Source organism: Momordica charantia, assembly GCF_013281855.1.
Source record: "Momordica charantia cultivar OHB3-1 chromosome 8 unlocalized genomic scaffold, Mcharantia_2.0 BLBB01000008.1, whole genome shotgun sequence".
In the NCBI taxonomy this organism is placed as follows: Eukaryota; Viridiplantae; Streptophyta; class Magnoliopsida; order Cucurbitales; family Cucurbitaceae; genus Momordica; species Momordica charantia.
Window position 1 is genome coordinate 29,129,465 of NW_028275166.1, and position 116,683 is coordinate 29,246,147.

The 116,683-nt window shown below is 36.4% G+C and overlaps 13 protein-coding genes and 2 long non-coding RNA genes across 17 annotated transcripts; 7 read left to right on the forward strand and 8 right to left on the reverse strand.

Annotated features, from left to right (window-relative positions):
* Positions 1–487: 487 nt before the first annotated feature.
* Positions 488–2,246, reverse strand: LOC148209899 (uncharacterized). The gene is made up of 2 exons (XM_088127172.1): positions 1,644–2,246; positions 488–1,478 (listed from the first exon to the last, which is right to left on the reverse strand). The coding sequence occupies exons 1-2, from the start codon at positions 1,986–1,988 to the stop codon at positions 714–716; spliced, it is 1,110 nt and encodes a 369-aa protein (XP_087983298.1). The 5' UTR covers positions 1,989–2,246; the 3' UTR covers positions 488–713.
* A 3,162-nt stretch (positions 2,247–5,408) lies between these two features.
* LOC111018176 (plasmodesmata-located protein 4-like) lies at positions 5,409–7,482 on the forward strand. The gene is made up of 2 exons (XM_022294148.2): positions 5,409–5,929; positions 7,196–7,482. Exons 1-2 carry the CDS (start codon positions 5,458–5,460, stop codon positions 7,327–7,329), a joined length of 606 nt encoding a protein of 201 aa, XP_022149840.2. The 5' UTR covers positions 5,409–5,457; the 3' UTR covers positions 7,330–7,482.
* Positions 7,483–23,993: 16,511 nt separating this feature from the next.
* On the forward strand, positions 23,994–26,141 carry LOC111018153 (uncharacterized). Its single transcript, XM_088127020.1, has 7 exons — positions 23,994–24,000; positions 24,698–24,804; positions 24,992–25,037; positions 25,123–25,190; positions 25,331–25,518; positions 25,616–25,750; positions 25,841–26,141. The coding sequence occupies exons 1-7, from the start codon at positions 23,994–23,996 to the stop codon at positions 25,923–25,925; spliced, it is 636 nt and encodes a 211-aa protein (XP_087983146.1). The 3' UTR covers positions 25,926–26,141.
* Positions 26,142–27,652: 1,511 nt separating this feature from the next.
* Positions 27,653–43,159, reverse strand: SUVR4 (SET-domain containing protein lysine methyltransferase family protein). Of its 2 annotated transcripts, XM_022294123.2 has the most exons (9): positions 42,931–43,159; positions 42,580–42,821; positions 41,672–41,927; positions 33,757–34,451; positions 32,667–32,932; positions 31,827–31,893; positions 31,616–31,666; positions 29,173–29,283; positions 27,653–28,117 (listed from the first exon to the last, which is right to left on the reverse strand). In XM_022294123.2, the coding sequence occupies exons 2-9, from the start codon at positions 42,760–42,762 to the stop codon at positions 28,097–28,099; spliced, it is 1,650 nt and encodes a 549-aa protein (XP_022149815.1). In that variant the 5' UTR covers positions 42,763–42,821; positions 42,931–43,159; the 3' UTR covers positions 27,653–28,096. The 2 variants fall into 2 exon arrangements, with proteins under 2 accessions (XP_022149815.1, XP_087983184.1); XM_088127058.1 differs by having other exon boundaries at positions 42,580–43,159.
* Positions 43,160–50,990: 7,831 nt separating this feature from the next.
* Positions 50,991–51,683, forward strand: LOC148209900 (uncharacterized). Its single transcript, XM_088127021.1, has one exon. The coding sequence runs from the start codon at positions 50,991–50,993 to the stop codon at positions 51,681–51,683; it is 693 nt and encodes a 230-aa protein (XP_087983147.1).
* A 36-nt stretch (positions 51,684–51,719) lies between these two features.
* LOC148209901 (uncharacterized) lies at positions 51,720–52,358 on the forward strand. Its single transcript, XM_088127024.1, has one exon. The coding sequence runs from the start codon at positions 51,720–51,722 to the stop codon at positions 52,356–52,358; it is 639 nt and encodes a 212-aa protein (XP_087983150.1).
* Positions 52,359–52,658: 300 nt separating this feature from the next.
* On the reverse strand, positions 52,659–53,171 carry LOC148209902 (uncharacterized). Its single transcript, XM_088127025.1, has one exon. It carries the CDS (start codon positions 53,169–53,171, stop codon positions 52,659–52,661), a length of 513 nt encoding a protein of 170 aa, XP_087983151.1.
* A 5,079-nt stretch (positions 53,172–58,250) lies between these two features.
* LOC148209903 (uncharacterized) lies at positions 58,251–59,690 on the reverse strand. Its single transcript, XR_015793038.1, has 2 exons — positions 59,050–59,690; positions 58,251–58,688 (listed from the first exon to the last, which is right to left on the reverse strand). It is a non-coding gene; the product is annotated as an uncharacterized LOC148209903 (long non-coding RNA).
* Positions 59,691–60,227: 537 nt separating this feature from the next.
* Positions 60,228–65,139, reverse strand: LOC111018205 (peroxygenase). Its single transcript, XM_022294212.2, has 6 exons — positions 64,866–65,139; positions 64,132–64,281; positions 62,165–62,250; positions 61,654–61,748; positions 60,957–61,082; positions 60,228–60,459 (listed from the first exon to the last, which is right to left on the reverse strand). Exons 1-6 carry the CDS (start codon positions 64,972–64,974, stop codon positions 60,306–60,308), a joined length of 720 nt encoding a protein of 239 aa, XP_022149904.2. The 5' UTR covers positions 64,975–65,139; the 3' UTR covers positions 60,228–60,305.
* Positions 65,140–68,566: 3,427 nt separating this feature from the next.
* GTB1 (global transcription factor group B1) lies at positions 68,567–79,933 on the forward strand. Its single transcript, XM_022294218.2, has 17 exons — positions 68,567–68,742; positions 68,846–68,932; positions 70,925–71,054; positions 71,473–71,545; positions 71,721–71,871; positions 71,990–72,119; positions 72,250–72,496; positions 72,578–72,766; positions 72,850–72,969; positions 73,056–73,442; positions 73,514–73,624; positions 73,712–74,491; positions 74,812–74,953; positions 75,056–76,227; positions 76,855–77,064; positions 77,384–77,879; positions 79,130–79,933. The coding sequence occupies exons 1-17, from the start codon at positions 68,712–68,714 to the stop codon at positions 79,540–79,542; spliced, it is 4,869 nt and encodes a 1,622-aa protein (XP_022149910.1). The 5' UTR covers positions 68,567–68,711; the 3' UTR covers positions 79,543–79,933.
* A 3,068-nt stretch (positions 79,934–83,001) lies between these two features.
* LOC111018187 (proline-rich spliceosome-associated (PSP) family protein) lies at positions 83,002–89,518 on the reverse strand. Its single transcript, XM_022294169.2, has 19 exons — positions 89,270–89,518; positions 88,884–89,166; positions 88,077–88,196; positions 87,859–87,981; positions 87,695–87,757; positions 87,447–87,554; positions 86,884–86,961; positions 86,554–86,646; positions 86,338–86,424; positions 86,013–86,114; positions 85,792–85,911; positions 85,644–85,706; positions 85,096–85,229; positions 84,313–84,394; positions 84,180–84,238; positions 84,022–84,067; positions 83,836–83,927; positions 83,417–83,486; positions 83,002–83,260 (listed from the first exon to the last, which is right to left on the reverse strand). The coding sequence occupies exons 2-19, from the start codon at positions 89,112–89,114 to the stop codon at positions 83,189–83,191; spliced, it is 1,743 nt and encodes a 580-aa protein (XP_022149861.1). The 5' UTR covers positions 89,115–89,166; positions 89,270–89,518; the 3' UTR covers positions 83,002–83,188.
* A 904-nt stretch (positions 89,519–90,422) lies between these two features.
* On the forward strand, positions 90,423–102,114 carry PEX12 (peroxin-12). 2 transcript variants are annotated; one of them, XM_088127861.1, is made up of 11 exons: positions 90,434–90,682; positions 91,009–91,333; positions 91,466–91,571; positions 91,673–91,818; positions 92,991–93,240; positions 95,046–95,155; positions 95,605–95,679; positions 96,456–96,542; positions 97,289–97,375; positions 99,926–100,063; positions 101,691–102,114. In XM_088127861.1, exons 3-11 carry the CDS (start codon positions 91,535–91,537, stop codon positions 101,760–101,762), a joined length of 1,002 nt encoding a protein of 333 aa, XP_087983987.1. In that variant the 5' UTR covers positions 90,434–90,682; positions 91,009–91,333; positions 91,466–91,534; the 3' UTR covers positions 101,763–102,114. The 2 variants fall into 2 exon arrangements, with proteins under 2 accessions (XP_022149920.2, XP_087983987.1); XM_022294228.2 differs by lacking the exon at positions 91,009–91,333 and having other exon boundaries at positions 90,423–90,682.
* On the reverse strand, positions 97,292–99,276 carry LOC148209904 (uncharacterized). Its single transcript, XR_015792936.1, has 2 exons — positions 98,992–99,276; positions 97,292–97,717 (listed from the first exon to the last, which is right to left on the reverse strand). It is a non-coding gene; the product is annotated as an uncharacterized LOC148209904 (long non-coding RNA).
* Positions 102,115–104,050: 1,936 nt separating the features above from the next.
* On the forward strand, positions 104,051–112,932 carry LOC111018222 (putative disease resistance protein At4g27220). Its single transcript, XM_022294233.2, has 5 exons — positions 104,051–104,146; positions 106,390–109,246; positions 110,070–110,354; positions 111,087–111,785; positions 112,528–112,932. The coding sequence occupies exons 2-5, from the start codon at positions 106,430–106,432 to the stop codon at positions 112,765–112,767; spliced, it is 4,041 nt and encodes a 1,346-aa protein (XP_022149925.2). The 5' UTR covers positions 104,051–104,146; positions 106,390–106,429; the 3' UTR covers positions 112,768–112,932.
* Positions 112,933–113,819: 887 nt separating this feature from the next.
* On the reverse strand, positions 113,820–115,708 carry LOC111018155 (uncharacterized). Its single transcript, XM_022294118.2, has 4 exons — positions 115,515–115,708; positions 115,316–115,404; positions 114,193–115,231; positions 113,820–114,118 (listed from the first exon to the last, which is right to left on the reverse strand). Exons 1-4 carry the CDS (start codon positions 115,590–115,592, stop codon positions 114,038–114,040), a joined length of 1,287 nt encoding a protein of 428 aa, XP_022149810.1. The 5' UTR covers positions 115,593–115,708; the 3' UTR covers positions 113,820–114,037.
* Between the last annotated feature and the right edge of the window lie 975 nt (positions 115,709–116,683).

Consider the following 116,683-nt stretch of genomic DNA (forward strand, 5'->3'; position numbering starts at 1 on the left):
CTAAGTTAAATTTTGAAAACTAAAAATAATAATTTTTAAAAACTTATTTGATTAAGAAATTAAATGTGTTTGTAAGAAATGTTAACAGCATACCAAAGGAGAATGTTGATAAAATACCAAAGGAGTGATGATGAAATAGGCATGATTTTTAAGTAAAATTAATTTTCTCAATTTTCACTCTAAATTTTCAATTTCTTCAAATCAACCCTATTCTTAAATTAGTATAGCAATTTTTACCTACAATTTTAAAAGTTCCAATTTGGTCAGAATCAATTTTTACGTTGCTACGACTCAATGTCATCACTCGAATAGGGGAGAGATGTGGAATAATCATATGTATGGATTTTTGAAGTTTGACCAAATGGTAGAGATCAATTGAGATTTCAAATCTAAAACGATCCAACTAAACACGCCATGCATGCTCTACACACCCGCGTGCTAATTAGGCATATGAGTGTTGTAAATGATTTTGTGAAAAGAAAAAGAATGAAAGAAACTGTATTAGCTCTTCTAATTTGCTCTCAATGATACAATTCATTTAAATTCCATTCATCATCTCTCTCTTCCATCATACATCGAATATCACAGCAGCCACAAACACAACGCCATACCCAAGAAAAACAGAAAAAACAGCAGCACGACCCCCCAACCAAAATTAAAAATTAAAAAAATAAAAAAAGAAAAAAGAAAATCTCTCTTTCTCTCTCTTAATCTCAGATGTAGGATCCGTCGAATGTGATCTCGGATGACGTCACGCTCCCTTTCCCATTCCCAATCTTCTTCTTGCCGTTAGGGCCGCCGCAGGTTATGGAGAACTCACAGCCGTAGGCCGTCCCGAAGCAGGAGAATAGGCCGCCCTTCCTCCGCCGCTGCTTCTTCTTCTTCTCCTTCGCTAATCTGTAATTGTTTTTGGACTGAAATTTCTTCAATTCGTTGTCGTACACCGGATGCAGCTCCGTCCTCCACCGCTCGATCTTCGTCTTCAGCCCCTCCACGCTGTCCTTCTCCGTCCACTCCTCCAGAATCGAGCTCCCCATGTCGTCCGGCGCCGGATACAGCCCCTTCGCTATCGCCGCCGCCACCACCGACGGCGATGGCCCCACGTCCGAGCACAGCGACCCGTTCGCGTTCACTATCTTCTTCTTCGCCGCCGCTCCTGTTCCTACTCCCACCTCCGATCTGCTCCGCACCGATTCGTGTCCGGCTCCGGGTCCGGCCACCGAGCTCGCGTTGCAGACCGACCCGGTCGGTTTTCCGTATATGGCGTCCGGGTCGAACCGCTCGCTCTTCGACCGCTTCACCCCGGTTTTCTGCAGAAGATTCGCTTTCTGCAGCGCTTTGATCTCCGCCAGGTCCCAGTCGTAGTCCACGGCGGAGGATCCCAGATCGCTCTCTAACGGCATGCTCCGTTTCGCGCTGTCTAGAAGCGTCACGCCAACGTTCACGATGCCCTTCGGCCGCCCCGATGGACGCCGTACCTGTTCGTTCATATTTCTATGTATTTATGGATTCGACTAGAGATCGAGAAAATTATGATAATGGAAACGATCAACCTAAAAGGTTAATAAGGATCTAAGCAAAAATTTAAACGACAGGCCAAAGCAATTTCCAAAAAAGAAGAAAAAGACAACGAAATGAATTACCTGAAGCGTGAAGAAGTGCATGGCATTAGGCTTAGTGGAGGGCGGGAGGAGGTTGCCGACGAGCTCGGTGACGGTCCCGACGAGGATATCCCGGAGGAGGGCGGAGGCGTAGATCTCGATGGTAACCGTCGAGTTGGGGTCTTCGAGGAACAAATCATCGACCCGAAAAACGAACTTCTCATTCCACGTGGGATTGGTGAGGCCCTCCTGGTCGACCCGCGTGGTGAGCTTCCGGTCCGGATTGACCCACGCCACCGCGAAGGTCCGCATGGTCTTGGACACCGAGGCCAGGTCCTTGGCGTACAGCAGGCTCAGCTCCAGAACGCGGGACCCTCGCCGCACCATGATGCGTTACCGTACTATAATTAATTAATTTATTATTTATTTGGTTTTGGTTTTGCTTTTGCTTTTGGTTTCGGTGGTCGTCGGCGGCGACGGCGGCGACGGCGGTGAGTAGGGAGGATGGATTGTGTAAAAGAGGAGATGCGCTGTGGGCCCCAACCTACTAACAGGGAATTGTGGAGGACCACACCCTTTTAATTAAACACCGTACCCATCCAGTTTTTTTCTTAACCAACCAACAATGCCTACGTGTATGGTTGTAATTTCTAACTGAATTTTTGCCTTCCTTCTTCGCTCTTCACGCGTGAAGCTAGCTTTAATTTGGATTTTCATATGCAATAGGGGTAAAATGGGAACATATTTAGTCTTGGTTTTATTTTGGTGACTTCTTCATTGGTTGTTTGTTTTCAGAACCAGAACCATCGTCTCTATGCTAATTATAGTTAACTTTGGTGGCTTATGTTCTTTTCATATATCTTCGTTACCTTTTTTATATATTCCTCCATAAGTTTAAAGAAAATGCATGCCAACCCTAACGCGAGATGAGTCGCATTTCCTATACAATTTCCTACGAGCATTCGGCAATAGTACACACTCGAGCAAACTCTAACACTCTTTACATCATGCTTACTGTTTTTTCTGTCTTCATTCTAATTTAAATATCAAAGTGCATTCGGTAGAGCACAGATCAAGTAGTAGAGCATGCATCATAGACAAAGATTATCTTTTAATGGAAAAAAAAAACAATATGCAAAGGATAAAGTTGAAAATTTAAAAAATTCACGATGAAATTTAAAAATGTACAAAATGATAATGTGTCCTTGAAATAAAATATAGTTTTCAATTAATTGAGTAGTAAAACTGTGATTTAAGTAAAAAAATATTACAGACTAGTAATTTTGTGATGGAACTGATTTTTATATAATTATTTTGACGTTTGGTTACGCATGTTTTTTAAAGTGATTTTTTATATAATTAAAAATTATTTTTTATGATTAATTTTGTGTTTATTAATAACATAGATTTGACAATTTGTTTAACACCATTAAGTAGGATGAAAAAACATGGTAATTTTAGACAATGAGAAACAAAAAGTTTAAACAGAGAAATAAATTTAGAAAGTGGTGGGACTAAAAATATATGAAGAGATTAAAAAACTTTAAAAAGAAAAAAAAATTAGAACATACAAAATTAAACATATATGTTAAGAGAGACAAAATTTTTAGAATCTGTAAAAAAAGAAAAACAAATAAATAAATGAATAATAAATTTTCCCAAAATTAATGGTGAAAATGAGGTAAAATAGAACGAAAAATTTTGTAATTTAAAATAAAAATTAGTTTTGAAACTAATTTTTTATTTAACAATCTGCTTATCTTTGATATTTTTCTTCTTAAAATAATATGATTTGATAATATAATAAATGAATTTTACCACATATAACATTAATTATATAATTGTGTTTTTTTTAAATATTAAAGTTGAAAATAAATTTATATTCAATATTAATTACTTTTTAAAAAATCTTATATTAATATGAATTCTACCGAATAACATAAAAAATTAATACGTAATTAATATAAAAAACCTAAAATAATTAAATTAATTTTAAGAAAGTCTAGTATATAAATGTAAATTTTATTAGATTAAGGTATACATTGTATGAATATTTGTAAGGGCGTTTTTGGAATATTATATAGATTTAGAACATTCCCATGAATAAATCCTGCAAAACAAATGTGGGTATCCAAATATTTTTGGACATCCTTATATATTTTCCTACCAAGAAACGTAGCAATCTGAAGATGTCGATTATCTAAAATTCTGGACATCTAAAATTTCAAACTTGGACATCTACATTCCCAAAAAACAAACGATTCCTTAAAATGATTTTTTGTTTTTCCAAAATCATTGCGGAATCATTATCAAAACATGCCTATTTTAAAATCAAAAGTAAGCCTAAATAAAGTTATTCTAGTCATTCCGAAATCATTTTATAAGATTTTAACCAATTATTTGTTTAATAAAAAAGTTGACCGTGTCAAAAAGTAAGTTATTTGAAACTTTAGTTTAAGCGGTTTTACAACCATTAGCAGCATATTAGATGACCAACTTTGGTTCTCTAAATCTTAACAAATCTCATTCATTCTTGTCTTGAATAATAAAATAAAAAAGTGTAGAGTTACTCCGTCTTAGTTGAAGGTAGGAAGGAAACTAAATTCAATTCCAAAAGGTCAAAAGTGTTTTACTCATACATATTAAAATTATGCGCCCTTAATTACCTGCAACTAATATTAACAAAATTAGGTGGGTGGACGTCTCGTGAGATTAATCAAAATTGTGTAAATCAGTGGTGATACACATATATATGTGAAACAATCCTTCCATAAAATCCTAACAACAACATCATCGTATTAAAAGTCACATCTTATACATCATGTTAAGCAAATATTCTTTCGTGAAAATATGCATAATAAATCAATGTAGATTCACATGTCTCCATGTCATGAAAACATAAAAGGAAAATATTTCAGCATGTTTGGAATAGATACGATAGGCAATATAATTAATAGATATAGGTTTAAATATTATTTTAGTCCATGTATTTTTAAGTTTGATACATTTATTTTGACTCAGGTACTTTCAAAATATTCATTTTGGTTTCTATAAACTTTTGTTCATTTTAATCCCTATAGAGATTTGTAATGTCCATTTTGTTTCTTGTACTTAAAAATAAATGACTGTTTTGGTCCATTCATTTATTATTATTTTTTTCAATCACACAATTTCAACCCAACACTACACTCAAGAAATTTATGAGATATAGTTAGAAATTTGTATTAAAGGATAATTAAAAGATGTGTGTGTGTGTGTGAAATCCATGTAGGTGCTACACAGGTACTACATACGTACGTTTTCGTCTCCAATGTCTTGATACACCTGCACATAGAAATCTAGTATTGGTTTGATGCTCTAGATAGGGAGCAGATAGGTATAAAGTAAGAAGAGAGTAATCTTGAGGGTAAGAGTCTTCTTGAGATAAGTCGTTTTCTCTTAGTGAGTCGTTTGTAGAATTTAGGGTTGCATATAAGAGGGCGTTGTTTGCTGCGTCTAGGGATCGTAGGGGCCTTGAGATGTTTCAGTACACTCGGTCCAATAGTCAATATGCTCGAGAGTTGGACTAATGAATTCGATCATTTCAAGATCTTTACCAGACTCAGACCCATGTGGTTGGACGAAGTTCCAACGCATCACATCCCAACTTTACCCATATATATATATACACAATTTTTTTTTAGAACAATAATGAAAATAGTATTTAAAGCATAAATATATTATTTGGTTCGTGGGACCCACCCACCATTCAAATCATATATAAATATATATTAGTAGTCCGGTAAATGAAAAGTTAATCTCTTCTTCTTCCCTAACTAATTAAGTTGTGTGTGTCTGTGAACTTGTGAAAAAACCAATGGAAGAAGAAATTGCCATCTCGAAATCTCCACTTTCTTGTTCTTCTTCTTATTCTTGTTGCCCATCAAAAAATAAAAATTACAGAACAAAATTGTTAGCCCTCTGCTGCGCCGTTGTAATCATGTGGGTCCCACAGTGCCACGGCGATGGGGCCGAGGAGATCATCAGAATGAAGTACGAGTTGGTTGGGAAGGCGTGTGGGAAGGCCGGGGATTATTATGCGGCGGCGTTGGAGGCGGCGCTTGCGGCGGTGGAAGAGGCCGTTGCGACTGGGAGTAGCCGGAATGGGTTTTACGAGGCCGGAAATGCGGCGGTCCGGGCGGCGGCGCGGTGCCACGGAGATCTGTGGGGGTGCGACTGCGAGGAGTGCGTCGCCGGCGCCGTCGAGCTCGTCAGGGAGGAGTGCCGCCGCAAGCCCGCCGGAGAAGTTTATTTGGATGCCTGCTCTGTCACCTATTCTACCTACTCCGGTAACCTAAACAAAATTAGACAGAACTCTTTCTTTTTTTAAAGAAAAAAATAAATAAAGAATATTTTTTTAGTAAAACATACGGGCAGGGTTTAGTAGCTTCATTTTTCTTTTTTTTTTATACAAAATATGTAGGTGTGGGATTTGAACTCATGATCTGTTGGTCGGAAATAGGTGATTTAACTACTTGAATTATGCTCGGTTTGGTTTTGGTAGCTTCATTTTGATTGTCGTAGTTTTAAAATGTTGATTTATATGTACAATCAATTTTAATTTATATTAGTGTCTTGGACTTTTAAAAAATTTATTTTGGTACTATATTTGTTGACTATTTTAGTCTGTATTTGTAAATCTTTAACAAAAGTTCTACAATTAATCTAAACACTTTAATATAAGATTATTATTATATTTTAGAAAATAAAAAATATTGAGTATAATGTTGCGTTGAAATTATAATAAAAAAATGGTTAAAAATAAAATTAAGCGGTCACAAAATATCACTTTTTAAAGTATAGAAATTAGAACAAACATTTTGAAAGTAAAAAGACTAAAATTGAGTAAAGTTGAAACGAAAATTAACCAAAGTTATCAAAATAGTATTTTATTTTTATTTTTACCTTCCTTTCTCTGTGTTAAAATGTTAATGTGGTCGCAGCGATCAATATCTAATTTGGTGAGAATGATGCTAGCGGTTTTATGAAATAAAATAATAAATTATTTAATGATGGTTAAATGTTGGCTGCGTCCAGACACGTGGACCAATAGACTTGCCCCACCTGTCCAACATTTTTTTTAATGAAGAATATATTATATAATCTCTCGGATCTTTTCAAAATCTCTTCAAATACCACCATAAACAATAATATACTTCTTTTTCTTTTCTTTATAAAAACGTTGAACAGAATCTATTTTTCTTTCTCTTTTTAATGTTTTATCTCTCTCCAAATTCCTTTCTCCATCTAAATAAATAATACTGTTTATTTTCAAATAATTAAAATAAATTAAAAAAGTGTGGGTACAATCGTCAATTATGTACATTTATTCTTCTTAGAAACTACTCTTACATGTAAACTTCTCAGGGTTCTTGTTTTTGTAGTTAGGAAAAACATTGGTGTTTCAAAAAAAAAAAGTTAGGAAAAACATAGCATTTATAAAATATTAATAATAATAATATATTACAGACTTATTAAGCCATGAAAAAAAATACTAATTATAAATTAAATTTTAAAATTGATCTGATCTCTCTTTTCTCTCTATATCTATATAGAAGGTGACAAGAATGGTTCGAGGCATGGGAAGTTGATAGCAATTGTGTTGGGTGGTGCAGCATCTCTTGGATTAGGGTTTATTATCTTCATTGGTTTCTTCAAGTCTTGTGGAAAAAAAGATGATGATTATTAATTTTGATTCAAAGTAATAAAATAATTTCCTTACTTTTTTTTTTTTTTGTTAACTTTCATTAATATAGTGATAAATATCTATTGTTTTAGTTTAATACAAAACTCTGAGTTGTACACGTGTTTGCATGTTTGATATTATTGGCATTTCAATCTTCAGTCCCTACATTTGTTAGTTATACTAAAAAAAGGTTTGATATCGACATGAGTGGAACGGAATTTTCATAGTATCATAAATATAAAAATCAACAAAATATCACGAATATGAAACATAATACTAATATTAAGAAGTTTGAAGTTATTCAAAAGAGTGCAATAACTATTGTTGGTATAACAATGCGAGGTGTCTCATTCTGCCTTGTGCTTCCCCACATTTCTTTTTGATGTGTATACAAAACTAGAGAGAGGAGGTCCAAGTATTATTTTGAATTACTTGAGAGTTATTGTGTTATTCTATGTTTTTATATTTCAATATATTTCTAGTTGTTTTAGTTCTATGAGATTTGTAACGGGAGGAATAGACTAGGCTCTGATGAATGATATATTGTTGCTCCCTTCTTTTCGAGATAAGGAAGACTTTTGTGGCAGACTTATTTATTTTGCCATTTCGTAGCGATTTGGATTGAGAGAAATAATAGAATATCTAGAGATGGTGAGATCTAGGGAGTATGTTTGAGATCTTATTAGATTTATTACTTCCTTGTAGGGTCGTTTTTAAAGTTTTTTTATAATTACCAATTAGGATTTATCCTTTTGGATTGGAGCTCCTTTCTTAGGTGGGCCTCTCGGTGTAGCGCCAGGTGTTTTTTATGTCCTTTGCACTTTTGTTCTTTTTTCATTTTTCTCAATGAAAAGTTAGATATCTCTCCTCCGAACAAAATAAATAAATAAAATAATAGACTAAAGAACGATAAAGTAAACAACTACCAATAACAAGTACCTTACCTAAATTGGCCCGTCAAGAAAAAACTCATCCTTTTAGTTTAGGAGGATTGCAGCTTTTCATCATAAATTGGTTCTATGATGGGTTAGCTATGGATGCTTGTTCATTTGACTGAGTCTTTTCTTTAATTCTATTCCAAAGTCAGAAATTTGTACACTTGACATTGAAGATCTAGTAAAGTAAAAAAAAATTAACATCATCCTCCAAACTTGTTTTTTTTTTCCTCTAAAGATAATTTTGGATAAAAAATGTTGATTTTAACAAAAGGGCACGTGCATCCATAGTACTAACATAAAATTTGGGTGTTTGAGGATCAAAATATTTATACACATGCTAGAATAATAGCTAAAAAAAACACATTTAATAACCCAAGTACAAGAGTCAAATCTACAACAATGCTTCTAAAAATAACCAATATGAGCAGCAAGAAAATTAATTACTACTTAAAAATGTCGATGAAATCAAAAGCAAACTACGGGATTGAAATATAAAAAGGATTAGTTGATTTCAAATGAGAAAAGGACCGTAATGAATCCAGATGAAAATAAAGGGCAATGGCACTTAATTTGAAGGCTTAATCCTGCAAAGTTCTATGCAATAGCCATCAAGACCATCTATCACTTTAGCCTGAAATGTAGTGGTTGGGTGTTCAGCAGGCGTATCAGAAGGTTTCACTTTAAAGGTGATGTACAACCTAATGCCGGAACTTCCTCCAAGATTAGCCTTCTCAATCTCCACAACCTCAAAATTAGTATTCTGTGTAAGGTTTAAATTAAAATTAGAAATAGAAACAAACAATAATCCATTGTAAAAGTCTAAAATAATCTAAATAAAAGAAAGATCAAAAGTACGTACGTTCTTTTGGTTGTAGTCTTTGATGGCTTCATTAGCACCATATTGAATTTGTTTGGTAAAGCATGTATTAATATCCTTGATAGGCGTAATTGCACCGCATAAAAGAGAGCAGGGAATAGTCAATCCAACTAATTAAGCTACGCTATGCTAATATCCAATAAAGAAGTGTTTAATAAATTTGACCATGATTAAAGAAGAATCTGTTTAAAAATATATTTTAAAGTATCTTGGTTAGTCTTCAAGCTTAGTAAATTATGGTATATTTGTTCTTCGGCTCTAAATATGTATACATAATTTTTTAGAATTCAATTTTTTGTCAACTTTGCACAAAATGAGGTGAAAAAAAAGAAAATGTGTAAAATATAAAATATTATATTTTAAATTACATATAATATTACATACAAATTAAATATAGAAGTTATAAAATAAAATAGAAGAAAAAGTTGAAAATCGTACCTTATCGTCCATAAAAGAAATTTATGACCCTACATTAGTATACATAAAGGCAATTTTGTCACACACACATGTATAGTTTCATATATTTTCTTGAAAAACTATCTCCATCTTCACAGTTGATACTAAATTTTGGATTAATATTCATTGAGTAATTTACTCCAAGATTGCAAGAAAAAAATTAGAAATTTAAGAAAAAATGTAGGAAAAAAAACAAAGAATTCGTAACCGAATAAGATTGAGAAAAAGTAATTGCATAATAATTGGATTCATATTACATAGTAAATAATTAATAAAAGTTAGGGAGTTTTAACAAGCGAGTTATTTTAGATTAAATAATTATTAATTTCCTAGTCAAAATTTTTGTAAGATTAAGATTGAAACTGTATGTAGACAACTCAAAAATAAATTATGAGGATATTATGCAATAAAACTTTTTCTTCATCCATAAAAAATACATTTCTCAAAGTTTTTCAAATCATCAAATCATCAAATAGTTGTTAAATGTAAGAATAACCAAATTAGGTACTTTGTTTTTTTTTATTCTAGTGATTTTTTTTTTCAATCCTTATTTAAAAAGATGTAAAATCTTTAGTTTTTGAAAGGAAAAAAAACTGCTCATTATTTTTTTTACAGATTTATTTTTTCATACGTTTATAAAAAAATATATATATCGGGTTTATTTTAAAATTTTAAAATATATTTAACTTATAATATTTAAGGAAAACCGTGGTTGAATCAGACTCTTTGGAAGCTATCAGTTTGTGAGTTTTATGGAGATCTTTCTAGGTGATTTTAAGATTAGGTTTAATAGGTAATTTATAATTTTCGATTTTGTACTTTCTTAGTCAGATTCGGGCTATTTAGCCTTGTTTTTTTTTTTTTTTTTGACTTCCAGGAGGGCTCAAACCTGGATTTTGGGTGTCAACACCCAAAGGTGCAGTTATTTAGCCTTGTTGAGTTTTAAAGGTAGGTAGTTGCATTTTACCTCTACTATTTGAGCCTATTGAATGAATTTATTATGTATAGAGTTTACAACATTAATAATAATACAATTTTCAAGATCAATGTAATCTACATTAGTTTTGGTACAAGAGCAACCTTTTATGTGAAGTTGGATAGAGAAGAGATGCTACAAGTAATGACGAAATTCTTGCTTGAGAAATTGATGACAGTAACGACACAGCTTTTGTTGGAGGAGAGGCTACATGACCTAATCAACCACCACTATTATTGTTTGTGCAATAAAAATTGGTCAAAATCGAACCTGATCTAAGGGTGGTTGACAGGGATAGTTTGAGTTTCAAGGAAAGACATGTACAAGAGAGACAAATATTCTAACGCTCAAGTCAATTTAACTTCAATCTAGATATTAAGATCGAGCTAGAATGCAATGTGGAAGTGAGACCCTCTATTTATAGGTTGAGGATCCGACACGGTTTTCGACCCACAATTACTCATGTCGTCTCTAAAGTCGAGTTATCGGGTGCATATAATTGGAATTGGGTGAGACTTTCAGCCGTATGGAGATATTCTAGTAGATTCATAAACCATACATATTGTTTGGGGAAGAGAATACCCTAGACACGTGGAGGACCGCTATTGGTGCTCCAAGATGACTCATGAGTCATGCCCAGCTCGAACCGCCGAGATCACCACCACTAGCGTTGACAGGTGCTAAGTATGAGGGCCAAGGTGCGACCTGGCCAAGGTCCGATCTATCGGGAAGCTCGGTGGGGGCCGATGTGAGCTACTGTCAGCGGCGTGATTATCGGGTGTAACCGTCGGTCCCGAGATTACCGGGTGTAACCGTCGCGAGATTAACGGGTCTACCACCCATAAGTAGAGGACCTCACTCCACGATCAGGTACGATGATTTTTGACCTCGAACTAAAACTGGGAATCCGACCTATACTGACTTGATCGTCGGAGTGCTCACCTTTTTGTGCAGGTCTGCCCAAGTGTTCAGATCGGTCCGGAGACCGAGTTCGAGCTGCGATCAGAGATACACTGTTGTGCATATCCTTGCATAAACATTTGGCGCCGTCTGTGGGGAGTCGACAATCTAAGTCATCCTAATTCTTTTAAACCAACACGCGAGCGAAAATGGTTCAACCAGCAAACTCGACCAATACGGCAGATCGAAGGACTCTAGCTGCCAGCGATGCCCACCAGAGGGAGGTCGGAGCAGCATTGGTAGAGGGGCAAGGTCACGACAGCCTAGTAACAGAACCCCTCCGCAGGTCGGCACGAATCACCGCGCCTGTCCTACCACTTGCGCACCCAAGGACATCCAAGGCCACCCGTGGCCGAGGTGGGACCTCTAAGAAGGGCGCCTGGGATCCAGCCCCGGCTCCAACAAGTGAGAACTTTGACGCACTCCAGAGAGAAATGGAGGCAATGCGCACACAAATGCGGTCCATGGAGGAAATGTATAACGAAATGATACTAGCTGCAGGCGCAGGGTCCCGATCTGAAAATCGAGTGACGCGCATTGACATACGCGAGCAAAGGGGTTCCCACCTCGGCCCAGTCGAGGAGGAACATCCCGAAGACAACGAGAGCGAGGGACACACTCGCCAGAGGGGAGACCTCCGTGAGCATCTCAACAGAAAGAGAGGCTCATCCTTCCGAAAAGGACAGTCACCATCCCGCTCACATCGGAGCTCCAACCAGCAGGCTGAATCTTCTCACAACCCAGCAACTCCCGCAGGGATAATCACAAGGGAGGATTTCGACCAGCTAAGGGGCAAGCTCAATGCTCAGGTTGAGGCCTTAAAGGCCAAATGTGAGCAGAAAGAAGGTCTACTGAACGATGGCGACCTGGGAGAATCGCCATTCACCTCGGACGTTTTGGAAGCACCGATCCCTCTGAAGTTCAAAGCTCCTACCGTGAAACCTTATGATGGGTCAAAGGACCCTAAGGATTATGTTGAGGTCTTTGAGGGCCTCATGGATTTCCAAGCGGCATCAGACGCAATCAAATGACGCGCCTTCAGATCGCGCTTACTGGCAGCGCGCGATTGTGGTATCGGAGACTGCCAGCCAGGTCGATCTCGACCTACTCTCAGCTAAGAAGGGAGTTCCTCGCCCAGTTCTCTTCTCGGCATTATGACAAAAAGACAGCGACTCATCTCGCCACCATCAGACAGAAGGAGGGTGAGACGCTGCGAGAATATGTCAACAGGTTCAAGGAGGAGCAATTGAAGGTCGCACACTGCTCCGATGACTCGGCCATGTGCTATTTTCTCACCGGTCTAGCCGACGAAGCCCTCACGGTGAAGCTTGGAGAGGAGGCCCCGGCCACCTTCGCTGAAGTGCTTCAGAAGGCGAAGAAAGTCATCAATGGACAGGAGCTCCTCCGAACCAAAACCGGCCGACCAGAACGAAAGATCGGCCGGGGCAGTAGTAGAAAAGATATAGAAAAGGCAGATCTCAAGTCCAAGGACAAGGGATCCTTCTTTAGTCGCCGAGCTGAGTATCGAAGGGCGGAGAACGGACCTACCAGGAGCCGACCTTACGAACGCTTCACCCCGACCACGATTCCAATTTCCGAGATCCTAACGAACATCGAGGAGTCTGGAATGGAAAAACTCCTCAAACGCCCTGAGAAGCTTCGGGGAGCCCCGGAGAGGCGCAGCAAGGACAAGTATTGCCGCTTCCATCGGGAGCACGGCCATAACACGTCGGATTGCTGGGAATTGAAGCGCCAAATTGAGGATCTAATTCAAGATGGATACTTCAAGAAATTTGTGGGGAAGCCCGGCACCAGCTCGGCAGAAAAAAAAGAAGATAGGAAGCGTTCGCGGACGCCGCCCCGGTGCACTGACCGACCTGCGGTCATCAACACCATTTTCGGAGGGCCAAGCGGGGGCCAGTCCGGACATAAAAGAAAGGAGTTAGCTCGTGCAGCCAGGCGCGAGGTGTGCATCATCAGGGAGCAGAGGCCGACCTGCCCAATCACCTTCGACAGCGCAGACTTGGAGAAGGTCCACCTGCCCCACAATGATGCACTTGTGATCGCTCCCTTGATTGATCATGTGGTGGTCAGAAGGGTGCTAGTAGACGGGGGCGCATCTGCTAATATCATGTCCCTACCGACCTACCACGCCCTGGGATGGACAAGGTTGCAGTTGAAGAAAAGCCCAACACCGCTAGTTGGGTTCTCTGGAGAATCGGTCATCCCAGAAGGTTGCATCGACTTGCCGGTCACATTTGGGCAAGACAAAACTCAGGTCACCCAAATGGCCGAGTTCGTGGTGATTAACGGTAGATCAGCCTATAACACCATCTTTGGGAGACCCATCATCCACTCATTTCGGGCCATTCCCTCAACACTTCATCAAATTTTGAAGTATTCCACCCCCAAATGGCGTGGGCACAGTCCGAGGAGAACAGACCGCTTCGAGGGAGTGCTATGCCTCCGCACTCAAAGGATCATCGGTATGCGCCCTCGAAACTCACGCCAGTGGGAAGGGGACACCCGAGTTCAAGGCCGACCTGCCAAGAAGGGAGTTTTCCGCGCCCACTGAGGAGCTCGAGCTTGTTCCTCTGCTTAGTCCCGAGAAGCAGGTAAGCATATGAACTAAGTTGGGGGCCACCGACAGAGAGGAGCTAATCCACTTCCTCAGATCCAACTCGGACGTCTTCGCATGGTCTCACGAGGACATGTCTGGTATCGACCCGGAGATTATGACGCATCGCCTCAGCATAGATCCGTCATTCCGACCTGTGAAACAAAAACGAAGACCTATAAACAAGGAGAGAAGTGATGTAATTGTTGAGGAAGTTAACAAACTTTTGAAAGCTGAATACATAAGAGAAATTTTGTATCCCGAGTGGCTCTCCAATGTTGTATTAGTTAAAAAATCTAACGGAAAGTGGAGAATGTGCGTAGACTTTACGAACCTAAATAAGGCATGCCCGAATGATTGCTTCCCATTGCCGAGGATCGATCAGCTCGTGGACGCCACAGCCGGGCACGAACTGCTCACCTTCATGGATGCCTACTCTGGGTACAACCAAATCAAGATGCATGTCCCAGATCAAGATCATACCGCATTCATAACAGACCAAGGTCTGTATTGTTACAAGGTCATGCCCTTCGGTTTAAAGAACGCATGAGCAACCTACAAGAGAATGGTGAACAAAATGTTTGCCAAGCAGGTCGGCCGGAATATGGAAGTATACGTGGACGACATGCTTGTCAAGAGCAAGCAGTCTAAGTCGCATCTTTCCGATCTGACCGAAGCCTTCGAGGTTCTAAGGACATATCAAATGAAGCTCAACCCAGCTAAATGTGCCTTTGGAGTCTCTTCGGGAAAATTCCTTGGCTTCATGGTGAACCATCGGGGGATCGAGGCCAACCCCGAAAAGATTAAAGCCGTGCTCGAGATGGAGGCACCCAAGACGCTGAAACAGCTTCAGTGCCTCAATGGCAGGATTGCAGCCCTGAACCGGTTTGTTTCAAGATCGACGGATAAGTGCCTTCCTTTCTTCAAAATCCTACGAAAGAAAGGGTCGTTTGAATGGACAGCGGAGTGCGAACAAGCATTTCAGCAGTTGAAGAGCTACCTCTGCTCGGCACCTTTGCTCGCAAAGCCCCTGCCAGGGGACAAGCTCCAGTTGTACTTAGGAGTGTCTGACAATGCCGTCAGCTCGGCTCTAATCAGGCAAGAGGAAGCGCGGCAAAACCCGGTCTACTACACAAGCAAGGCTATGACCGAAGCCGAGACCAGATACCCTCAAATGGAAAAGTTGGCTCTCGCTTTAATCACCTCGGCCCGACGGCTTAGACCATACTTCCAAGCCCATATTGTGGTGGTGCTCACTAACTTGCCCCTAAAAAACATCTTCCATAAGCCAGAAACTTCTGGACGCCTGATGAAATGGGCAATGGAGCTAAGTGAGTATGACGTCCAGTCCGAACCCAGAACTGCGTTGAAAGGACAAGCGGTGGCAGATTTCATAGCCGAGCTCACACCACCTTCCGAACTGAGCGAGTCCGACCTACCATGGACAATCTATGTCGACAAATCCTCCAATGAGAAGGGGTGCGGGGCCGGGGTCCTCTTGCTCGGACCAGGAGGCGAGCGATTTGAGTATGCCTTGCGATTCGGCTTCCGGACTTCTAACAACGAGGCTGAGTATGAAGTATTTATTGCCGGTCTGTGAATCGCTAGAGCATTGGGGGCCTCTTGTGTTAAGGTCTTCAGCGACTCCCAGCTGGTTGTGAGCCAGATCAAGGAAGAGTACCAAGCCAAAGACTCCCGAATGGAGAAGTATTTGGGCAAGGTCAGATCGTACCTCGCCCAGTTTCGAACTTACGAAGTAAGCCGGGTTCTCCGAGTAGAAAATTCTAACGCTGACGCCTTGGCCAAGTTAGCATTGGCGTACGAGACCGACCTGGCCAGGTCAGTCCCCGTTGAAATCTTGGATAATCCCTCGATCTTGGAGCCAGATCTGATGGAGATTGGCGCTCCAGAGCCCTTATGGATGGACCCGATTATGGACTTCATTAGGGGCAATTCACCACAAGACCCCAAGGAGTGCAGAAAATTGGCAAGGCAGGCAGCTCGGTTCGTGGTCCGAGGTGGAGCGTTGTACCGGCGCGGCTTTTCCCTGCCTCTACTGAATGTCTAACCCCTGAAGAGGGCCTATATGTCATCAGCGAAATCCACGAATGAGTATGTGGCAATCACTCAAGCGCCCGGTCGCTGTCAGCCAAGGTGATCCGACAAGGATACTATTGGCCAACCCTCAGCCAGGACGCCAAGAAGTTCGTTAGAACTTGCGACAATTGCCAACGCTACGGAAACGTAATCCACCAACCTCCCGAGCTGCTTACCCCCATCACGGCCCCATGGCCATTCGCGCAGTGGGGGGTAGATATTATTGGTCCTTTCCCTCTGGGCAAAGGTCAGACAAAGTTCGATGTAGTTGCTATGGATTACTTCACAAAGTGGGCCGAGGCCGAGGCGCTCTCCCACATAACGGAATCCAGAGTCACGTCCTTCGTATGGACAAATATCATATGTCGCTTTGGTATACCGCAGGCCATTGTGACAGACAATGGGAAGCAGTTTGACAACGCCAAGTTCAAATACTTTTGCAGCAAGCTTGGCATAAGTCACCTTAGCTCGTCCCCCGCACATCCGCAATCAAATGGGCAGGTGGAGGCGGTCAACAAAATCATCAAGCGAGGCATCAAACTTAGACTGGACTCCAAGAAAGGCATGTGGGCCGAAGAGCTACCAGAGGGTCTATGGTCATACCGGACCACCCAAAGAGAATCGACGGGAGAGACCCCGTTCTCCCTGGCCTTCGGCTCCGAAGCTATAGTCCCGGTTGAGATCGACATGCCATCTGACAGAGTAGAGCATTACGAACCCACAGCAAATGGGGAAGAGCTGCTCCTCAACCTCGACTTATTGGAGGAAAGAAGAGCAATGGCCCAGCTACGCCTGGCGGAATATCAAGGCAGAATGGCCAGACACTACAACGCCCGCGTTCGACCTCGAACCTTCCAAGTCGGACATCGGTCTTAAGGAAGGTCCAAACCCATGTGGGTGCCCTTGACCCGACCTGGGAGGGGCCGTTTGAAGTCAAGGGAATAGTCCGACCTGGGACGTACATGTTGGCCGATCTGAAAGGAGACGTCATCGCGCACCCATGGAACGCGGAGCACCTGAAGCGTTATTATCCTTGAAATGCCGAAATGGTTTTCAATGGATCTGTAAAAACTGTTTCAATCGGAAATGTGATGATTTAATTTCATGATTCCGAGTTCGACCAGAAATTGAATGGGGGCCACGGACTCCCACACGGTCACATTCCAGTAGTCGGTTAAAATCCAATCCTCCAAAACCTAAGGGTACGAGGTGCGATGCCAAAACCACTGACGAACTTAAAATTCAAACCTTCAAGGTAAAGGGGCGATGTGAAAAGTTCAAAATGATCAAGCCTCTGAAATTGAGGGTACGAGGTGCGATATGAAGAACAGCTACGGACTTAGGATTTTAGCCTTTTAACGTTTTTTAAGTTAAGGGTGCGATGTTAAAAAATCCAGAGTTGGTGCAATGTATTGAATACTAGACAAAGATTCGAATTCAAAATTTCAAGTATTTTTTAAGGCGCGACCTCAAAAGTACGAGGTGCGAGGTGACATTGGCTTTAGCTTAAAGAAAAAGCAAAGAAAGGAAGGCAACAAAGTAAAAACAAATCGGAGCTTCTTTATTGAATGGAGAGCAGAGCCAAGGCTTATAGACCTTGCAGCTCTGCCCTGACACTTACAAACAAAGGAGAAGAGAAGAAAGACAGAGAAAGGCCTCATGAAGGATGATCGCCTAAGAGCCTGCCTGAGGAGCGCCCTCCTGAGTGGTGCCGACCTGGTCCTCTTCGAGATCGGAGTAGTCAGAGTCCAGATCTCTGACATACTTATCCACCAACGCTTGGGGGCCAGAGGTGCCGCCAGGCCCAGACGCTCACTGCTCGGCATACCTCTTCTCCAGACCACTGAGATAGATCTGAAGGTCAGGCATGTCGGAAGCAATGCCCTTCATGAGAAACTTGAAGCCCGCGTCAGAGAAGTCTTTGGCAAATCCATCGAAGTCAGGATGTTGCCTAAACGATTCCTCCAATAGGGCTCCATTGCTGAGACGCTCCTTCGCCGTCTCCAGCTCGGCAGTCGCATGCTTCAGCTCCTCATCCTTCGCTTCAAGCGCCTGGAGCATGTCGTCATTCTCCTTGATAAGTTGGAACTTCTCCTTCTCCAAGCCCCTAGTGATAGCATGGGCAGCTCGGAGCTGGGCCTTGCGTCTGTCCTCTTCCTTCTTCAGCAGCTCGGCCTTGGTCTCCACCTCGGCCTTCAAAATTTCCACCTCAGAGTGAGCCTTCAGCAGCTCATCCTTCATGGTGGAGGAAGCAGCCTCCAAGGCAGCAGAGAACTCCTCTTTCTCCCTCGCTGCCAGAACTTCCCTCCCATCCAGCTCGGCCTTTACAGCTAGAGCCAATTGAATGGAAGCAACAAACGCCTGAGAAAAAACACCAAGAAGAAAATTAGACCGAGCTACATGTTAGGTAAATTGAGTAAAAATGGAGACACCAATCTTACCTCAGCGGCATAGTCGATGGTCCTCTGCAGAACGGACCCTGGGTCACTTACAAATTTGGACGCCCTCCTTAGGCAGCAGTCCAAACTTGCAGCCGAGATGCGGGACACCTGGTCCCTCACCCCAGAACTTGACGGCTCAACTCTGAACCGTGCCGTCACGTCGGACGTCCCGCCCATCCTGGCTTCAGGATCGTCCACTCGATCTGCGAAGCTCGCAGGGAGGGCCCCACGAGCTCCGACCTCCAAGGGGGAGGTGGTCTTCTTCTTCTTCCTCCTCCGCTTCAGAGGGGCCTTCTCCCTCACCTCCTCGCCCAACGACGAGACGTCCACCGCCTCGGTCTGACCCCTTGGGCGCTTCTCCCACGAAGGACCCCCAGAAGACTCCAGCTCGATCACTGGGGCTAGATCTTCTGAGGCTGGTCCTGCCACAGCAGGAGTTGCGGGTTCCGAACTCTGGGCGGCCTCGAGAGCATGGGCTCGGCCCTTGGACTTGCGTTCCACGTTACTCGCAAATCCGCAAACCATGGCTGCAAAACAAAGGAAAGAAATCAGCACAAGTTAGAGGAAAAGGAGGGGGTAGCAAGCTCGGCATACCTAATTTGGAGTTGGCCTTGAGGATTCAATGGGACGAACTGCAGAGTTGTAATCTAGCAGCCCGAACTCAAGCAGCAGCTTGTCGGTCACCAAGGTTCTGACCTTCCTGCCCCTCGGAAAGTGCTCCTTGTAATACTTCAGGGTGTCGAAGGAGGCTTGAGTAAGCTCGGGGACCGGTCAGATTGATACTGCACAAAGACAAAGTCCGAGTTAGACCTGAATGACAGGAAAGAAAATCACAAAAAGTAAGAACTACTCCGTACCTAGGTTCCCAAACCTAGTAGAAACGTCAAAGAAGGAACGACCTGACTCGTCCTTTGCAAGCCATTCCCCAGAAGCGTAGAACCATTTCTTCACCCATCCCTTGATGGAGGTCGGCCCCTTAACTGTACATCCTACGCCTTTCCTTGCGCACATATAGTACCGACCGGGCTTCTTATCTACCTTTTCGCTTCGAAGCACACGAGGAGCTGGTCTACGTCCAGCAGCTTGGCCTCTTCGTTGTCCCGAGCTCGTAACCAAAAAAGGATGGCCAAAGCAAAAATGACACCCCACCCATTGGGGGCCACTTGAGCCGGAGCCAGCCCAGTTCGGAAGAGAAATTCTTGTACGAAAGGGTGAAGGGGAAGTCTGAGGCCGTACTCAAACATTTTGAAGTAGAGAGTGACCCATCCCTCTGGAGGATTGTCAGCTCTCTCCCCCTCCTCCGGAATCCTAAGGAGAATGTTCTCAGGGATAGCGAACCCCCTACGAAGGGATCCGAGGTAGTACTCGGGTATCCTAGAAGGGTATTCTAGACCCTGACCCGAGGTGGAAGCGTCACTATCCTCCCCGTCATCGGAGAACCTAAAGTTTTCTATCTCCTCGAGCTCGGACTCTAACCTACGAGCTAATTCCTCCTCGGATCCTAAGTCGCTGCTAAAAGAGGACGACATGAAAACTATGTTCGAAAAAGAAAGTGAGGAAAGAGACCGACCTACCAAGGGTTCGAGCTGCTTTCAGATCTAACTCCAAGAATTCAGGAAGCGTAAGGTATGACCTGAAGGACTGGGGGTATTTATAGCTCGTCGGAAAAATGTCCCCACTGTACACGTGTAATCAACGAGCGGCTAGGATCCTCCCGAAAATCCGAAGCGTCGGAATATTTGAATATTCCGACAATAAATCCACCGCAACAGTTATGTTTTCCCACGAATAGGAAGTCGCCACGTGTCCAAAGCAAGTCGAATGAACTTCTCTGTCAGGTCGAGATCGGACCAGACAGAGAGGGGGCCAATGTTTGGGGAAGAGAATACCCTGGACACGTGGAGGACCGCTATTGGTGCTCCAAGATGACTCATGAGTCATGCCCAGCTCGAACCGCCGAGATCACCACCAGTAGCGTTGACAGGTGCTAAGTATGAGGGCCGAGGTGCGACCTGGCCAAGGTCCGATCTACCGGGAAGCTCGGTGGGGGCCGATGTGAGCTACTGTCAGCGGCGTGATTATCGGGTGTAACCGTCGGTCCCGAGATTACCGGGTGTAACCTACGGTCCCGAGATTACCGGGTGTAACCGTCGCGAGATTAACGGGACTACCACCCATAAGTAGAGGACCTCACTCCACGATCAGGTACGATGATTTTTTACCTCGAACTAAAACTGGGAATCCGACCTATACTGACTTGATCGTCGGAGTGCTCACCTTTTTGTGCAGGTCCGCCCAAGTGTTCAGATCGGTCCGGAGACCGAGTTCGAGCTGCGATCAGAGATACACTGTTGTGCATATCCTTGCATAAACACATATAAATACATATAAATATATATTTAGTAGATTCAATTTTTTTCAATAGTTTTAAAATTATACCATCAATTGTAAATATATTGTAAAGAAAATCTTGTATATACCCGTAATGGTTGAAAATATACCTCCTTATCAGACTTGGGATAAACACAAGGAGTGACCACATAGTCAATGATGCCAATGGCAATAGATGTGTGAGGTTTGATTGTGGATTGTTTCGGTAAAGTCAGATGACTAGACTCTCGACAGAAAAACAGCAACGTCAATGGCAAAAAAAATGGACTACGGAAAATAGCAATGGTAGAAAGTAGGATGTGCGACGTTGGTAGTTTATTAACAAGCGGTCTTCTGCCGGAAAAAGCCACAAAATCTACTGGAAAAAGTATTATAGGTCGCCTTCACCTGTGGTAGTCTTCTATGTGAGTGCGGTGGTGTGCGAGGGATTTTAGGTTTTCAAATTAGAGATTTTAGGGATTTAGGGATTTCAACGATTTCAAAAAAAAAAAATAGAAATTTCATGAAACAAAGGCTGCACGAGTTTAATTAGACTAGTTGTGTACTATGAAATTCTTTATTTAGGTTATTATATTTTTTAAAATAAAAATTGCATTTTCTATTTATTAAATTAAAATAATTTGTCAAAAGAGAAGACAAAAGATGCAGCGGATACTATGGATGAAGAGTGAGCCTCTCTCCTATGTCTAGGAATAGAGAAGACAGCACTTTCAACCAACAAAGCATTTATTTCCTGCTTGGCCAAGATGTGTTAAACGAACCTGCTTCAAAAATGTCTCTAAAGGTGGATAATGGACATTTATTCTTTATTTAGGCTATTATATTTTTTTTACAAAAAAAAAATATTTTCTATTTATTAAATTAAAAAAATTTTGAAAATGTATTATTTATTTAAAACTATAATTTATAATTTTATATCAAATAAATTTATATTTTAAATTTTATTTTTTAGTGAATTATATTCTTCGAGTATAATTAGTTTAAATATTTCCATCAATGGTATATATATCTAACCCCTAAAAAATAGTTGCACCTATGGTGTAAGAAATTTCATAAACAGGTCTTTTTTTTATTTTGATAGCGTGTCCTTTTTTTAGTAGAATTCATCCTTTGTTTTTTCCTTTCCATTCACTCGAATCTCTTGGGTTTCGTCGATTTTGTCCGGATCCTCCTTTTCTTACAAAAAAACGGAAGGAGAAGTATCTTTTTCGGTGGATCCCTCTTGTTCCTGTTTAGTCCCTTCGTTTCGGGGGTGGTTTCTATTTCTACATCTGTTTGTATTCTTGTTTCCTATTTGTTATCATTTAATAAACCACCTAAAAGAGAAAGTAAACAACAAAATCAATAACTAACGTACCAATAAATATGAATAAATCTAGAAACATAAGGTAAAATATAAGATTCCATTTTTTAAGTAATTTTCTTTGATAAGTTGTAAATAACATTCTAAAATTATTTTCAACATAGTAACCGTGAAACCATAACTTTTAGGCCTACAATAATTCTAATAATTCTAATAGGGTGTATTTGAAAATAAAATTTTATAAAAGCTAAATAATATAAAATATTGATATTTTGATGGAGTGAGTCATAGATGTTTCTGTAGCATTGAGACATCTCTAACAATATTCGCAAAAAATATGGAAAAATGGTTAGGAAATTAAAAAAAAAAACGTTTTATCATTCTCAGTGTCTGAGTAATCATCATCATCACGATCATCCTCGAGAGCATCCCAACCATCATGTACTCATGGTCCTCATCATCCTTATCTTCAACCTCATCCCACTGAACGAAATATTCTTGTTCATCGTCGCCTAAATTGCATTGGACAACATTTTCCGTCGGTGGAGTCATTAATTGTACAAAAGATAAGGGATAGACAATACATAGGAGGGAGTGCATAGGATTCAATGGAATGGAAGATGGAGCATTTTGTTTTACTTAGCATGGAAATAAAGAGAATGTTTCAGTTTGGGGATATAAGGGTACATTATGTGAATTGCTACTACTGCTTTATATTTCTTTTTGTATGATAGATACATTGTATATAATAGTTCGACACTTGGTACTGGAACTCGAATTTGTAGATACATTGTATAATAATATTGAAAAAGTCAAGATTTGTTCTAGTAAGCCTGAAGATTGCGCTACGAGGTCTCTATAATATGTTATGCCTTTATCGACATCTAAACCTCCCATAACTCCACCTTTGTATACAGTGTTTATCTGATTCCACTATCCTCATAGCTAATAAAAAGGCGAAGCATTGTGTTCTGCAAATGATAAATAACAAGTGCAAGACAATTAGAGATGGGGAAACAAACCAAAGGGAAAAGAACAAAAAGAAAACACCAAGAAAACCTCAGGCAGGGGACACGTGTTTCGTAAAAAAAAAAAAATTGTAAAACTCTCCTGGGAGCCTTATTTTCCCGCCCGGGGTGAGTTAAATCTACAACCACGACAGGGGAATAGGTCTTGTCAACTTCTTGTATTCCTTACATAGTTACATTTGACCTCAGGCAAAAACTATAAAATCACACTTGAGGTCAATCAAAACATATAAACCTCGACCGATAAACAACAAATCTCGCGTGAGAAACGGGGTTTACCTTTCACAAAATCATGCACAAATAGAAAACTAGGTTTAAAAATTACAAAACCCAGCACAATAACCTTACTTGAACTGTAATAAAACAAATAAAATAGGAGCCAAACAAAAAACAACTTTTGAAATGTGACCCATTAAGCAAGGTTCTTAAAGAAAGAGGAGAAATGATCAATATTAAAGAACTATCTCTTTCAAAATCTTCAAACTTCCAAAGAGAATATTCACAATCGAAATACTTTTCAAATGTTTAGGATTGTGTAGAGAGAATATTCACGATAAGAACTTTTTGTTCTCTGAAATTAGTAATGACATGTACAGATTTAGGGGTGTACACATAAACCCGTCAAATTGAGCCAATCGATCGAACCAAAGTCGGTCGGTCGATTCTTCATATGTCGGTCGAATGCAAAACCAACTAGCAGTCGGTCGGAAATAAGATTTTATTGATCGATGTGTGCATAAAAATTAAAAAAGAAAAAAAAAATCAAACATGATTTTTGTACTTACAGTACGCACCTTAAGAACAACTATATATGAACAACCATTCTACAGCCACTCTGGAAAACCAAGGCACACAATTAATAATTTTTCAAAAACGGACCGATCGAGCCGACGTTGTTTTGGTCGGCCGAAGCTTCACCTACTCAGTCGGTCAATTTTCATTTTGAGAATCCGACTATATATTGATCGGTAGAAATTTTGACCTCAAAATCGATCCGACCGACTGATGTTGACCACTGTACAAATTAGTTTGTAAAACTTAATACGAGTGGTACATTGGCATGTGAAAAGCTAATTTTCGAATTAAATGAACCGAACCTCGGGTGGGAATTAACTCTACCTTGGTCCGGAATTTCTACAGCGGTCATCGGTTGAAGTTTAGGATATTATAATTATTTCATTTCTTCTAACACGTCATTAATCCTTAAAAGTGGATCACAAAAAGATATTTTGAGAGGAAGGGTTTTGGGCCAATTTCCCTTATTTTTGGTACCCGCGTAGGGCTAAGTCTTAACAGAATTTCCCTCTTCAGTTCTCAATCTCTCGCGTCGCTCCTCGTCGTCTTCCATCGCTGCACTCTGCAATTTGGATCCCGTCTTCGTCTTTGTGTTCCCCGTAAGTTCTTTTCTTGTGAAATCGATCGGATCTGCGATCAATATAATGGAATCGAATCCACGCGTTTTCGTTTTAATCTCATTATAATTTTTGTTTTGTTATAGATATGATCGATATGATTTGATTTGATTTTTACTTTGTTCTGATCTGTGCTCTAAAATCACTTGTTTGGATTATTCATTATTAGAACCAAACGTCAAGGAACGTGGAGTTCTGTTTCATCGATCTTCAAGGTCATTATTAAATCTTAGCTAATAGAATCAGTTTACAATATAGCAATTGGATTAAATTTTTACTTTGCTCTAATCTATGCTCTAGAATCACTTTATTGCATTATTCATTATTGGAACCAACGTCAAAGGAGTTCTGTTTCATCGATTTTCAAGGTCATTCTTAGCTAATTGAATCAGTTTGCAATATAGAATCACTTTATTGGATTATTCATTCTGTTGCAAAGAATTTCAAGTTTGCAACATTCACATTCATTTAATAATGGAAAATACAAATCAATTTATTTTTGTTGTAGGTGGATATAATAGGATGGGAGCCATCATCTTCTTCCTCTGACCGCAGTATTAAATCAAAACCAAAATCAAAATCAAAATGTACTCCACAACCTCCATATTATGGATTTATAGACATTAATGACCCTGATGATCCTATTATGACACAGGAAGAGTTGGAGGCATACTTTCGTGAGTTGATGCTAGCGAGGTTATTATTATTATTCATTAGGCTGATTAAATATACTTTCGTCATGATTGTTAGCATAGTTTAGCTTAATTAGTTGGATGCAATTGCACTTGCACAGGGGTTCGATGTTGAAACTATTCCTTGCTCTCTTTTATGCGGTGCAATTACGCCTATCAAGGATATTAATAGATGCTTTACCGAAGAAATTCAACATGGTGCTAAGGAAGCCATCAAAGACTACAACCAAAAGAATGTACGTAGTCTCCAACTTTTGATCTTTACTTTGATCTTTCTTTACATGGGATTAGTGTTTGTTTCTAATTTTAATTTTAATCTTACACAGAATACTAATTTTGAGGTGGTGGAAATTGAGAAGGCTAACGTGGGAGGAAGTTGCGGTATCGGGTTGTACATCACCTTTAAAGTGAAGCCTTCTGGTACGCCGGCTGAATACCCAACCACTACATTTCAGGCTCAAGTACTAGATTGTACTGCTGGATATTTCATAGAAGTTTGCAGGATTAAGCCTTCAAATTAAATGTCATTGCCCTTTCTTTTCATCTCCATTCTTATGGAGATATCATAGATTCATAACACAATTACTGCCATTTTCTCATATGGAAATCGACTGGTTCTTTTCTTCATTCTTTTATATTTCAATCTCATAGTTTGCTTTTGATTTCATTGATCGTTCTGCTCATATTGATTATGTTTAGAAGCATTGTTGTAGATTTGAGTCTCGTACCTAGGGCCACCATTGAATTAGATCATAATGCTCTTTCTTTCGTAGCTGTAAATGTGTCTCTGCGTTAAATAAAAGGTAGAATTATAAATATATAGGAGAATTCTAAAGACAATTTACTGTTATTTTTACCCAATATACTGTTATTGTTCTAGCTTTGAATGGGATGGAAAGGAAGCTCGATAATTTAAGTATAATATTTAAAAGAGTTGCATCAGGAGCAAATAACTAAAGTCCAGTTCGATAACTATATGGTTTGGCTTTATTTTTCTATTTATTAAAATTAAGCTTGTTTGTTCTCATACAATTTCAGTAGTTAAGTCTTTCACTTCTTTTAAAAACATATACAAATTTTTACTCTAATTTCAAAAACAAAAACAAAGTAATGCCTCTGCATTACTTTTGTTTTTTTTTTTAAGAAAATCATTTATTGTTATCACTACTGACTGGTAGTAATGTATTACATAGTATACAGTATACACACAAATACACATAACTAACAGTCAGTCACATTCCCTAAAAATTCTAATGATTTGATTTATTGTTCCAACAGTCGGTCACATTCCCTCAAAATCGTGTTCTCTGCCAATTATGAAGAATGTGAGATTGTTTCATTAACAAAGTCGTTCCATCATCATATTCATCAGTTTCGTAGACAATAGACCGAGAAATTGTGAATCGTAGACAATAGACCGAGAAATTGTGAAGATAAACGAAAATAAAAATCTAGTTACAAATACGTTAAAATACTCTTTTGGTCCCCGTACTTTTATCTAGTGTTAATTTTAGTCCCTGTACTTTGAAAAATACATTTTGGCCCTTGTCATTAGTCTACCATTAATAAGGAAACAGATTGGTGACGTGGCATTTGCCAAATAAGCTCGGTTGGGTCGGGTCTAACTCGACACGGGTCTAACTCGACATTTTCATATCGCTCTCTCTAAGTTGTAAAGTAATTATAATAAATATGTGGAACCCACAGAATAAGAAATGAAATGAGATTGATAGAGTTGTAAGAGCAATCGGATTATACCCTTAGGAGATGAAATTACAAAGTTTGAGGTAAATATCATCAAAGGAAGTGAAAGTTTTCATTACGATCCAAGTAAATAAACGAAGCCTAAATATTTAGTGGGTAACTACCAATACTTTACAAATATATTATTAAACACACCTATTACAATCTGCTACCAAGCACGTATTCGAAAACATGAAATACAGTTCTTATTTTCATTGAATCTCTTATTATCTGATACCAACCAAATGCACCCTTAACGACCCATTAAAAATTCCATTTTTAAAAATAGCTTTCAAAAAAACATAGCATCGCTACAAGGTAGAAGTCTTAAAATATCAAAACTTGGGAAATCTCTGCAATTTTTGGATGAACTAACATGAAAATCTGGTTGGTTTCATAAGCTTGTTCACCTCAAATACTCAACAGATTTTCTACAGAGAATTAGGAAGAAAAATGAGAAGTTGTTGAGGGAAATTGGATTCAGATTCAGATTCAGATACAAAAGATAAAATTGGGACCTCAACAGAAATTTCCCCCAAAATAAACACTAAGAATCCTCTTTACAAAACATGGAAGAGGAATAAATAATGAAAATGTAAAACAACTAATATTTTTCAAAAGGGAACAGTAAGAACACTGAAAATAGAGGAAATTGTGAAAATCTGAGAAAAAAAGAAGAAACATATTCCACTATATTATATATCATAGAAAAGCAAAAGTAGAGAGTTCTAAGAAGTAAAGAAAAATGTACCAAGTTTCAAAGTTGTGTAATAAAATATTGATATACCGATGCTCGCAACAGATGTGCAGACAGATCCTTGCAAAATATGTGGTGGGTCTCATTTGTTGCACGCCATCACCTAAATAAACACAAATATAAGTTTGGTTCTAAGCTTCCAAATTTGTCGATCGAGTCTCTATTTTAAAAAGAGATTCTATTTATACTTGAGAACATTAGATGTATCCATCTAATCCATGCACTTAAAAAAATTCTAATAGAGCCTCTAACTTTCACATTTGAATCTAATAAGTTCATGTTGTTAATCTCGTTGGTTTAACGTTTACGTAACGTCTTAATGATAGGCAAAAACCTCTCTACTTCTACTTACTATTAATAATAATAGGTATAAAATAACTGAGAAATTTAAAGAGAACAACAAAATAAGAGAACACAAAATTAACATGGAAAACTCCAAACCGGAGAAAAAACCATGATCCACTAACGAAAATTCACTATGTAAAAAATTATTACAACCATACATATTTCTCTCCCCGATCTCAATTACACAAAACACTCTCTCAAAACAAATACCGTTTAGTTAACTAGCTAGTATATAAAGCTTAAAAAGTATTTCAATTAGAATGAATAAAATCAAAAGTCATGAGCTCATTTTATATTACTTGAAGCACCCCTCCTCGTATCTTTCTTTCCGACGTGGGACAAACTTCAATTATAATATTTTACCGAAAACCAACACTTAATTATATCATTTAAGAAATATATGAGAGCAACATGACAAATCGAATGTAATAGGTGAGATATGTTTGGAGATGAAACAGAATGGGGCATACGGGGAGAATTTAGTGTATATTTGCAGGCAGCAAACATTTATGAAGGGACAGGAAAACTATCGCAATCGTCCCATTAATTCATTTACCCGCTCATTTAATCCTCAATAGTCTCACTCAATACCAAAACATCTTCTAAAAACGTCAACCTAAACATAGCTCAACTGGTTAAGACATGTATTTCTCATTTTTCATGCATTTTCTAATTTCTTTTCATCCCAATGCCTTCAAAAATAATGAATTATCAAATATCATTGAAGATATCTCTCCTAATTACATGGAACAACAAACAAGATTCTACAGCACCAAAAACTTAAGAGTTATTGATAAAAAGAATGCGACAAACCTTTAACTGTGCTTCCTTTCGTTTCTTCGCACCTCGACAAGATGCACTTCCACAACAGCATTGAAATGCTTTCACAGGATGATCTTCATCATCAAAGTCAATTGCATAATCCTGTAGATTCTCATACATGTACAACTTTAAGTGCACTTATAAATGTTATATTTATGAATTATGTCCACTATCAATTCCTTTTTTATGAATATAAATCGGCACCTACAGTATAACAAAGTAAAACGTAACTCTGCCAGGATTACATCGTTCGAGATAATTGTTCGAATATTCAAATCTAATTGCACTTTTCTAACTAAGACTACAGCATAGTTTGTATTTTCTGAGTGGTACATTTATTAAATACATCTTTTCGTAGCAGCATAAAGTATATATATTTTGGATATGGAGAGTAAGTTTTTTTAAATCAGAACATTTGAAGAATGGACACTTCAGACTTCAGTTTGTGTACTTTATCGGGCACTCCAACATTTTTTGGTCACCTATCGGACATTTATTAGCACAATAGACACAAGACACTAATTAAACAAATTGAATACAAATTTAACATTGGTTAGCTAGGCACATATCGAATAATGTTAAGGACAATTAACTTGTGTCAACACCTAAGAAGCACGGATATGGACACAGGTACGGACACGATGATATGTGATTTTCTACAAATCTAGCAATGAGACATTTATTAAAATATACGATTATTATTTTAAGGAAATTCAAGTCAATAAACTTATGATTTTTTTGTTTAAAAAAATGAGTTTGACGTATTTTACTCTCACAATTTATTATTTTGTCCTATATTACTATTTATATCTATTTTTTATGCTTAACAAGTGTCGATATGTGCCTAACAAGTGTCGAATCAATATTCACTATGTACCATTAGTGTGTGACATACATCTATTAAGTTAACAAGTGTTCGATAAGTGTCGGAGTGTCCGACACGGACACGTTACCCAAAATGAAGTGTTTGTGCTTCTTAGATCAATACTATGAACATGTGACAAAAAAATTATAGACACATAAGTAAAGAGTGTTTAAAGTTAAACTTTTGTTTTCTATTTCGAATGTATATATTTTAGGGAAAAGTTCAACTTTTACTCGTGAACTTAGATGAGTGATTCAATTTTTACCTTAAACATTTTTATTTCATCAATTTAAACCTTTAACTTAAATAACTTTTGCAATTAATATATCCTCCGAGCTAAAATTTGAAATTTTCTCATAAACCAACAACTAAACCATAAAAAATTAAACTAACAAAACATTCAAAATCATGTCAAAGAAATGTCCAAATCCAACAACTGAACCAACAACCGAAAATTTCTAAAAAACCAACAACTAAACCATACAAAATTAAACTAAAAAGCACTCAAAATCATGTCAAAGAAATGTCAAAATCCAATAAGAAAATAGTTGAGTCAAGCCACAAAATCAAGAAGATAAAAATTGCTTAAACTTAGTAACAAAATGCCCAAACCCAACCAATTAAAAGCATCCAACACAAGTAGAAAAACCAATACAAAATAGTTTCATCTATCTAGATATAGTTTTTTGAAAAGGTATTAAGTTTTAATTGAGATAAAAGAGAAAGAATACAATGGGCATACAAAAAGGCATCCCTCACAAAAAGGGAGCCCAGCTAAACCAAAAAGTAGCTTCAATCTAACAAAATAAGACCTAAAATGAGGCCCAAAGAGAAACATGAAACCTAAAATAGATCAAACTCCTCCAAATCTCCAGCCTCTAAAAATTTTATAGTTTCATCTAATTATAAGAACGCCTATAGCTAATTACAAATCTGTAGAAAAAAAAAATAAAAGTTTAACTAATTTAGGGTATTAATTGCATCACTGATTTAAGCTTAGGGTTTAAATTGCAACATTTAAGTTGAGGATTGTTTCTTTTTTAAAAGGGGTGCAACACGAGGACTTCCCTAGTGGTCACCCAACTTAGTACCGCTCTCGTCCCATTTAAGTTTAGGGTTTAAATTGATAAAATTACAAATTTAACGTTAAAATTGATTCAATCACTCAAGTATATGGGTAACTTTAAATTTTCCCTTAATAGGTATGCCCTTGCCATGTTCATGTCCCAGATTTCTTTTTAAAATATGTCACTATATCTACATCATGTCCATGTTTTCTATAAGGAATTAGACTTGACCTTTGAGACCTTTACCTGGGAAAACTGAGCCCTCCAAATTTGTCACAAACCATATGGTTCAAGCATATTAATTATAATGAGATAAGAGAAATTGTTATCAAGTAGGACATCAAGTGGCTTTAACTTCAACATTGATAATTGCACATTTTAAAATCAGCACAAGATAGAGCACACTCGATAGAATTCAATATTTCGCATCAAATTTCATTTCCAGATAATAATAGAAAAAGAAATCATGATAGAATTTAGTTTGTTAGTCAAGCATACCTACCCATGTAAGCTCTTCCAAAGCTTTCACTTCCCTGCTAGTGAAAAAAGCAAGCTGCATATAAAGGACATGAAATGAAAGTAGATTAACTTCTTTAAATAATACAAGATGCTTCCCTTTTCCAGTACAAGAAGCAGAGAAAGTTTCTACTTTTTCCCATGGACAGCAACATTTTACTAGACAAGAACATGTATAAGTTCGTTAATATTCATACATGATAGTAGTGTCGATCAGGAGTCTCCACTTCAACGGGAATGTCGATCAAATTTGCATCGAAACATCTAAAGAAGAAAAACAAACATTTAAGTTAGGAAAGTGAGTTAAAGCCAAAGGGATTAATAAGTTGTAATATAATGTCCTCAAAACAAGTTCGATTGAAAAAACTATGTCAGTAAAAATAACATTCTTCAATCAATGGAATTGCCTAATACCGCTAACTTCTATGTTAATTTGTTTCTTTCTACATTTTACATGAAGTTCATTGGATACTTAGCACAATCACAACTCCATTAACAGATTATCTAGCCTAAGGAACGGAATATACCAGGGGAATAAAGAAAAGCAAAGAGGTTTTGATGTGCTTAAGGAAGAGCTAACTTCTACTCCAATTTGGGCTCTCCTGGATAATTATGAAGTGCAATATAGTCTCAAGATGGACACCCCTGGGCTTGTTTAGGGAAAAACTCAACGAAGCTAGCACAAAGTGAAGCAATTACAAATAGGAGCTGTATGCATTAGTCAAAGCACTCAGATAGTGGGAACACTGCACAATTGGCAAGAAATTTGTCGTATCCTCTGATCGCCAAACCTTAAAATGTGCCAATTCTGGGAAACTTTTGAATCCAAGCCATTGAAATGTTGCTTATCATCTCATAGGTGTGTTAATTATGATCTCACCAGGGCTGATCTCATCGGTGTGTTATGATCTCACCAGTGAAATGTTTTTTATTATAGTTGTGTTAGTTATGATCTCACCAGGGCTGAACTCACGAATAACCTTCCATTCTCTCAATTTATACAAAATAAAATAATGTGTATGCAATTCTTACGTTACCTGTGGTTGATAAATCTTGCAACATTTCCATAATACGTCGCATCCAAGCAAAGTAACTCATCATCCTCTAAAACCCCCTCCGAGCCCCAGTCTGCATCTAGAGTTACTGGATATGTATGCCTCTCGTTGCCGGTGCTTTGCATATTTCGATCATACAACTCTGTATTTGTCAATATTTCACCAACGTACTCACATACAAAAGACCCTTTTGGCAAGTTCTTTAGTGTTCTGAGACCCCATCCTTTTCCTTCACAAGTGAAGAATACCTGAAACATGAAAGTCAAGTACGTATCTTACCTATAATAAAGTCATAACAGGGAATCTGGTTTAAAGTAAGCAAGTCAAACAAGTATACATCTCCTTTATATTGTTAGACGACATCATTAAAATTCATGAGCCAGTTTAAAAGAGTTGCCAAAGGAATGGAAAACTATTGCCAACACACTGGTTGGTTGGAGCTCCTTCTAACCAGTGTATAGGCAAATATTTTTCAAAAGAAATATGTACAGAAATGCAAAGGCCAAAGTTGGGAAAAACTAATTAAACAGTTAAAAGAAAAGGATTAGTTAAAAAGTTTCCACTCTCATTTCTTTGTCTTAATACTCAAATAAACAGACCAAACACTATCTATTGAAGGTTGAAGCAACTAACCTATTCAAATTATTCTTATAGCAAGATGATCTTAATAAAAAACTTACTCTTGCAGGAGTACTTTCTTATTAGAAAGGACCACCTTACAAGACCAAAAATAATCAATAGTGAATTAGCATCACGGGAGAAGAGTGAAAAGCAGTCCATGTAAACTCATGCAATTAGAAAGAGTTATTTCGTGCCCTAGGTTCTCTACCTACTCACCTATGTTGGTTTCGAGTACTGGTACTCTTTTGTTAAAGATTGTCAGAGCTTTTTTTATGAGTACTTTCTTAGATGTGGTCAATAATGATGAACAGATCACTTTGAACTTATCATCAATTTGAATGGGTTTCTCATAAACCAAGTAAATAATATCCAATACATAGTAAACCATACAAGTTGGCGAAATGTAATTTCAGAACAGCACCATCATAGGAAGATATAAAGAAAATCTGACCTGCAATTTGCAAGAAATACCTCGTTGTACAACTCGATTTCCACACTGCATGTCACATCCACATTTTCTCCAGCATTCTTTGATGAACTTCCTGAGTAAATGACCCTTGCATCGCTCAGGCTTGTAGACATTCTTTAACCTCTCAATTGGGCAATCTTGACAATAAAAAAGATGCTGCTTCTTGGGCTCGCATCTCATAGACATGCAGTGATTTATAAATTCTTCTTTCAGCAGGCCTTGTCGTGTGTAAGCAAATTCCCCACCAGTTTCACGAGCACAAGCACATGGATAAGATGATAAAAGGCAATCACCTGAACAACTTGAACAGCATTCATCCTCTGAAATCCGAGCCAGTGAAATGTTGACATTGGCATTTTGAAAAATTATATTGTTTGGTATGTAATTGAACTTGGGGAGAGATTCCTTTCCAATTTCATTAACCCAAGATATTTTGACTTTCTCTTCACCCTTTGTCAAGTCATACATATGATGCAAGGAATGATTTTTATTATTTCTGGTATGTTGATCACGAACAATTGGCCTTATATGCTCAGAAGAAGTTGAACACTTGCGATTGGAACTGGTGCATTGATCTTGAAGAAATGCAGTATTCAATTGCCTCGCGTACTCAGAAGAACTTGAGCACTTCTGATATGAATTGTATTCCATGTTACCATTTGTTAATGCCTTCTTATCTAATTCAGCAAAAATGAAGGTTATCATAGAAGTTAATAGTATCTTTAAAAGAAACTGTAGGTCATCTGTCTAAATAATTGATTACAAGAAATAACCAATTACAGGTAACTCAATACTTCGTCAACGTTTCAGATTATGGTCTGCCAGCAGTTGTAGATGATGGAAAGAATAAGTGAGTTTATCAAGTTTGTAGAGACTAAGGTTGGAGAGAATCCAATGTGATGTATTCTCATTATTAAAGTTTATATATATAGACAAATATACAAGGTTGACCTAATCCTATAAGAAGAAGGTAAAGGACAAATTAATATTAATACAAAAATATAAAATATACTAATATCTATACTTTAACAAAGTTTAACTTCTCCCAAAGGCAAGGAAGAGGTATCAAACGACCTGCTTGGTGTCATGGTCATGCTTGTCCAGGGCCTGTTGCTCGTGGCCGCATGCCCATAACAACCTCTTTCCACATGCTTTCATGCCATGTATTTAGTTTTGCTTGTTATTTAGTTTTCCTTGTACTTTTGGTGGCGAGTGACTCCTCGCCACTTTGCATGTTCACGCCTGCCAAAGGCAAAATGTTTTATAATCTACCTTAGGGGGGTACACCTAGTCTCCTCCCTACATTGCGTTGTATTCTTGTCTTGCCGCTAATCTATTCTCTTGCATTCATGCTTACAACAACTTCCAAAATGCTTACAAACGTTTTCCAAAACCTTTTTCTCTAACCCCGTTTTCCAAAACCGTTTTCCCAAGAACGGGGGTGGAGGTTGCGACATATAGCCTTTGTGCCACCGGCTATTCGTTTCCGCATTGGCTGACTTGCTAGAGGGTGAAAGCAAGTGCCGCACGATCGCTTCTCGAGTCCCGTTAAAGTGCGATTGTGACAGTTGGTATCAGAGCCTAGTTGGCTCTTCGGGTTGGAAAACAGTAATCATGTCCGCGACAAAGCAGTTGGGCAAGTCCCACGTCGACAGACTCGTCGAGATCGAAGAACAGCTGTTGTTCTTGAGGGAAATCCCTGACAACCTTAGATATGTGGAATCTCGGCTGGATGAGATCTCCACCAAAGCTGACGGAATTGACGTCGTGAATGCCCGCATAGACGGGCTTGCTATACGTGAGTTAATGCTTCGGGTTGAGACCCTTGAAGACAAGGTTAAGCGTACTGATAACCTTGAGCGTGGCGAAAGCTCATCCAGCTCAATCGCCCACATGGAGGAGCGTGTCGAAGAAATAGACATCTCCCAAAAGACTATTGTGCAGATGGTCAGTGAGCTGACCGACGACTCCAAAGCCACCATCGACGAAATGAGGGCGGAGATTGCCGAATTAGGCACCAAAGTAAATCTCACCATGAGAGCAGTGGGAAACCAGGCCCCAGCTGGGGGACCGATTCAGTTCAACAAGGTGAAAGTTCCCAAACCCAAGCCCTTCTGTGGGGCGCGAGATGCTAAAGCTCTTGAGAACTTCATCTTCGACCTTGAGCAGTACTTCAAGGCGACAAGCACGGTGACAGAGGAATCGAAAGTCACACTAGCCACAATGCATCTTGCTGACGATGCGAAGTTGTGGTGGAAAGCGAGATACGTAGATGTACAAGAGGGCAAATGTACCATCGACACGTGGGAAAAACTAAAGCAGGAACTCAGATCCCAATTTTTCCCGGAGAATGTAGAGATTCTTGCTCGTCGTAAACTGCGTGAAGCAGTTTTCAGGGTTGATGTTGGATATCCGCGATATGTCCGAGAAAGACAAGGTATTCGCCTTCGTGGAGGGCTTGAAACCATGGGCCCGAGCTAAACTATATGAACAGAAGGTACAAGATATCCCTACTGCTTACGCAACAGCCGAACGGCTGTTCGATCTTAGCAACGACATGTCACAAGAGCAGAGGAAGACCCAAGGTTCTTCCAGTAGTGGAAACAAACCTGCTAGATCGGGGTCCCCTAAAAATGGGGGAGCTGACAGAAATGGAGGAGGAGACCGCAGACCCTTCCAGCCGAGAGGGGGAAATACATGGAGAGGGTCGAACCCACCAAACAATAACAATCGAACAAGACCATCCTACTTCATTTGTAAGGGACCGCACAGAGTATACGAGTGTCCGAATCGAGCTGCTCTCCGGGCCTTCCAAGCCACACTGACGAACAACCGAGCGATCGAACTGGAAGGCCCCGAAACAGATACTCCTCCCGAAGACGCCGATGACAACCCTCGTATGGGAGCACTCAAATTCTTATCGGCGCTTCAGAAGAAAGCCGAAGAAGTGAAGGAACCCCTGGAACGTGGTCTGATGTATGTGGAAGCATGGGTCAATCAGAAAGTCGCAAAAAGCACTATGGTAGATTCTGGTGCCACCCACAATTTCATGACAGAAACCGAAGCACGTCGGCAGAACTTGCGATGGGATAAAGACCCAGGAAAGATGAAAGCGGTCAACTCGGCCGCCCTCCCCATCATGGGAGTTGCAAAGAGAGTCTCAGTAAAGCTAGGGACATGGAGTGGACTGGTCGACTTTGTGATAGTGCGGATGGACGACTTCGACATAGTATTGGGGATGGAATTTCTGCTGGAACACAAAGTCATCCCCATGCCCCTTGCTAAGTGCCTGGTTGTAACGGGGTCCGATCCCACAGTTGTTCAGACAAGCATCAAACAACCAAGTGGAGTGAAGATGATATCAGCACTCCAGCTAAAGAAAGGTCTTGCCCGTGACGAGCCGACCTTCATGGCCATTCCTGTTGCGGAAGGCAGAAATTCTGAAGAGCCAGTTCCCAGAGAAATCCAGCGAGTCTTGGAGGCGTATGCCGATGTAATGCCAGACAACCTGCCCAAAAATCTACCTCCAAGACGGGGGATAGACCATGAGATTGAATTGTTACCGGGGGCAAAACCGCCCGCCAAGAACGCCTATCGGATGGCTCCTCCCCAGCTAGCCGAACTGAGGAAACAACTTGATGAACTACTAAATGCTGGATTCATCCACCCAGCTAAGGCTCCCTACGGGGCCCCAGTCCTTTTTCAGAAGAAGAAAGACGGAAGTCTCCGTCTATGCATCGACTATCGAGCATTAAACAAACTCACAGTCCGCAACAAGTACCCTTTGCCCATCATCACAGACCTGTTCGATCAGCTTCATGGGGCAAAGTACTTCTCTAAGCTGGACCTGCGATCTGGATACTATCAGGTACGCATCGCAGAAGGAGATGAACCGAAGACGACCTGCGTCACTCGGTATGGGGCCTTTGAATTTCTTGTCATGCCCTTCGGCCTTACGAATGCTCCCGCCACCTTCTGTACCTTAATGAACCAGGTGTTTCACGAATACCTCGACAAATTTGTGGTGGTTTATCTAGATGATATAGTCGTCTACAGTCCAACCATGGAAGAACACCAGGTACATTTACAGCTTGTTTTCGAGAAGCTCAAACGGAACCAGTTGTATGTTAAACAGGAAAAGTGCTCGTTTGCCCAAGAACGCATCAGTTTCTTGGGTCATGTGATAGAATGTGGTCGAATAGGCATGGAGGATGGAAAGGTCAAAGCCATTCAAGAGTGGAAAATCCCGACGTCCATCACAGAACTACGTTCATTCCTCGGATTAGCCAATTACTATAGGCGATTCGTGGAAGGATTCTCGAAACGGACCGGGCCCTTAACGGATTTACTGAAAAAGAACCAGAAGTGGAACTGGACCCCAGAATGTCACGCCGCATTTGAGAGTTTGAAAAAGGCAATGATGGAGGGGCCGGTGTTGGGAATTGCAAACGTCACACGACCGTTTGAAGTCGAAACCGATGCGTCAGACTTCGCCCTAGGAGGAATGCTTCTCCAAGACGGTCACCCCATTGCATACGAGAGTCGGAAGTTGAATGATGCTGAAAGGAGGTATGCCGCCTCTGAGAAAGAGATGTTAGCAGTAGTCCATTGCTTGAGGGCCTGGAGGCAATATCTCCTAGGGGCCAAGTTCGTTGTCAAGACCGACAACAGCTCAGTCTGTCACTTCTTCAACCAACCGAAGTTGTCGTCCAAGCAAGCTAGGTGGCAAGAGTACCTTGCCGAGTTCGATTTTCAGTTCGAACATAAGCCCGGTCGAGCAAATCAGGCGGCAGATGCCCTTAACAGAAAGAGCGAACATGCGGCCCTGTGCATGTTAGCTCACCTAAAAGCGAGCAAGCTCACTGGATCCATTCGTGAAGCCATCAGAGAGAACTTACAGAACGACCCAACTGCCCAAGCGATAATTCAGTTAGCCAACGAAGGGAAGACTAGACAGTTTTGGGTGGAGAATGACCTCCTCTTCACCAAAGGTAACCGTTTGTATGTTCCCCGTTCTGGGAACCTAAGAAAGCTCCTACTTGGAGAATGTCACGATACGATGTGGGCAGGCCATGCTGGATGGCAGAGAACTTACGCCCTGTTAAAGAAAGGCTACTACTGGCCGAGTTTGAGAGACGACGTGATGCAGTATACCAAAACGTGTCTCATCTGCCAACAAGACAAGGTCGAGCGAAACAAAATTGCAGGTTTACTGGAACCCTTGCCAATCCCATCACGACCGTGGGAGAGTGGGTCTCTCGACTTCATCACCCACCTACCTAAAGTCGGAGAGACAGAAGCGATCCTCGTGATAGTTGATCGGTTCTCTAAGTATGCTACCTTTATTCCAACTCCGAAGATGTGTTCGGCCGAAATGACTGCACAGTTATTTTCAGGAATGTGGTGAAATTATGGGGTGTTCCTGAGAGCATCGTGAGCGACAGAGACGGACGCTTCACAGAGACATTCTGGACAGAACTTTTCCGCCTATTGGGATCCAATTTGAACATCTCTTCGAGTTATCACCCACAGACCGACGGACAGACGGAACGCTTCAACAGCATGCTAGAAGAGTACCTCCGTCACTTTATTGATGCTCGGCAAAAGAACTGGATCCAGATGCTCGATGTAGCCCAATTCTGTTTCAATTGCCAAAAGAGAACCACCACGGGCAGAACCCCGTTCGAAATCGTATGCGGGCGACAACCGGTGTTACCTCATGTTGTCGATCATCCTTATGTGGGCAAGAGCCCTCAAGCCTACAACTTCACGAAGGAATGGCGTCAATCCACCGAAGTCGCCCGAGCATACCTAGAGAAGGCGTCTAAACACATGAAAAAGTGGGCAGACAAAAAGCGAAGACCATTAGAATTCCAGGCAGGAGATCAAGTCCTTGTGAAGCTGAGACCTGAACAGCTTCGGTTCCAAGGTAACAAAGACCAACGCCTTGTGCGAAAATACGAAGGACCCGTCAACGTCCTTCAGAAGGTGGGCAAGACATCCTATAAGGTTCAACTACCCCTGTGGATGAAAGTCCATCCAGTAATCCACGTGAGCAACTTGAAGCCTTACCATCCCGACACTGTCGACCCTACACGAAACGAGGTAACCCGTCCAGCAGTCACGTTGACAAACAAGGTTGACAAAGAAGTTGAGTCAATCCTCGCCGAAAGAACACGCCGAGTAGGAAGACCACGAAGGGACGTCCAGGAATTCCTAGTCAAGTGGAAAGGGCTCCCAGATGAAGAGATAAGTTGGGAGCGTACTGAAGACCTGAAGACAGCTGCAGCAGCAATTGAAGAGTTCGAGCAGCGACAGTTGACGGGGACGTCAACCATTTAAGTGGGGGAGAATGTCATGGTCATGCTTGTCCAGGGCCTGTTGCCCGTGGCCGCATGCCCATAACAACCTCTTTCCACATGCTTTCATGCCATGTATTTAGTTTTGCTTGTTATTTAGTTTTCCTTGTACTTTTGGTGGCGAGTGACTCATCGCCACTTTGCATGTTCACGCCTGCCAAAGGCAAAATGCTTTATAATCTACCTTAGGGGGGTACACCTAGTCTCCTCCCTACATTGCGTTGTATTCTTGTCTTGCCGCTAATCTATTCTCTTGCATTCAAGCTTACAACAACTTCCAAAATGCTTACAAACGTTTTCCAAAACCTTTTTCTCTAACCCCGTTTTCCAAAACCGTTTTCCCGAGAACGGGGGTGGAGGTTGCGACATATAGCCTTTGTGCCACCGGCTATTCGTTTCCGCATTGGCTGACTTGCTAGAGGGTGAAAGCAAGTGCCGCACGATCGCTTCTCGAGTCCCGTTAAAGTGCGATTGTGACACTTGGCTTAAATTTAAATGTCATGGTGTTCTTGTTCTAGATTCTATCTACCAAAGACAAAGACTCAGCAGCTCCATTTCCAGTTGAGCTGTTTATTTTCTTATTCTTTAGAAGGAAACAAAAAATTATTGGTAAAATGAAAATTTTTGACAGAAGTTACAAATAGCTTACAATGGTAAAATACAAAAACCTCCCAACCAAAAACCAAAATACATCAAACACACTCAGCCGAAACACAAAAACAAATAATAACCAATACAAATACCAAAAAATAAAAATAAAACCATCACGAATACAACCTAAACCTAATAACATCCCAGATGCTAAAGAAACATGCCAAGGAAAGCTACAAGCTGAGGCACCCTACGAAGAAGCTAAACAACCAAATAAGCAAACAAAATGAACTCCCCTCTCCGAAAGGGAAACCAAGAACCTTGAGTTCAATGAAAATGGGACATTTTCAAAACCTCCAAAGAGCTCCAATTCAAGACCAAAAGGAGCAATACCCTAAGAATCGCCAAACCAAAAAGCTAACTGCAAAGAAGAAAAACCAAACCAAAAGAAGACCACTGACAGAACTGCAATGAAGCCTAAAGACCTTTTCTAATCACCAGAAGCTAAAAGAAATGAACACAAATTGAACATTTATACTGCAAAACTCAGAAGCAAATGGAGATTGTCAAAAGGTATTAATGGAAAAAAATGGTTAATCACACAGGTTTTAGGCAAAGTTCCATGGAGAAGCTAAGTAACATGTTTCATCCTCAATATTCATGTCAATATCTCCAACCAATTTTCCAAGCAAGTAGCCATGATGACTTCCAGCGTACCTCACTAATTATATCAATTAATTAAACACCAAGTCAAAGTTCAAAACGTGAAACCAATCAATAAGCTGTGCTATCGTGATGTGTGATTCATCTAAGAGCACAATCATAGGTTTATCATAAAAAGCAAACTTGGTAAGGATATTAACTATATTTATGACAGTAGTCAGCTACTTACACAATTTCCTTAAACATTATATTGGCACATTCAATAGTAAAAATTAAAAAAATACCTGGATAAACTACTGAAACGGGTTTCATAGATGACAAGTTTTCACTGGATCTAATATTTAAACATTGTTGAGACAAGTTGGTATTCCCCTGTCCAGCATCTACTGCAGAAATTTTACCCTTCCTTACAGCCAATTTATGGCCTGAGCTACCAACAGTGGATGATGCCCGATTCTGTTGTTCTCCTTCATGAGGTCTCTTAAGTTGTACTGAGGACTTTTTCTTATCCATAAGACAGCTCCTCTTTCCTCCTAACCCCTGTTCAGAACACATTAAAAAAAGTCTCTCACATTATTGAAGGGTTAAAATATACAAGAAAGAGAGACAGAAAACTGTTGTTCATATTAACATGTTCTCTATGAAATCTAATCTGCAGTAGAGCTGGCCAACAAATTCGACAGGCCATGCACTCATCGCAAATAGTATAACCAGCATTTGCCACAATAACAGTGTGAAGTAAAGCACTATAATATTTTGAGACGGTATGGCATAGAAAAAACTGGAGAAGTACTTGTTTCAGCATTGATGAGTGGCCCAGAGCAACTTACTCAAGCTTTGTAAAGTCGTTGATTAAACAAGTTCATATTTACGAATCAAACCTCGACTCTATGCTTCACTTAAATTTGGTGTCTATGTTTATATCAAATGAATACTAGTAGTGCATCTCAAAAACTTTAGAAATTGGTGTAAGAGATAAAGGGGCCCGGACACTCACGGATATCAAAAAAAAAAAAAACAGAGATTAAGGGGACTTTTGAATACCCAACGGGAGAAGATATCAGATTTAACAAGCTTAAACTAGCCATCTGCCATCTGATCTTTTGGTATCAATCAAGCATGAAATTAGTACATCTACAAAGCTTAATGCAGTAAAAGCAGAATGTAGCTATAAGTTAGATAAAAAAGAAACCTCGTTTTCCTTCTGCTCGAAATAAGAATCCACGAGAGTGCGATAGTTGTCTTCTTCAATGAGTTTCCAGTTTCCATCATACAACTTGAGAAGATCCTTCAAAATTGGTTTTACTTGGTCATCAGAAAGTCCTAATGATCTGGTTGCAGTCAAAGCCTTGGAAGCTCTCTCTACGTGAGACATTGCCGCCACCGCCACCGCTACCAGAAAGAGTGACAAAGTTGGCCGAGAAAACCTGTCCCCTGATGATCCCAAGCAAGTGACTACTCGCAAAACATTCTCAGCAAACTCGCTCACAAAACTGAAAAAGGGGAAAACAAAGAAGGAAAAAGGCGCATGCAAGAATAAAACCTGCGCGTCGTCGCTGCTTAGAAATGTTGGTGAACTCTGCGACGGCAATGGCGTAAGAAAGAAGATGATGTGCGGAAGGTTTCAGAGGGGAATGAAGTGGAGAATCTGGTGGTGAAGAAACGAGGGGTCCATCTCCATTGCCGCCATGAACAGAGTACGGAGAGGAGAGGAAGGAATTTTGGGAGTGTGGTTTCAGAGTACGGCCTTACTCTACAGGTATCTCTGCAGACGAAACTCTGGACGATTGATTTTCCTTGGAAGAAGAACGGAGAATCAGGTGGGGCCGAGTTCGTTAACGCAATTTTTTTATTTGGGATTAATTTTTTTAAAAATATATATTTTTGGAAGTAATTAAGTAAAAATTATTTATATATATATATATATTTTTTTTTTATTTATTTATATAATCTCTATCTCTCTCCGGGATGGGAGTCCATTTGTGGGACCCAAGAATCACTACACTTAATTGTGTTTTACAATTTTACAATTTATTTATTTATGTAATTTATTTATAAAATATTGCCATTTTACTTTTTATTATTAATTAATATACATTGTTAAAATATAATTTATTATTATTAAATATTTATAGACTTTAATAGTATTTTATATTAATGGTGTTTTTCTAATAAAATTAATATTTTGTAATTTATTATTATTTGTTAATATTAAATAAATTGTTAATATGATTATAAATAAAATAGTGATAAATAAAATGTTATTATTGTTTTAATTAACTAATAATATTAAGTTACCCCACTATTTTGTTAATGTATAATCTCAATTATAAATTTTAGTTTTAGTAAACAAGGTTGGTTGGTTTATGGTTATGATTCAAAAAATTAAGGGCATGTGGTGTTCCGTTCAAATTCATGGAGTCAAATGAATATCTAAATGAATATCTATTTAGCATATCTATTTTTTAAAATTGTTTCTGATTCAAATAGAGGGAATTTTGAAAACAAAGTTTTTAATGTTTTCAAATTTTGATTTTGAAACTTTAGAAGAAAGAACTATATTGGTGAAAACTTTTGTAAATATACTATTTCTGTTATAAGCTCATTTATTTCAAAAAAAAAAACTTAAAACATGTAACATGTATTGTATTGTAAATTATATCCTATTGTAAAATAACAATTATGCAAAATTACAAATATGTTAATAAATTAACTAATATTATTTGAGATTGAATCAAATATTTAGTTGGTAACTTCCAACTAGTTTATAAATATATTACTAAACACAGTTGAACAAGATTTAAAATCTGGATTTGAAAAATATAGTAGTTTTGATAATGTGTGTCAATCAAACAAAAGTTCCAAGTTCAACAGAAATTGAAATAAAATCTACAAAGTCAAATTTTTTGGGTTGATACATATTAAATTTTCATTCCTTTTTGAAAGTGTTAAAAAAACCAATTATTATGCTACTTTTGAGTTTTTGTTAACTTCAAATGAAGATTTAGAATTTAAAATACGCGGAAAACAAATTTCAAAAAAAATAAATTGAAGATTTTTTAAAATAAAATTATATTTTAAATTGATATTTGATTTTCCACAAAGATCTAAATTTGAATCAACACCACAATTTAAGGGTTAAGTATTATTCTAATTAAAAAAGTGGATTAATTATTTAAATTTTACACTTTTGTCCAATAAAATAAAATCAGTTTAGGATGAAGTCCATAATAAAATTATGAAATTGTAAATTGAAGTGTATATTTAATAAATAATTAAAGAAATTCAAATCACGGATCCTAGCCATCCAAAATCGAAAAAAAAAAATAAAAAATCAACGTTTGGCAATTCCTATTTGAAATCCCATGATTTTAGGAACTAAAAGCCACATCGCTCTTCTTTTCCATATTTCGAATAGGAGGTCTTATTTTCCGTTTTATAGGGTAATTCAACCATTAGTACATAGCCGGAGGTTTTATCTATCACTGACGAATCATTGCTTCTAGTTAGGAAGATTCAAGAATCTCGTTAATTCAATGATAATTGACATAATCTTCAACCAAAGTTCAACTTTCGTAGGAGAGACCAATAATGTATGAGCTAATATCTTCGAAGGGCTGTTTTATAAACTTATTTTCATAAATGTCTAAAGTTTTCCAATTTTACATGGGCGAACAGTCGACGTGTCAAACCTTCCCGTCGATGTGAGCTCTTGGGGAATATATTATCCCTAGAGTAACTTTTATCCGTTGAGCTACGGCCGACTTTCGTTCCTACTCGATGGGTGAGAGGCGAATGGGAGCATTCTTCGCCCTCCACCTAAGCTGCGCAGGGAAGGCCCAATAACTTATTTTCATAAATGTCTAAATTTTTCCAATTTTATACGGTTTTTTTATAATATCGATTTACCCTCATTTATTGTTTTTTTTAATCTAAAAGATTTAAATCCTTAAGTTTGCACACATAATTTTAAATTATTGTGAGACTCGTGCCAATTTTTTCATTAATTGATATTAGTAAATGGATAGCCTGTATTAATTAAAAAATATTATCATGATCTCCATTTATAAATTAATTAATAGGTAGATTTTTACCATGATTTCAAATTTAAAATAGTTGAAAAATATACCACCAATTTAATGATAGTAGGAAGTATAACATCAAAAGTTTTTAGCAGCGACAAAAAGCAACCCAACTGGATTATTCTATATTGCAATTTGGTATTTAATAATAGATATAAAATATATCTGGATATAATCTTTAACTATTGAAGTATCAATCTCATATTATATAGTGTAGTGCTCTTAGTACTTGTAGAAGAATTCACACCTAACTTTCGCACCACTCAAATCTGGCGAACTGTGGCAGTGTGGTTTCCTTTGCAAAATCCGTTGACAACCCACGACAAATGAATAGATCGAAAATTTGCAATAATGGAAGATTTTGGGATTTGATAACTTTTGTTTTTTGAAAGTCTAATCAGGCATAAAATAAAATAAGGGATTTAAAATATAACATTCCAAATAACCAATTTTTTACCTTGAATTATAGTCTCTAAATAGTCCATTAGTGTACTAATCTCATCATGTATATACCATATATTATATAACACATTGGAGTATATATTATCTTTTTATATATTATATAATAGTATTTTGCAATGAAAAATGAAGGGGCATATATTTATTTGAAAAATATATTATATAATGGTCAAGGACAAGGGAATAATATAATTAAAACGTGGAGTACTTAAAAAAAACTAAAATATGGAAATATTATTTTGGAGGATTATTTTATGATACTATAAAAAAAAAGACCCGAGAAAAAAAAATCAGTCAATAAAAGTAAAATGTCATGGAGAATTTCATCGTAAATAATGATTATTGATTGGAAGCTATTTTGGAAAAAATTGAAAATACTTTGATATTTAAAACAGATGTACACGATTGAATCACATTAAGTATAATTATTCAAATACAAAATAAATTACATTAATTAATTGATATTAACTAAAGGTAATTTGAAAACAAGGTATTATAATTTAAATTGATTTGGAAATATTTAACATAACAGTCAATATATAAAACTCCATTTAAATTATCTTCCTCTACTTTACTCACTACCCAACATCCCCTCTCTTGCTTCTACCCAAATTCACTTTTCTCTTACCAAAAATCTATCTCTTCCCACCGATTTCAGTGTCTCGCTATGATGACGATGAGCGAAGGATTTTTCCTTTCATACTACACACGTTTAACAATTTTTTAAATTGAAATTCAATTACTCTAAATCAGATATCAAATAAATATCTGAAAATACAGAAAGAATACAATTATGTTTTTCATTAAATCATTTATTTTCAAATTTTTATTTTCTGATCCCCCACCAAACGCACCCTAAAATAAAAGTATCATGGTCAATTGTAGCTGCTATTTAGGATGAAATACCAGTGTTTGGGATGAAGTATCTCATCTTAGGAGACAATTGTCTATTAGACTATAACACCTATATACTATATAGCAGGCAAAATATTAATGTAGACATAGTATTTGATATTTTTGTAATTAATAAATGTAAAAAACCAAGAGATAAAATAACAAATAAAATTAATTCACTACAAAATAGGATTAATTATGAGAAAGTCAAAATTTTCGATTCATAGCATATTGAATTCGATTATTTGTTCAAGAAAAAAAATCAAATCAGCACTCAAGTCTTATGGTTCTAGAAGATTTTGAGTATGTTTGAGAGTAATTTTAACATGATTAAAATTATTTTTATTATTGTCAAAATTATTTTTTTATGGATAACATTTGATAAATTAAAATTTTGATTTTATGGAAGTTTAAAATCAAATTAAATTAAATCTCTTCTTTTTTAAAAATCACTTATTCTATCTTGCCCTCAAATACATTAACAAAATTGGGATTAGGAAAATAAAGGAAAAAATTAATGAGAGAGAAATTGAGAGAGAAAAAGAAAAAGATTTTAATCCAACAAATAAAAGGAGAAAAAATATTAATTGGAGAGAAAAAATATTAATGGTAGAGAGAACCATTATTTATATGAGAAAGAAAATGGAGGGAGGGAAGAATAAAAAGTCCGAGGAAAAGAAAAGAAAAAATCGTTATTTGGAAATAGAAAAGGCGAGGAAAAAAATAAGAATACGGAAAAATAAAAAATAATTATTGGAGAGAGAAAATGGAGAAGAAGAAAAAAGTAATAATTAGTTGGAAAGAGAGAGCAGAGAATACCAACCGTCGGGATTTGGACTTCGGAGTTTGGACCGACATTAAAAAAAAGGACCGGGTTTTGGACCAAAATTTGTGTTTTTTAAATTCATGACCTGTTTTTAAATTTTTTTTTCACAAACGTCAAATGTTTATATGTTTTATCGATTTTACTGTGTTAGATTTTTTTATTTAAAATATTTTCTAAATAATAAATTTTCTCAGACACTTGTATTTATTATAATTAATCTTTTATTTGAATGTAAAAGATTAATGTTTTAAATTTGATTTTGTAAATATTAAATCAATTATTCTCATAATCCCTTGATTTATTATTTAATATATTCTACTACACAATTAAACTTATTATAAAATATTTAATTATTCTCCTAATCACCAAATTTACTCATAAGTTAATTCTACTAAAAAATAAAATTTATTACAAAATATTTTTTCATTTCATTCCAATTTTTTACTCAATTTCAATACTATAGACGTTACAATATACACTTATATCGGAGATATATATATTTATATGGAGATATAAACAATATCCGACTACCTTTTCATTTATATGAAAATATAAAATATAGTCATTATGACATATAATTTTATGGAGATATAATCTATATCTAGCAATAAAGTATATACGGCTATATCCATCTACAATTAACAAACAAAGCAAATAACGTATATAATCAAATATATATGACATTACCATCGAATACTTTTTAAATACCCAAAAGTTGAACACCCAAAATCAAAAATAAAAAACAAACCTAGAATATTTAAAAAGTAAACGGCAGAAAATTGGCTACTAGAAAGAATGGTGAAAAGCGAGTGAATTGGAATCGGGCTGCCGACGACGGTAACGACAAAAAACAGAGAACACTAAGAAGACGATGAGACGACCTCCCGGAAACAATGATGAAAAGCGAGAGAAAAAAAGACGAATGAAAAAGATGAATAAATAACTAAAAAGTAGGGAAGTTTTTTTTAGAGGGTGGAAAGGCACATAAATTAAATTTATGGATTTAAAATGAAATCCCAAATCAACCATTTTTCCATTTTTAATTTATATATCTTAATAATAATTACTGGTATATTGGTTAAATGTATATGGGTTCCAGTATTTTAAAGCAAAAAAGTAAATTTTATAGAATGAATACATTTGGATAATTACCATCTTTTACATCTTTTTTATTTATATAAATTTATCAACTTAAACTAACGCAAAATTTAACCTATCGATAAATATATATGTTAGGGGTCAAATTCGGCAGACTAAAACCCAGAAAAATAAGGGAAGTTGGCCTTACCCATTGCTCAAGGTCAATGCTCAAAGCCATGTGCGCTGGAAAATTATTGTGCGCCGTTGTGCCGCACGGGAAATTGGGATTTTTGACCCTTTTCAATAACCACTCTGGATTTTTGACCCCATTTTGATTTTTATTTATTCATGACCCCTTCACCTCAGATTTCTGACCCCTCTCCTTATTTTATCATGTAAATTGACTAAATTGCCCTCATTTCATAATAAATGCATTTATGATATAATAAATTTCCAACCAACCCACCAACCACCAACTTAACAATTCTCACTTTGTTTTTTCAACTCCAAATCACCACACACACGCAAGTCACGTTTTTTTTCCAATACTCAAGATTTTCTCCACGTGATTGTTGGCCCACATTATCCAATCGATCGGTCCCCACATAATCCGTTATCTCGAATCCATTGTTTTCACAATATAGGTATGTCCATTTCATCATTTTAGAATATTGTACTTCTTCAAACTTGTAATGATACGAAATTTTAGCATTTTTCTAAAAAAAACGTTATTTTACGGAAAACAGAAATGAAGTCTAGAATTTATCTTGGACCCGGATTGGTACCGGGATGAAATTTAGAACCGGGTTTGAGACCGAGATAGAAGGTAAACTCAAGCCCGGTCCTTCATGTTCAGATACGACCGAGACCGGGACCGAGATGGGGATAAACTGGGGTAGATCGAGATAGGGATTGGGACCGGGATAAGGATTGGGACCGGGATAGGGACTGGGACCGGGACCGGGATAGGGACCGAGACCATGCAATATAAATCTTGAATTTTTCTTGTTTGTTTGTAAATTTATTGATTTGTATTTAATTATAGTGTTTTGGTCTATTTACAGGATGCCTCGTGTTTTTATATCATTCGGTGGAGAATGGAAAGATATTGAAAAGGATTACGTGGGTGGTCGTACAAGAGGATTGACTGTGGATAGTAAAATCACCTATGCTGAATTTCTAGGACATGTATGTAGGCTAAGTAGTATAAATCCATTACAGGAAGATATCATAATTAGACGTGTATATAATTTTAAGGCGAAGGTTTGTGTAATGGAAATAACTGACGACGATGACCTGACTTTCTTCTTGACTGGTGAAGATGTCTCTGAATTGCCGCTATACATATCTACCGTGCCAAAGAAGGTACATCAGAATGAACCGTACATGCCTTCTTTCCCATATTATTTAGGCCAACACGTGTCCAATGTTCATATTCCCTCAACTTGTGCCCCCCATTTGCAAAACCCTTATTTCCGAGACCCTTATTTTCAAGTCCGTCAGTTCCGTCCTCGTCGTCGAACCCCTCTTCTTCCCGCCACCACCCCCTACTTTGGTCATATTGGTCATGATATAGCATCTCTCACACCGTTAGGGTCAGATGTTGTTCCTTGTAATTTGGGAGATGATAGGACATATGATTGGGATGTGCCTGGCTTGTGGAATGGAAGTGAAAATGTGGATGAAGATAGTGATGAATCATATCGTCCAATGACCAACATGAGAGAAGGAGACGACGAAGGGGAATATGGAAATGAGTACGTCAGTGATCGACTTGATGTGCAACATAAGCATGAAAAGGTAACAATTCATAATACAATGGTTGAATATCCTGTAGACGCCGTCCATGAAATGGCAAGCAATAGAGTCACTGGTCAGTCAGAAGGTGATAGATTGCAAGCCATGGTCCAATCCGCTGGGACCGATGATGTTAAGGAGGGTGACGTATTCGACTCGAAGAAGGAACTAGTTATGAAAATGCATTTACTTGCATTGCGGAAGAACTTTCAGTTTCGAGTGAAGAAGTCTACGCCGGAACTATACTTGCTGCGATGCATCGATCCAACTTGCACGTGGCGACTTAGAGCCACTAAGATTAGAGATTGCAACCTGTTTAAGATAAAGAAATATATCGCAGTCCACTCTAAGTGCAATGGTGCCGTTATGAAATAGGATCATCGTCAGGCGAAGAGTTGGGTGGTCGGTCATCTAGTACGATCAAAGTTTACTGATGTTTCTCGCACGTACAGGCCGAAGGACATCATGCAAGCTATTCGTGAGGAGTACGGTGTAAATATGAGTTACGACAAGGCCTGGCGTTCGAGCGAAGAAGCACTCCGATTTATCAGAGGTGATCCAGCTTCATCGTACGGGCTACTACCCGCTTATGGGGAAGCCGTGAAAATCATGAATCCAGGTACTATATTTGAATTGGAGTTGGATGATAGCAAGTACTTCAAATATGTCTTCACGGCCATGGGTCAATCAATAAGAGGTTTTATGTGTTGCATTCGACCAGTTTTGGTTATTGACGGGGCACACCTTAAAGGGAAGTACGAAGGTGTATTACTAACTGCTTCTACTGTTGATGCGAATAACCAAATATACCCAGTTGCTTTTGCAATAGTCGGGAGTGAGAGCGTCGCACCATGGGTATGGTTTATGACTCAATTGAAGAGTGTTGTCGACACCGTTCAGAATTTGGTCTTCATTTCTTACCGACATGCCGCCATTTGTAATGCGATTGATGAGGTATTTCCTACTGCATTTCATTGCTTTTGTATACATCATCAAAAGATGAACTTGCTGGCCAAATTTAAAACGCCCGCGTTGGAGGAATTATTTTTTAAGGCTGCGAAGGTATTTCGCGAGTCATATTTCAATGAGAACTGGATCCAACTGTGCGCACACCCAGGAGTGAGGGAATATCTGGAAGCTATAGGAAAGGAACGATGAGCTCGCTGCTTTCAGACGAAACTAAGATACTCACAAATGACCACCAATATTTCAGAGTCCGTTAATGCCCTTTTCAGGCATGCACGTAAGTTGTCAGTCACTGCATTACTTGATCATATCAGAGGTGTGTTGCAGAGGTGGTTCTACGAACGTCGGACGCTTGCTTCTTCACGTCAGAGTACGTCGTCTAACAACGCAGAGGAAATGATTGCCAAAGCTTCTGATAATGCACAGAGACACATTGTTATGAACATCGACCAGTTTAATTTTGAGGTACGCGACGGGAACCTCAATGGGGGCGTTGACTTGCAATCGCAGACGTGTACTTGTCGGGAGTTCGATTATTTTAAAGTCTCGTGCTCCCATGTTATTGCTGCAGCCAGTTCTCGTAGCATAAATCCGTACACACTATGCGATGAGGCGTACATGGTCAACAGCTGGATGTTGGCATATGCAGAACCAATATTTCTAGTGGGTTCATCCTCAACATGGAAGAGTTCTCCGGGGTTTGTGAATATCGATGTTCAACCACCGAAGAAGGTCGTTAGGGTTGGACGGCGACAGACGGTGATGATTCATTCCACAGGCGAGGTCCGTCCACCGCGCAAGTGCAGTCGATGTGGTACATCGGGACACAATCGTAAAACTTGTCGCGAACCACTAAATACTGTGTAGCAATATTATGGCTATTTACGTTATAATATGTAGACATTTATGTACCTCAAACAAAAATTTATTAGAAGGACTAATACATTCTATTTTGGCAGATATGAATAGGTAGCTTGTACCGCAAGTAAGAATCCATGCACATGCATGAACAATAGGTTGCTATTCTTTCATATATGATTACAAACGTGTTTTATGTTATGTTACTGTTCATCAGTGACTACAGCTAAAAATAAGTATGCTAAAACAAATTATAATAGGTCATATTTAGGTCGGTGGAAAAAAAATCGATACAAAGAATAATTACAACTAAAAAAAGGGTCTGCGAGCCCACATTTGTACAGCATATTGACGATGAAATAAAGAAATGTTACTTTGAGTCAAAGTGTCCATCTTTGACCCAGTTACATTGTACTCGAAAAATCTAACACAAAATATGCCGCAATCTTTGAACCCGGCTTGCTGAGGTACAGTACGTCTTCGGACCCTCCACGGCACCGTGGGCAGGTTAGGCCGAACTGCGAGCATCCCGCTCCAATGAAGAATCGCCAGGATTATCGTGCACATTGATTTGAGCGCCTTCTCGAGATCATCCAACGGGGTGATCGACTGCAGTGAGTCCCATATGGTTAAATCACCCTCCACAAGATCAATCCCAATCATGACCCAGTGGTTGCCACCAATATTCATCGGCGTGTACACGATATCGGCCTCGCTCCATGGGGTGTCGTAGTCCGATTGTCGACCAAGCACGTACCGAAAGATGGTACGCTCTTGCCTCCAATCATACGTACATTTCGACGGCAGGACACCCGGCTTCATAGCTGCATATGGTCCGTCTGTTTGTCATAGCAAGTTCTGCAAAAAAAAACCCCACAAACGTCATTCACGTATCGAAGTAATACCGTTCGTCACATGGGTGAAAGGTAAGCCGAACTTACGGATAGAAGTACGTCGCCTATTGCGAACCGCACGCGCAATAGATGTTTACACTTCTCAACCTTCCTCGCCGTTAACATCATGAGCGAGTCGATATACTGCATGTGACATTATAAAAAGTATAAGTCTATAATTAAAAACAACTTTGCTGCTTCTAAACTTCACTAACCTCGTCGTCGAGTTGAAACTCAGGATCCAGGAGCAGGCCAAACCAACTCTTGTATTTGATCCCGACGGACGTTGAACGGGAAATGTCGTTGGTTGATGGGTCGTCCATCCATTTCTGGAACCCCTCGTCCAGGAGCGGTGGGATGGGGCATGTAGGGTCGTACGCTTGAACTTTGATACCACGTTGGCCGGTGGACGTGTATATGGCCCGCAACTTCTACGGATATTTTCTCTTCCGAAGACCCTGGCCAAGTGGGCCTTCAATAAACTCAGGTTCAACCTGTAACAAGTATAAAAGAAGTTCAATACAAGACTTAATGACGTTGGAGTTGGAATTGGACGTTGGAGTTACGTTAACAACGGTCAGGTGTGGAGTTCCTCCATGTGATAAGGGTAGGGGTCGACTTTCTGTCCTATCAGTTTGCTTTCTCGGTGGCGCTACGGGTTGCGGTGTCGGTACGTTAACCATCTGCCCCTTACTTGCCTCCCCGTCACTGGCGCACTTACCTAAAGTAAGATCCTAAAAATGGACGAACATTTGCTTTAAGTAAATAAAGTTAGGTTAACGTAAAAAAGTTAGTATCGTTACAGAAATACCTCAATTACGTCGACCGGACTAGGGTGGCCACTTGGGACCTCCTGGGTAGCTCCAACAATGGTAGGAGCGTGATCCATCTCCACGTCACTCTCGGTGACGTCGGCGGGTTCTTCACAATTCTTCGGATCCTCGTCCATCTTCGGCTCGTCCCCTGTCTTCGGCTCTTTCCCTGTCTTCGGATCCTCATCCATGTCCATATCCTCCTCGTTACGCCCACTAGGATCACGTCCGCCCGAAGAACCATCCTGATCTGATCCACCGCCCCTTCTATCATATTTATTTTGGCCCTTCGACATAACCTACGTAATAAAAATTATAAATATACAGATGTGAACAAAAAATTCAGATAATACAATAACCCTTACCTTTGTTAGCATCTTCATAAACTTCTTTATGTCCTTTATGTTAGTCGTCATGCCCGTCAGAGTTGTCTCAATGGTCGTCCCTCTGTCGCCGAGCCTCCGCAGCTCCCGACTCCACTTATGCTTCGACCTCTTCTTCTTCTTCTCCGTCTCTTTCTGTGGCAACAATTGATCTTGTCCTCCATCGGTCCCAATAATATCTTCTGTTACATGATCAACCACTGGGGAAGCATCCTTTGCTACATCATCGAGCTCAACTGGATCCCCAACCTTACCAGTAACGGGAGACTTCTGAGCGGTGGAAGTAGTAGCCAGTGGTTCTGTAGCAAGTTCTGTGGGTGCAGGAGGTCCGACAGGGGCCACTGGTGGATGCATAATGCGAGCCATGTGCTGTCGTTCGACATCAGTCGCCTCCAAACGAACTACAACCTTCGACTGTATAACACAAATAGTTAGGTCAATTTTAATATTAAATACTAAAAACAATAAGAACATGTTGTACTCACCTTGACTTTCTCGAAGACCTCTGGCTCCAAAACATTAAAAGCACGCGAATAGGTGCAGGACCATCTAAGTAGACGAGGAATAGCATCGTCATTCAGCCTCAATGCTACTCGAGTCGACAAGGTTGATATTGTCTCGTATGCCCAAACCTGCAGTCACGTCAAGTTAGACTCTACGGTATTTCACATGTACATAAATATATAATAAATTACATTTAAATTTCACTAACCTGAAAAGCGTATGGAAACTCATACAAGCTATACGTCTCAACATGGCTCGAGTCCATAGCGACCTTCTGTTTGTACGCCTCGACCTTGTCCTTCAGAGCGTTCTTCAAGCTCCAGAGAGTCTTTTCAAAAATCATTGAACTCCAGTCATAATTACAGAAAACTTCCCACCGATCCACAATCCCAAGGAGGCTCGTGTCCATTTTCTGCTTCCTTTCCTTGCCCATCATGGCAAGCTCTATGAAGTACACTATAGCAATCTTCACAGCGTCCTCATCATTTTCGAATGTGTGTTCTAAAAAAATTTTCTCCAACTCCGAACACTTCACACTCGCCTTGTCTTGAAAATACAGAATTCTAAGTCTCCGGTTACGAACATCCTCATCTACCCTATTCATGGTGTGTCTAAGACCGGTTATTAGGTCAAACTCCCGCTTCCCAAAAGAGACCCTATTCCCGAATAGGTTAAAGCTAATGAGGTCGTCTCTAGGTTCCTCCACCTCTCTAAGCAACAGGTGATGGAGCAACGAACCGTTAAATACAAAGTTCATCCCTAAAATCAGACCAAAACATGTTTGACTAAACATGTCTAACTGAGAGGGAGTTAACCTAGCCTTAAGACGAGAAGAGGTTTTCCCTACGTGAGCGAGATTTGACAGCGCGGCCGGGAACCAGTCGTCTTGGTTGATCTTAAGTGTCATATCCATGTCTCCTGTAACAAAACAAAACAATATTGCTTAGAAACGGACCGGGTTGAAGTCTGGGATGGAATCCAGAAAGACTTTCTGGATTCTATCTCGGGCCTCGTCCCGGTCCATTTCGAACCAGGATGAGTCCCAAGATGGATTCCAGAAGGATGATCTTTCTGGATACCATCTCGGTCTTCATCTCGGTCTATTTCGAACCGGGATGAGGCCCGAGATGGAATCCAGAAAGTCCATCCTTCTGGAATGGACTTTCAGGGTTTCATCCCGGTCCTAAATCCACCGGGCTTAAAGCCGAGATGGAACCCTGAAAGTCAAAAATTAAAACAAAACAATGGAAGCAACAATAAATCAAACTTCATAATAACCTTGGCTACTTCAGATAGAGCCGAAGATTGAAATCATTCACACCCACGCAAAGAACGAAGAAAAAAAAGGTAGAAAATCATTCACAATAAGATCACGAGCTCAAAAGAAAAATTACCTCAATTAGGGAAGGGGGAAAGCTCTGATAGAGACGAAGTGAGGGAGACGAAGAAGAAACGACGGAGATGAACTTTCTGGTTATGAGGGAGAGACCGGGATGAAGACTGGGATGGACAACGAGATAGTGAATGAGGGAGGGGAAGGACCGAGATAGGGAGGGAAAGGAGGGGAGGGCTGGGTTTGATTTCTTTTTTTAAATTGAGGGTAACTTGGTAATTTTACCAAGCAAAATAAGGGGAGGGGTCAGAAATCTGAGGTGGAGGGGTCATAAATAGGTAAAAATCAAAAGGGGGTCAAAAGTTCAAAGTAGTTATTGGAATGGGTCAAAAATCTCAATTTCCCTGTTGTTTGACATTAAGCCATCAACCGTACAATAAAAGGTTGGGAGAGGTCTTGTGCGGTCCATTGGATCGTCAATCCATCTTTGGGCACCATATTGAGCTACCCCCAATGGTATTACTTTAGGTCTCATCATAGTGCGGATTTCAATCATGGGAATCCACTTATCTTTTTGTACATCCATTGGTCCCATTACAGAGCGGAATATAGTGTGGGAGTTGACTTTGACCGCTCCCTTAACTTTTCAATGATCTATTCACACTGTCACCAAAAGCTATAAATAGAAAGGGCCTCAGACCTTCAAGATATGTCATCTTCCTCTCAAGCCACCTTAAGTCTCCCCTTAAGTTCATATACTAATTTAAGTATTAAAGTGTGATAGGTCGACATCACGCCGGCATCACTCACCTTCTCTTTTTGCAGGTCGATTTCGCCTCAACATCCAAAGTCAATATCTCGTGAATACTATCAACTCTCACAGTAGTCCAAACAACAAGATCTTTGTTCACAACCTACTGGGTCTCAACTTCTCCTAGCTAGACCTAACCTCTCATTGATCGCTCAATGGTCAATCCGATTCACCGACTCCCGGTTCGACCAACTTACGAAGAATTGGATCAACAATATATTTTTTAATTTAAAGTTGTTTGGAATAAAATTAAGATAGATAAATCTTGATTCGTAACTAACTTCAGTTGAAAGTAAAAGGCGAGCATAACTCAACGATAATTGACATGTATCTCTAATCAATAGATTATGAGTTTGATCCCCACCCCACATGTTGTACCAAAAAAAAATTAATAATAAAATAACTTAGGTTGAAATATTTGGATTATATTTATAATTTTGTAAGTTTTGCCATGGATAAATAAAGGCTCAAGAAAAAAAAATAGTTGAAAATGAGAATTAATTTTATCAAATTATAGGAATGGAATCAAGGTGTGGGACACATTCCTCCTTTATACGTTATGGATTTCATTCTGGTTCTGAGGTTCCACATATTTATTATAATTAATTTATAATTTTTAAATATAATTAATTTACAATTTTTAAATATAATTAATTTACAATTTTTATTCTCTCATCACTGAGTTATTAATTATTTTATACTTTTATTATTTATTTTTCATCTATACTATTAATAATTTAGTTGATGTGACTTTATTATAAAATATTATAATTTATTTTTAGTTTTTTAATTTTACTTTGTTGTTATTATAGATTCTTAAAAAAACTAATTATTATTGAAAATTAAAATAATATTTTATAGTTGTTATAATAAAAAAATTTTCAGTTGATGCATTGTTTACTAATTTTATTTTTAATTATCCATTATTTACTAGTATTAAATAAATTGTTATAATAAAAAAAATACTATCAATAAGAAATTAAATTAAAAGCTATTACAATTAAAAAATTAATATTTGTAGCGGGAAATGGTATCCTAACGATTGTTATATATCATTCCAATTACATATCGTTTTAATAAAAAATATTAAAGTAATTCTGACTTTGATTCTATAAAATTTATAGTAAACAAAATAACGTTCACCTTCTAATTGATTTTAGGACAAAATACATTTTTGATCCATGAGCTTTGAAGCAAGTGTCTATTTAGTTCTGAATTTCAAAATAAACACTTTTTAGTCTTTGAAGTTTACAAAATGGTCCTCCGACCACAATACAAGTCATGAGCGATAGCGTTAGTGGACTAACTCTTTTTAGCCGAGTAGGAATTTATATTAATTTAATAATCTTTTTTTTTAACGGTGGGTATACTTTTCATCTCCTTGTTCTTCTCTTTCTCGGTGAATTTCGTCGCCCGCCACCTCTTCCCCGCCGTTTGAAATGCCTTTACAAGGAGATGGGCTTGGCTTCAGCAAGCCTTGATTTCTCCAACTCGGCAGAAGCCTTTCCCTTGTTCAGAAAAATCTTTGAGATTCAACATAGTCATCTTCCTCTTCCATGTTCTTTTCGTCCTTCATTTGTTCATCCATCTCAAAATCCATTCTCTGCACCAAATGAGTGTAAGAAATCCAATCACAAAGCACGTAGCAGCTAATTCTAGCCCTAGAAATCGTGAAATTTCCTATCCCAGGGAAGTATTCCACACATGTAATAGTCACAAATTTCCAAACGACAAAACCCAAATGCAGATAACAATACAAACAAGAACAAGCCTCTCGAATTGGATTCCTCAAGATTACGAATAAGGTCTTCGAAATGCAATTCCCTTTTCAGTTCGAGCAACCCAAAAACAGATTTGGAGTCGAATAATGTAAACGAAGAGCTTCATTGACAAATGACCCGATCATAAGAAACCACAAACAGTACCAGAAGGGAAAAAAAAAAGAAGCTATAATTTACTGTAACCTTTTACAGGGGAGCAGATCACTCCTCTTCTTCTTCGTTCTCAGGAGCCGCACAAGAATCAAACGGATAAAGTGATATAAATAACCGAGACACGAGCTTGGTGGGTGAAACTTTCAGATCTGAAAGGGTTTCCTGTTCCAGATCTGGGATGGGGGGCGAGCGAGAAGGCAGATGATACCGAACGCTGGTGCGGCAGCGAGGAGGCGAGCAATGGGCGATGGCGGCGAGGAGGTGGCCAACGGCGAAGTTCATCGGAAAGGAGAGGAGGAGAAAAAAATGGGACGGAGATGAAAAGTCTCATAAAAATATTATTAAATTCCTTTGCAAAAAAAAATATATTATTAAATTAATAAAAATTTCCTAATTAACTATATAGTCAACCATTTAACAGTCACATCATTTAACAGCCAATGTGAGCATAATTATACTCATTCTTCGAGATCACAAGTTCAATTCCCCAGATCCAAAAATTATTGTACTAAAAAAATCGTTAACATTTTTTTATAACTTTTTAGTTAATAGAAATAAAAAGTTAAATCAAAATAATAAAAATGATTACTAAAAACTAAATTCATTAATCATTATTAACCATCATAGACTCCGCTAGACACTGATCACGAAGAGATCATAGTTGTCTATACTATTTTGGTCTATGTACTTTTAAAATGCTTATTTTGATCATTCTACTTTGAACTTTTTCCCATCTTAGCCCATTTACTTTTGAAATGTTTTCATACTAGTCTTTAAATTTGACCTTTTAATCTATTCACTTTCTTTTTTATCTCATGTTTTTAATTAGAATTTCAACGTGATACCATAACTAAATACATTTTTTGAAATGTGCAATCATGACTTTGTTCCTGTCGTGTATAATAAATTTGCAAACAATGATCAAGAAAGACGTAAATTAAAATGAATAAAAGTTGAAAGTAGAAGAACCATAGTAGTTACACACCTATCTTATAAATACTTTTTTAATAATTAAACTTAATATATACGAGTCTACGACATAATAAAATAGGCATATATCACTCCCAAATCCAAGCACATTTAAAAGACTAGTATTTAATAAACGTTCCTAAAAATATCTCAGATCTCAACCCTTCCACCTGGCTATTAACCAATGACAACAAATCTGCTAAAAAAAAAAAAACAGGAAGAAGAAGAAGAAAAAAGAATAGGCAAATTTTGGATATTTCTTATTATGACAAATGAAAGAAAGAAGTATGATTATGTTGATTGAGCATGTTTTAGTTTTACCCTGTTTTATCAACAGCACCTTTATGGATTTTGGCACAGTATTCAAATAGGCTGCCATCGAAGCAACGCCTCACAGCTTCCTTTGATAAGAACCCATTTTCGTCCTTCGCAAGAACATATAGAGCTCCCCACTCCAGTTTACTTGCAAACCTACAACAACAATAATACCTCATAATATTATATAACAAACTTTATATCCTACTCAGAAGAAAAAAAAATTAAATATATTATTTAGTTACTCATGCTTGAGTGTTTTTCTTTAATAATTTAATTCTACTTCGTCATTGTTAAAATTGGTTGATGATAAACTTACCTGACATAATACATATGGATTAGATCGTTAAAAATTTAGAAGAGGATCGAAATAAAACCACGTGAGAGAGGAAGGTTTCTTACCTCAGCAATTTTTTAAGAAATTTTGAATTCTCCCTTTTCAAATGACCTAATTTATATTTTAAATTTTATGTCAAATCCTATCATGTCAGGTAAGTTTATCATCAACCAATTCTATATATTCACCGCTATAATTGAGAATGTTAAAAAGATAAAGAATTAAATTAAAAATTTGTAGCAATAGAAATTAAGTTGAAAAATACTCAAATATTAGAGATTATTAAAAGATATAGTGAGGTTGTTAGGAGAGATACCAGCCAAAGAAATCCAAAGCATCACGGTTAGCCTGGGTCATGTGCCAGATCTCTCTCAATGTAAGCTTATCAGCCGAAGTACGGGCATATTTGCTGAATATATTCTCAAGTTGTGCTGGAACAAATCTGCACAAACAGAACAATTAACTATAACTAATTTCATCATACTGAACCTATCTAACTGAAGTTGTTTGGTTTGGAATTTAACCTGCCAAGATGAGTAATTCGAGCAAAGGCTAAAAGAAAAAATTAATCACTTTTGAGGTTTTCATAGGAGTTTTAGTACAAAATGTGGGGTGGGGTTGAACTCAAAGCATCTTGATTTGAGATATATGCGAACTATTTTTGAATTATGTTCGCTTTGACAATTGTTTAAGAATTAGGAGTCGAGATGAATATAAACTTTGAGGTGTTTTTTTTTGTTTGACTTATCTTTTAGAATGATGGGATTATGAATTATAATCAATCATTTGACTGGTTTCAAATGTACAATAATTTTTAACTATTACAAAATCACTCAAAAAATTGTTCTTAAAATAGTTTTGGATTAAAAGAAGGAAAGATTTGTGTTTTAAGATAATGGTAAAAAATTAATCTCTATTTGACATTTCAAGTTTGATAAATTTTAATCTTTTAGAAAACAAATAATATATACTTTTTTTTTCCAAATAAAATATATATAACACTATTTTCTCACCTTCCTTCAGTGTCATAGGTTCCTGAATCACTTCCATGCTTTGCCCTGTGGATGTTTCGTACATGTATTGGGAAGAAAGGTGAAGGTATCCATGTCTGCCGAGAAAACACCATGGATGGAGAGATATGAACAACTTTAGCTAAAAAATAACCTTGTAAGTGGTTATTTGGTCGTCCATATCTATACATAGAGTGATTCAAAGGACGGTTGAATTACAAGTATGGTCTCTAAATTTTCAAATTCATCTAACAAGTCCTTGAATTTTAATAGGTGCGTATAATAGATCTTTAAGCTTCCAAATTTACGTGTAATAAATTATTGATATGTGTCTAATATGTCCGAATAAAAAGATACTACAATAAACTAGGAATATTTATAATTAGATATAGATTAAAAGTTCAACAACCTATTAGATAATTTTAAAAATTTAAAAATATATTAGATACAATTTTAAAAGTCCAAAGGTAGACTAGTTATAGAGATGGTAATATGCAAAAAGTTGATTGCTTACGGGGAGGGTAGCATAACTCAGTGCTGCATGAATAAAAACCATAAAGAAGAAAGATACGATGGCATTGAATCCCAGTGCTCGAAATCCTGAGAACATAGAGGGAATTATCCTTTGTAAATGTTATGGTTTCATTTTCTTACAAACCAAAGCTTCCAAATTATAAACGTAAAGATATAAATGTGGTAAATTATAGGAGGTACATAGAAAGCTATACACAATAATATCACTATATATAATATTAACTAGGTAGAGATGGGTCGAATTATATATTGACCTTTAGAATAACTTTAGAATAATAATAGGGTATCTTACTACACAAAAACTTGCTTATTTATCTTATTATGCGGTCTTTCTTTTATTTTTGGTTAAAAAATACTTTTCATCTATATACTTTCGCTATAGTAACAGTTTAGTCTCTGAATTTTAGTTCGTAACGATTTAGTTCATATACTTTTTAATTGGTAACAATTTAGTCCTTAAACTTTAATATGTAACAATTTAATCATTGTAATTTAAAGTTGGTAACGATTTAGTCCTTATCGTGAAATTTTTTTTGTTAAATTTCTTATATATATAGATTGATAAATTATAGAAGGACCAAATTGTTATATAATAAAATTTGAAACTTAATTTAAATAAAATCTAAATTGTTACTTTAATAAAAGTACATGAACTAAATTGTTACAAACTAAAGTTCATGGACTAAATTAGTCCCATGACCAAATTTGTTTTTTAATTATCAGTGACAAATAAGCTAATCTTATTAACATCTTTTATTTAATGAAAATAATTACATATAAGAAAACGGTGCTCTTCCTTCTTAGTGTGGATTTGTTTGTTTGTTTCTTATTTATTTATTTATTTTGGGATAATTTGGGCGAAGGTAAGTTCTTTTGATGGCTCATATTATTTAATGCTATTATTTATTTATTTGTGCATTATGCTCAAAAGGATCTCAATCTATAGTTTTCAAGGGGAAAAAGGCTTTAAAAGATTGGGATGCAAGAAAGCTTCAATATCTCTAAAGAATTAAAATAATTTGTACAATAGAAAAGACAAAATACTGAGAGATTTGTAAATAAAAGAAAATGGATTTACGTGTTTGTCAAGCAGATCATCCCACAAGTTTCTAAATTAATATCATCAATGAAACATTAAAAGTATATATATATACACATACATACATGTAAGATTTTGGCTTAAATAAGTGTTTTTACAATTTAGGCCTTACTGTTTACAAAGCTTCAAATTAATTCCTTTCATTTTAACCTTTTTTTTATTATTATATTTAGTGAGTTGGCATAATTTAAAGAAGAAACTCGAACAACATCATAGATAAAAGTTTTGTAATTTCTTCTTCAAATTTAGAAAAAGTTGGTACAAATTTCTCATTTTCTTTTATTAGATGACTTTACGCATCTTTTAATATTCGGTAACTTTACCATATTATATAAAAAATAGACTTGCCAAAATGAAGCCACTATTTCTTCAAATGTAATTTATTGCTGTGTTTGTAATTTATAACAGTGTTAATTCTTTAGTAAAGTAATATTTAGCTTAAAAACAACCATCAATCAATATTAATATTTATTAACAAAAATAATATAATTGAAAAATGTTAAGTGACAAGGGATTGAATTAAAAAATTTTAAACAATCTGATCATATTTAAACAGCACAGTAGTAATAATCAAGAGATGGTGAGTTCGGATCTCCTACTCAACATGTTTTTATATTTTTTATATTGTTATTGTTTTCTTGAAAAATATAAAAAAAAAATGAAAAATGTATAATTTTTATAATAGAAAATTAAAAACAGAATCACTATCAAACCTGCTGTTAATTTTCATAATTTTTCGAAGAACATTCATAAAATAGAGATGTGAATATTTTTACTACATTCTAACCTTTGATCGCAACCATTCATCGGCCTCTTCCAGTAAGGGGTGAAAGGGCGAAGAGGCGTACCTCGGTAAGTATCCCAAGGGCGGATGATGCCGTCGTTGTCTTGATCAAAGAAGGCTGCGTGCTGTTGAAGCACTGACATTCCATTGTGTTTGTGGCCCCAAGTTCCATTGATGTTCTCCGAATCAGGTGCCGTCAAAGCTCTCGCTAAATCTGCAAAACACACAGAAAACACCATCTCAAAAATTAGAGGTACGAAGAACATTCAAATTTCAAGAATCAGTATCAGTATTCTAATTATTCCACCAAATCTGAAACTATAAATGTGAAATGAAAATCAAACAATTGCCGAAGATCGTTCGATAACTTCCATTACGTTGACGAAAAAAGAATAGGTATCGATTAAGATCCTTTCGTTACTTCCTATTACGTTGATAAACACTGAATAGGTATGAATCTGAATCTGGTGCCGATACTTGATTAAGATCGTTTCGTTACTTCCGATTACGTTGATAAACAGAGAGAACAGAGATGAATCTGAATTTGTGCCGATACTTTATTAAGATCGTTTCGTTACTTCCGATTACGTTGATAAACAGAGAGAACGGAGATGAATTTGAATTTGTGCCGGTACTTCATTAAGATCGTTTCGTTACTTCCGATTACGGTGATAAACAGAGAGACTAGAGATGAATCTGAATCTGTGCCGATACTTGATTAATATCGTTTCATTTCGTTTCGATTACGTTGGTAAACTGAGAAAATAGAGATGAATCTCAATTTCAATTTTCACTCACATGGCTTTGGGAGCTTCGTCTCGAGATCGTTTCGAACCTTCCGCTCTGCAGTGACTTGTGCCTTATCGGCCACCGTAGCCATGGCCTCCGCCGACGCCTCTGTTGCCATTCTTCCCTCTCCCTGCAATTTTTTCTTCGTGAAATCTGCAGTTAATGCGCTCGCTAATTACAATGGAGGAAAGCGATCGAAGAGGTTTAGAGAAAGAGTGAAGTAACGAATTGCAGGTCACTCGGATGCGGAGCCAACGGTTGAAGTTACACGTGTGTTGCGTCTCATCTCATCAAATAATACCATTTTCACCTTATTATCTTACAAACTAATGTTATTTACATATTTTAATGGTAACATTTAATTAAACTCATTAGTAAATGTTTTTTTTTAATATAGCAAGATATAATTTTATTTTTTTCTTTTTTTTCTCGCAGATGTTATGTATGAACTCACATTGTAAGATTAATGTGCATGAGATCGAAAAGAAAAGTAACTCGAGTTATGAAAATAACTCTCAATCAGACTTCATCAAAATTCGGCATATAGATTGAGCATTATATTGTCAAGTGATAGCACAAGCACGAGCATTATTTTTTAACAAGATGTAACTGAAGTCGAACGATAGGCATCATCATGGATTGTGAAATTGTTAAACATATTATCCCATACAAATTTGTTAAGAGGGGGTTCTATGTCTCAAACTAGAAGAAATGAAACAAGAATTGGAGTATAAAACACCAAAAATGTATACAATCACGAGTCGACATATGATCATGAGTAGCTAACCAACTCAAGAGAGAGCAAAGGTTTAGGGATACACCCAGCATACCAAATCACATGATGTCAAGACACTTTGGGATCCCCAGGGACAAGGGACATCTCAAGTACTCGAAATAAAGAACAACCTCAACGTCAATGGAGTCCAAATGAACTTGTCCTCAATCTCTAATGTGGTTTAAATTGAAGGAAATTTTGCTCTTTATAATTTCTTTTAATGATTAAAAATAGCATTTTAATTGTCGATCTAGATTAGCTTAACTAATTAAGACGTGTATTACTGAAATAGTACCTTAATTTAACACGTATCTAAATTCAAGTATTAAGTTCCTTTCTCAACCAAAACTCATTTTTCTTTATTTTTCCAAAGAGGGATGTATATTCAAGTGTTACGTTCATTTCTCAGCTAAAATCGTTCCTTAAGTTTTAAAGAGTTTATAATTTATCTATTTCTTTTGAACCATAATTTATTTTGATTACGTGAGACAAGTCACATTTATTTTCGAAATCATTACTTTTTTTTGGTAAACTTTAAGATGTTAAGATTATTTTTATTTTAAATTCCCAACTACTAAAGATTGGTTGAATATTTCTCAAAAATAAATAATAATAATAATAATGTTGATTGAATATCAGTGACCTTTTTTTTTCTCTTTTAATTTCAACCACATATAATTTGTAACGTTAGATTCTTATTCATTCTCGTAAATGGTAAAAATGTTTTGTAACTTTTAATGGAATGAATTAAACAATAGTGAATTTTTTAAAAAAATTAAATTGTAACTAAAGTTGAAAGTAAGGAGTAAAAATGAAAATCTTAATCCCACAATTCTTTAGTTCCTGATTAAATCATTTTTTTTGGTTGATTCCATTTGTCTTTTTTCATTTTTTAGGATTATTTGTTTGGTCCCCGCAAAATATCTATTCTAAGACTTTGATCTCCAAAATTTTTAAGAATTTTAGTCCATAAACGTTCAAAAAATAATATTTTTAGTTCTTCATATAATTTTGCCACCTACTATCTACTCACACTGTACTTACATCGACCAACTTACGTGGCTTCCATATAACACTAAAGTTAGTGCAGCATACATACTTGAAGTCACGTTATCTATTTATTTATAGCAAAATAAATGTTAGGACCAATATTATTATATTATTATAAAAAATAAAAGTAACAGAACATTTTAAAAAAGTAAATTTAATAGAAAATATAAATCTAATAAACGTTAGTAAAATTTTGGCTTGAAAAAATGGTTTTTTTTTCTCAACCTCCATACGAATTTTGGTCCAATGCACCAAGTCCGTTGGCTAGACCATAGGCTTAACTATTGGAGGTTGGATCGAGCTGGATTTGTTTGGGCCGAAACAATATCTTATGTCTGTTAGGTATGGGCCAAGGCCGAGCTTGGGCTCGTAGTGGCCCAACTCGACCTAATGATGAGGTTGAGGCTCATTAGCATCGTGTACGAAGTCACGTCATTTATTAAAAGTAAAATAAATGTACATACCACGTTCATTTTAAAAGTTCAACGGCAAAAATGGAATGATTTTAGAAGTTTAGAAACTAAAATTAAAATTTAAAAATTTGAAGGTTAAAATATAATATTATTGAGATTTAAAGGTAAAAATGATATTAATTTTTTTTATGTTAAATTACAAGTTTATTTTTTAAATTATGGGAGTTGAGTTTAATAAGTCTTTTAACTTTTAAAGGTATCTAATAAGTTCTTAAAATTAAAATAATAAGTTAATATATTTTTAGTTGATTTATAAACTTTAAATCATATTTCATAAATCAAATTTCTATTGTACAAAATTTAAAGTTAAAAATTTATTAAATAAAAAATTAAAATTTTAAAAGCATTTTAGACACCTTTCAGTTCATTAAACATACAATGTAGGGATGTGTTTAGATAATTTCTAAAATTCAGTTACTAACTAGATACATCTATAATATTAAATTTTTATCCATCAACGTTTTCATATATCTATATGGGTTCGACATAATAGATAACAAAATATAAAAAACTAATAAAATATCAGTAATATGAACACAATTTAATATAAATATATTTTTTTTAGTATAACTAATATGGATAGATTCAAAGTTAGGAGTTAAGTGATTGGATTTTTTTTAATAATGCTTTATTTCAAACTTATTCCAAATATATATCAACCATAAACTATTTACAAGAATAATGTTTGAAAATTTATAAGTCATCTATTGCCACTTCACTAGCGCCATGTTTTTTTTTTCTTTTTTTTTTTTTTAAATCATGGCATGTCGTCTCTTAAGAAAGGATATGTGCCTAAATTGTACGACCCCACCACTTTGGTAGTAGTTGTATACATGTTTTATAATTTAGAGGTTATGAGTTCAAGTTTCTATTGTATCATTTTTTATTTTTTATTCCATTGGCATATTAAAATTATTTTATCTTTTAAACAAATTTAAATAAATGTTACCTTTTAGATTTATCTTATTTTCTAAAATAAAATAACTATTAATTCTAAAAAATTTAAAATAATTACTATTAAAAGAATATATTATTAAGAAAAATATAATGATGTGTTTTTATTAAATACTATAATTACCCTATTAATATAATTCATTTCATTTACTTATAGTAGAGTGCTAGAATTATACAATTGAAGTACCTTGAGACGACATGCCATAATAAAAAAAAATACATTGACACCATGCAATTCGAAAATTATGGTGTAGCATAGGTCGTCTTTTAGGAAGAAGACCTATAATTTTCCCAGAATTATTTTTGGAAATAATTTGAGAAATAATCTTTTTAAGAAATATCTATATTTTCTTTGATGTAATTTGTAGGCCATGGGAGTTCTGTTTTCAAAGGGCCGGTTCGGTTTGAAATTATGAAACCGGGCGAATCGAGGAGCAATTCGCTTTCGCTGTGCTGCTGTTTCATTTGAACAACGTTTTAACTTCGTTACCATCTCTCTTCTACTTAGGGCTCCATTGCAGGTGCTCTCTGCTTCCAATTTTCTCAATCCTCACCTCAAATCCCCACTTCCACTTCCCCATACTTTGTTTTTCATCTCCATCAATGGGCAAAGCGGTGATATCCGACGAAGAAGGTCGGGCCTCGACTTTATTCCTTCAATTTTGGCTGTTCAAACGTCTCGGAATTTGTGTATTTATTGCATTATTCCCTCTTTTCTCACTGTGATGTTTCTGTAGATGAGGTTGAATTGGACGACCGGGAACCGCTTGACGGCGAGGACGTTGACAGGCATAACATGGAGGACGATGAAGACGAAGACGATGGTTTGTGTCAGAAATCGTTCGTTGTTTTTGTTCAGATTTGCATTTAGCTTCGTCGGATGTTTATGGGTTTTCTGTGGCCCGATTGGTAGTCAATGTGTCAGTTTTGTTGTTTTTTTCTTTCTTTTTCTTTTCCCATTTATCTTCGGAAGAGTGTAATATTGCCCACTTCTTCCTTCTCCCGTTCGTTTATAGAGGACGAGAAACTGTCACAATTCTTGAAGTTATGGGCAGACTTATTGTGACGATTAAGGATTAAACCGAAGGGTGTGGCATATTCGTAACTCATTAGGGCATGTGACATATCCTATGAGTTTCACGAGTCTGTGATTATCAACTGTTTAGGTCTTGCAATAGCTACCAGTAGGCTGAAAGGATTTCTCAGGTTGAAGGAATTTGGATAAGAAACTATTTTCAAACATGCAGAGTATTCCTCCCTAGTCATGGATGACTTGGGGAGTGAATTGAAAGTTAATGGCGACCTTTCGTTTTTAAATGTGTTTTGGGAACGGTAGAGTTTAGAAAAGTAGCAGAAACTGTTTAACGACCATGATGAATCATAAAGTTTATAGTTACCTTTGGATGGATCTTCTGTTTACTCTGTGATGGCTGTTTTGTTTTGTGTCTATGTTGAACTCTCCTTTATTCTCTAAGATCAAGAGGTTAAAGGTGCGAAAGAAAATATCATTCTTTTACTGGCTTGTTGTCATGTCCTGAGGATTAATACCTTTGATTTTATCTTCAGAGCCTCTTATCTTTGGCTCCCATTGTTGTGTTCAATACAAGTGCACCCAAACCACCTTTTGTGGCTTTTCCCTTCTACTAAGCGTGACATTTCTGGCAGATGTTTGGTATTTACGGTTCAAGTTTCAGCTTTTGTTTGATGATGGAGGAAGTTGTATTGATCCTCGATTTTGGGATAGATAGTTGATTCTTATGGCAAGTTGGTTTCTTCACTACGTGGAGCATTTGATTGGAAAGAATCCAAATAGAGGGGTTAGATTGCATCACACCCCATAGCTCCTCCCACAGACTTTCACGGCCCCAAAAATTGCTTTTATGTGGTTATCCTTTTATAGATTTATGGATCTTAATTTCAAGTCTCTAGTCAATCTTGTGTGTCATAGAATGGTTATGCTTCACAAGGGGTTCGCTACTTTGTTTGGAGTTGAGGATGTCCAAAGGGGGAAGTCTTTACTTTGTCCCTTATACTTGGTAAAATGAAACTTATGATGGGGTTCAAAGAAGAATTCTCTTCTAGTCATTGCTCTTTGCTGATGTGAGGTATACAACAGGAACGATGAAAATCAGGACCATTTCTGCATCAACTGCTCTTTCTTCATCTACTTTTGATGGAATATTCTTAAGCTGGTTGGTGCAATCCATATGAGACTTTTTCATGCGACAACTTATATCTATGAAACAGTCCCTTAACAGAAAAGCTATGATTTGCTGGTTAAATGCAATTATGGTAACCTGCTAGATTCTTTAGCTTGTGAGGAATATTTGGATTTTTTACCCTACATGTTAACATAACTGTCACCTCGAGTTTCTTTATTTTATTATGCTTTGAGATGGAGCTTCTTGTCAGAGGGGTTTTGTCGTTATTTCTCGTTTAATTCAAGCTAATTAGGGAGGGCTCCTGTAATTGTTTTTTTTTCTGACTTTTTGAGTGGGCAAGGGTATTCCATCTCCCTATCCATGTTTGTAGTATTTTTCTTTAATATAATGGTCTTTATCGAAAAGGAAAAGTTGAACCTCTGCGTGTTAGAAATTGGAATTATTTTGTCATTGTTCGAACAACAATTGCCATCTCATCTTTTTCATTCTGTGTTTGTTTGTAGCAACAATTAATGGTATATGTACATTGTTTTATTTTTCTTTTGGTGTGTCTTGACTCTTGAGGGCTGAACAATAGCCCTACAATTATGTTGAATTAAGTTTTTGCTGCTGTCAATGCCTCCGTGGTAATAAACCTCCCCCCTTTTTTTGTAGAAGAAGGACAGGATGAGTATGAAAAGGATGGTTTCATAGTTGATGATATTGATGAAGAAGATGAAGAAGATGTAGAGGAGAGGGAAGACAGTGATGAGGAAAGGCAGAAGAAGAAGAAAAGGAAGAAAAAGTGAATTTTACTCTCTGACATTTTATTATTATTATATTTGAAATGGGTTTTGTCTTTCTACATTTCTAAATGAGTTTAGTCTGGCTTGAATTCTCTTATATCCAACTAGAGAAGGTTTTTGTAACTTCATTGATAAAGTTTATCTTTTTGTAAATTTCATACCATCAATGAAATTGTTTCTTATAAAAAAAGAGTTTAGCCTGAAACAATATAGAGACTATGTTGGAGGTTGGAGGCTATAGTTTTCTTTGAATTTATAATATGCAAAATGGAGCCATAAAAAGCACCGGGTTGGTATTTGCGTCCGCTGCCTCTATACATTACTGCGTATAGAGTATAGTAGGTTAAATAGCTGTTTTACGTATAGAAGTTCTCAATAGAATCTTCTGTTGATATAAGATGATTTTCACTTTCCTAGGGAGGAATATGTGCTTGATGAAGATGACTATGAACTCCTTGAGGACAACAATATTACTATTCAACGGCCCAAGGTAGTGAATTTTGATAAGTCGCTTCTTATTATTTATTTCTAAGCACTTTTCTTCGCTCCCTTCTGGAGTTTGTATCTTTGAGCATTTGTTTCTTTTCATTTTATCAATCAGTGAAAGATTTTGTTTCTAGGTCAAATAAATTGTTTATTTCTAAGCATTTGGATTTTTTTTTCAGGGAAGCAAAAAGTTCAAGAGGCTTAAAAAAGCTCAAAGAGACAACGTGGAGCCTTCTGGGTTTTCTGATGATGAGGATTTTGTTGAAAGCAGTAGAGGCGGACGAACTGCCGAGGAAAAACTTAAACGTAGTTTGTTTGGTGATGATGAAGGTATGTGTACAGATTCATCTTTTTCTTACTTCCAACTTCTAACAGAACTACCACAGCTAGTTTCTAATTGACCTATCACTCATAATTATTTCTTAAATCCTTACGTAACTATTTGAAGCTCCACTTGAGGACATTGCGGAAGAGGAGGAACAACCTGAAGAGGAAGAAGACGTTGACATTGGAGATGAGGATGAAATGGCAGATTTCATTGTAGATGAAGAAGTTGATGAAGATGGGGCTCCCGTAAGGTAGATTTTCTTTCATACATTTAGGAACCTCAGACCTTTTCATTTCTAGTGTGTTCCATTTAATTCTTTTATTACCAATAATGATCTTATTGTACATGTTTAATCTCAATTTATTAACTGTTTGATCTAGGAGGAAGAAGTTAAAGAAAAAAAAGTCCAGACAAGCACCTGGTGTCTCATCAACTGCTTTGCAGGAGGCACATGAAATTTTTGGGGATGTTGATGAGCTTCTTCAGCTTCGCAAGAGAGAATTGGATAGTCATGAGTGGCATGAAAAGAGATTAGAAGATGAATTTGAACCCATTGTAATTTCTGAGAAGTATATGACAGAAAAAGATGACCAGATAAGGGAGATTGACATACCTGAAAGAATGCAGGTTTCTTTTCATATCTGATATACCTTTGTATTGTATATGCCATCTTCATGGGTTTTTTCATTTTTATTGTCTTTATTTTAGATTTCAGAGGAAAGCACGGGTCCTCCTCCTATGGATGAGATTAGTCTGGAGGATGAGACCTCATGGATACATGGTCATCTTGCAAATGGAACAAACTCTCTGTTCGGCACAGCCAGTGGACAAGACCTATCTGTAGTAAAGGACGATATTCTGAGGTTTCTGGATCTTGTACATATCCAAAAATTAGATGTCAGTATTATCTGATCTATTATGCTTATTATTATTCTCATTTTTACTTGTTCTAATATTTTGTATATTCTTCTTTCTTTTAGATACCATTCATCACCATGTATAGGAAGGAGGAGATTCTAAGCTTGTTAAAAGATACACAACATGAAGCCGTTGATGATCAGGGTAAAAATGAAAAAGCACCCACATTAAAGTGGCATAAGGTGAGTAAAACTGTGGTTGGAAGTAATTATTTCTTTACTTCCATGGATTAGAATGGTATGAAACATTTGTTTACTTTTCATTGTAGATACTTTGGGCAATCCAAGAATTGGACAAAAAGTGGCTGCTTCTTCAAAAGCGAAAAAATGCACTTCAATCATATTACAGTAAGCGATTTGAGGAGGAGTCACGTAGGATTTATGATGAAACTAGACTCTCTTTGAATAATCAACTTTTTGAGTCGGTCATGAAATCTCTCAAGGCAGCTGAATCAGAGAGGGAGGTAGATGATGTTGACTCAAAGTTTAATTTGCATTTTCCCCCTGGTGAAGTTGGTGTTGATGAAGGACAGTTCAAAAGGCCTAAGAGGAAATCACTGTACAGTATTTGTAGTAAGGCCGGCTTATGGGAGGTTGCAGGCAAGTTTGGCTATAGCTCTGAGCAATTTGGGTTGCAGCTCTCCTTAGAAAAGATGGTCAGTGTTCTTTGATATGATTTTGTCTGTAATAGTGAATATACGAATAACACCTGTTCAATTTATTGTAGAGAAATGATGAGTTGGAGGATCCAAAGGAAACACCTGAAGAGATGGCATCAAACTTTACTTGTGCGATGTTTGAGACTCCTCAAGCTGTACTCAAAGGAGCCAGGCATATGGTAGTATAGTTTTGTTTTCGTAAATCTAGTCAAAGAATGCTGTATAGCATTATTCAGGGTCTTTACTGTCTCTTCATGTTATTTCAGGCAGCTATTGAGATTAGTTGTGAACCTTGTGTAAGGAAGCATGTTAGGAGCTACTTTATGGACTATGCCGTGATATCAACAAGTCCTACGCCAGATGGAAATGTAGCAATAGATTCCTTTCATCAGTTTTCAGTTGTTAAGTGGCTCCGTGAAAAGCCATTGAGTAGATTTGAGGATGCACAATGGCTCCTTATTCAGAAGGCTGAAGAAGAAAAACTTTTGAATGTCACTCTCAAGCTACCCGAAAAGCATCTAAATAAGTTGATAACTGATTTTAATGAATATTATCTCAGTGATGGTGTTAGCAAATCTGCTCAGCTATGGAATGAGCAGAGAAAGTTAATATTGCAGGATGCACTTTCTGGTTTTCTTCTGCCTTCCATGGAGAAAGAAGCAAGATCGCTGATGAATAGTAGAGCAAAAAACTGGTTACTTATGGAATATGGAAAGAGTTTGTGGAATAAAATATCTGTTGGTCCATATCAACACAAAGAAAATGATATTAGTTCTGATGAAGAAGCTGCCCCAAGGGTTATGGCATGCTGTTGGGGTCCTGGAAAGCCAGCTACCACCTTTGTGATGTTAGATTCATCAGGCGAGGTGCTGGATGTGCTTTACACTGGATCTCTCACCCTACGTTCTCAAAATGTGAATGACCAACAACGCAAGAAAAATGATCAAGAGCGAGTTTTGAAATTCATGACAGACCATCAACCACATGTTGTTGTTCTAGGAGCTGTTAATTTATCTTGTACCCGATTGAAAGATGACATTTACGAGGTTAGTGTTCCTACAGATAGTGGTGCTGGTCATTAAATTCTATAATGAGATTATAGTTTTCCCCTCTTTTAGGAACGGTCTGTGCTTGTCTAGCAGGGGAGTGAAGCACTAGGTTCATTTGAACTTTCTTTGATGTTATTCCACTACTATTGATGGCTTCAATTTTTTGGGGGGTTATAAATATGTCATATGTATGTCAATCTTTTCATTACAAAGGAGAATCACTTAATTATGCATATAAGCACATCATATCATGTTATTTATTCCAGATCAGATGGCAAGTACTATGTTATGCAATTGCTATTTTATTCTTTGATCAGATTATCTTTAAGATGGTGGAGGAGAATCCTAGAGACGTTGGACATGAGATGGATGGATTAAGCATTGTATATGGTGATGAGTCCCTCCCACGTCTGTATGAAAATTCTCGGATTTCCTCTGACCAATTGCAAGGGCAATCAGGTAGTACTTGTACGCTGAACTTTTTCTTATGTATTGATTTCTTTTCATTTTTAAACCCCTATTTTATTGGAAGTGGTCTTCTATTTTTTTTTTTCTCATCAGGCATTGTGAAGCGTGCTGTTGCTCTTGGACGTTATCTGCAAAATCCTCTGGCTATGGTTGCGACACTTTGTGGTCCAGGAAAGGAGATCTTATCTTGGAAACTAAATCCTTTGGAGAATTTTATGACCCCAGATGAAAAATATGGGATGGTCGAACAGGTTATGGTGGACGTGACCAACCAGGTTGGCCTGGACACTAATTTGGCTATAAGCCACGAATGGTTGTTCAGCCCATTGCAATTTATAGCTGGACTTGGACCTAGGAAGGCTGCTTCTTTGCAGAGATCCTTGGTGAGGGCTGGATCAATTTTCACACGTAAAGACTTTGTTACGGCACATGGTCTTGGTAAAAAGGTATTTGTTAACGCAGTTGGTTTCTTGCGTGTTAGGCGGAGTGGGTTGGCTGCAAGCAGCAGCCAATTTATTGATTTATTGGATGATACAAGAATTCATCCTGAATCTTATGCTCTGGCGCAAGAATTAGCGAAAGATGTTTTTGATGAAGATGTTAAAGGTGATGCTAATGATGATGAGGATGCAGAGATGGCCATAGAGCATGTTAGAGACCGGCCTCATTTACTGAGGACTCTTGATGTTGATGAATATGCCGCGAGCAAGAAACGGGAAGATAAAAGAGAGACTTTTCTTGACATAAAAAGAGAACTGATGCATGGTTTTCAGGATTGGCGTAAGCAATATGAAGAGCCCAGTCAGGATGAAGAGTTTTATATGATATCTGGTGAAACAGAGGATACCCTTGCGGAAGGGAGAATTGTCCAAGCTACAGTCCGCAAGGTACAAGGTCAAAGAGCAATTTGTGGTCTTGAATCTGGATTGACTGGGATGCTTATGAAAGAAGATTTTGCTGATGATTCTAGAGAGATTTCTGACTTATCTGATAGGTTGCATGAGGGGGATATTGTTACTTGCAAGATCAAATCGATTCAGAAAAATAGGTATCAGGTCTTCCTTGTTTGTAAGGAGAGTGAGATGAGAAGTAACCGAAACCAGATTACTCGAGATCTTGATCCCTATTATCATGAAGATCGAAGCAGCCTACAGAGTGAGCAAGAAAAGTCTCGGAAAGAAAAGGAACTCGCGAAAAAGCATTTCAAGCCAAGAATGATAGTTCATCCTCGCTTCAAGAATATAACAGCAGATGAAGCAATGGAGGTTTGTTTTTTTCGAAAAAATATATTTTCTTGTTTTAAAATTTTGGTTGTACTTAAGTTGAGAGCCGGCCGTCACAACTAATGAAGATAAAAATGTGTAAGTGGTATATGCTTTATTGTTCAGTCACCTTAGAAGTCTTGAAAAAAAAAGAACGAACTTTCATCAAGTACAATGAAGACGAACTACCCCCATACAGTAATCAAAAAGTAAAGGGAAGAAGAATCTTCGATGTTATATTTTTCTTCTTCAATTCTTCCTTTAAATTCTTTGATGAAGAAGAATCAAAGAAAAAAAAAAGAAGAATTAGTGGAAAAGGAAGAAGAAGAGTCAGAGGAAGACATGTATGGAGAAAAAGTAGGAAAAAAGGATCAGGAGAATAGGAAGCCAAAAAAGAATCAAAAGAATTGGAAGTTGCTCTGCCTCTCTCTTGTATTATCTGCGTTAATGTTACCGATATTTTATGCAAGAGGGAAGTGATTTGATTTCTATAATTTCATGGTTTGTGATGAATAATGAGTCTTCAAGGTATATGGTTTAGAATTGGTTGATTAACTTTTTAATGAATGATACTTCACGGACGCTTTATTCTCTTTTAGAGTCTTTTCTAACATTCTTTCTTTCTGGCAGTTCTTGTCTGACAAGGATCCTGGTGAAAGTATTGTTCGACCGAGTTCCCGTGGACCTTCTTTTTTGACTTTGACACTTAAAATTTATGATGGAGTATATGCTCATAAAGATATAGTTGAAGGTGGAAAGGAGCATAAAGACATCACAAGCTTGCTGCGCATCGGGAAGACCTTGAAAATTGGGGAGGACACTTTTGAAGATTTGGACGAGGTTAGTGTCTTGTTCTGGTAGCTATAGTGGACATCTTCAATGTGATTTGCGTCATGAGTTAAAAGTATTACATTTATGGAACTGTTAATCTCTAGATCTCTGCATCTTGGTATTATTTTATGGTTTTTTAAATTCTGAAAATTTATCCGTCATCCTGTTCTCTCTGTTGATTTTTTTCCCCAGCAAAATCCTCAAATCTTTTATTGAATAACCATCGCATGATTATGCATGAAATTTATACAGAACTTCTGTATTTCTTTATTTTTGTTGAAGTTGATATTACACCTCCATTGAATCCTTGTATCCCCCTAAAATGCAGGTGATGGATCGGTACGTTGATCCCTTAGTTTCCCACTTAAAGGCAATGCTTAGTTATCGCAAGTTCAGGAGGGGCACAAAAGCAGAAGTTGATGAACTTATGAGGATTGAGAAGTCAGAATATCCAATGAGAATAGTTTATGGTTTTGGAATTTCTCATGAGCATCCGGGTACATTCATTTTGACATACATACGAAGTACAAATCCACACCATGAGTATATTGGTCTCTACCCAAAGGGATTTAAATTTCGGAAAAGGATGTTTGAAGATATTGATAGGCTTGTGGCCTATTTTCAAAGGCACATTGATGATCCCCAGAATGACTCGGCACCATCAATCAGATCAGTTGCTGCAATGGTACCAATGCGGAGCCCTGCAACTGGTGGCTCTTCAGCAGCATCTGCAGGTAGTCCTTGGGGTGGTTCATCACATGATGGTGGCTGGAGAAGCCAGTCATCTGACAGGGATCGTTCTTCTACTCCTGGGTCTAGAACAGGTGAGGTCTACAATATGTTGCATTTCAAATTTTCATGTTGAATATTTATGAGAACTGTGAACTGCATTCAATTTACTTTTGTTCTTAGAGCGTTCATGTTGAATGACGTTTCTTGTTCTTAACAACTAGAGCTTCTTTGTCGTGACCCAGTCAGGCTATTTTCCTCTACTTAGTTCTCTCTCTAAAAGAATTTTTATGATTTTGTGCAAATCTGTGTCATTTGGGAGTTCTTTTTTCCCCGTTCTTTTGGTTTAATAGAATTCATGTGTGTATATAATATATATATATATATATATATATATATATATATAGAAGCAGCCTGGTTGTTATTAGGGAAAGTAAAGGGACTTTGAGAGTGGATTTGAATCTCATAGTGGCCACCAACCTAAATTCCATAAAATTTCTACGGAATAAGATTAAAATCCTGTCACAAATTTCTATAGAAAAAGATTCTGTCATGGCTGAATGTATAGATATTATTAACTAGTGAAAATAAGTGGTAACTTGGTTAAATTTATAAACCTCAGGTGGGATACAAACCAAAAGTTTACTGAACTCATTCAAATATTATTAATAAGTTATAATGTTCTAAATTAGATCGCATAAAGCTTTTCACTTCCTATAGGAGAATATAGATTACTTAACACATCAGTGTAATTTTTTCCACGAATCACTATGTTCTTTTCCCTCTTACATTATGCCCATCATATGTTAGTAGTTTCAACGGTCAAGTAGTCTGGTTCATGCTAAACTCTACCTTGACAGGACTTGGTTAAGTCAATATAGCAACACCTAATATCTCTTGTATTTGCGTACTGTGTGCTTAGTCTCTCATCAGTCTGTAGCAATAGGAATGACACGTCTAATGATCCAAAGCTTCACTCGGGTTTTTGCAAGCAGCTGTCTGGTGTTGGTGGGGGGAGTGTGAGGGGTGCGTCTGAGTTCTGAGGTTCATAATTGTCATTCTTTCTTAAATTTTGCTCCTGTAAGAGTGTTTTCTTTTGGCATTGTCACCTTACATTGATAAGTACATTTACAACTACAATATGAAAGATGTGGAATTTTGTGAATATTTTTTCGTTATCCTCGATTGGACTGGCTATGATTTTTACTCCAGTCGTAGATTGTTCTTTCTTGGTTGTTATTCCCTCATTCTTTTGGGAGATCTGGGTCCTGGTACAGATTCATATGGTTCGGTCCTGGTACCTAATTCATCTAACCTCCCATTTTTCTTTATTTTCTGCTTGCAGGGCGAAATGACAACAGAAATTCTGGTGGTCGTGATGGACATCCAAGTGGTCTACCTAGGCCATATGGTGGACGTGGGCGTGGTCGAGGCTCGTATAATAATAATAGAGGGAATAACGTGAACAATGAGAGGCAAGATTCTAGCTATGATGGCTCCAGATGGGATTCAACTTCCAAGGATGGGGATGATGGATTAAGCAACTTCCCAGGAGCTAAAATTCAAAATTCACCAGGCAAAGAAGCCTTTCCTGGTGGCTGGGGCTCTGGTGGGAGTGGTGGTGGTGGTAACGGATGGAGCGATAGCGGTGGCGATGGTGGGGGCGGGGGCGGAGGCGGTTGGGGTGGAAGTGGTGGGAATTCCAAAGGAAATTGGGGTGGTTCTGGTGCAAGTAACAGTGGGGGGTGGGGTTCTTAACTGTTAAGCCTTTTTCCCTGCAATTAGCTGGCAATCGATGGTTTTGGAGTTTCAGGCGTGAAAGATTATCGAACTGCAGGTGACGATCTTTAGACAGTAATTTAGTCAGAGATAGACAAACCCAACCTCTCCCCCACTCTTGATTATCTTGTGCTTATTACTCTCAAACTGACATGACAAAATGAAGTGATCATTGAGGTGTAGGGTTTGGGAGTAGAATTTACCTTATATTAGGAAAAAGGGGCTGTATTTATAATGTGTTTTTTTGGCCTGTTGCCTCTTTTGTCCTAAAAGCTCTTATGCTCTAACCTATGATTCATGTGAATACTTCTTGAGTTGAGCCTCAAAATTCTGCCTTTGCTTAATCTCAAAACCATCTTTTTCTTGCCAACTTCAATTTTCTCTTTTATCCCTTTGTCTTAAGTTTGTCAGTTTTAGTCTTGAACTCTTAAATTTTCAAATTAAATCTCGAATGATGGAAGTAATGTGATTTAAGTTATCTTTATTTGAAGGATATTAGCCACCTTTGTGGCTGGATAAGATTGTTTTTGTAATAATTGAATTTTTTTTTTTGGTTGAATTTTAGCTGGGAGGTGTGGGTATTTTTACAGTTCTATTTGTGTATTTATGTGCCTTGATCTTGAATGTTTTGTAGGTTGAACTCTCTGTCCCTAATTTTCTAGTTTAATTACACAATTTATTCAAATTTAGAGTGTGATTTGATGAAATCGAAAGTTCAAAGTTAAAATTGAAAATTGATAAAAGAGTGAAAAGTGCGTTTAAATAATGAATTTTTTCTTTTAGAAAATTATATTTAATATTAAATTCATCTGGTAGCTTAAATTGTGATTACATCTATATGATTATCTTTAAAAATTGACTTTTTGTTGCTTAAGAATGGTTGAAATAACAAAAGTTAAAACATGTTCTTTTTTTATGCTTGTTTTGTTTGTGTGTTGAATGCATTTATCAATTTTCGACTGATATTATGGTAATATATTTATATGCAAATTTCAATTATTGTTTTGAAATTTTTTTCTTGATTCTTGCACTAGAGTTTTTGTTGAACTTCCATAGCTGTGTTGTTAAACGTTCGTCTTTTTCCTTTTCAATTTAAGCTTCTTTTATTCAAATCATTCTACTTGATTATTTTATGTTTTTTGGTTTGTTTGTTTACTTCTCTTATTTGTATGTGTTTAGTACCATTTTTAAATAACATCTTTGCAAATATGGTCAAGCCAATCATTGTAAATAACAGTATATTAAAATTGTAAATTCTATCCAAGCATAAAATCAATGTTCATAATGCCTATTTTATATAATATTACTGATATTGGCGAACATGAACTTAGTTCAGCATAATCTGTGTTTGACTAAGAATTCACGAGTTTGAATTCTCCACCTCATTTATTGTACTAAAAAAAATTACAAGTAAACTACTTTAGTATATTATGCATGTCAATCAAATAACAAATATTATACTTTGAGATTAAATTGATTAAACTATTTAACATTTAGAATTGTGTCAACTTTTAACTTTTGAAAGCAGCTCAAATACACTAGGTGGCAAGTTGAAGATAGAAACCTAATACTACGAAGTTAGGAATATTTTGATGAGTTGAATTATATTCAAAGCAGCTAGCAATTGAAATTGCAAAATAAGTTATGATTGTGAAATTCTTTTTTTTTTTTTTTCAAAGTGATAGCTTGAAGAAAGTCAAATGCCTTCTTCCAAAGTCTCAGTACCTGATGTACGATTGATTGATTGATTTTTTTTTTTTTTTTGAGTTCAACAGATATGAGATAGAGATTTGAAGAACCTGCAGATATGTTACTTAATATTTTGACTAATTGAAATTGAAATATGTTTAGCTTCATTTCAAATTCAAATGAGATGATTAATGTCCTACGTGGGTGTGAGAAGGAAGCATAAATATTTATATAATGCTCTTCCTTGCCAAGAAAGAACTTTGAGAATAAATGTTTCATTTGGAAAAAAGAAACTTTTATTTGTTTTAAGTTAAAGTTTGGTTTGATAACTATTTTGTTTTTTATTTTTTATTTTTAAAAATTAAGCTTGTAAATACCACTTTCACCTGTCCATTTATTTATTTTGCATGTATTTTTTTAAAAACATTTTCAAAATCTAAATTAAAATTCGAAACTAAAAATGTAGTTGTCATAGACTTGTTTTTCATTTTTTAAATTTTGCTAAGAGTTCAAAAATGTTTTTTAAAACATACTAAATAAATGGTAAGCAAACATAAAATAATTTTCAAAAAGAACAAATTAAAAAAGAAATGGTCATCAAATAGGGTTGAGTAATTAGAGTTAAATTTTTACTTTCAACTTTCAATGTAATCAAATTGAATCTTAAACTTTCATAAGCATCACAATTTTTGTCATCTATTAAACTAATCATTAAAAAGTTTCATAAGAATTTAATAAATTTCAATAAATACATAAAATAAAATGAAACCTGGAACAAAATTGATGAAGCATAAAGAAGAAGAAAAAAAAAAACAATGCACACAATTTACTTGGCTGGTAAAAAGCAGGAAGAGAAGCAAGATCTTGAGAGAGCTTTCAAAATTGGATGGTTTTTGGTGAAAATCTTGAGATCAAACAATCTCTAAAAAATGAAACTCGTCATGTCTCTCGAGGATGGACAGCTTCAATATTAATAGTAAGAAGACGACGTTCAAAGAAGACGACAACTGGCATAAACTGTGTAGGACAAACGCGACTTTTTACTTCGACCACAAATTTGCACGTATACCCTATTTTAGAACCTTTTTACTTAATTTCCACTTTTATTATTACACTAGTTTTATAAGTTTTTTCTTTTAAAAAGTTACATTGTTTATGAAATTTACCCATTGAACATTTTGTTGAAAGTAAATCTGATAAAAACCAATTCACCTTATAAAGTAAAGAAATTAAAGAATTTTTTTATTCATATTTCTTTTTTTTTTTTTAAGGAAATTCACAATTTTATTTATAAGCATATATTAATCTGGCCCATCATTCTAAGAAGAAACTGAGGTGATTTTGAATGTTCAATGAAGGACTAGAAGGAAACACAGAGCATAGTAAATTGGATTTTCAAAATCTCAAAATGATCAAAGCTTTATTCAAAATCTAATTAGTTTGGATCAATTTCCTCTCTGTAAGAGCAACCGTGTTTTTAATAAGACATTACAAGGAAAAAAAAATAGAACACAGTAAGCAAACACAATTTTATGCTTTTCCATGGTTTAAGAGACATGGCAGCCATGACAAAGCAGCATAGAACTCTGTTTATAGAAGATGATCGATCTACCACTTCTCTGATCGCTAAAAATAGTAGCTACTATTCTGTTAGGTCACAGCTTGGCAAGCATTTTGAAGCTCGGGAGTCGAGAAGAACGAATACATAACCTACTAAATGTGACAAACTACTACTATTGAAGAGTCGTATGCACTAACTATGTAGATTACCTCGAAGAGGATGATCCAGGTTTTAGGAAGGGCGACAAAATGTCGAAGAAGTTTATAGGATAGCACATACTTGATACTACACACAGATCGAGACGTTTCCACCGAAAGCAATCCTGCTTGACATAAAAGCACGATGGGCATGGTTATCACCATAACAAAAAATGTCCTAGAACTTGAAATCCTTCTTCTTAGATTTTCCATCCTTCTCCTGCATCTTACGTTTTCTTTTCTTCTCGTTCTGCAAGAAAGAAACTCCCATTGGCAATATGTTAGCACGCAGTCGAGTTCAAGAATGAATGATTTGATTTATTTTTGCTCTTCTTTTGCCAAAAAAAAAACAAAGAACAAAGAACAATGAGCTGATTGGTTAATTCATTAAATAAAATAATCACACCTCTGCAACCATGTCACTGAAGTCCTCCCTCTGACTCCGCAACTTCTCCTCTTCCCTAGCTTCCTCGTACCTGTGAAAAGAGAGAAGAATCAGGGGCTGCACTACAACATCAATGCTAAAACCAGACAGAACTGAACAGCCCATTTGATAATCATTTTGTTTTTGGTTTTCTATTTGTAAAAAAATAAGCTTATAAATACCTACTTCTGTTTATTCCTTTGTTTTGTTACCCTACAAATCTAAGCCAGTTTTTGAAAGCTAAAAAAAACTTGTTTTTGCTTTCGAAATTTGGCTGGGATTTCGTGTTTTTAAGAAAGGTGAAAGGAAAATAAAGAAATGAAGCAAGAATAATTTTTAAAAATAGTAAACTAAAAACGAAAAATGGTTAAGCAGCCTAAGTCATAAGTGATATCACATACTTCGCAGGTAGAACATTTTCCATAGCTTCCAATTCCTCCGGTCGCAAAGTAACATCCACTTTATCAGATTTTTGACCTCGAAGCAAATCGACCTGCAAGATGAATAGCCATGAAGAGACGGATTATTACATATTGTTGAATAATCATCCTTTACAGATTAACATGAAACATCAAAAGGTTTCTCACCCTTTTGGCCCCCGTCTTATCTTGAGCACCGCCACTAATAACATAACTGAAGGGAGACACATCAAAATGTCAGATTTAAGAATAATAAGAAAGTTGGATGGTTATCAAAAAAAATATATATTATATTTTATATATATATAAGCAAGTAAATTGCATACGTATGTGTAGTTCCAAGCAAAGTCCCTGGAGCAACTCTCTCTTCTTTTTCTTCAAGAACCTTCAAGAAATCAAACAGTTAGATTAGAGTAAATCAAAATTCAGTTTTGTGAGAGAGTTGGTAAAGACTGTTACTTGGTAAAGAGGCCTATCAGGTTCCTTCCTCTGTTGTTTCCGAAGGTCAATAACATCAGGCGTCTCGACACCAGTAGGAGTGCTGTAGAAAACAAGTCAATGGTTAATAATGGACCACAATAGGATTCCAAAATCAGGCATATGCAAAATTTTGGAGCTATTAACTGAATCTATTCAGAGAACAGAATCGAACGGGAAGCACAAATGAACTTTGAAGTTCAGGTTTCGATATTCAACAGGTCTGGGACACACTATCATGCAGCCATGTTTCAACACAGATGCACATTATAAATGGCTAAATAAGCATTCTATCTATTATTTATTCATTTTAAACATGCAGTTGGGCTTGGACATGGCTGGGATAGAACTAAACAGTTATTGCAGAAGTTTTACAATTTTAATTGCTTAATTCAGTCTATATCTAGCCAAAGATTATTAAGACATCTATTGAAAAGAAAAGGAGAAGCCTCGAACCATGTCACCAACCACCACACACCACCCCAAATTATAGTTTCATCTCTATTCTCTTCAAACAGGAATAACTCAGTACATAATAAACCAAAATATTCAAATATATTAAATAATTCATGTTAATTTAAGTGTCTTAATCAACATATCCCTTGATGTTTTGAAAAAAAATATGTCATATCTGTACTTCCTGGACATTGAACATTATTTAAGATGATTTAAATTTTTCAGATAAGTACAATTAAGATGGTTAAACTAAGAAAGAGATTTCAAACTTTGAGCTTGACATTAAATGCTAATGGATTAATGGCATACCTCGATAGACTATCAACAGATTCAATGCCATCTTCCATTTCCTCTTCTTCAATTTCCTCCTCTTCCACCTCTTCTTCTTCCTCTTCCTCTTCCTCCAAATCACCCCAATGCTTGGTCTTATCAACAGGCTCCTCCTAGACAACGCATCAAGCAATCAAATAACAGACATATACACTGACCTCATTAGTGGTGGATGAGAGAAGCACACTATTCTCAAAAGCTTTTTCTTGAAAGAAACTGACTATAAAAGAATGTCATAAAATTTCAGTGTCTTCAGAGTCATTGGCGTAAAAAAAAACCCACATTGAAGTCAAAACATAGAAACCCGCAAGTACATACATAGACATTAGGAACAAGCATTGGATTAGGCAAATTTTATATCTTCAAATTGGTGTTCACCATCTACTTTTGTAATTGTACCTCTTCTCCACCAACGAGCTCTAGTTTGAGAAAGTTATTTAAGTTGAGCATTTTTTAGTTTTGATGTATCCATCCTTCACTAAATCTATAAAAAAAAGGTCTTTACTTAAAAAAAATAAATAAGGCACCTCATAGTTAGCTTGATCTTGCTGCTGAACGCCAAAAACATCACCATACAGTGGACGGCCATACTATCCATGGAAAAAAAAAGTAAAACAGTAAGATTTTGCAGCAGACCTAAACCTGAAGATAAAAAACAAAAAGTCAAAAGCTTACTTCATCTACAGGAGGCTTGCCCCAACCACCAGGATGGTAACCGAAGCTAGCTCCAAGTGGAATGGGGGCATTGAGTCCTGGAATCTTTAGATCGGGGTAGGATGGTGGAGGGCCATATCTCTATAAGAAAAGAAAAATTATATAAGTTGTAAGATAACAAATAAAAACAGCTTAAAACATTAGGCCAGAATTGAGTTTGACAACAAGTTTGCTTATCTAACCTGCATGTTAATGAGCCATGGGGGAGGAGCACCCTCTGGCATACCAAGTGCTTCTTTCAGTTCTTGTGACAGCATGCCTGGTTTCATCTCCCTTAACTTAACCTGTATGCCAAGGAGGAAAAAAAAAAAAGAAAAAATTCCCCATGGATCAGCTACCCAGTATCCGAACAAGCAGCAGTCACCATGTACAAATAATGACTTCTACAAAGCTCCTTACTTATAAATTTAAAATGCACAATGTCCGAAATCATGAAAAAATAACCACGTGCAATGGATCCTAAAGACCAAAGAGCATTGCAGATGAGTAATAATAACAAACCAATACCTCGAATTCTTTCCCTTCATAGTACAAATCTCCAAGTGTTGTCAGTTTTGGCTTTGTCTGGTACTTAAAAAAAGCATCATGGAGAACCTAGTGCACAGTAGCCAATTGAATTAGTTGGACTGTTCACATTATGAACACAATAACAAAGACATCAGCAGTATACATAGAACTAGATACCACCAGTCAAATACATATCAAATTTAAAAGCAGTAAAACCTGATAATCAATATCCATCTTTCCCATCTTTGGCTGCATACGTTCTCGTTGCTTTTGCTTCAACTTCTTACTATCCTCTTTTTCTATGTAGGCCTGCGTAACAAATATAATAAAGAATAACCAACTTCAGATGTCACATTGTGCATACAATGAGGATTGAAATATATTTAGACTACCTACATTATTACATGATTTTGCCAGAATAATATGAACTAGCTTTCTAAACAACATTATTACATTATAACAGTAATATTATCATATCAGAAAATGATTAATTTAAGGATAGAAGATAAGAAAAGACAACTATCGAAAGTTGTACATGGAAGCTACCTGTCTAATCTTCTCAATTCCTGTTGCAGCAATAAAATCAGGAAGTTGGAAAGGTTGCTTTTCAATACCACGCTTCCCCTACAAAATAAATCCAACTACTAATAAAATACAATCCAAACTAAGAGATTATTTCATCACTAGAATCATAGAATTCAGGTCACTATTAACGGAAAGGCATCTACATCTTCAAGGCAAATTGATTAGCATATTGATGACGATAAATTTAGGGAAAACAAATCATGCAATACACAATTAAATCCACCCATCAAAGCAACATAAAAATGTTCACATCCCAACCCACACCACCAAATATACTAAAACATAAATAATCCAAGGGTGCTCTTAGCAAACACCTACAAGTCCCGGCTTCAACAGTGTCACAGCCACACCCCTGCAAGAACCAGATATGTACATATAAGAGAAACCTTATCAACATGATCTTCCCTCACTCAACTCTCTCATTCCTTCATGTTGAACATACCACCAATTGTGCATAGATATATATACACTTGTAATTTTTTTTTGTTTATACTTGTAAATTTAATATTAGCAGAATTACAAACCTGCAAAAATTTCCTTTTCTGACACCAATGCCTTGGCACAGGAACCGTATTGCGATAAGACTTTAGATACACAAGTAACTTAGGATCTGCTGCAGTTGCGTCCCAGATCTGAACAGTAAATAAATAAGTCCAGAAGAATATCACAACACCCACTCAAAAAAAAAAGGTACGCTTTGGTCTGAGGGCTTTTGTGATTAACTTTAAGGTAAAAGATATGTACAATACAGTATAAAGTGCTGCATTTCTACCTCAACAACATCTGGTCTCGAACAAATCTGCTTCAGCTCTGCAATTTTCATACGCCGTTGCAACTGAAAGATGACAAAACCAATTATTTTCTAATCATTGTGATGAGAAATAACCAATGCTATTCCTTATGTATAAAGGGTAAGATAATAGCAAGGCCCTTAACCTTCTTTTTCTTGTTTGACAGGCCCTTTTCTTTTTGCTGGTTATCGAGCTCTTCATCTTCAGAATCCGAGTCAGACTTCTTAGAGGCTGCATTTAGGGCAGAGTCGTCTTTGTTTTCATTCTCCTATATAGCAACAGAAATAAAAAGGGTAAGAAGATTGCACAACAAGAGAATAAACAGAATTGATAATCAAAATTAGTCTGGAAGTAAATACTTACCTCAGTACCAGCTACTTCACTGAAATTGAATTTTTCAAAAACTTTTCTAAATTCTTCATCCAAGACATCATCTAATTCAGCCTTCTCTGGTACATATTCAATTTCTACATTCTCAACAACCTATAATATCAAAAAACAAAATAAATGAATATTGTAAAACAACTAACTATATGAAGAGAAACAAAAAAAGACGAGGGAATTGACCAATGGATGTTCTTGCTGTCCAACAATCAAAATTCTAAGTCTATTATCCTTATTAAACAAATTCTGGGTAGATATATCAAAGAAAATGATCAACGCTGGGTTCTCAACCGGCAGGCTAGCTCAATGAAAGGATTAACAGAAAAAATTAATGCATTTTGGAACAGATACTAACATATCACGAGGCGTATCATGACACGTCATGTCGGACTATGAACCAAGAAAGATAAGATGCAATTTCTTAAAAATTAGTTTATCCATGAATTCTCTATAATTTTCCAAAGACCGTCATAACAAAACCTAGCTATATTCGGTAGGGTTAGGGCTTGGGAACCATTCCTTTGTTACGCACTCGATTTATAACTCACGTAGAGCATCATCTAAACCCAAACTTAATCCCCTTCTAATGGCTGTACAATAATAGACGTCTTAGATATCAAGCTCCTTTCAACATAACAACTGCAAATTTTAACTATCTAGCTCAATCTTCATTCCATAAACTATCGTTTGCCAACAATAGCGAAATACTAATACTAAGAGAGAAAAAAACCCTAAACCACAAACTGATAAACATTTCTTCAACGTAACATAAAAAATTAACAAAACCTGGTGTGGATCATCGTTCTCCTTCATATCGTCACCAGAAGCATCACTATCATCACCAGCAGTAGCCTCATTCACTTTAGAAGCCTTCTGGTTCTTCTTCTGCTTTCGCCGACGGCGACGCCGTTCACTTTCCCGCGACTTCTTGGCGGCGCCAGATTTAGGGTTAGAATTGAGGTCCAAGTCGCCATTCGTGACAACACCATTCGGCTGAGTAATCACCTCCGCAGTCATGCTCGGACTCAGTCTTCACACAAATCGATTAGCAAACAAACTGCGCACGCGACTGTGAGGATGAAGAACGATAAAACGAAAATCAAAGAGATCAGCAGAGGCTCAACGGAAAATCAAGCAAGAAAAACAAAAACCGTAGAGAAAGGAAGAGGAACCTGTTTCCGGCAGAGCCACGGCGGGAGAGCAGTGTAGGCAAGACGGGAAGCAGCTTTTCCGACAGTTCTCCGGCGAAGGCAGAAATGAGAAGCAAGGCGGCGTTGGCCACGGAAATTATGGGAAAATCTTGAAGTATTTCAAGGGAGAATCAGCAGGTATTGGAGGAGAAATCTCTGAAAATCTGTGTTTTGTTGCTGAGCTGAATAAGAGGAAATAGGGCGGTCGAAGGAGAGATTGAACGGATGCCAAGTACAGTGATGTATTTTGGAGGGGGTAATGGGAGAGTGGAAAAGTCAGAATTACCCCTCTTTGAACAGTATTGGGTTAAGATATAAATGGGCCTTTAATGGGCCATTTCTCTTTATGGATATTGTGAGAATGAACGGAAACTGGCCCAACGATTTCTTTTAAGAGCCCAAATGTATTTCTTTGTGTTGGTCAGCTTGAGCATAGTTGGCTGGAGGCGCATTTCTTATTATTTCACCCCTTAAAAATTTCTTGCATGCGTATAAATTTATATATAGTATATTGTATAATTCTTTTCCCTTTTTTTTATATTAAAGTATAGAAATTTTATTTGGCGTGGGATAGAAATGATTACTAAAATTCACTAAATGTTTAAATCAGTGTTTTTCTAATAACTCTCTGTTACTAAATATAAATTCAAACTGCTTGCAACAAATATAATTTAATACAATATATTATATACAAATTTTTATGTGTACATGAGATTTTTATGTGTGAAATATTAAGAAATAGGATCCGTGTCAATATATCTATTGTAAACTCTTTGGTTTAGCCACATTAGAACAAATGCTGTGTGTTCAAATTTCCACTCCATCTGTTGTACTAAAAGAACACTAGAAGCGGTAGTAGTTTCCTATGATTTGGACATGGACATGCCATCTATTTCTTTTTCAAATACAACATGTGGAATTGGAGGATCAAACTCACGAACTCTTGATTTGAGGTATATTTCGATTATTGATGAAGTATACTCTTGCCCCTGTGACATCATTTCACTTCAAACATCAAACATTTTTTTTCTTTAATATTACACTTCAGATGAGAGTAAGATATATAGTATAAAGAATTGTGATTTTCGAGAAAAAGTATAAAGAATTGTGATTAAATTTGTGATTTATGAAATTTTGATTTTGGGTTTAATGGTGCGTGCAAATGCGAGCGAACAGTGCCATTTTCGGTACGGCGAGCTCTAGTTTTTGGTGGGAAGAATAGCAGAGCAGCACTGCGTCTCCATTTCCAACTGAGCTTCGAATTCGATCGACAGAAATTAGAGAAGGATGTTGTTTCAGGTGGGAGGGCAAGGGACTCGTCCCACCTTCTTCGAGATGGCCGCCGCTCAGCAGCTCCCCGCCAGCCTTCGTGCTGCTCTCACCTACTCCGTCGGCGTATGCTTTTCTCTCTCTTTAAACCATGTCTTCAATAGTTTTGATTTTATGCAGTCTCCCCGTGGACTCCAACCCTGGAAAATTTTGTCTTCGTGCTTGATTCCTGGCGAATTTATACTTTATCTTGATAGTTATGTGTTATCCGCGCTTTTGTGTTGTTGTTCAGTTCAATTATGTTCATAAATTATGGGTTTCTATTATATTGAGAATGGGTTTTTTTAATTCCCCCTTTTCATGCTCTTGTATGGTTTTGCTGCCGTTTTTCCTCCTCCTAATTTTGTATAGGCTATAGGGTTGGTAATTTCTTGAAAACTTATGTGCTCCAGGTTTTTGGCAGAAGACGTTTGGCTTATGTCGAGAGTGTTTTTTGATTGACGATATGTTGTTTTTCCAACTATTTACAACTGGTCATTCATCATCTACTTCTTCAGATAAGATACTATTGCGTTGCGAGCATGGAAATGTAAAAATGAGAGGAGGAGAGCCTCATCATGAGTTAAGTTACGAAAAATATTTTTAATTAGCGTGAAAAGAACATACCCCATAGCTACAGAAATGTAATGGCTGGTGCAGGTTGTCTAATCATTGCCTTATTGATTGGTCTCCTATCGCATACATGACTGTGCACATTACGCGTTCTTTCATACGGTTGTACGTCGTTTCCTTATTGTAATATATGTCTATATATATATATTTGTGTGTGTGTGTGTATATATATATATATATTTATTTATTGTGAAATCCTAATGCTTGAATTCTTCTAATTTGGTGAAAAATTTTCAGGTTTTAGCTCTAAGAAGACCATTCTTTCATAGGGTGTTAGACTACGAAGATGAATTCTTTGCTTTGCTAATGCTGGTTCTTGAAACGCATAGCTTACGAACAACAGGTGAATGATGTCGTTCTCATAAAGCACATGTTTTAAAATTGTACATTTCTGTTCTCGTCTATTTGTACCTAATTGTTATTCATTTTCTACATATTCTTCAGATGCTTCATTTTCAGAATCCTTGTATGGTTTAAGAAGAAGAGCCGTAAATATAAAAGTAAAGGAAGATGCTCGGTCTGTCCCTGGTGATGGCATTCAACATAGAGGATTAGAAAAGCATCAAAAAGTTCTTTCTGTTGTTTTCTTGGTATGATCTGATTCTTGTTCATTGAGAAAAGATAATGAGGAGGCAGCTATCGTTACATTCTATAAAACTTTTGTGCTTTTGACATTGATGCGTTTTAATTCACTTTGATTATCTCCTTGGAAAATTTAATGTTTTGTACCTTGTTTCTCCCTCTCTCACTCTCTTTATCCATCCACCATCCATCCATTTATCTAACCTAGTTGGTATATGAGTGCGTTAATCACTACCTGTTTAGCTCAGCCTTTTGTGTGAACTTCCCTCACTAGTCGAGGGCATTTAGATGCTAAGGTGGTATTTGGTATGAGATCCGAATTCTTTTTAGTTTTTGGAAAGAGGAGATACAAATAGTTATTTTTGTGTAACATATTGCCCCATATAATTTCAGATGGGGTTTTGAGTATAATTAAGTTTTCATGGACAGAGTTTAAAATGATAAATGATTTTGTAGTCTTTCTCTTCATCAGACCCAAAAGATTCCTTATCTTCTATGATTTTACGTCTTGTGCAGTCTTCTGCTTTCTTCCCTCTTCCTCCTTCATTGGTTTTCCTTTTCGATTTTTTTCACTTGATGAATTCTGATTTGAACTGAACCCAAGAAAATTCTTATTGCTCTTCTTCTCTAATTTTTCCTTGCCCTGATATATGCATTAGCAATAAGGTAGTCCCTGATTTCTTTCTCCTGTTGCAACCTAATCCCTTGTAATGTTGATTTGATTACAAATTGAATTGGGACCTAAGAAATGCACTCGATTTCTATGCTTCATTTTTTGTATCCCTTGCCTTTTGTCCTTTCATTTATCTTAATGAACATTCGTATTTTATCATTAAAAAAAGGAAAGAAGTTTTGTTTCTTTTAGAAGGCTGTCTTATTTAGCTTTTCCCTAATGAATTGTTTTATGGATTTCTTCCAGCATACTCCATATCTTAAATGATCAATGTGTTAGATATCTGATGTTTACATTGTATCAGTTTTCTGCGCTGGAGCTGTTTTTTTGTATGCCCTGGTGTATATATATATATATTTTCATTTCTCCTTATGAAAATTCAGTTTCTTATTAAAAAAAACATTGTATCAGTTTTCTTTTCTGGTTTTTCCTAATCAAATTTTTATGACTTTCTTGCAACACACTGCGTGCTTAAAATTATTAATACAATGAATATCTAATTTTCAGGTTGTATTGCCTTATTTCAAGTCAAAGTTGCATTCAATTTACAATAAGGAAAGGGAAGCCAGGCTTCAAGCGAGTTTATGGGGTGATGATAATGAAAGGTTTGATAATGCTGAAATTTATGATGTGAGAGGGGACCTCGTTGTGCCGACCAGAGCTTTGAGAGTTGAAGCATCAGTAAGAGCACGAGTCATAAATAAATTTCAGAAAATTGTTGGTGCTTGTTACCCATGGCTCCATGCAAGTAGTGAAGGTATAAATACATTGCATCCTCAAGTTTTTGTGGCGTATTCTTATTTTGAACTAATAAATTTTGGAAATTTGTGAACCACGTTAGAGCTTGGATTATCATAGGTCATTTGTGAAGTTTAAGTCTAATAAATAGTTGATGGGTTCAGTTTGGAAAAACAAAAGGTATGGAATTATTATTATTTTTTCTATTTTCTTAACCATCTATAGGGTGGAAGATCAAAAGGTGTGGAACCTTGACAAGAATTGACTATTCTCTGTTAAATCCTCGTTTGCTGCCCTTTTAATTTTTGCCATCCCTTCCCCCAGTTTTCAAAGCCCTTTGGTAGCTCAAGATGCCCAAGTATTTTTTTTTCCTCTATACAATCTTTTTAATCTAAGACAAACCCAGGGGCTAGCCCTTATTCTTCTTTGTTCGCTTTGCTCTGCCCCTTTGGTTCAGGCTTCTGGAAGCATTTGTTATGAGTTGGGTTCAGTGTAGGTCAGCCAAGGCTTTTGTGTTTCAAATCTTCAAAGGTCAGAATTTCCATTACCAGAAGTAAACACTTTGTTTTAACCCTTGTACAACAGTTTTTTTTGGATAGTCTGGTCTGAGAGGAATAAAAGAGTTTCTAAACATGAGGAGAAGACTAGAGATATATGATTTTCTTCTTGTCTACTTGGGCTTTTAAGTCTCCTTCTCTCTCTTGGCATACACTCTTGCGGGTAACCCCTTTGCAAAGGAAAAAAGTTCCTTCAGATGCATTTTGTACGGGCTTTAATGTGGTCCACATGAATGGAAAGGAATCACAGAATTTTCCAAGACAAGGAGCTTCATTTTGACCGTTTTTTTCATTCTATAGTTTTCTTGGTCATTACTTGGTGTAAATGCTCCCCTCTCTTTCATCACTACAGATTTTCAACATTGATATCCAATTGGAGAGGTTTTTTTGTAACTTCCATGGATAGGGTTTTCCCCTTATTTCGTATTAATAATTTCATATTATCAATAAAATTGTTTCTTCTAAAAAAGAAATAAAGAAAAGAAAAGAGCCAATATGACCGATGCTCTTTTGGATTTTCACCACAATTTGTTTTTGAAATGTATATTTCATTATGTCTATTTATTCTAGGACTCCTTTTTGTTGTTAAAAAAAAATCTGAGTGTCTTCACCTGTTTTTGTCTATATATTTATGTTTTGAGAATTCCATGCAATCATTTATCTTTATTTGTGTGCTTCTTGGTGGGCCACAAACCACAAAAAAATTCTTTTATAATTACAGTTTACATATAGCAAATGATTGGAAAGCTGGGAGGTTGATCTCTACCCTCAGCCTTTTAGGTTGTCTTCTCCTTTTCTCAAAGAGTTTTTTGAATATATTGTTCCGTTTCTTATTAAAAAAAAAAAAAGAATCTGTGTGGTGTGTCCATGCCCATGATTCTTAGCTATCAAGAAAAGAGCCAATATGACAGATTCTCTTTGGATTTCCACTACAATATATTTTTGAAATGTTGCTATTTTCTTCTGATTCACAGTGATTAAAGGTTACATGTAAATTACGAAAGGGCTTTAAGATTTGCATGTCCTTCTAGATTGTTTCTTATGGTTCATTTATTATCCAACCCCTTGAATAATATCATATCTTTAGACTTTAATGAAAGTACTTTGTTTCATGTAAGAGAAAGTAAGTTCTTTGTATTTATTTGTAATGGTACTTCTTGAAGTTTTATTTGGAATAAAATATTGTTACGGTTGTCTATATTTCTTACTCATTGTTATAAACTCTCCTTAACATCATTGTTTAAAGACCACCTTTATGATAATGCAGGCCTATCATTTGCTTATCAGCTGTTATATTTGTTGGATGCTACTGGATTCTATACAATTGGACTGCAGGTCATTGGAGTTCATGTCTGTCGGTCTACAGGACAAGAGCTGGTAATTCTGTAACTATTTACTGTTCTTGAAAATTTTTAAGGTAGTAACTCTTTTTAGTAGAAATATAATAACCTTCTTTATTTCATGCTAGTCTTGAATACCCTTCTCTCGAGATGTTCTACACATAATTTAATCATGGATGCTTGACAATTCATTTATTTGATTTTGCAGTCTTTGTATAGCCTCTGAATGAAAATGACATGTATTTGATTAGTCTGTTATATATTTTATGTTGACAACTACTGAAATTCAATTTATATAATTTATGACAAGTTTCAACATAATAGTTGTTGCATTTCAAATATTTGTTCTGTTATTAGATTAAATGTATCACACATTGGCATCTTTTTCCGCTCATTAGTGCTACAAGATAGATAACATTCAAAGTTCTCTATCCCATTATTTTATGTATTCATTGTTTTCTTTACCCTTTTTGTGACACAAGGTAGATGGACACATCGTCTAGAATTTCAAAGATACGAAGCCATGAGCGTGAGAGACTACGTGGTCCTCCTTGGTTGAAGGTACAACTTAGATAATTTTTGGTGCACTTTTTTACTTTTTTACCTTTTCACCTTCTCATCATCATTATTATTATTTTTGGAAGAAAACAACTTTTCAATGACAGTGTGAAATGTGTTACAAGAGTTGGGTGATATCACCCAACCCTTGGGAGCTTACAGACAATCACTTGATAGGATTCAAGATGAAAGTGGAGTATATTGCTTAGGAAAAAGGAATCAATTACAATGGAAAATACAATTCATTTCATTTATTTAACTTAAGAAAAAAGACTTCTTTTTTTTTTCCTTTTTTTTAATTGTTGAATCCGAAATAGTTATAATATGTTTCATATCATGAATTTTAAATTTTGGCAATATCCGCCAATTCTTGAGTAAAGAGACTGGTTGACTAATTTTGGGGGTTGATTTGATGACCATGTTACTTTGTTTTGTTGGCTGCTTGGCAACTTGTTTTTCTTTTTAACAAGATATGAACTTGAATTAACGAAAGAAAGCAACGTAAAGCTAATAAAATGAAAAGAACAACCAAAGATGTGTAAAAAGGCAGGAGTACAAGAGAATAAAGCTTTGATGAGCCAAACCCTAAAATCTTGACAAATTGAACTTGTTACTACATCAGATTTTCAACTGCATGTGTCTATCTATGAATTTTGTGGATGCTAGTTTAACAGTGGTCCTCTTCAACTTGTAGCATCGATTTCATCTTTTCTCTTGTTCAATATGTATGCTTAAAGGGCATTTTATTTATGCCAACTACATTACATGATGCAAAACAGGCAATACAAGGAGGGATCCTCACTTGTTTGTACACGATGCTTGATTATGCACAGACTGGACTAATTGCAGCAGTATTTTTCTTCAAAGTGAGTGCTTTACTTATCCGATACTACATATGATACCTTTAAGTATCTGTTTGAGCATAATAATTTAAACCTATTATTTCAATTTTGTTCTAACTGTTGTCTTGTCATCCATGTTTTTTGTGCTTAGCAAAGGAAGTAGAAGAATTTTAAGTATATTGTACCAGTTGTAATATGATGATAGGGATTTTAACAATCTCTGCTTTATGCATACAAAATTTTTCATGGAAAATATTTGTATCAAGCAAGTTTTACAAAGGAAAGGGATCAGAATGGTAAAAAACTTCAGCTACTCTAGGCATCAAATTCTAGACATTTTTTAAATCAACCATTCTATTATATTAGAATTGTGTCTCAGATCAGTTTGAAGATTTCTTATTTACTTCTACAATTTGTTATAATTTTAGGGTAACAAAATTAGTTATAGTTTCTATTCAATAAAAATTTTTTCTTGTACGAAAAATATATAATTTTAATCAATAGCTTGCTTTTATTAATCCCGAAATTCAGAATTATTTTTTGTTCGCCCACTCACAGGCGTTCACTCTAATTAGTGGTACAAAAGAGATCTTGGATCTTTTCATTTTTATTTGAGAAGTTGTGTTTTGAAAATGAATAAAGTTCAACACTGGTCAAATTCCTATAAATGTAGGATTTAACGCGTGAATATATTATTTTAGCATGCGTTGATGAGATGAATTGCATATTTGATCATTTTTTCATTGCATGACGACTTTTACTCTTGATAGATGATGGAGTGGTGGTACCAATCTGCTGAGGAACGAATGTCTGCACCAACTGTATATCCCCCACCTCCACCACCTCCTCCTCCAAAGGTGAAATAATTTTTGCTTCATTGAACTCTATATCAGAGGGTTTTGAACTTTTTCTGGTTTTTGAAGTACTATTACCTAAAAATTATACAATCCAACTCACATACTCTGTAAGATGCAGGAGCATGGGTATATTTGTTCCGTCACAATAAAAAGTTATTCCAAATTAACAATAATTATTAAAAAAATTTCAATAAAATACTTTTGTATCATTAGTAACTACTCCCTTTGCTCAATCCTTCAAATTTGGAAGGCCTTCATGATATAGTTTCCTTGGGGAGGGGTTTCCTCTACGTGTTGCCCTGACTTCATTCTTTTTTGTGATTAATACATATCTCTTGTTTCCTATCAAATAATAATAATAATAATAATAAATAATTCAATAAAATATATATATATATATATATTTTTGAATAAGACGTTAATCCTACCCAAAGGCCAAATATTTGCAAATAAGATCCCATTCATGAAAAAATCTTTTGTTTCTTTTAATCCACACTTCCCACAAGATCGCAATTAAGCCATTCATCCATATCTGCTTCTTGCAATCCTTCCAACTATGACCAACAACCCTAGAAAGATGAAATTTATAACACTTTTTGGAAAAGGAAACTGGCTTCCAAATGCCTCCAAAAATTTGTCCCACAGGGAAGTCACCAAGCAGAAAATAAAAAGATGATTTGAATATTTTCCGTTCCTGCCTAGTACATATGCAACACCAATTCGAGCCAAGGACTGAATAAGGATTTCTCTTCTGAACTTTGGACTTGAGACAATGCAAAACCACAACCTGTAGCATCCTTTTTTTTTCTCTTTTTTTTTTATAAGAGATATTTTATTGATGGTATGAAATTACGAAAGGTGGGGAGGACTCCTATCCAAGGAAAATTACAAAACACCTTTCCATTAGGAAATGTGGGAAGAAAGATTATAACTATGCAAATGAGATTACATCTATATAAAGCCAAAAAGAAAAGTTTGTCTAAGAAGCTATCAAAACCACAACCTGTAGCGTCTACTTGTCTTAAAAAATATGGTGGTTTCTTACTGTCCATGTGGACCAGTGTTCTTTAAGGCACGAAGCGCACCAAAGTGTAATGGACCTTTGAAGCTTAAGCACATGCCGCACGGGCCTTTTTTGTGAAGCAAGCGTGCGTGCGTGTGTATATATATATGTTATATATAAATAACTCATATTCCACTAAAAAATAATTATTGAGATAATTTTACTTAGTTGCTGCCTTGCTAGAAGTCAAGATGCTTCAAGTGCAATGTTTAAAATATTGCTTAAGAGAGAAGATTCCTTGTTATAATGCTTCATGGATGATAACACCAGTCACCGTATGAGATGGACACATCTTAGGCAAATAATGTACAAAAAAGGTTACACAAAGAGAGTAATTGAGAGAGTAGATTTCTCCTTTTGGACCCTTTCTATTTGGTTCTCCTAGAACACCCTCGCATGCAACAAAACTCCTACAAACATCTCCAGATACTGTTCCTTGAGGAAACTTGGTTACATGGAAAAAAATTTGTGCTGGATAGGAGAAGTGCCAAGAAAAGTTTATATCTTTAGCCAATGGAATTTGTGAGAAAACTTAGTAGTAGAAATTGCTTACCGCAAGTGAATAGAGTACACGTCGGTCGGTTGACATCAGTTTTAAGCTCAAACTGACACCGACAATTGACAGATGGGTCTTTGTTGGTTGGAGCTCAGCAGTTTTGGAAGGCCTACAACATTGCTTGATCGAGTACATTGATGGTTGGTCGGTTTTAAGGAAGATTGAGCTTCTGGCGGAGTAGTGAGAGAAAAAGGAAAAACCTTGTGAGAAGGAGACAAGAGCAAAGAGGAGAGAAGAGAAAAGGGGAGAAATGTAGAAGAAGATAGAGATGAAAGAAGAAATGAGGGGAGAGGACGAGAGAGAAATAAAAAAAAATTAGAATACTAAACATAAATTGATAAATATATATACAGCTAATATTATAAAAAAATATAAGGAAAATCCAACACAAAAAACTGATTTATGAAAGGGAGCTAATGGCTGCTGTACTAGCTATTAAGGAATGGAAGCATCATTATTGGGGAGACACTATAGTTAAAGCAGTGCATGTCCAAATGGTTAGCCGAACTTTTAGGTTATGAATTTAATATTTAGTGTCAACTTTGTTTGGAAATAAATGTGCCATATTTCATACAGCTATTTACTTTAAAAAAAAAATTAATAATTTTCATTTAAATACTTGTTACTGATCAAGTATGTTAAAGATTTGAAACTCGTTTAAGCATTTGGAAGTAAGTGTTGTACTGACTATTTTCTGTCGTAGGTGGACATTAGGATGCAAGCAAAATAGAGTTTGTATTTGGTAATTTACTGGGTACATCGTGTTTATGCTTTTCATGCCAGATTGCTGGTTTTTTTATTATCTCGTCTGCTTGGCACCTTGTTTTTTTACAAATATATATTTGTATTTGTGTTCGAGGGTATATATGTTCAAATGGTTACATATGTATTTCCCATTCAAATACGAGGTCTAAAGTGTTGTTATTAACAGGTAGCCAAGGAAGGGATTCCACTACCGCCCAACAGAACAATCTGTCCTTTGTGCTCAGAGAAACGAGTTAATCCATCCGTCATTACTGTATCTGGCTTTGTATTTTGTTATACCTGCATCTTCAAGTATATCTCACAGGTAAGCTCTTAACTAATGTTGTCTCTAAACATTTATTTAACGAAGTTTTCCATAGTTTTTCTTTTTCCTATAGGAATCTTACTTGATTGGCTTAATGTATATGAAATCTTTTCAAAGCAAGCAGACTTATATTTTGATCCCCCCTGTGGTTCAATTAACTTACTCTAGGCAGAAAAAAGGCCCTGAAAATGTAAATAGTAGCAAGAGGAGGTGCAGTTGGTTGTTTAGGGTAAAAGCACTAGAAAGGGATTCTCATTTTATTTATATTTTGAATTTGATTCAATCAAGAAAATTAGCTACCTTTCAAAATTAGAGCATTTCATCCATTGCGTTAAAAGAATAGTTTCATGGATGGAAGCGGTAGAGAAGAGACTAGAGGGTTTGCAATTGAGGGTAGCTGTAAGGTGGAATTTGTGGACGAAGGCAAGTAGCAATGAAAATAAAGTTTGAGGGAGCAGGGTATGTGGCGCCCCCAAGGGGCAGTCCAGTTGGCAAGGGCTTGGTGTCTCTTGGTCATACCGGCTTAGTGGTCTCAGGTTCGAACCTTCTGATGAGCTTAATACCAAAACTCCTTGATGTCTCTCGGCTCCGAGCCTTGGGGGGGGGGGTGCATGTGCCCTTGGGTATAGGGGAGCAAAGCTCCGACTCCCCGTTATTAAAAAAATAATAATAAATAAAAAATACAGTGGTATGTGGCGAGAAAAGGATGCAAGTGCAGGCTACTCTTGTGCAGGTTGGAATGATGGATGAAGCTCAAACTGTCCCCCCGAGACATCCATAGCTACACTACAACCTTGTCTTTGAATGATGGAACATGAGGAACAAATGAGGGTGGGAAAGTGGCATTAAATTGAAAGGATTGAGCGAGAGAAGGGTTAGGTGAACAGAGATATGAATTTTTTGGGATGAGGAAAGAGTGAATAGGGACAATGTACTTCACTCGTTGCTTGGTCCCGATTGAAGACCATATTTTTATTCACTGTTCGATTGCTTCCAAGAGCTGGAACGTGCTGTCAAAGGAATTTGGTTTAGCCTTTTGTATGCCCAGATCAGTAGAGGAGTTGCTGTTTGAGGCCTTGCAGGGGTGGTTTCTAAAAGGTAAGTATTTTTAAAAGGTAAGTCAAAAACCCTGTGGAGCTGCGCGGTTAGAGGCCTTCTTTGGAGTTTATGGAAAGAAAGAAACCAACATGTTCAAATCACTACTTCTATGTGGTGCCTAAATCATAGGAAATTCTTTTGTAACTACAGCTTAGCAATGCTTATGCAAGATGGGAAAGCGGTCTTTGTATTAGGCTTTTGGGAGGGGGCTCCCTCAATCCTTCGCCCCTAGTTGCTCTTGCCTTTTGATTAGTGATTAGTGATTAGTGATTAATGCATATTCGTTTCTAATAAAAAAGAAAAAAGAAAAATCTTATCGAACAGAACTTAAGGAAGTGAAGAGAGATTGGTTGGATGATATGACGAACTCTTTGTACCCCCTTTTTGGGGCTTGTATGTTTGAACTATTGTTACTTTTCATTTCTTCATGAAAAGTTTAGTTTCTTGTTCAAAAATACTATTTGTGGACTCGGGTGAAATATCATCTAACCGTCGTAATCTTGTGTTGTTTATGTTGGCATTGGATCAGTATAAGCGTTGCCCAATCACGTTAATGCCTGCAAATGTTGATCACATCAGGAGGCTCTTCCATGATATGTGAAGAACCCTAGGAACACTATAATGCAAGGATTGATGGCTGCCATCTTCTCAAGGATTCGGTAGGCTTCTTCTTGTCAAACCTTCAGCTTGAAGAGATAAATTTTACACTCGTTCATTATGTAGTTAATTATATACTTGATGGTTGAAAATGTGTAAATTATAGATTAAATGGACTAGTCATTGGTAATATGATGTTTTCAAGGATTATAATATCGATGGTGATGGAAATGTTGAAGTCTTAATCTTAGATGGATGTATCAATAAGATATTGTTGAGATATTCTTGAAAGAATTATTGAAATCGATAATCTTTTTAAGAACTATTTCTATTAATATAGTATGATTTTACACTAAGTTATAAATCTTATCGTTGTATTTTTATTTACATTGAAACTTTTATTGACATCGTTGGCACCACATTTTTTAATATGTTGGAAATGTTTATTATCTTTATATTCTCTCGGTTTATGCTTTATTATTATATAGTTTAAAAATATTTAACAATTTAAGGCATATGAATTTATATATATTTCTTCCTATTTCTAGAGAACAAGAAACCATGTCTTATATTATTATTATTATTATTTTTTTAGAAAAACTAACAAGAAAAAAAAGAGGCATAAAAAATTCTAAAAATAGAATGTCATTGAACAAAATTTATATATTTTTTGAGTATCAACGATTATGTGTGTTTGAATAAATTGTATATTAGCTTTCATCGAGTAATCAAACTTCCTAGCAATTTTGGATATTAATATAAATAGATTGAGGAGTTGGTTTCGTATAAGTTTTGAAGTCATTTTTTTGAAAAGAGATTCAAAATCGTTAGCTGTCTATTTTCCTTCTCTATTTGAGGGTTTCCAATAATATTTAAAACGCAATATATATTCTAGTCTTTAAATTTGAGGGTTTTCTAAAACAATTTGGTTCCTATTATTTATTTGTTTTAATTTAATATTACATCATTTTTTAATTACACATTTTTTATAGTGAATATGGATGTTCAAAAAGCTTGATGACCCGAAAAATCTGATCGACTCAACCTAAACTACATAGTTTGGGTTGGATTACAGACATGTAATATAGTGAAGGTTAAAATTGGTTAATAATAGATTTCATTATGATTTTACTGAATTAGTAGAAATGGAGAGAGGAAAGTTTATAATTTCTCTTCAAAATTTCTAAGAAGTTGGCAAAACTTTTGATCTTGGTAGGGAATAACCGAATAAATTATTGCTAACTTATTAAGTATCCCGTCAAGTAAGCTTATTATCAACCAATTTTGACATTCATCTATGAGAAGGATGATATAATTGAAAAATGTTAAAACGTATGAGATTTGGTTGAAAAATGCCCCAACAGATTAAAACATTTATTTAGTCTAATATTATTTTATTATATGATTTAGGTAACATTAGAGATTAAAACATTTATTTAGTCTAATATATATTTTATTATATGATTTAGGTTAAATTACACATTTGGTGATTTTTATAGTTTGGACAAAGTTTCAATTTGATCCCTATGATTTTAAAAGTTCCAATTTGATTCTTATGGTTTGGGCATAGTTTTAATTTAGTTCTCATGGTTATATTAAATCTCAAAACTACCGAGGTCCTAAATTTTGTTTTACCCACTTGAAAACCTCTCTATTTCCTTTTATTGTTTACTAATCCCTAAACGCTAAAACAGACTAACTTAAACTCACACAGTTACGCAAATAGAAAACTGCCACTCGAAAAAAAAAACTGTCAATGTAGATATCAGTATGAACAATTTGTGAAGTTTGACTAAACCATAGATATAAAATTGAAACTTTTCAAACCAGAGATTAAATTGAAACTAAACCCAAATATACCAAGACGAAATTGAAATTAAGTCCTAATCATAAAAATTAAATTAAAACTTCTAAAATCATGGAGACCAAATTGAAACTTTACCCAAACTGTACCGACCCAATTTAATTCAACCTATAATTTAATAAAAATTAATCCTAATATAAATTTTCTTTTTTGTTCCTACAAATATAGTTCAGTGGAATAAGGCATCTATTATTATACCAAATGTAGATCGAGCTCAAACAAAAAAAAATATAATTTTTCTCTTTTAAGGAAGGGGGAGAATTATTCAATTTTTTGACAAGTCCCAAGTATTCTAGATTCAATGTCTTGAAACACAAGGAGAATTAATTTGTTTCCATGAACTTTCCTTTGTGACTTTTTCTTCTCACCCATATACACTATTCTCTCTCATATATAAAGAGAGCTTTTCATCAATGAAGTTCTTATGTTCATTTGTGGCCTTCTCCTAATATATTTTTTTTCTTTGAGAGAGAGCTCCTTTTATCAGCTAGAAAAGAAGACAACAATTATATTCAAAAATTAAGGTATGCCTAACTAAATTTTCCATTATTTATCTTTTATTTTTAAACTTCTATTTAATTATGTATATTTACGATGCCAAAGTTCAGCATAGCTAGTAGTAATTGACATATATCTCCAACTAAAAAGTTGTGGGTTCGATCCCTCACCCCTATCCCATATGTTGTACTAAGGAAAAAAAATTATGTATTTTGTGATGATATTCAAATGGAAAATGTTAGAGAATATAAGCTAGACATGAGATGTTTTAGTTTTTCATTTAGGTGCTTGGAAATTAAATATGCCTAGCTAGGAAATAGTTTGCTAGTAATTAGTATTGAGAAAGATTAATAATGATTAGCTTAGAATAATTAAATGTCTAACATAAGAAATTAGGGAGAATTGTTTCCCTTAAATTTGACCAGTTGTATAAACTTTCACCTTAAAACTTTTGATTCTATTAAATTTAACCCTTCAACTTAGATAAATGTTTTATTTTACTCACTTTCGGTTAAATCACTCACTAATTTTGACAAAAAAATAAAACAAATAAAAATTCTAAAATCTCGCTAATCTTATGAAAATAAAGCTTTGCATAAATTTAAATTTGATTAATAGGTACAAAATCGACCATTAAATAATATAATTCCGCAAAAACTTACAAATTTCAACCGAGAAAAAACAAGTTCTAATGTCGATTTTTGTTTGTCACACTAAATATATGGTTATACATAATTCATTTGACATGTATGAGTGAAAACCTATAATAGGGTTAAAATTTCAACCAACTTTTAAAGTTTAAAGTGAACTACAAAGTGATGAAATTGGGAGTTTTAGGTAAATTTATGAGTTTTTAGGATTAATGAATTCATAATCTAAGATGAATAAATCCACGTACTAAATATAGGTTCGAAACCACCACAAATTAATCCTCCAAAATTTGCAGTGGGTTGTGATATGTTTTCAAGTGGCCTATGGTTGGACATGATCATTGAAGTCAATTTTGCATTTAGGTCCCTGTCTTTAATTTGTTGATAATTAAGCCATTTTGCACTATACTTTGACCAATTGTTATCAATTGTGAAGGACAACTATGAGTTGATCAAAACAACTCATTTACCCAAAAAAAAAAAAGGTCAACCCTTTGGGTCAACCACCATGCTTTAACTTTAGTTCTTGTCATGAACATTGATTGAAAAAAATATATTGGTATGGAAGACATGATCTAATAGAGTTAATTGAAATATAAATAAATAATAATAGCGATTAATTAAATTTGGGACTGAAAAAAAGTAAGATTAAAGCTAAAGTGTAATAATTGGTGTGTGTTCTCCAATCAAAATTTGTAATTCGTTAAATTTTATCGTACCTGGTTACGATCCGACGTAGGAGAGGCATCATTTTATTTTAATTTATTTAATAGTATCAAGTTCAGGATAGTGTTTAAAGTTTAGAAATTTAAATGTGTCTTAGGGTGCTCAAAGTAAAAAGTACGTTAAGTTTTAATTTTACCTTTAGTTTATTTTAGGTTAAAATTTTATTTTGTTACTTAGACTTTCAAATTTTATTTTGTCACCTAGACTTTCAATTATCAATTTTAGTTTTCAAACTTAAAAAAATATATACATGATTACCTTTTTGGTATTTATTGTTATTCTATCATTAATTATTACCAAGACCGATGATGCTAAACTTTAAAAAGTCTCCAATAAACTATAGACTTTGAATGTCAGTATAGATTTTTGATATTTGAATTTTGTGTCTAGTAGATATCGGTTTATTTTAAACTTTTTTTTATTGTTTTTAATTATGAGGCTTATTAGATACGAGAGTTTAGAAATTTATTAAATATTATTTTAATTTAAAAACTTATTATATATAATATTGAAGGTTTGATGACTTATTAATTTTTTTTTAATTTAGAGATTTATCTTTTTTTAGTACAATTTAGAGATTTATCAACGCACCTGTAACTAAACAGGTAGTGTAACTCATTTTAAAAAGTTTAATAACTAAAATAAATATTTCAAAGACTACTACGAATTATTCCACTCCAACTTGTAATATACATATACATATATATATTAATTAAAGATTAAAATGAATGTTTAATAAGATATTTTAAGAGATTAAGAAAAAAAGAAGAAGATATTTTAAGAGGCCGAACAAATATCTTCTAGTTCTTGTGATATTTTAAATAGTCAGATTCAAATTTGGCGCGATTGGAATGATAGCGTGACGAGAATGAACTGAAATTGAATTCTCACAGGGATTACTCTGTAGACGCAAGTTTGACGGAGGAGAAGGAAATGGAGATTTGTTCAACCGCCATTGTTGGTCCAATTGGGGAAAGAATCACCAACTGCATGGTGGATCCCGTTTTCCGGCAACTGGATTATCTGCTTCACTTCAGAAGCAACGTGACTAATCTCAGAGATCAACTGAAGAAGCTGGTGGAAACTAGAGATTTCGTTCAGCATTCCGTCGACTCCGCCAAAAGCAATGGGGACGAAATCGAAGGTATGGTAGTCGAATGGCTGAGTATTGCTGAAAAGTTCTCTGAAGATGTTGATAGGTTTTTCAATGAGGCGAACGGCCGGAGTCTGCGATGGTGGAATATGCCATCGCGGCATCGGTTCAGCAGAAGAGCTGTGAAATTGGCTGTGGAGGTTGTTAAAGCCATTGAAGAAGGGAGATTTGAGAGGGTTGCGTATCGTTTGCCGCCACCGGGGATTTTTACGGTGAAGAACAGTAAGAAGTTCGAAGCCTTCGAATCTAGGGTTCCGATTCAGAAGGAGATAATCGAAGCGCTTGCTGATGCTTATGCGAGCGTGATAGTGGTACATGGGATGGGGGGAGTGGGGAAAACCACACTAGCTGAAGAAGTTGCAAGATTAGCCATAGAGTGCAAGCTTTTCGATGCTGTAGCAATGGCGACTGTGACGCAGACGCCAGACGTGAAGAGAATACAAGGGGAGATTGCTGATCAGTTAGGGTTGAAATTTGAGGAGGAAAGTGAACGAGTGAGGGCCAATCGGCTACGCCGAAGGTTAGAGATGGAGAAGAAGGTCTTAGTGATTTTGGATGATGTCTGGGCGAAGCTAGATTTAGAAGCAATTGGAACTTCTGGTCATCACAAGGGGTGTAAGATACTTGTAACATCCAGAAAGGACGATTTGTTCTTTGACGATTTTGGTACTCAGAAAAATATCAAGATCAATGTTCTATCAAAAAAGGAAGCAAGGAATTTTTTCAACAAGATGGCATGCGATTTTGTGGATTGTAATGATTCTGATCCTGAAATGGAAGCCGTCGCTACTGAGTTGGCAGATGAATGCGCTGGATTGCCACTCGCTCTTGCCACAGTTGCACAAGCATTGAAAGGTAAAGGGCGGCCGATTTGGAATGATGCCTTGCAAGAATTGAAGTTTCCCGGCCAACCCAACAACTACGGGGTGAACAAAGAGGTATATTCTTCTTTGAAATTGAGTTATAAATCTTTAGATAGAGATGAAGCCAGGTCACTGTTTTTACTATGTAGCTTATTTCCAGAAGATTATCAGATTAACATCAAATACTTGTTGATGTATGCGATGGGTCTGGGGCTATTAAATGGCATGAGTTCTCTAGTGGTGGCAAGAGGTAGAATACTTTCTTTGGTTGATGAGCTCAAGACTTCTTACTTGTTGCTGGATGGGGCTGATAGTGATTTTGTGAAAATGCATGACATAGTTCGAGATACGGCTATTTTGGTTGCATCTAAAATGAAGTCCAAATATTTGGTAAGACATGGTGTTGGAGAGAAAATGTGGCCCCCAATAGATGAGTTCAAAGATTACACTGCAATCTCGCTAGGCTGTAGCGATTTCACTGAACTCCCAGAATTTACATGTCCACAGCTTAAGTTCCTATTATTGGTTGGAAAAAGAACACCTCTGCGATTACCTGAAAGCTTTTTTGCAGGTATGCAGGAATTAAGAGTTTTAGATCTGACTGGCTTATGTATAGTACAGCTTCCATCATCGATCAACCAACTGGTAAACCTTCAGACATTGTGTTTAGATGACTGTGTTTTACCGGACATGTCTATAGTCGGGGAACTGAAAAAGCTTGAAATCCTCAGCCTGAGAGCATCTGACATTGTTGCACTCCCAAGAGTAATTGGGCAATTGACCAATTTGAAAATGTTAAACTTATCTAATTGCTCCAAACTCAAGGTGATCCCTGCAAACCTTTTATCCAGGTTGACAGGGTTGTGTGAGCTGTACCTGGACAATAGTTTTAAACTTTGGAATGTAGGACACGCCAATGAGGGAAATATAAATGCAGGGATTGCTGAATTGAACAATCTACCACGGCTGACCACTCTACATGTCCACATTTCGGATGCCAGAATTCTACCAAGAGCCTCGCTTTTCAGAAATTTGATTGGTTATAGAATACTGATTGGAGATGGTTGGGATTGGTCCGGAAAGTATGAAACTTCAAAGACCCTGAAACTCAAGCTTGAGAGCAGCTTTCAGAGAGAAGATGCAATTCAAGCACTACTAGAGAATACTGAAGATCTGTATCTAGATGAATTGAGGAGTGCCAAGAATATCCTATTTAGTCTAGACCACAAAGGCTTTCCAAAATTGAAGCGATTGCGTGTCCATAACAATGCTGAGATTGTGACTGTTGTTAACTCAGAGAATATGCAGCATCCACACAGTGCATTTCCGTTGTTGGAGTCCTTAAGTCTAAAAAATCTGGCGAACCTTGGATTGATATGTCGTGGAACACTTCCACAGATGTCCTTCCGTAACTTGAAAAGAGTAAAAGTTGAAAGCTGTAGTAGATTGAAATTTGTTTTCCCACCTTCCATGGGTGGAGGCCTTGTCCTTCAAAAGCTGGAAATTAGTGAGTGCCCTGTGATGGAGACAGTAGTTTCCATCCATGATGATAAGATGGATGAGAAGAACATGATTGAGTTCCCTGAATTGCGTTCTCTGATACTCCAACATCTACCAGAGCTTATGGGTTTCTACTGTCATGAAAGCAGCACAGCAGTGCCTTCAACTAAAGTGGATGCAGGTCATACAATTTCCACCGTTAAGCCTAGTTTTCATCCACTTCTCAACAAAGAGGTATGCTAGACTATACTACTTCCATTATATACCTTTGTATGGCTTTAAAATTTAGAATCAGTCATGGATGATATAATTACTATCTAGTAACCAAATCAATGGACTCAAGCATTGATTTTCTAGTATCAGGATAGGCTAATTCTTAGACGCCTGTCACATTGTCAGTATTTATAAATGTCACGGTTCATAAATATTTTTTTAGGTGAATCCTACCAATCTTAAAATAAGATGATAATCAACATGAAAAGGTGAGTCCAAAACTATTTGATTACTTATTAGCATTTTAGGAACTTTACCTAGTCAATTTTAACTTCAAAATTTTAATTTCATCAAATTGAACTTTAAAATTAATAAGCGGTCATATTAATATCTCAATTTGTTAGTACGTTTTTCTTTTGGAGGGTCTGTCTAGTTATGAGAAATCTTGTGGTTGAATGAAGCTATTTTGGTAGGTATTGATTCTAAAAAGTAATAATAATAATAATAATAAAGTAAGCTATCTTTGTAGCCAAGAGCAATTTTAACCGTAAAATTTTCATTTTTTACCTGTCATATTAACTGCATTGATCAGGTTCTCTGTGTTGGCTTCTGTTAGGTCATTTCTAACGATTTCAAGTGTTAATTGTTTGTCGTAGAGGTAAAACAACATTTATCTTCTCTGTAGAAAGATAAAAGAATACACTGGAATACGTTGAAGCAAGTTTTTCCCTTTTTGAATAATTTTTTAAAAATTAAACCCACTTCATTCTGCTCCCCTCGAACTCATTCTCTCAATATATTCACAGACTGTTAAAAGCTTTTTTACTCTATAAATGTTTTGCAGGTTTCCTTCCCTAAATTGGAAACATTAAAATTGCACGCTTTGAATTCGGGAAAGATTTGGCAGGATCAACTTCCAGCTAGCTTTTCTGGCGTTAAAAATCTAACTTCTCTGAGTGTGGAGGGCTGTGCTTCAATCAAATATTTAACGACAATCACTATGGCAAAAAGCCTTGTGCATCTTGAACGTCTTGAAATAAGTAACTGTAAGTTGATGAAAGATATAACCATTTCAGAAGCTAGAGATCTGGGCAGCCATTACACTACCCAATCTATTTTTCAGAACGAGGTACAATTTCAACATGTTGATGCTCTCCATTCTAGATGATTTTTCCTCCTAAACTTAGTTCCTAAATTTTAAGAATAATGTTTGCTTAGTCCATAATCTCGAAAAAAATTTCAATTATGTCCCTGATCTTTAAATTATACTTTTATTTATTTTCTGCCATAGACGCGAGGAACAGAATGCAATAACATGCCTATAGATAAACTTTTTTTTTTCTTTTTAGAATGAGTAGATAAACATTGATTGGTTTGACATGACACAATAAATGAATGTTTTAGATACATGTAACAACTAGACAACAGATAGGTCAAGATAAATGATTTAAATTAATACGTCTAGATGTCTACTTTGTCAAGATATGCGAAATTAGCTAATATTGGTCTAATAATCATGTCACCTCAATATTCTATGAAAGGACAAAAGCATGGCACCATGTGTGCATATAGAAGTACTTTAAAATTTAAGGACATATCAATATTCACGAGGTTCCATCTCAAAATCAATTGACAATGAGAGGAGTAGCTCACTTATATTATAAACTCTTGTTAGGTCCCATTATGAGATCCTTAAAATGACGTAATGATTTTTTGTTAGTTCAGAAGCTAAATAGATGGAATAATCAAAACTTGAGTATATATATATATATATATATATCAGTAATCAGTACTATATTTAACCTTCCCATAATATTTTGATTTTTGAGCAAGAGTGACAAACCGAATGACATAACTGCAGAATGTTTTCCCAAGCCTTGAATCTCTTGTAATCTCTCGCATGGATTCTTTGGAGACACTATGGGACAAAGAAGCTACTTCAGGAGCCTTCTCAAAGTTGAAAAAAGTTGACATCAGACATTGCAGAAGACTGGAGACAATCTTTCCAGATTACATGCTCAACAGACTCACAAACCTCGAGAGGTTAATTGTTACAGATTGTAGTTCCCTGGTGGAGATATTTCAGGTGAAAGGTTCTGTTAACAATGGCGACCAGGTAGCAGCCATGGCAGCTAACCATCTGAAAGAGCTGAAGCTGCTTCGTCTACCTAAACTAAAGCATATATGGAGCTCAGACCCACACAGATTCCTAAGCTATCCATCTCTGCAAGTTGTGCATACAATACATTGCCAAAGCCTGGTAAATCTCTTCCCAGCATCCATAGCTAAGGATCTCGTACAACTTGAAGAGCTTAAAATACAGTTCTGTGGAGTGGAGGAAATTGTTTCTAAAGGAGGAGGAGAAGATGAAGATGTGGCGTTTCTTTTAACTGGGCTGACATCGTTGCATCTTTGGAATTTGTTTGAGTTCAAGAGGTTCTATCCGGGGAAATACACTTTGGACTGTCCATCGTTACAGCTTTTGGACGTACGCCATTGCAAATCATTCAAGTTACTGGAAGGTGCTCTTGAAAAATCATCACCCCCTGCTGATGAAAAGGTATGTTCTTTCTCTTTACTCTCTGTATGTAGTTTAGTTCCTTTTTCTGGCTCAAAAGTTGGAGGCCAAAAGCATTTTTTAAATCGAAATCTCGTATTTCTAAATTCTCATCACCCCAAATTTTAGTTTAAATCTGATGTTAGTCTCCATCTTTATACTTCTCTCATTTCTGTCTTTAAACTTTCAAATCATTCTAAAAAACCATTCTGGTTAGAACATTTATAGTAATTGACAGTAAGTGTAAAATGCAAAGACTATCTCCAAGTTAGAGTGACCCACAAACTTTAATTGTAAAAATTGAACTCTCATTCTTGTACAAGTAACAAATTTGAATCCTACCACCATTAGCCAAGTTAAAATCTCCATGTAAAAAGTTCTCTTCCTCTTTCTTGTACTTTTTTCTTTAAAAATTCTATCTTTCTTTCTCTAACACATTACACCCTCTGGAAAAATCCTCTCTTCCCAAACTTCGAATCTAACTCCAGCTACTTTTTCAACTTGGTTTTTCCATAAAAGTTATTGCAATTTATTATGTAACTTATCTTCCATCAGATGGAAAATTTAACTTGGCCAACAGTATGAAGCAATTTTGTCACTTATGAAGAACAAGTATTATACAACTTAAGAGTAGTCCGTATGCAAAAACGACATACACCATGCATTTGTTGCAACTTCCTTACTGCTCATTTTTATAATCAAATACAACTGATTGCATCTGATTCATTATGATTCAATCAACAAGGTTGAAGACGATCAGTCTTCCAAGAAAGAGCAATTAGAAAGACGAGAATCAGATGTGTTGAATGAGATGTCCACAAGCAAGAAAGAAGAAAGAACAACCACCACAGCGCAAGAGGATACAGTTGAAGCTGAGTTAACTGAAATAAGAGCTCAATTACAAACTCTTGTTATGGGACAGAATCAAATGATGGAACACTTGGCCCAACTTACAGCAATTGCTCGTCAGACTGCCTCAAGGTGATTCCTAATCCTCTCTCTCTCTCTTTCTATAATAGTACAATCTTCACTTGAATGTATAGATTAAGGTTGTTTTCATAGAATCTCCAATGTAAAATATTAAGGCCTCGGCTTTGAAGGCTTATAAAGTTTATAAAATTGATTGTACATTAATTTGAAATTTAAACAATGTAGGCAGAAAGTGGAACTATTTTTACATTGCTCAAAAGTCCATAGAAATAGCTACTCAGGTTGAGCAAAGATTCAGTGGAGTTTCACCATTCTTATTTCATTAGTAAAATGTATGAATGTTTTCTGAATTTTCTGTTTAGTTTAATCTCGTCTGAACTCTCTTAATCAGTCAATCAGTCAAGCAAGAAATTTGAATAGGGATTCTGAATAGGCCCTTATCTTAGCCTTGTTCGTCCGATTAATTGTCCTAAAGCCAAGGTCATTTCATTAAGTCAAATTGAAAAAGGTCGGATTTGTCGATAAGACAATGGAAAGGAAAATTGGACCAATTCTAGACTTGAACACGACTTCCTACTTGCTCAAAAGCGACTATACGAACCAATTTGGTCCCAACAAGATGAAACTTTAAAGATCAATAGGACTGAATGATCTGATTATAAAAAACTAAACTAAACAGAAAGAACTACCATATAGTAAAATGACATATTAAACCAAACAGAAAGCTAAATGTAGGAACCAAATGCAAACATCCACAAAATAATCAGATCTATATTCATGGAAAGGAAGAACAACAAATCAATTGTGAGAATAGTTTTTATGTGGGGTGGGACTTGGGAGATTGAATTTTCACTCCCATGAAAATAATTGGTGCCTTATCCACTAAGGTATGCTTGGATTGCCTGATGGTGAAACAATGGCTTGGAGCAGTACTTTCTGATGGAAATGCCGAGTGCGTAGAGGACTGTTTATTTGATAGTAATGCATTCTAGAATTTCCTTACTTTTGATCCATAGTGTGTAGATAGCTAACTTACCAATGACTATTATCTCGACATTGCCTTCTAAACTTGGGACCGCTGTATACCAATGGGAAGATACAGATGACTTCTTTTAAAGAGAATGAAACATTAGCATAAATTACTTACAAAAGGATAGACATGTTCATGAGCAAAGCAAACAACAGAAAGAACTAATAATTATTTACTTATTTCTGCACATTGCTTTTTACATCCAAAAATATATTTCACTTTTCCAAGGCAAGTTGAAAAGGAAAAGACAATTTATAAAGCAAGACCACACAACAATATTCTAATTAGAGACATACTAAACTTCAGCAGAATTTGATGCCAAAGCCCTGTCCAATCTTTCTAGAAATGGAGTTGAATTCCAATTGACCCTCTCATCCTGAAACCACAAACAAACAAGTTAATATCACTGCATATTGGCTGGAAGATACATTCAAAAAGATATCCAAATACCTCTCGGTTTTTTCTAGCTGTTTTCGTCGATCCCGTGCAAGGTGATGATGAGCCTGGATTGAAATCTGCATCCTGTCTTGTATGACTCCAATAACTCCCAACAGTACCTATAATCGGTGTCTCCTCCGGACTCCGACTCCTCGATCGCCTTGGAGTCGAAAATGCAGAGAACTGTCTAAGCTCTTCTAGTGTCAATGCTCCTAAAATTGGCCTGTCTTCATAGCTTTTGGCTGAATTTCTAGTCCACATAGGTGAGTTTCCAATTGAGCTAGAACTACTCTTGGATTTTGGTGTGGTATCACATTCAATCAGCCAGTTCGAAAGGCTGGTATCTACCGCGATCTCGTCCTCTGCAGGCTTTGAATTGCTATGATTTTCTTTCAACTTTCTTAACGGCCTTTTAGGAGTAGGCTCCGGACTGATGGGCACATCATAATCTTTTTCTGAATCGATATTCTCCTTCTCTAGACGAACTGGTGGCACCGTTTTCACTCTTGCAGCATTCAAATGAGTAACATTCTCAATTGGGGCAAGAACAGAATCGGCATTCCGGTTCTGACATCCCGTCTTCTGGCCCGGTGAAGCCTTCTCAGGTTGAGTACCACAAGAACAATGGCTTGGAGCTGGACTATTAACCTCATTCTCTCCAGCTTCAACTGCACAAATTTGTTTCCTTGAACCTAATGACAAAGAAAACAGAGACTCTGAAGATTCCTGCTGAACAAATAACTCACTTCTTCCATCACCATCATCTTTTCTTCCTTCTCCTTCATCTAAAAGATCCATTTCCTCTACACATTCGTCGTCGTTGCTGTTTCTGCAATCTGCATACCTATGATTCAGAGGCAAAGAAAATGCAGTGGATAAATTCGAGCTTCCTCTCGGTTCATCATCTTCCAGCCCACTCTTCTCCTCCTTTTTAACCTCATCCAAAACATTTTCAACATCCTGAGTAGGAACCACTGCATCATCCTCAACAATCGGGTCAGAAGTTTTCTCACCACTGTGACACAACTCAATCTGCTCTCCAACTTTCTCTCTACGCATCAAAAAAATCAGAGAAATTAACCCTAAGTAAAGAAAACTACAATAAAAAACTCAAGTTGTAACGCAAAGATCTTACAGAGAATCCGCATTTAGGCTAACCGACGACAGTTGCGGCTCTTCCTTGGCGCGATCCAGCGGATGAACAGCTTCATTAGGTTTAAGAATCTACAGAAAAACACAACCAAAGACTTCAAATTACAGCGACCATTGGGAAACAAGAACAAAAAAGGAAACCCACAGAAAGACGAAGAAATCAAAAGGGGGGTTACAATTACATGATTTGAGGACGAGGGGGACTTTTTGGGTTTCCGGCGCTTGGAATGGCGGAAACAAGAAGCTAGAAAGCAACCCATTGTTGGAAGAATCGACGGAGGATTTGGTTTGATTGAATGGAAGTGGGGTTTTGGGTTTGGGTTTAAAGGATTTTGATGAGTGTGAGAGGAAATATGACCGTTGGGAGCGTTGGAATTTGCTTTATTTTCGGCTTCATTCATTGGCTTAAGTATCTTTCAAGGAGCGTCAGCTCAAATATAGTCAAATCTCAAACATTTTTGCTCTACAAAATTAGTCAAATACATATATTTTTTTTAATTTTAAATTTAGATAAAATTGGTTTACAATATTATTATTTTTATTTCTAATAATTAATTTTAGGCTAAATTGCACTAACCCATCTTTGAAGTGTTGCCAGTTGTTATAAATTCATTTCTAAACTTTCACATCAAACAACAAATCCTTAACCTTTTAAAAATTAAAAAATTATACCCATGGATTTTCAATAGTAAAAATTAAACTCCTAAACCTTTATAGACGACAATTTGACCTCATAAACTTCTAATGCTAAAAATTAAACACTTAAATTAAAAGAATATTGAATCTATTTGAAAATTCACTCTTAAACAACCTTCCCAATTCAACTAGTCCTGCTGGTGCTTTGGTGGAGGCGGGGCACCCCACCAGTCGAGATCATCATTAGAAATCAGACAAACATCGATTAGAGTAATTAATTAATTTTCCTTATCAACATGAAGAAGAATAAGGTTATTCACACCCTGCGGATTAGTGAAGACAGTGTCACTAAAATAAATATTAAATATTGACAGGATCCTCTTTTTTTTTCTTTCCAATAAAATTTATATAAGTAAAAACTCATAAATGTGAATTAATAACAAAATTAGTATTTGGCCAACATGAGCTTAGTTTAGCTATAATAGTCACCTGTTTTTGGCCCGAACTTGTTTTGTGGAGAAGCATTTGGCAATGTCAGTAGCCTTGTGATGGCTGGGTGTCTGGGACAGGTCAAGGTAGGGCCCTTTGGGCTTGCTTCTCGTGAGATTGGGTGAAGGAATCGAAAAGGGGCTCAAAGCGAGCTGACTTCTCTTGACCCTTGCTTCCTCTCCTTCTATATACTTCAGTGTATAGAAATATACGAGACAAAGACTAT

Bases quoted from the DNA above. Each gene is read 5' to 3' on its own strand.
- LOC148209899 (XM_088127172.1), bottom strand. From the start codon at position 1,988: ATGGTGCGGCGAGGGTCCCGCGTTCTGGAGCTGAGCCTGCTGTACGCC. The intron at 1,479-1,643 runs GTAATTCATTTC...ATGAACGAACAG, and splicing joins TGCACTTCTTCACGCTTCAG to GTACGGCGTCCATCGGGGCG.
- LOC111018176 (XM_022294148.2), top strand. From the start codon at position 5,458: ATGGAAGAAGAAATTGCCATCTCGAAATCTCCACTTTCTTGTTCTTCT. The intron at 5,930-7,195 runs GTAACCTAAACA...ATATCTATATAG, and splicing joins CACCTATTCTACCTACTCCG to AAGGTGACAAGAATGGTTCG.
- LOC111018153 (XM_088127020.1), top strand. The intron at 25,519-25,615 runs GTTATTATTATT...GCACTTGCACAG, and splicing joins CGTGAGTTGATGCTAGCGAG to GGGTTCGATGTTGAAACTAT. The intron at 25,751-25,840 runs GTACGTAGTCTC...AATCTTACACAG, and splicing joins AAGACTACAACCAAAAGAAT to AATACTAATTTTGAGGTGGT.
- SUVR4 (XM_022294123.2), bottom strand. From the start codon at position 42,762: ATGTCTCACGTAGAGAGAGCTTCCAAGGCTTTGACTGCAACCAGATCA. The intron at 31,667-31,826 runs GTATGAATATTA...CTTTATATGCAG, and splicing joins CTGATCGACACTACTATCAT to CTTGCTTTTTTCACTAGCAG. The intron at 28,118-29,172 runs GTTTGTCGCATT...GTGTTTATTTAG, and splicing joins GAAAGGAAGCACAGTTAAAG to GTGATGGCGTGCAACAAATG.
- LOC148209900 (XM_088127021.1), top strand. From the start codon at position 50,991: ATGCAAGCTATTCGTGAGGAGTACGGTGTAAATATGAGTTACGACAAG.
- LOC148209901 (XM_088127024.1), top strand. From the start codon at position 51,720: ATGACCACCAATATTTCAGAGTCCGTTAATGCCCTTTTCAGGCATGCA.
- LOC148209902 (XM_088127025.1), bottom strand. From the start codon at position 53,171: ATGAAGCCGGGTGTCCTGCCGTCGAAATGTACGTATGATTGGAGGCAA.
- LOC111018205 (XM_022294212.2), bottom strand. From the start codon at position 64,974: ATGGCAACAGAGGCGTCGGCGGAGGCCATGGCTACGGTGGCCGATAAG. The intron at 64,282-64,865 runs GTGAGTGAAAAT...TGTGTTTTGCAG, and splicing joins GACGAAGCTCCCAAAGCCAT to ATTTAGCGAGAGCTTTGACG. The intron at 62,251-64,131 runs GTACGCCTCTTC...CTATGTTCTCAG, and splicing joins CCCTTGGGATACTTACCGAG to GATTTCGAGCACTGGGATTC.
- GTB1 (XM_022294218.2), top strand. From the start codon at position 68,712: ATGGGCAAAGCGGTGATATCCGACGAAGAAG. The intron at 72,120-72,249 runs GTAGATTTTCTT...TGTTTGATCTAG, and splicing joins GAAGATGGGGCTCCCGTAAG to GAGGAAGAAGTTAAAGAAAA. The intron at 72,970-73,055 runs GTGAGTAAAACT...TTTTCATTGTAG, and splicing joins CCACATTAAAGTGGCATAAG to ATACTTTGGGCAATCCAAGA.
- LOC111018187 (XM_022294169.2), bottom strand. From the start codon at position 89,114: ATGACTGCGGAGGTGATTACTCAGCCGAATGGTGTTGTCACGAATGGC. The intron at 86,647-86,883 runs GTAGCTTCCATG...TTTGTTACGCAG, and splicing joins GAATTGAGAAGATTAGACAG to GCCTACATAGAAAAAGAGGA. The intron at 84,068-84,179 runs GTATGCAATTTA...GTCTCCCTTCAG, and splicing joins TTGCTTGGAACTACACATAC to TTATGTTATTAGTGGCGGTG.
- PEX12 (XM_022294228.2), top strand. From the start codon at position 90,575: ATGTTGTTTCAGGTGGGAGGGCAAGGGACTCGTCCCACCTTCTTCGAG. The intron at 93,241-95,045 runs GTATAAATACAT...ATGATAATGCAG, and splicing joins GCTCCATGCAAGTAGTGAAG to GCCTATCATTTGCTTATCAG. The intron at 96,543-97,288 runs GTGAGTGCTTTA...TACTCTTGATAG, and splicing joins CAGCAGTATTTTTCTTCAAA to ATGATGGAGTGGTGGTACCA.
- LOC111018222 (XM_022294233.2), top strand. From the start codon at position 106,430: ATGGAGATTTGTTCAACCGCCATTGTTGGTCCAATTGGGGAAAGAATC. The intron at 110,355-111,086 runs GTACAATTTCAA...ACATAACTGCAG, and splicing joins AATCTATTTTTCAGAACGAG to AATGTTTTCCCAAGCCTTGA. The intron at 111,786-112,527 runs GTATGTTCTTTC...TCAATCAACAAG, and splicing joins CACCCCCTGCTGATGAAAAG to GTTGAAGACGATCAGTCTTC.
- LOC111018155 (XM_022294118.2), bottom strand. From the start codon at position 115,592: ATGGGTTGCTTTCTAGCTTCTTGTTTCCGCCATTCCAAGCGCCGGAAA. The intron at 115,232-115,315 runs GTAAGATCTTTG...TTTGATGCGTAG, and splicing joins AGCCTAAATGCGGATTCTCT to AGAGAAAGTTGGAGAGCAGA. The intron at 114,119-114,192 runs GTATTTGGATAT...TTGTGGTTTCAG, and splicing joins CAGCTAGAAAAAACCGAGAG to GATGAGAGGGTCAATTGGAA.